Source organism: Amblyomma mixtum, chromosome 2, assembly GCF_055824585.1.
Source record: "Amblyomma mixtum isolate Tamu chromosome 2, ASM5582458v1, whole genome shotgun sequence".
Lineage (NCBI taxonomy): Eukaryota > Metazoa > Arthropoda > Arachnida > Ixodida > Ixodidae > Amblyomma > Amblyomma mixtum.
Window position 1 is genome coordinate 110,884,400 of NC_143013.1, and position 144,179 is coordinate 111,028,578.

At 44.7% G+C, this 144,179-nt stretch overlaps 3 protein-coding genes and 1 long non-coding RNA gene across 4 annotated transcripts; all 4 read right to left on the bottom strand.

Annotated features, from left to right (window-relative positions):
• Positions 1-5,632: 5,632 nt before the first annotated feature.
• On the bottom strand, positions 5,633-12,546 carry LOC149360569 (uncharacterized). The gene is made up of 3 exons (XR_016288854.1): positions 12,437-12,546; positions 10,949-11,129; positions 5,633-6,632 (listed from the first exon to the last, which is right to left on the bottom strand). It is a non-coding gene; the product is annotated as an uncharacterized LOC149360569 (long non-coding RNA).
• A 10,266-nt stretch (positions 12,547-22,812) lies between these two features.
• On the bottom strand, positions 22,813-35,679 carry LOC149360570 (uncharacterized). The gene is made up of 4 exons (XM_089569326.1): positions 35,530-35,679; positions 32,807-32,880; positions 24,379-24,465; positions 22,813-22,955 (listed from the first exon to the last, which is right to left on the bottom strand). Exons 1-4 carry the CDS (start codon positions 35,649-35,651, stop codon positions 22,834-22,836), a joined length of 405 nt encoding a protein of 134 aa, XP_089425452.1. The 5' UTR covers positions 35,652-35,679; the 3' UTR covers positions 22,813-22,833.
• A 10,898-nt stretch (positions 35,680-46,577) lies between these two features.
• Positions 46,578-73,488, bottom strand: LOC149360571 (uncharacterized). Its single transcript, XM_089569327.1, has 5 exons — positions 73,198-73,488; positions 54,134-54,285; positions 50,902-50,975; positions 49,160-49,249; positions 46,578-46,847 (listed from the first exon to the last, which is right to left on the bottom strand). The coding sequence occupies exons 1-5, from the start codon at positions 73,294-73,296 to the stop codon at positions 46,726-46,728; spliced, it is 537 nt and encodes a 178-aa protein (XP_089425453.1). The 5' UTR covers positions 73,297-73,488; the 3' UTR covers positions 46,578-46,725.
• Positions 73,489-91,613: 18,125 nt separating this feature from the next.
• On the bottom strand, positions 91,614-106,194 carry LOC149360572 (uncharacterized). Its single transcript, XM_089567872.1, has 4 exons — positions 106,159-106,194; positions 104,809-104,960; positions 100,862-100,929; positions 91,614-91,750 (listed from the first exon to the last, which is right to left on the bottom strand). The coding sequence occupies exons 1-4, from the start codon at positions 106,192-106,194 to the stop codon at positions 91,614-91,616; spliced, it is 393 nt and encodes a 130-aa protein (XP_089423998.1).
• Between the last annotated feature and the right edge of the window lie 37,985 nt (positions 106,195-144,179).

The window sequence follows — 144,179 nt, forward strand, 5'->3', positions numbered from 1 at the left end:
CCGGACATAAGGGGATGAGGGGCAACGTGGCAGCAGACGAGTTAGCTCGAGGGTACGTCAGCCGAGCACTTTGCACCACAGGCACCTTTGATCGAGTTACCCCCAAGTACCCAGGTATACTCGATCATTACGGGGCTCAGCGGAAACGCTACCCAGCCCCACACAAAAGGCTCATCAAAGAGGAGGCGGTAGACTGGCGCAGTCTACAAACAGGTACCTACCCACACCTGCACAAACTACACAAGATTTTCCCTACACAATATGCAGACGAATGTCCGTGGTGTCAGGGTAAACCTACACTAGAACATGTCACATAGACCTGCCCTAAGGGAGACTTAGAGCCAAGAATAGACCACCCGAGTGTGATGCTGTGGGAGCACTTGCTGGCCAGCGAGGACGAGGAAGCGCAACGATTTCTCGTGCGCCGAGCCACGATGGCAGCAGTCAAGCGCGGCATCCTGGACCAAAGATCGACCACTGCGCCCAGTAACCCGTAAGGGCCAAGAACACCAATTTATTAACAATAAAGTTTTTTCCGTCCATCCATCCTGGCGCGAAACTGCCAGCCGCACATACTTCTTGCTGTCTTTGTTTTCATCCAAAAAGGCAGAGCATTTGTGAAAAAGTCAGAAGAAACCCAATAGAGGTATGAAAATATATAAAAAGAAAAAAAAAGCACCAAAAGTAATATTCCCGATGTTACCGATGGCATCAACTATGCTACAAACCCTGAAAACAAAAGGCGGAGCGTTTTAATTCACACTTTCAGTCAGTGCTTTCACAACTGACCGATACGACCATGGAAGTACCAGAATTCTACAGTTTTACGCGAATTAATGCCATAACCTTCACGGAACACGGTGTTACGTTACTGCTGCACGAGATCAAGCTTACCTCTGCCACTGGCCCAGATCGAATTTCCAATCAGGTCTTAAAAACTGTGTGCCTTCGGTCTTGCCTTAGTTGACAAGGTGTTTCGCAAAGTCGCTTGAACAGCGTGAACTACCGGTTGATTGGAGGCGGGCAAACGTAGTTCCAACACACAAAACTTTAAGTACAGGTGACACCAGTAATTACAGGCCTATCTCTCAAACAAGCGTTTTCTGTAAAACATTTCAACTAATAATCTCTAGCAACCTAATTGATCATCTTCAAAGCAATAACTTTTTTTGCAGACCTCAATATGGACTCCAGTCTGGTTTTTCATGTGATACACAACTGATAGAATTTACCCACTATATTGCCCAATATTAAAATGTGGCAATCAAGTGGATTGCATATTTTAGACTATAAAAAAGCCTTCAATTATGTATCACATAGCCTCTTAATGCAGAGCTTTCTGCCCTTAAGTTACCAGATGCATTGCTGGCATGGCTTACGGCGTATCTGTGCGAACGAAAGTGATGGGTAGTGCTGGATGGAGGAGTGATTTCATCAGAAGAACCAGTGTTATCAGGTGTCCCGCAAGTCTCGGTTTTAGGGCCGCTTCTCTTTTTGATCTATATTAATGATCTGCCCGAACATGTGTCCAGTTCAGTGAGATTGTATGCAGATGACTGTTGTGTCTACCGCAGTATCTTCTGTGAAAAACATTCGGAACTGCTGCAAAGTTATCTTGATTACATCTTTTCCTGGTATCTGGATTGGAATATGGCCCTCAATCTGTCGAAATACAACACAATCACATTCACAATGAAAAGGACTCCTAAAATCAATAGCTATTTCTTGGGCGGTGTGGGCGTGACTGCCGTTACATAATGCAAATATTTGGGAGTAATGATTGCAAGAGACTTGCCATGGAATACCCACGTCCGATATTTACCATCTAAAGCCAGCAGCGTACTTCATTTCATTCGAAGAAATTTCTTGCAAGGCCCTCTTGACCTTAAAAAAAATTATACTTAACCAATGAGCGTCCAGTATTAGAATATTGCTGTTCTTCTTGGGATCCTTACACGAAGCAAAACATAAACGAGTTTGAGCGTGCGCACAAACGTACAGCCCGCCTCGTTTCGGGCAATTTTGACTTCATAAAAAGTACTACAAGAATTAGGAATGACTTGCGTTGGCCACTGCTTGTAACACGAAGGAAATATCTTTGATTGTGTCTCGTCTATAACATATTCCAGGGCTGAACACCCATTGACAGGGATGTATACATGAAACCCCCAAATTACGTCTGTTATCGAATTGATCACTCAATGAAAATCCGGCAATAGAGGTGTAGCGTCAATATTTTCAAGTACGCTTTCCTTCCGAAAGCAATCCATGACTGGAATAATTTACCTGAATATATTGTTACTGCTCCTCCCCCATCTTTCTCAACTCAACTGCTGTGTTCCATGCCTAGCTTCTGATGATTTTTTAATGTTTTTTATTGCGTAAGCAATACTACTTGCACTTTCACCCCATTGCGTGCCGCGGCCGGTGACCACCATCGCGCCGCGGCCGGTGACCACCATCGTGTCGCGGCGGTGACCACCATTGACCTTCATTTCACCTTGATTGTATTAGATTGTATTAAATTGGATTACATTATATTGGATTGGACTGGACTGGACAGGACTGGACAGGACTGGATTGGATTATATTAGATTAGATTAGATTACATTAGATTACATTAGATTGCATTGGATCTGAGTGGATTTGATTGGAGTGTATTGATTTGGATTGAATTGGATGGGATTGTATTTCATTGGATTGGATTGAATTACATTTGAATAGATTTCATTAGATTAGAATAGATTACATTAGATTAGATTACATTTCATTGGATTAGATTAGATTAGATTAGATTAGAGTGGAGTGGATTGGAGTGGATTGGAATGGATTGGAATAGATTAGATTGGATTGCATGGGATTGGATTGGTTTGGATTGGATTGGATTATATAACCGATGCATCACCACAAGTCTAACCACAAGCACCACCACCAGCTACACTACCAGCTGTACCATGGCGTACGTACGAATTTTGCTTTCGCAATTACCGGGCTTAACCAAGCTAAGCCACAGCAAATTTTTTTTTTTGTTTTCGATACCGGAGCGTCTGGTGCAGTTTGGCGTTTTTTTTTCGCTTTAGTTCTGGTGTATATTATTATGTCGTGCACACTCTGTGTATTAAATGTATGCAACAGAATCCAATTTTTTTTTGGTGTTTTAAAGGAAGTGTTGTTGACCTGTCGGTGACGGGGGTGTATGAATGAACGTATATATGTACGCATTACTCTTGTTTCTCTTTTTTTCTGTACTCCCCCCCTACAATAATGCCGTTGGGCGCTGCAGGTACTGTATATAAATAAGTAAATAAATAAATGGAGGCCGAGATATACGGCTTACGTTACCCAGTTTACACTCGCAACCGCGGAGCATCGCCGGGGACTGCAGCTCGGCGGCTTTGCTCAGACTCCAATCCAGCGGTCATCGCGGCTTCTCGATTGAAGACGGTATACTCCTTGCAAACATTACGTCGATTCTTAATTGAATGTTTGCCTGACACAGCAGTGCAGGCATGCGGGTGTACTTTCTCTTTATGGAGTTCCTACAACTTCGCATATATACTGCCCAGGAGAATCGTGACCCCGACTGTGACCCACAATGCAGAATTCTTGGGGAACATCAAAGGCAGGCACTCACACCTACGATTAGCCTTGAATCAGCCCAGAAGTTGAAGTGATACGAATAGGCAGATACTAACTGACAGGAGGGTTACCGGTATTTGTAAAGGGGTTATCAACGCCTCTCGTAGGTGAGTACCCTTACAAAAATTTTTAGTAACATTCTTTAGAAAGTCTTTCGACAATTGTTAATAGAACCTATCAACATTGAATAGAAAGTCTTTTAAACGCCTTTGTACATTGTAGTAACAACCTATCAACCGTCTTCCGACAATTGGCCACCGATATCCAAAAGACTCAAGTACATAGAAAGTCTTTATACTTCCTATCATCCCCTTATCGAGTTTGTATACACTTCCTACTGACCCCTTACCGACAATGTCTACCAACACCCTATTAACGGTCTTCCGACAATTGGCCACCGTTATCCAAAAGACTCAAGTACATAGAAAGTCTTTATACTTCCTATCATCCCCTTATCGAGTTTGTATACACTTCCTACTGACCCCTTACCGACAATGTCTACCAACACCCTATTAACGGTCTTCCGACAATTGGCCACCGTTATCCAAAAGACTCAAGTACATAGAAAGTCTTTACACTTCTTATCAACCACATACCGACAATGTCTACCAACACCCTATTGATGGTCTTCCGACAATTGGCCACCGTTATCCAAAAGACTCAAGTACATAGAAAGTCTTTACACTTCTTATCAACCACATACCGACAATGTCTACCAACACCCTATCAACGGTCTTCCGACAATTGGCCACCGTTATTCAAAAGACTCAAGTACGAAGAAAGTATAATTCCTACATCAACTTTTGGAAAAGTGTATGTTAACTACACAGTACAACACTTTTACCAACATAGTTTTATCACTTCAAAATCATTTTGTGAACACTATCCTGGAGTGCTTAAAGAATAATAGAAGCAAAATGCAAATTATTACATTTATTGTGCACAAGTGTACATACGCGCTACAACACATGCATGATGCATCAAAATATTTTATGGAGAACAATAGAGGAACAAAATATTGCCTTCGGCACGCTTCCCCTCAGTTCCCTCTGAGTAACAATGACTGACACACAGCAATTGAAAAACATAACAGGTTTTAATTCACGATGTTTCGGCTGGAGGCCAGCCTTTTTCGAGTATAGTATAGCATTCGAAACAAAAGCTGTGCGCTTCAAATGCTGTAGTACACTTGAAAACGACTGGCCCTCCAACCAAAACATCGTCAATTAAATCCCGTTAGGTTTTTCTTACATATATACGAGGTGTTTCAGGGAAGACTAAGTAATTTTCAAAAAACAGGTATTTTGAGATGAATGTATGGCTTTTTCAGCATAGTATTACCAGTGTTGGCAGGCAACAGAAAACTTGTGAAGAGTCTTACGTAATAAGCTGGTTAGCTAATTTTTATTAATGAACCTTTTCACTATCAGAAACTTTGTTAAAACATTAAGTTGGGCTAGTTGGTAACGGCTTGAAGGAATCATACTCTTAGCGGTAAGAACACACACAACACCAAGACACACACACACAGGACACCCGCTAGACTTCAACTATCTTTACTGGACACTTGTACGACATAAATATGTATCACTGAGCACACGCAGGTGCCTCGTCATCGGCATCAGGTCTAACTACGCCCTCCCCTCTCCTCCAAGGCATACGGTTGCGCCGATAAACAATCCCTTTTTCTGCCAATGCCAGGGAGGGAGTGCTTACACACATGTCACCCGCCTCTTGAATACGAAAGGCCTGGAAGCCGAGAAAAAAGAAAGAAAAATTATCGAAGTCTTTCGTATTCAAGAGGCGGGTGACATGTGTAAGCACTCCCTCCCTGGTGTTGGCAGAAAAAGAGATTGTTTATCGGCGCAACCGTATGCCTTGCAGGAGAGGGCAGGGCATAGTTAGACCTGTTGCGGATGACGAGGCACCTGCGTGTGCTCAGTGATACATATTTATGTTGTACAAGTGTCCAGTAAAGATAGCTGAAGTCTAGCGGGTGTCCTGTGTGTGTGTGTGTGTGTCTTGGTGTTGTGTGTGTTTCTTACTGCTAAGAATATGATTCCTTCACTATCAGAGTTAGGCGTCTAGTTGCCATTAGAGATTTGTAGCAGTTACATGCACTGGAGGAGTTTCTTTCCCTGTGTGCTTTCAAAAGCGCATGTATTTTCACACGATGCAGCCAAATTTTTTTGAGCCACAGCGGCGAAAGTAATCATGTTTTGTACATTCCAGAAACTGATATGGCTACTACGAACAACTGGCTAAAAGTCTCTAACTGCAACCAGTTGCAAACCTGTGTTAGTTAAAAAGTTAATTATCAGAAATTAGTTAACCAGCTTACTAAATACACCTCACCGGCTTTCTGGTGTCTGCTAACACTGGTACTATTATGCAGCAAAAGCCATATTTTTGAAAACTTATTCTTCCCTGAAACATCTGGTGCATATAAATACTGCTCACTTTCCTGTACAACACAGAAACGAAATAATTTCTTCTGTAACATGAAAGTTCCATGAGCCACATAACAAACCCGTGGAAAAAAACTGCATGCATACACACACATCTCTCCAAAACAGCTAAAAAATCCCACACAGTGAAACAATGCTTACACTGTCTTAAGACCAACATTAAAGGCTGCAAACACTAGCGAATTAAAAGTCAAACAAATGCCAAACATATGCTAAATGTCCCCATGGATGTAGATATTAAGCTATGAGCTGATTTTAATAAAAATGCATCAGCACAGAAATGCTTAAGCGACTTTGTTGGTGCACTATCCTGACACTTGTCCTCAATACCAGGCAGCCTGCTTGTTGTTCATCATTATCATCAGCCTGGCTATGCCCACTGCAGGGCAAAGGCCTCTCCCATGCCTCTCCAATTAACCCTGTCGTTACTTGTCTGCATCACCAGTGGAAGAGGTAGCGTCCTAGTGATGAGACGTGTGCACGAACAGGTAGCCTTCTCCATGGCAGAATGCAGCAGCAAGAGAACTGCACAAGAAAACATTCAAAGTATACAGTAATAGTAACTTCTAATAGAATCAAACACGGAGCAGCAACAATCAGTTAAATGTGCACTAAAATGCAGCACTCCGAGTGAGTTTGATAAAGCTGCTGAGTAATAGCATAAGCAGCAGTCACAAGACTAGAACTAAATGTAATGCGTCCTTGAACAAGAAAAAGCTATAACATGCTGTTGTGTTCAATTCTGCCCCCACATTCGAAGACTGAATGATATTCACAGGAACTGACATTAACGTGTTACACCTAATTAGGCAGGCTCGAGACAAGGCGGTAGGTGACTATGGCATAGGTTCTAGGAACAGTAGGGGAGAGTTATTAGTAGAGTTCGCAGATAGAAATAGTTTACGGATTATGAATACCTTCTTCCGAAAACGAGCAAACAGGAAGTGGACGTGGAAGAGCCCCAATGGTGAGACTAAACATGAAATAGACTTCATACTGTGTGCACACCCTGGCATCGTAGAGGATGTGGAGGTCCTCGGTAAGGTCCGTTGTAGCGACCACAGAATGGCAAGGTCTCGTGTTAGCTTAGATTTGAAGAGGGAACGGAGGAAACTGGTGAAGCGAAAGGCTATTAACGAGTTAGCATTAAGAGGGAAGGTAGAGGAATTCAGACTGTCGCTGCAAAACAGATTTTCCGCTTTAACTGAAGAAGACAACCGCAGTGTTGAAACAATGAATGATAATCTTACAGCTATCGTTACAGAGTGCGCCGCAGAAGTAGGTGGTAGGATGGTTCGACAGGATACCAGCAAGCTATCTCAGGAGACTAAAGATCTGATTAAGAAACGCCAAAGCATGAGGACTTCTAACTCCACAGACAGGATAGAACTAGCAGATCTATCGAAGTTAATAAATAAGCGCAAGGTAGCCGACATAAGAAAGTTTAACGTGGAGAAAATCGAGCATGCTCTAAGGAACGGAGGTAGCCTAAAATCAGTGAGGAGAAAACTGGGCATAGGTAAAAACCAGATGTATGCGCTAAAAGACAAACAGGGCAATGTCATCAGCAATATGGATAAGATAGTTGAATTAGCCGAAGAATTCTACACAAATCTATACAGTAGCGAATGTAATCATCAAGTTACTGAGGGAGGCAGTCGAGCACAGCAATGGGACATCCTGCCAGTAACGAAGGAGGAAGTAAAGAAAGCCTTAGGAGCAATGCAAAGAGGGAAAGCAGCTGGTGAGGATCAGGTAACAGCAGATTTGTTGAAGTACGGAGGAGAGATTGTGCTACAAAAACTAGCCACCCTGTATACGCAGTGCCTTGTGACCTCGAGAGTACCAGAAGCTTGGAAGAACGCTAACATTATCTTAATTCATAAGAAAGGAGACGTCAAGGACTTGAAGAATTACAGACCAATCAGCTTATTGTCCGTTGCCTACAAGGTATTTACTAAGGTAATCGCTAATAGAGTCAGGACAACCTTGGACTTTAGTCAACCAAATGATCAGGCAGGCTTTCGTAAAGGATACTCAACAATAGACCACATTCACACTATCAATCAGGTGATAAAGAAATGCGCAGAATATAACCAACCCCTATATATAGCCTTCATTGATTACGAGAAAGCATTTGACTCAGTGGAAACCTCAGCTGTCATGCAGGCATTGCGGATTCAGGGTGTGGAAGAGTGTTATGAGAAAATATTGGAAGATATTTATAACGATTGCACAGCTACTATAGTTCTCCATAAAGTCAGCAATAAAATTCCAATACGGAAAGGTGTCTGGCAGGGAGACATGATCTCGGCAATGCTCTTCAATGCCTGCTTACAGGAGGTATTCCGGGGACTGGAATGGGAACAGTTAGGGATAAGTTTAGTTTAGTTTATGGGGTTTAACGTCCCAAAGCGACTGAGGCTATGAGAGACGCCGTAGTGAAGGGCTCCGGAAATTTCGACCACCTGGGGTTCTTTAACGTGCACTGACATCGCACAGTACACGGGCCTCTAGAATTTCTCCTCCAAAGAAATTCCAGCCGCCGCGGCCGGGATCGAACCCGCGTCTTTCGGGTCAGCAGCCGAGCACCATAGCCACTGAGCCACCGCGGCGGCAGTTAGGGATAAGAGTTAATGGAGAATACCTGAGTAATTTGCGATTCGCTGATGACATTGCCTTGCTAAGCCACTCAGGACAAGAATTGCAAAGCATGATCAACCAGTTAGACAGGCAGAGCAGAACGGTGGGGCTAAGAATTAACACGCAGAAAACCAAAGTAATGTTCAACAGCCTAGCAAGGGAACAGCAGTTCGCAATTGGTAGCGAGGTGCTGGAAGTAGTAAGAGAATATGTCTACTTAGGGCAGGTAGTGACCGTAGATCCGGATCATGAGAGGGAAATAACTAGAAGAATAAGAATGGGGTGGAGCGCATATAGCAGATTCTCTCAGATCATGATTGGTAGCTTACCAATATCCCTGAAGAGCAAAGTATACAACAGCTGCATCCTACCGGTACTCACCTATGGGGCAGAAACGTGAAGGCTAACAAAGAGGGTTCAGCTTAAGTTAAGAACAACGCAGCGAGCTATGGAAAGGAAAATGATAGGTGTAACATTAAGAGATCGGAAGAGGGCGGAGTGGGTGAGGGAACAAACGCGGGTTAATGACATCTTAGTTGAAATCAAGAAGAAGAAATGGGCTTGGGCAGGGCATGTAATGCGAAGGCAAGATAACCGCTGGTCCTTAAGGGTAACGGAGTGGATTCCAAGAGAAAGCAAACGCAGCAGGGGACGGCAGAAAGTTAGGTGGTCGGATGAGATTAAGAAGTTTGCGGGGATACAGTGGCGGCAAGTGACAAAGGACAGGGTTAATTGGAGAGACATGGGAGAGGCCTTTGCCCTGCAGTGGGTGTAGTCAGGCTGATGATGATGATGACCAAATTGGGCTACCACGAAGAGATATTTAGCCATTCCAGTCATATGAAGATAACATGCACGCCATAAAATATAAAAATTATTTTGTGTTTCTGATTTGTCTGCACAAAAATTCAGGCAGCTTTTGTTTTCAAAAGTGATGGCACAAAGACATTGCAATATAATGCACATGTTGCTGTGGATAATGTATCATTTGGAGCTATACCAGGTGTTAGGGGAAAATGTATGAACAAAGAGTACAAAGGTGAGCAAGTTCGTCAGGGCAAGAGTGGCACACACTAAAGCAAATGAATCAAAATATTAAGGCACACACTGCGTCAGATACAATACTTGTAAGTAAAGCTGCATAGAACTACAAGCGATAAAAGCCTCAGAAACGTACCCCTAAGGGAGCAGCTGGACTGGTAGTTTTTTATTTGTCCCGTAGCACATCCCTCTAGTGCTGAGGCCTGCTCATATCTGTTTAAGTTAAGAATACAAGGGAAACAAGCAAACAAGTGTTCCAAGGAAGATAAAAATGTGCACTTATGTTGTTCTTTAGGAAATTACCTGTCACTAATTGCAGCAATAAATACCTCGAGAAAGAAAATAAGTTATTTACACAGCTTATTACAAAACTTGATGGTACGGGAGAAAGGCAACATCAAATGCATCGGTTCAAGTAAAGCCAGGGGTCTTGTTAAGTTCACAGCAATATTTGTTGACTTACGCTCAGCTAGTGTAATGCAATCAGTAACTGAACGTCGGCATGAATAAAAAAAACATTGCACCAATACTCAATTCCAAATGCATTTCAACTGTACACTGCAGTCAGTTGTGACAAAGGGAGTGTGAAAGAAAACCTCAGCAATGCTCATGACATCGAATAAGCACCTTTCTTCTGTACAGCTAAAATATAAGCTTTGCAGGGTTTCATGTAATGCAAGGATAACCTGGTAAGGTATCAATTATTGATGCTAGCAACAAATATGCTTCTAAAGCAGAGTGCTCCACTTGAATGCCAATATTCAATTATGCATTGCCCGTTAGGCCATGCCTATCACATCACTGGTTCACTTCAAACATGCCATACCTTGTAAGAGGCAGGTACTGCTGAAGTAAACCTATAAAATTTATTTGCTGCTTTTAGACTGCTGTATAAAGGTCATGAAGCAGATAATTGTTTTAATTTGGTCTATACAGTGGTCAAGATTTCCAAGCACGAGAGGCATGAGGGAAAAAACTATAGAAAGCATTTCACACTATAACACAATGCACTTGACTAGGGGAGTGCTTTCATGACACCCGCAATATCTTTTCCCTTTCTCTTGGTCCTCTTTTAAAAGAAAAAAAAACGAAAGAGAGAGGGAGCCTGGACCAGAAGATTTTTGGCAGGCTAAAAAAGACAAGGAAAATATACCCACTTGTCTACCTATCCTTTTACAAGTGGCACATGCTTGATATCCAGTGTCAATGGCTGATAGGCTGAACCAGCAGGTCTTGATGTCATTTGCCTCTGGTTGAGGTAGCATTGGCTCGATGACAGATGAAAGCTGGTGCAAAAGTAGCGTGATGATACCGGTGGAGCAGCTGTACAGGGCTTGACTGCGGGTGCATTTGAAGAAAGGCTGCATTAGAGCCATGCTTTCATAAACATCACAGAAGCCACATCCCATTAAAACCTCTAGCTGTTCAGTCCAATGTGTTCATGAGTGGAGGCTAATTATTAATTACCTATGCCTCCAATAGTTAGCAAAAAAATGGTTTACAAAGCTTGTCATACTTTTCTTAAAGCTATTATTCGCGAATCACGTTATACTTTCATCGCTTCAGACTGAAAATGGGGGAATGACATAAATGTAGTGAACGTAAAACAATAAAATGACAACAAACCTTCCATTGTGCGATTACCTCAGCTGCACTGCAATGGAATGGTTCTGCTATTTTTAATCGTCGTTTCGTTGACCAGAACTATCAAGAAACACAGCACTTGATGTGATTGCGACGTAGAACGGGCAATGCTCCTTATCCAGTAAACACTCAGGCAGCAGAATCAAAAGACGCACGCCGCTACAAGCACTTTTCGTTCTTATGGTCTCCTTTTCACGCGCTGCTCCTGTTCAGTCGGAATAACGAATCAAGCAGCACCCCATAGTTCTCGGCGTGCAACCAAATTCTATCACATAACTCCTGCGCCGAGGAGCTGACGCAAACAGCGTGAGGCGGCGGGTTAAAAGTTGCATAGTTGGCAAGCGAGCGTGTCAGAACACCTTCTCTCTGCAAACGATCGCGTGGTGCCCGCATTTTGCACCTCACTGCGAACAAGACGTGAAGACCAACCCAAATGCATTCGCAGCCCTCAATCATGCCCCCGACACATCGCAGAAGTCATTTTCCAGTTCTGTACTTACATTTGTCAACGTTCACGGCAAGCCGTTTCTTCTATCGGGCATCGGGCGCCGGCCGCTCTCGGCGTGGTTGCGTGCAGTACGTCAGAGCAGTTTTTGAGCACTGCGTACGCGTAAGAACGTCTTCCGCAGCACTGGAGCCATCTGTCACCTTCCGAGTTCAGTCACACTACCACAACACTAACGAGGCCGCACATTTAACACAAACAAACTGAAGAAACGCACCCACATCTATAGTGAACTATACCCACATCACAACCGTCGCACCCCGTCGTTTCAGCGTCCTAAGAAAGATAGTGTAGCGCGCGGCCAACATGAGACTCGCAATCCGCCGCCAGCGAACGGAAAGGTGGCGCTAATGTCGCCTAACTTTACACGCGTTAAAAAAAGAATTGATAAAGCCCTTTTTGCCACAAACTTGTTGCACTAAACGACAAAATATTTTGTTTCAATTACAAAGTCAGCAAATTGGAATGATTGCGGTGAAAAAATGCGACTACTCACAACCATCTGTTTCTGGCGGCGCTGCGAACGAAAGCTTGGAAAACCGGGCAGCATGCCGGGCAGCTACAGGCGACGCATCTGGGGCCAGGAAAGCCGCAGCCGCTGCACGGCTGCACTGTCTACCTAGTTCTAAGGCTATAACTCAGCTCCCCTGAACTGCGTCGCAGAATAAGGAATGATGATGATGTTGCCAAACGCTAGTGGTTTCGGTTTTTATTTTCGCATATTGTGTGGCTTAGCGTACTCTACACAGCTTGGCTCATGCGATTTAGTGTACGTGTGTGTACCTAGGGAACACGAGCGTTCGCACGCCGCTCTAGCGTGACGCGCGAAACTTTCAAGGCTGCGCTGCAGCATCGCCTCTGTTTTGTGTGTGTTTATATCACGTCATTGGACACCTTGCACGCTCTTTGCTCGAGCGAGCCCCGCCGACAGTCGTGCTACCGTAGTCTTTTTGTGTGCTTCCTTGATTGCTTTTTGCCTCTGCCTTATGCGGTCCTCGGCTCGGCCTCACGTCCGCTGATGGCAGTAAGAAAAGGCGAAGAATGAACACATGCTTTCGCGCGTCTACTCCGTATGACTACGTTAAAACCCAACACTTTATTCCAGGATTCCTTAGTCATTGCATTACGGGAAGATAGAATATACAGCTCTCACCACGTTTTCCCTCGCCACAGCTTCGTACCGTGTTTGCGTAGATAGATAGATAGATAGATAGATAGATAGATAGATAGATAGATAGATAGATAGATAGATAGATAGATAGATAGATAGATAGATAGATAGATAGATAGATAGATAGATAGATAGATAGATAGATAGATAGATAGATAGATAGATAGATAGATAGATAGATAGATAGATAGATAGATAGATAGATAGATAGATAGATAGATAGATAGATAGATAGATAGATAGATAGATAGATAGATAGATAGATAGATAGATAGATAGATAGATAGATAGATAGATAGATAGATAGATAGATAGATAGATAGATAGATAGATAGATAGATAGATAGATAGATAGATAGATAGATAGATAGATAGATAGATAGATAGATAGATAGATAGATAGATAGATAGATAGATAGATAGATAGATAGATAGATAGATAGATAGATAGATAGATAGATAGATAGATAGATAGATAGATAGATAGATAGATAGATAGATAGATAGATAGATAGATAGATAGATAGATAGATAGATAGATAGATAGATAGATAGATAGATAGATAGATAGATAGATAGATAGATAGATAGATAGATAGATAGATAGATAGATAGATAGATAGATAGATAGATAGATAGATAGATAGATAGATAGATAGATAGATAGATAGATAGATAGATAGATAGATAGATAGATAGATAGATAGATAGATAGATAGATAGATAGATAGATAGATAGATAGATAGATAGATAGATAGATAGATAGATAGATAGATAGATAGATAGATAGATAGATAGATAGATAGATAGATAGATAGATAGATAGATAGATAGATAGATAGATAGATAGATAGATAGATAGATAGATAGATAGATAGATAGATAGATAGATAGATAGATAGATAGATAGATAGATAGATAGATAGATAGATAGATAGATAGATAGATAGATAGATAGATAGATAGATAGATAGATAGATAGATAGATAGATAGATAGATAGATAGATAGATAGATAGATAGATAGATAGATAGATAGATAGATAGATAGATAGATAGATAGATAGATAGATAGATAGATAGATAGATAGATAGATAGATAGATAGATAGATAGATAGATAGATAGATAGATAGATAGATAGATAGATAGATAGATAGATAGATCTTTATTTAGACAACAAGGTCTCGGATACAGGGGCAAAAGGCAGATGCACTCTGCCTGACGGGGCCCAAGCACCCGACACAATGCTCAGGACAAGCGGCAAAAGAAGCAAGAGCTTCATACACTCTCATTACAAAAACAAAAAATAATTATACAAGGTAAAAGTAGGAGGAAGGTGCATACTTTTGCAATGACATAATTAAAGTAAATATTTACAAGGCACATCACAACAAGAAAAACACGAGAATTCACAGAGTTGACGGAAAAACAGAGACATCAAGAATTTCTGTGTGAACAACCCTTTAATCATTCGGGCGAGAAAGGAGGTAAGCTTTAGCATTTCTTTTGAAGGACTTTTGGGAAACAGATTTCTGAATAATTTCTATGGCCTGTGTATGTTTATTTAGAAGACTGGGAATTAAATATGAAAGCATTTCGGTTCCATAGTTAGTCCTTACGAATGGTACTCTGTAACTGACGTGTCTTAATTTATAAGGCGCGTCACTACTAGAGTTTAATTGAACATATTTAGTGGAATGATGTTTGAAATCGTTAAACACATAAGAAAACAGTTTCAACTCAAATAATTCATTGACTTTTAGAATAGAATGCTTAGAGAAGTACAAACCTGTATGATCATTGTATGCAAGGTTTTCGACATATCGCATTGCTTTTTTCTGTAATGTTATCAGCCTCGTGAGGTTAGTTTTCGTTGTAGATCCCCAAACAAGTAAACAATAATGAAGATGTGATTGAATTAGGATATAATATAACTGCCACTTCAGCCATTTCGGAACAAGGTCTCGAAGTTTATATAATACACATAATGACCTTGATATGCTGGCATGAATCTTATTAATATGCAGGGTCCAACTCAAGTGTTCTTCAAAGATTATGCCTAAAAATTTGTAGGAAGAAACACGCTCAATTACGCTATTTTTGAATGTAAGATTAATTTCACTGTTATCAGGCTTGTTACGTGCCTTAAATACAATAAGCTTTGTTTTATTAACATTTAACTCTAGTTTATTTATATTCAACCATAAAGACAATTCTTGTAACCATGCATTTGCCTCAGCCTGAATATTACTAAGATTCATGCCAGAAAAAAATACACTGGTATCATCTGCATATAAAATTATTGTGGGAGTTCGAGGGATGGCTATTATATCATTGATATAAAGAATGAAAAATATTGGACCCAAAATAGACCCTTGTGGAACACCGTATATTAATTGACCAGGTTGTGATTGATGACCATTCAAACATGTGTACTGCACGCGACCGGAAAGATAAGTACGGATCAGACTTAAGGCAACTCCTCGAATGCCATAAAACGGTAGCTTATAAAATAAAATATCATGTTTAACTGAATCAAATGCCTTCCTGAAATCTAAAAAAAGTCCAACTGTAAATTGTTTGTCATTCATATTAGAAAATATTTTTTCCTTTATACTAAGCAATGCCATTTCTGTTGACTTCTTCTCACGAAATCCGAACTGTTCGTTAACAAAAATTTGTCGGTCGTCAAAGAACTTACACAGTCTGATTTTGATCAAATATTCCAGCAGTTTAGAAAACAAAGGGAGTACAGATATAGGTCTGTAGTTGTTTATATTGTCATAAGGGCCACCTTTGTGTAAAACAACCACTCTGGCAATTTTCATACCATCTGGAAATATACCTTGAACTAACGCGTTGTTACATATATGCTGCAAGGGCAAGCTAATTAGATCGGTAACAGCAATAATAGGCTCGGCCTTAATTTCATCAGCGCCTGCCGCAGTGGATTTGTCTAGGCTTCTAAGGAATGTGAATACTTCATGTTCGCTGCAAGGATTCAAGAATATGGAACTACCAATTGGAGAGGCAATATACTGAGCAATTTCATGATTTCTATCCTGCTTCTGAGATGATTCGCCAGAGGATAGGAAATGAGCATTAAACTTGTCTGCCAAAGCATCGCCACTGTATTCAACACCATTGAATGTTAATGTGCTGGGAATATGGGTTGTCGCCCTTCCCATGAGGTCGCTCAAATAATCCCATATTTTCTTAGGGCAATTGGAGACTGCTGAAAATTTATTCTGATAATACTGTTTCTTAGCTTTTTTAATATCAGAGCCTAACTTATTTCTAAGTTTTTTTGTATTCCTTAAGTATGACTGGATCTTTTGATTGGATGAATTTGTCAAAAAGCCTGTCACGGGTTTGAATTCGTCGATATAACTCTCTCGTAACCCACGGCTTTCGAGACTTTTTGTGAGTTTTTCCCACTGTCAAAGGAAATGCAGTATCATATTTGCTTTTTACTAACTGAAGAAAGATATTGTACGCTATACTAGGATTTAACTCATTGTAAACTTCGCTCCAGGCAGTGCTTTCCATCATGGATCTAAACCTAGCTAAGTTTTCTTGATTGAAACTGCGATATACTATCTGGGGAGTTGGTACTTGCTTCCTTTTTTTTATCGCCCGAGGAAAAAAACAGAATATAGGCAGATGGTCGCTCAAATCAAATGTAAGCACACCTGATAGCACTCTTGATAACTCATGATTTGTAACACATAAATCTAATAATGAGTCCCTCTCTAAGGTTATTCTTGTTGGTGACTGAATAACATTGGTGCAGAGAAATGCATCAATGGCTTCACAAAAAAGACGTCGCGGGGAGCTGTTTGTCAAAAGATCAATGTTAAAGTCTCCAACCAAAACAACAGGGATATTTACGATACAAGCATATGCAAGTGAAGATGCGGAAGAGGCACTGCGCCTGTGCTTTAGCGGTGCTCAAAGTGGGGGCTGCTCTCACCCTAGCTTTTTCCATACTGGAAGCTCCTCTGTGGCTCAGTACTACCGAAAAATGTAACAAGTCAAGAATGAGGGCTTATAGTGCTCCAATTGCCGTGCACCTTCCTCATGCAAAGCCCTTGTTACCGCAGTTGAGTACAGCGGGCCGCTGTTACCTGTTTTGTTTCTCTATACTTCTCTTTATAGTATCGGCCGCCGAACATGAATAAAAATTAATATTGCCTTGCCTGAAATTTCGCATGTAAAGTCGCTGAGGAACGAAGCAACTTGAGTTCTCGAAGCTGTAAGCCTGCACACGTTACACAGAATTTACTCAGAGCGCGAAGCGGGGTGCGGCCCTTTTCGCGTGGGGTTTTTCAGTCCCGTGCGATCAGCCATTGCTGGTCGCTCGAGGAGGAGGGTAGGGCGAGGGTTTAAATTGGGCGCTCCCACGTGGAGTGGCATAGTGTACCGGCACTTTTGCATGGCGGGCAGTGTGCAGGGAAAGTGTGCTTGCGGTGCAGGTTCAGGAAGCTGGTGATATAATTTGGGCGCCATTTGGGCTAGCGAGAACGTGTCATTCAATGAGTGTGGAAACACATCGGTGCAATGCTAAACTTGAATTTTTTTGTAGCTCGCAACAATAATCCCTCTGAAACCGCAGAGCGAAACGCTCTTAATGCTAGTGTGTTTTAGCACCGTCGTACGGTACATCACTGTTCAACTGCACGTTAAAATATGACCTATCAAGAATTACAACAATAGCAACACCAACGTGTTTCGAATTGGCAGAATTGTTGTACAGCTCTGCTGAAATTCTTTGTTAGTTCTGAAATGTTAAATCTGTTTAATGACTGCCTGAGTACAGAATTTAAGGACGAATACGCAGCAGAAAGCATTGTTTTCGTGTAGAAGGAGCCATCAGCGAAACTGATTCGCTGTAACGAAGTCATCATTGCGCTTATGTAACACAATATGTCACTAGCTCCTATTTTTTCTTAAAGTTCTTTTAATTTCCTTGAAGTGCGAGGCAATAATACTTGATTATTCTATGAATTCATTCACTTTGTACCAAAATTATTTCGTTTGCTGGTAACTTTTTTCGTAGACTTTATACAATCAAAAATTGTCACTAAATGTCTTCAATTCAAGGCACGTTTCTGAATTTCGGGATAAATGTTCTGTTATGAACTTTGCCCTTTTCCCCGCACTCGAAAATGCAAAAGCAGTAAATCTAGTATTGAGAAAATTGAACTGAAATTTCTAAAAATCCACAGTGTGCTCGGCTATGCGAATGTGATTGCAAATTCTTGTTTCGTCTTCAAGGTTAGTTAAGTTGCCGGTTTGAAGTTGTCGGCTACAGTACTTGATTATTTTAGGCTTTTATTTGTTTATTCGCATCACCAAAATGCTTTCTCGGTTCGTAGTATATTTCTATTGACAGCAGTATATAAGCAGTAAGAAAATTGTATGAACTTTCTATCAACAAATGTTGATAAAATATGCCCTAAGAAAATGTGACTGCAAATGTTTGTTTCGTGTTCAAGGTTGCTTTAGTTGCATTGACATGTTAGGCTAGAGTACTTAATTAATTTAGGCATTTATTCTCATTATAAAACGTTCTGTCGGTGTCTATAGCATGTTTCTACTGACAGCAGTACATAGAAAGCAGTAAGGAAATTGTATGAACTTCCTATCAACGAATGTTAATAGAATATGCTTGGCTAAGGGAATGTGAGTGTAATGTTTGTTTCGTGTTCAAGGTTGTTTTCATAGCTTTGAAGTGTTCGCCTACAGTACATGATTTGAGGCATCTATTCGCATGACCGAAAATGTTTTGTCACTTTCTAGAGTATTTCTGCTCACAGCAGTCCGTAAAGGACATAAAGTATTAAAATGGAATATATCTTCTGTTTTAAATCGTTTTCCCATATCCTGATTACATTCCAAACGCATTTGCTGCGAATAATGTTGGTCGCTTTTCGATATAGTGAAATTGTTGACTAGCTGCAACAGATTCCACCATGCAATCAGGTAAGATGTCGTCACGATTATGCGAACAAGATAGTGTTAATCACCTCAAACACCATGCAGTTTGTTCATTTACTTCTCTCAACGTGTCAAACTGCACCCAGCTTTTCTAGTAACTTTCTATTGACAGGAGTAAATACAAAGAAGTAACAGTCTACCAACTTTGTATTGACAAAGGTACATAGAATGTAAAAATTATTTTCTAGTAACTTTCTATTGACAGGAGTACATACAAAGAAGTAACTTCTATCAACGTTGTATGAACAATTGTTGATAGAATGTAAAAGTTACTACAAGGTTACTAGAGTCAATAGAATGTTAATACAAATTCTAAAGAAAGTTGATATTTATTTTTGTAAGGGTAATTTGAATTAACGAACAAGTATCGTTTTGTTCCCTTCGGTGACACAGCTTACATTGGTAAACCATGGCGGAGTCAGCGCGGAGCTTCTGCACCCTGCCTGCACCTGCAGTGACCTACACCTGCGTGTGGTTCTGTGTGCCTGACAGGAGAAGAAAAAAGTCGGAGACGAGCGCCGTTTTGTATATACCTTTGGTGACAGCGCCTGAAGTCAATTTATCGGTGCATGGTGACATCCTTAGTCTGACAATCAGTTCGAAGCGTTTTATCAGTCAGGTGGGGGTTGGCAGTCGTCGGCACTAATCAGACGAGCCGGAGATGTCCCGGCAACTCTGACTTCAGCATTCTTAGAACCCATGAAAACTGTTCTTTGATTCCCGTGATTATGCTTATTATGTTGTTAGTCAACTAAGAGCGCTGGCAATAAAACCACAAACGGGCCATTTATACCTTCCCTACAAAATTATCTCTCCCCAGTCACGCTAGAAAATTACCACTAGAGTACCACTATAACGGAGCATGAATGCTCCACCCGTTTCTATCAATGTTCGGCGACTGGTACGCGGTTTAGCGCTCTGCAGTTGGTTTGTGTTGAAATGCGTACAAATTGTAATCTTTTTCTGGCGCCTGTTGAGGTCTATTGCTCTGCTGATTTCACTCTGGATGCGGTTTACAAGAGCACTGAAATCTTCCTTCATATTTTTGTAGATATATAAATGTATATGGAAAAACGCACTTGGTTTCTGAGCTCTGCGTATGAAATTTTCATGTAAAGTATTAGGTCAATGTTAAATGCAGTCCTCCCCAACAAGTCTCTCCATATTGCCGGCGGTTTAGGAAAATGCACCGAGCTTATAAATAACTTCTCGCTTTTAAATACATCTTTAAAACTCAGAGCCTCAAAGGCTCTTTCAAGGCGTGGACAGAGGGAGAAACAATTACTCCGAAAAGGAAAATCTTTATTTTTTTCTTCGCTTGAACGAACTGCTAAGATATTTTTGCAGGAGGCTACAGTTATATTGATAATACTGGTGCTGCACATGTACCACTTTACAAACAAGCCCAAAAATTCTTTCTTAAACACAAAATGAATTAGGTGACTGTCGACAATGTGTCTTCGATTTGTTTCGAAGTAGCTCTCGTTTCGGGGAGGAATATATTAACGGCAAACGCTACAAAACACTTTTGAAGGCGATGGAATATGTGAAAAAATGTTTGATGGCTCAAATGTTTTGAATGCATGCCCGCTCACTCTGAGTGAAAACTTGACGACCGCACGGGAATTCTCCCGCTGCTGTCAGGGGAGACATGGCTGATAAGCCTGGGACTCCATTACGAACACGTGGATAGGGAAAAACAGCGGTCAACATGTGACTCTCACTTCAAGGAAAAATGTGTCAAGGCTATTTGCGCTGCCCAATTGGATTTCAAAAGTTTTGGCGCCAAGCAGTTCGCTTAGCACTTCAGCTGCGGAATCGGCATAAGAGGCAAAGAGAGAAAACGGAAAGCAAGCCCACTAAGCTAATTTAATAGATGTAAAAATGTTGCTTATTTCGTACCTCAACCATGGCGAAAAATATATTACGATGAGCCCTATATTACGTCTTGAAGTCCCCACTCTCTATATCTCGATTATACTAATTACCAAGTACGCCCTTTCATGATAGCTTCATTATAACATCCGTTATCAGCTATTCTCCAGATCCTTAACTTGATCTTAACCTCTTTTATGGAACTGGCATAAAACCTATTAAATGGTTCCAGTAACTAATGAAAGCATAAATGGACGTTTTTGTTAACAGTGTTAACAAAGGAAAGTTCTGGATGAGCTAGTCCAACCGCCTGTTAGCGATAATTTTTATTCTTCTAGCTGTTTGATTTGTCGTTTATTTTGCGTTCGGTACCGTGTAGTACTTAAAATATTAATCGACAACCTTTCCTTCTGTCGCTTCAGCGATGAAGTTATTATTTGCGTGTTCTACTACTTTGCCATCGATAGAGGACTGAGATACTCTAATGCCCATTACCTCTTTTCCTGGTGTAACTAGGAACCACATTCTCTATTCTGCTTTCTGCAGGCGAGCATCAAAAGCAGTCAAAGTAGTGGTTTCTTGGTTCAAAAATGTAAGTTTTGAGGTTCCGACCATTATTGGAATGATTTGATTGTCGTGATTTGAAAATTCCTGATAATCAGTAAAAAAAAAATATTTTTCAATATCGTTAGGACAGCGGTATACTCCCGTATCCAAAATACGTCGCATATAATACTCAGCGAAAAGCTACTTCCTCAGCTGCAGTAAAGGCGCTAGCTCCTCTTTTCACGTAAAATTTATCTTTAAGACCTCGATGTGCACCATCGCCCCAAGTCTTTACGAAAGGAGTAAAAACGGTAACTCTCAAGGTAGAACGCGTCTGACGCATACTGGTTAACATTTGTTTCTGTCAGATGATCAATATCAAGATACCAAGGTAGATCACAAACTCTAGCGATTCTTGATGTTACTTAGTAGATATCGTCAAATGTCTAACTAGTAACCGCAATTTCAGTTGTGCTTTCTGCACGAAAGCATCAAAAACCGTCAAATTAGAGTTTTCTTTTTTCAAGAATGCGAGTATGGAGGTTCCGAGCATTATTGCATTGATTTGATTGTGGTGATTTAAAATTCCTTATGATCAGTGAAAAAAAAAATTCATGATCGTTAGGACGGCGACATACTCCCGCGTCCAAAAAAACGTCGCTTATAATACTAAGCAAAAAGCTACTTCCTCAGCTGCAGTAAAGGCGCTAGGAACTCTTTCTACGTACCATTTATCTTTAAGATATCAATGTGCACCATCACCCCAAGCCGTTACGAAAGAAGTAAAAAGCTAGCTTTGAAGGTAGAACACATCTGACGCATAGTGGTTAACTTTGGTTTCTGCCAGGTGATCAATATCAAGATACCCAGGTCGATCAAAAACTCTAGTGATTCTTGATGTTCCTTAGTAGATATCGTCAAAATATAATCCCGGTTTGACTTGGGAGTAAAATAATTTACCATCATGTCCATACCTTCTGGCAGTCAATCAAAGTGCTTACTTATCGCAATTCGAGCTTAAGAATACTACCTACCTTTTCAATACTCATAGCTTCAGAACTGAGTCTTCGCCGCAAAAATGTTCCGTTTTCGGCCCCTAGCAAACCTGTATGTCTTTACTGCTTCCTCGTTTGTTTATTTGACAAAGACATGTTTTTTTTTGTTCCGTGCTTTTGCTGTTCGCATTTGCGAAGTTTATTTATTGCACTGCTCCGCGAACGTTCACATACAACAGTGCGGAGACCACATTCTGCCTCATGAATACATTGCACATGAATTGCGCAGTAATAATAGCATGCGTTAAAATTCGCAGATATCCTTGTTGTAGACGGGAAACCCATCGCCGCAGACGTTCGCAAAGCCGTCGTTGCACCGCTGAGGAACATCGTCCACGAATTCTACATCAAGTATCAACGTGCACTCTGAAAAGGAATTACCAGCAACGCACAGGGTTCAAATTCACAAAAAAACTGTGACCAAGAGAAGAATTGCCGCCTGCATTACATACTTTGATAACTCGGGGTGGCCGGTAAGGGACTAGGTGCGTGCTATTTTTAGCATTGTTATGCTGCCGTAGTGGAGGCGGCTAACCCCTGTCCCAGATTAATTGACCGTGGTCTAGTTTTCACGATGAATGCGGTGGAACATACCCTACGCCTATTTCACAGATTTAGCAAATTTACGGATAATGAAAGCTTACTTTTAAAACATCACATAAGATTGAGATGCACGTCAACGTGACTAGAACGTTATGGACAGCTAGCTTAATGTAAACACTCTGTACTACGGCAATAGGTGTTTACTACTAAGTACCTAGATCTGAAGTTATATTAAAGGCAGGTACAAACGAGGCACATTATAGAGAAAGTATTTCTCACTGAGCTTAAAGAGAGTTTCTTTACGTAGATGTGATGAGATGAGACATTGCCGGTAGTACCAGATACCGCCGTCTGAAATTATTTCCTGTTTATATTAAACATCATCATTTGCGATTGCAGCAGGCGTTTAACTGGCTTGTAGGTGCCGCCACTATCGCCTGCGTTAGCTCAGCTTCTCTAAAATTAGTAGATATCGAACTACATCCGTCTGAATGGCTCTCTCAGTATCATTCTTTCCCCATTTATGCTGATTACCTGGTTCGTCTTTTTCACAGGGCATTCTGCCCAATTTCGTCTCCGAACTTTTCTCGCCTTCTGCTGGCAAACTAGAGTGTTAACCGCCTGTGGGGCCCTGTATTAGATGCAATGCGTCACACAAGGCGAAACCACTGAGGCGCGCTGACCAAAGCTGATTCACTCTATTACGAGGGTATGAGAGGAGCCCAAGCGTGTTTGGCTTCTGAAGGTGATCGACTGACTGAGGGATATCGCATGCGTTCCAGGCATTCTTTGCGCTTTGAGTGTGCGCCGTGCTGCGGTGGTTTCGAAAGACTGACAAACACGATAATAACTTGTGCCACGTTTGTGCAATAACCCCCAATAATCCCCAGCGTTTACCCTATGCGACAATAAATGTGCAAAATAGATTTCGTGGCATATTTCAGGAACACGTTTCAGCAACTTTAAGAAGTGAGCCGATTCTCGAATGCAGATGTGAATTTTAAAGAAGGATAATTTTTTATAACTTAGTTTCAATGCCGGGGTATGAAATAGGTGTAGATATAGATCCTGACTCTAAGCTCTACCACATGTCCTCTACTCTACAACACCTGGAACGAATACAGAAAGGCCTAGTTAAATAAGGCTACAAAAACGCCTTCTCCTGTGTTGTGTCGTTTCGTGCCTCAGTATCAAAAAATCTTAGAAAACCTAGAAGGCATGGTGAGTATACCAAGCCGGTTCTTACGTTCTGTGTCGCCAAAAGGCAAAATGCCGACATAGCAAGTCTCGTAGTCTGTGTACCCTACCGTGATGGTGACTGGATTTCTGTAGTCTGGAAAGAAAGACCAAAAAAGCATTTGAATCAACATATTTGTAGTGCATTGCCAAACAGAGATCGGTACAGCTGACTTCATTCGAAAAAAACACGGATCGCATGGGGCAGGATAACGTAAGGAGTGTCTCTTATCCTGAGCAATGCAGCAACGATTTTGCTATCATGAGTTGCATGTGCACGATGGCGTTTATTACATCCCTGTAGGTGATCGCTATGGTACTGATGGGGACTAGTTGGCTTTTTAAAGGCGGTTGAATCGCGCTATGCACGCTGCAAGGCAGGAGAGATTTGACAAAACACAAGTGCTGACTTGAAACTATATTTTCGCCAAACGCATGGTTGGCCTTGTGACCTTACCCCTTCCCGCCAACTATTGACCAATGGTACTAAAGGTCAGCACAGTATCCCGAAATGCTGCCAAAGACATAACAAGCAGAATGCAGACTACACACATGCGGATCTAAGTCTGCTGGAGGTGCAGTGCAGTAGTACTTAGAGCCAAGAAAGGGCTATTGACGCCGTGTTTTTGAAGGCAAAGGCAGGGGTCGGAAACTCCTGTCCGTTTCAGTTTCAACTACTTCAACGCACCTGGTTATTGAAGTTGACCCGATATTTAAAAAAAATAACAATTTTTGGACAGACTGGGTCGGTGGCCGAAAAAAAAAATAATTTTTGGACAGACTGCGTCGGTGGCCGAATTGTGTGAAGAACCGAAAAAAAAGCTTCTTTTTTTTTCTCTGGGGGATAGTGGAATCCTGCTCAGCTAAATACCTTTTCCATGGCAATGTATGACACTCCAGTTGCCTCTCCTCCAGGCGCGAGGGCAGGATTTGGAGCTGAGGTCTGGATCGTCTGGACAATGTGATAGATAACCATGACCTAGGAGAATACAAAACTTGACGTGGCGTGGGCAAGAGCGCTCGCGCTAGACCCGCAGCCTTTAAATCATGCCATCGCCGTCAGCAATTCTGTCCTGTTCTCATCGGCTTGCCTTCGCTTAACGTTCGGCGTCAGGTGCGGGGTAATCATCGCCATGCTAGTCCTGCAGCTTCGGCGTCCTGCATATGCCGTGGTCGTCGGCCGTGTCTTCCTATCCGCACCGCCCGGCTGTACCGAAGACCGTCAGACCACAGCCGACCTTGCCGTGCACGCCATCTCGGTCCCCCGCCGTGACCAGTAGACACAACGAACAGACGACACCGATGTTACCTTGCAAATGACTTCCCAGACCCGAGGAACGGCCTACAGGTGACACCACAGCCCCCGTGCAGTGCAGTTCGGTGCGCCCATGGGCCTCGTTCATCTGCTCCAGGTGAACTGTGGTGTGAAAGCTTCTTGGACCAGTGTTCATCAGATCATCTAGTCATGTCTCGTGGCCACAAGCCCTTCACCTTCTTCCTTTCACCAGTCAACCGCTGTTTCACGTCCGCCGACATGTCGTTCTTCACATCGTCAACGCCCATCTCCGAGTTTGTGATTGAGACGAAGGCTTGATGGTCCTGTGTCATGTCACGGACTCGAAGAAAATGTAGCGAGCAGTGGCGTGGACAGTAGCTCTTGCGCTAGGCCAGGAGCCATTAAATCATGCCATCAACATCTGTCATGTCCAGTTTTCATCGGCTTGCCGTCACGTAGCAATGTGGAAGTGTCATACCTATGGAAAAGATATCTAGGCAGCTTTAGAAACTTCGCTTAAAGCTCGTCAGGCCACTTGCTTACATGCGATATGGCAGGAGCGCAGTCATGCGAGAAATGACATTAGCGACCATGCTGAGCAAGCTTGCCTCTGTCCTCTATTTACAAGCTAATAATACGAAAGCATTATATGGCGCAGCAGCAATGAAATCCGATGTCTAGGAAAATTGGATCTCCAAAATGTGGATGACACAAGAAATAACAAATAAAATTAATTTCTTTCGAAGCTGCCAGCCACTGATACCCAGGACTTCCACACTTCGAGGCGCGACCGCAGCCCGTAGACAATAAAAACCGCCTCTATAAACATCTCATTTAATATATTCAAACATTGTTGCTTCCACGAGAACTAATAACAAAGCTATAAGGAAATGGTACGAAAGACATCCTAAAAAGATACAACATCATTGCACAAGACGGTGAGTAAGGTTTAGCACACCACCAAGAGGGAGTGCCACTTCAGTTTAAAGTCTGTCTGTTCATACACTTCCGGGAGATGAACACTCATTTGGCAGAGTTTAGATTTCGTCAAAACTGATCCACCGTGCCGGTCCATCATTCTAGTTTTCTATAAACTATATAGTCTAATCAGAAAGAAACACGCCAAGAGGTTCAACAACGTACTGCACTCGGGTAATATATTGCACGGTATGAGAAGCGAAATCAACTCGCTCTTTCAAAATCCCTTGCAAGATGAATGGTGGAAAAAACAGCGCAAACTTAGACAGAAAATACAGAAAAGAGGGGAGACACTACAAGCGCTGACTCGCAACTAAGGTTTATTAGAAAGAACAGAACACAATATATACAAAAACCACCCACGACTGCGTACGTCATAACAGATGACGTGCAAGCGTGCAAGATAATCTAAACAGAAGCATCGCGCGTGTGCACCCGGTTATTTAAGTACCTAAATTCCAATTCTGACAAGGCCACTGAACGATCACTCACGCACCGTTTGCCGGTTTTTCGGATAAAGAACGCTTCCATCAGCTCCCGGGTCACCTTATCTTGGTGGAAAAAAAGCACGTCAGGAAAAAAAGCATGTAAGGCTCTTTGAGCACCGCAACCTACTCGGCAGTGACACGCGAGACAACCTTCCCGCACACTGCCGGGTTTGCAAATGCACACCCCTTTTCCCAAAAACTGACGTGCTTTTTTTCCACCAAGATAAGGTAACCCGGGAGCTGATGGATGCGTTCTTTTTCCGAAAAACCGGCAAACGGTGCGTGAGTGATCCTTCAGTGGCCTTGTCAGAATTGGAATTTAGGTACTTAAATAACCGGGTGCATACGCGCGATGCTTCTGTTTAGATTATCTTGCACGCTTGCACGTAATCTGTTATGACGTACGCAGTCGTGGGTGGTTTTTGTATATGTTGTGTTCTGTTCTTTCTTATAAACCTTAGTTGCGAGTCAGCGCTTGTAGTGTCTCCCCTCTTTTCTGTGTTTTCTGTCTAAGTTTGCGCTGTTTTTTCCACCATGAATTCACACCAACTAGCCCAAATGTCTGCTTTGCTTGCAAGATGCCCAAGAGCAAAATTTCATTTTTATGATTGATGAAACAATGCTGAATTATTTCAGCCATTCACTGAGGCTACACTTTGCAGACAACAAAGCAAAGATTTTTCTGAAGCCAAGACGTCACGGGCGATGTTTCCGCATGTAGCTTGTGGTAGAAGTAGTTAGTGCACGGTGAAAGTAATATTTTTCAACCTGTGTAAGAAAGTCGCGAGTGGGTGATCCAAGTAGATTGAGCGGTACATAGGAGGGATAAGCATCGATATGAAGTCTTTGTACAAATGTTTTCGCGACACAGAAAATAAAAGATTTCTTGAAAAACGGACCGCCAGAAAGCTGAAAGCAAAGTATACCTGATTCATAAAGCCTACAAACAAGGAGGTGCAGAGAAGTTTAAGGACACAGTTAGCGTGGACAAAGCATTAACTAAATTTGCCTGCGAAAGCGCCCGAAGTATCGGGTGGGAAGAGTGGTGAAAAGAAAAATTAAAGCGGGCACAAATCTGTCGCATATACAGGGTGCTTCATCAAAGACATTGCGCAATTTTTAAAACTAGGCTTTTTGAGTTGGAAGAGAGCTGTTTGCGGCATAGAATTGTGAGCGGTGCAATACGCCTGAATGCAACTAAAATGTGCTAAGTAGCAGGGTGGTTAACTGATTACGAATAGATAACTTTTTAACTATTGCTGTTCGCCTCCTTAATTATTGAGAGACGTGTACCACATTGTGAGTAATAGCCATATAAGCTTTTAGAATTTTCAAAAACGCGGTTACCCAACATGTTTTGGCTATTTCAACAAATTACGCGCCCCGGAGAGGTTGCTTTACCTGCGAGCTTCTAGAAAGCTCATGTATTTTGTTGCGATGTAGGCAAAATTTGTTGGCCACAGAGCCGAGGGTAACCGCGGTTTTGAAGTTCCAAAAACTTACACGGATATTATTTGCGGTGGGCTACACTCCTCTAAGTAATTAAGGAACCTTACAGTAATAGTTAGAAAGTTAACCATTCAGTTTTCGTTAAACATCCTGCTAGTTAGGAGTTCTTGACTGCATTCTGATGTACTGCACCGTTGACAGTGCTATGCCGAAAAGGCGCTATTCTAGCTCAAAAAGCCTATTTTTAAAAATTGCGTGAAGTCTTAGATAAAACACCCTGTATAAGTAGACAACGTATCCCAGCCGCGCTGACCTGTCGGAGATGATATTCGCAGTTAATCTGGCGCAGTGAATAATCTGCAAAACTCTAATTTCTAATATAAGTTGCAGGCGGTAGCATTACTCACTATTCACAGACCGTGTGTCACAAATGATTGAGTATTGCACTACACATCCGATGGGCGATCTTTCCAACAGTTGTAACTATGCCTGTACGCGTTAAGTGGACGCAAAGGTACTTCGTCAGTACAAACGTCCGTGCCACGCCACAATTGTCAACTGCCTGTAGATCCACGCGACCCAAACCACAGACCGCAACTCTTGGAATGGTTATGTAGACACCCAAGACTGTGCCGGAGTGCTCATTTAAGCGAACTGCTTAGTCCACTCTAGGCCTCTCTGCGCAGAAAAATGCCACATCATCTACACAAGCTAATACTTTGAGCTCAACGTCTGGAATCCGGAAACGCTGAATAACACTACTGTGCAGAATACTGATACATAGCGGCTCTAAGTACAATGCGAACAGAAGTGGCGATAATTAACATTTGGTTGATTAGTGTCTAAAGTTGTCCTGACTCTATTAAGAATTACCTCAGTAAACACCTGTGAGCAACGCAAAGTAAGCTGATCGGGTCTGTAATTTTCCAACACCTCGGCGCCCCTATTATTATGAATTAACATGATGTTAGCGTTCCTCACACCTTCTGGTACGCTTGAGGTCATATGGCATTGTGTACACAGGGTGGCTAGTTTTTATAGCACAATCCCCCTCCGTCCTTCAAAAGAACCTGATCCTCGCCAGCTGTTTTTCCCTTTGCATTGCTCCTAAGGCTTTCTTTACTTACGTTTTTTGTTGTTTCTGTTTTAGTTCCTATTTTGTTACTAACGGGAGGACGCATTCATGTGCGCTACTGTCTCTCGTTAGGTTTCTGATTATATTGGCTACCGTACAGATTTGCGTAGAGCTCTTTGGCTACTTCAACTATCTTATCCACATTGCTAATGACATTGCCCGCCTTGTCACTTAACGCATAATTTTTTTTACCTATGCCAACCTTCCGCTTCACCGCTTTGAGGCTACCTCTGTTCTTTAGAACATGCTCGATTCCGTCCATATTAAACTTTCTTATGCCGGCGACTTTGCGCTTATTTATCAGCTTCAGTAGGTCTGCTAGTTCTAATCTATCTGCAGGGTTAGACACTCTCATAAGTGGGAGTTTATTAATCAGACCTTTCGTATGCTCAGATAGCTTGCCGGTACTCTTTACAACCATCCTACCGGCTACTTCTACAGCGCACTCCGTTATCGCAGCCGTTAGATTTTCGCTCATTGTTTGAACATTAATATCGTCATCCTCACTTAAAGCCGAATTTCTGTTCTGTAGCGAAATCCTGAATTCCAGTCCTTTACCTCCGACCGCTACCTAGTTAATGCGCTTCGGCTTCGCTAGTTTCTTCCACTCCTTCTTCAAATCTAAGCTAACACGAGACCTTACCATTCTGTGTTCACAACAACGCACCTTTCCGAGGACCTCCACATCCTCTACGATGCCAGCGTGAGCGCACAGTATGAAGTCTATTTCATTTCTACTCACATCATCGGGGCCCTTGCACATCCACTTCCTCTTCTATCGTTTGCGGAAGAGGGAATTCATGACCCGTAAATTATATCTATCTGCGAACTCTACCAATTACTCTCCCCTGTTAAACCTAGAACCTATCCCATAGTCGGCGGCCGCCTGGTCGCCAGCCTGCTTCTTGCCTGCTTTCGCATTGAAGTCGCCTATCAGTACCGTGTACTGTGTTTTTACTTTGCTCATTGCCGATTCCACGTCTACATAGAAACTTTCAGCGATCTGATTATCATGACTGGATGTAGGCGCCTCTCTTTTATGCCCTATGGCGTAAAATTTACCTTTCTCGATGCAGCGCTGTTTCTCTTTGATCTCGAACGACGCGATCAAGGATGGAGACGGAGGAAAAACGTCTTTCGCCTCCTCCGGAGATCGAGATGCTCCCGATGCGAATCGCTCAACAGCCAAATTTTCGAATCATGGGTCTGCACATGAGTTATCGGCATGCTCCTGAATACAGTTGTGGCTTTCAGGTTCATCCATGGTAAACTAACTCTCCCCAGCGGATTACAATGCAGAACACAGGCTAGGCGATGTCACAGTATGCCCGGCTCCACTACTCCGGAACTCAGCACTGCTGCATGTGTGAGAGATGCTTCTGCTTTAGGGGATCTGCGGAAATCTCGACGTCCGGAGCCCTCTGCCCTTGTGTGAGAAACAACGTCTTTATCATTCAACGAGGCACCTCTACCCGCTCGTATAAGTGCTGCTTCTCATAGGTGGTCACTCGCATACATGGAATGCTTGTGTAGGGCTTTATCCGTAGGATGGTGGCCTCCCCGCAGCTTGTTCTCACATATGAAACGACGCAGTCTTCAGCAGAGTGGGCGAAATGCCGGGAATCACCATAGCGTGGAGTGAAGCACTGAGAAAGGTTATTGCCTACTTAGTGGACTGTAGACACAGGGGTGGCCTTTCAAGAATGCAACGAAAACGAGGCACTGAATTCCAGAAAAAGTTACAAGATGTAGAACATCGCTGACTTTAAAACCACCCGCCAACGTTCTCCCGATGTGCCATTACAATGTCCTCATCTGCTCCATTTCCGTGACCCTCCAGTTTTTGATCATGGTCGGTGTCACCCTGCCGCAAGATCGTTCGGCGTCCCAAAAGTACACATCATCCAAATTTTCGGTAAGCCACAGCAATCTCGTCTTGACTATATTCAGCTAGAGTCAATGGTAATTCACCGGCAGTTTTTTACTTAAGGCCCTCGGGTTGTAACGAGTTCTGCCCTTAGTAACGTCGTCTTACAAGTAAGCATCCATGCATGAGGCATCTGATATTGTCCGATTGAACTAATATCACCCTACTCGACGACAGGAAGGAGAGCGTCTCGAAAGCACTGAGCACTGTTTAGACGTGGAGCGAGATCCGCATGCCGAAGCACAGAACTGAAGTCGAGCTTTCCTGCAGGCACATAGGGAAAAGCTGTACGAAACGTATTACTGCAGGCTGAAGTTGTTGCAGTACCTCAGCCCAAGGCTGATTGATCCTTGTAGACCATCGAAAAAGCGACCTTTCGGAACGCCCTCTTTCACCAGTCACAACTGAGCTACAAATAGTGGTACTTCTTGGCGAACAAAGGTGAACCTAGCATAAGCTTTACCTTACGGCTGTACGCTGTCGAACAAGTGTGTTATTGAAAAGCAAGATAAAACGTACATAATAAAATAAAACAAAAATAAAGATAACAGTGCTCTCCCAGTAAACAGAACGCAACAAGGCTTACGCGAACTACGTTACTTTTTTTCTAGCCTCTTGGTGAGTCATTAAGCGCTTTGTGCTTAGGCTGACCAGAAGACTTATGTGTACGAAAAAGTGCTCAATAAATTGTATTGTATTGTATTGTATTTTATTGTATTGTATTGTATTGTATTACATCTGCGAATACAATAAGGACAACATGCCGTACGGTGTGATAATATACATGCTCGACTGGTGGTTATTATTCAATGTAGTTTGCGTTTTGGTAGATTTTTTATGAGCCATAGGCCCCCAGGACATGTGATGAGGACTATTGCACAGACTTCATTCGTTGGCAATGTGTTAACTATCTCCGCATTCCTTTTCTTCGCCTTATACTTGGGTGTAGATTATTTGCTCCACACATTAGAATTTATTCTCGATTTTTTGTGTGGCGAACTGGGTCTGCATATCAGGCTAGTGAATAAATTATTGGCTGAATTCGTATGTCAGAAGGGCACGAAAGGAAATATATATCGAGAATCTAACCAGCTTACGCCACCTTACAGGCTTCAAAGCACGAAACTTCCAAGAATGATGTTCATTGGAAGATACCAACGAAGAATTTGGCGGATTTCTATTTACCTTCGTCTATTACAAGGGTAGCAATGTTGGGAACATCGATATTCGCCCATGTGTAATCATAGGTAGAGAACCCCCTGAAAAAAAGGCGATCAAGTAGAGGTTACGCGCTGTAGTGACTTTTGAGACTAATTTGACTGATAGGACGTTTATTGTAGAGTCCATTTCAGCAGTTTCAATCAGTTTGGTTGCGTGATTTTCTTCGGAATGAATTTTTATTTTTACTTGGAAGAATTCTCGTACATTTTGAATGTCATTCAGCATGCCTTCATGTTAACGGCGTAGAGTGCATCAAAATCATCAGAGGTTGAAACAATATTTTTCAAGAAATGCACTGAGTTTCATGTTCACAAAACGTACTTAAGCAAAAGGGAAAATAATCGAGAATGAATCACGGTGTTTATACTAAAGACGTAAGAAATGTTAACTTTCAATAAGGAAAAGGCTATACATATATCACAAGATTCTATGCGAAAACCTTGGCACAAATGAAGCGTAATGCACGTAATCTAAGTATGCAAGTATGTCCCCTAAGCAGCCGTGTAGCTGTCGGTAAAGCTGAAAATGTTTCGGTCCAGAGCGACAGAAATAAATGTTCTTAAGGCTGGTTCAGAGATGGAGACAGTATTTGCGCAGTTCCCCGGGTTCGCAAAGCCGCAAAATCTATTTATGTCGTATTTTCTACTGCTCTGGAATGTTGAAATGCGCAAGTTTCTAAGCTTTCCTAATGAAAGTTAAATGCGTAATACCCTGTGTGAAATAATTATTTCGTGCTAAACATTTCTGATAATTCTACATCTGACAATTAGTCCATTAAAACTGTCTGGGAGAAATATGCACCTTAATAAAAGAACGTAATCAACCTGCATAGTGAACTTTGTCACTAGAGTAGCACAAACAGCGATCAGTGAATAATAAAGGCAATATTTATTAGAAGAAAAAGAATTTAGTGATTTATTTTATTTCTTTACTTGTGAAATATTTTGGACGTTGTATATGCAAACAGGAGAGGGAAGATGCATAAAGGAATAGCAGCCATCATAGCTTTAAACGATAGAAAAATTGCAAGTGCATGGATGCAGTCTATACACTAGTACTAAATATCATTAAAAATACATAATACAATAAAACACGATACAGTCTTACAACTGAAGAACGCAATGACACTCCAGAAAACATGTGCATGACAATGAGCCCATCACTTATGGATGGCAAAAAAACTGGGAATTGTTTGGTAGAGGGCTCCATTTGGCAGTTATCCTTGCAAAAATGAAAACATATCCTGCTGTGCGCACAATAAGAAGCTTACGGCTAAGGACATACTTCAGCGTTCGCACGATCCTCTGGGCCGATGAAACAACGGAAAATACACCGTTGCCCCTTTCGCCCCCATGAATCCCCTATAGGCAAGGGAGGTATTTTGATATCCACGTGGCGTGGAAGGACCCTCGTAACATTAAAACACGTTCGACAACATTACCATCATCACGCTTACTAAAGGGCGACTCGTTTTTTTTGCCATTGAAGCATCTCTTTTAAATCTCTGATGGGTTCTTTGAAGATTTGTTTTCGTTCACAGCATACATCGCAGCCTGGCGACTCTTCATTGGAAAGGAAATAAGTTTAAAAGGACTTTTTTGGGGACCTCTCCCCGAGAAGATTTCTACTGCCAACCTGGCGTGTGCGGATTCCAGACGTACCCGCCTGCTGTGATCCGCTGTGTGGAACGAAAACTTTACTTTCTTTTTTTTACCGGTAACTGTAAAATAAGGATCAAAGTTATGAGCTGCACACGACATTTGAGCTACTCGACATGCAAATGATAGGATTTGTGGCAGCTTTCATAGCGTCATTTCCCAGTCTATGTGACATTATAGGTGGGACGATACGTCGTTTTTGTTCTGGATTCTCGGGTTTTGTGCTTTAAGTGTTATTTTTTCCACTGCTTTCAATAAACCCGCCATTTCCACATGGCGCAGGTGTTTAAAGCGATTGTCTATTGAGAATCTTCAAATGTCTTCCGGACCTGTCCTCCTTATTTGTCCTGAGCTATAATCCCAAAACCAAGGTGCAGTTTTCGACTAGTCACTGCTCATCCTTCTCGCGGGACAGAGCCACGTGCACGGCACACACTGTTCCAAGAAAACTCTGTTACTAACACATTCGACGAGCAGTCACGAGACATTTACGCCACGAAGTCGGAAAAATGCTCTTGATAGAGTAACTGCTGTGAATTTCCTACCAACTGGTATATTTGCATGAGAGCAGTCTCATGTTTTGAAGCGAAAAGCTTCACTAGGCTAGTCAACACCGGGTCTGGCGTGCGCCGTGATCAATTTTAGCCACAGCGGCGCATGCGCGAGTTCGCCGCGCGACGTCACTGGAGAGGCGCAGGTGGTCGGCGGAGCCGCCGCCGAGCGCGGCTTCGCCGGTCGACCTTCTACGTCGTTCGCGCGCGCTGCGCGTGTTTACCGAGTGTAAGTACATCGGCGCGCGCTCGGCTTCCTCGTATGACACTACTTGCAGCCGCGTGTTTACCACAGTTGCTGCGCATGCGGAAGGAGGGCTATATAACGCGCTTGCCTGCACGGTTATCGTGGTGCTCCCAGTGCATTATGCGTGAACTGCGACAGCCATGACGTCAAAGCATAACTGCAGCTTTTCGCTTGTATATCCAGGCTTAACCAGAGCTAACTCAATGCCAATTTTTTAAACTCCCATCTTACTCTTCAGTTCCGTTCAGTCCTTTGAAGTGGATCAGGTAAGTCTCTGTTTTTTCGGTCAGATTTATGTCCGTCCTCTTACCGGTCATACAGATCAGGGACGGATCTTCCAAGGAGGAATACATTACGGTAGAAGTCTGATCCAAGGCTTCTACGAGCTGGAAAAGATAACAAGATTCACTGTTTTTGTTTCTCGTTAAAGCCACACTTCTTTCGCTTAGTGACAAGCATGCTTTCGCAAACAGAAAATAGAGCACGGCCATACAAACCGATGATGGGCCACGACAGCAGTGACGACGCGACATGAGGTCATATATCGAAAAGCAAAAGAAAACATGCACACCTCTTGTGAACGAAAAACTACAAGGACCTTTGCGTGCGCTGCGTTGCTCGCCTCCCTCACTGCCAGGGCCAAGTTGCTGGAAGCAGCTTACTCCAATATGTTTTTGATCTTATTTTTGCAGCAATGTACTCAGTGAGGTTAATGAAGAAAGAGAAGAAATGAGGACGGACGGACGGATGGATGGACGGCTGGAAGAAAGAGGAGCGCCACCGTTGAAACGGGGTGGTGCGAGTTGCCGCCATGCCCGGCTTTTTTTTATTATTTTAGCGGTGTAATAAATCAGGCAGAGCGTACATTTGGGCTAGTTCGCGGGAATGCATGGTGGAACAACAGCGCAGACTAAGACAGAGTACACAGAACAAGAGGGGAGACACTACAGCGCTTGGAGTGCCTCCCTTCTTGTTCTGTGTACTCTGTCTTAGTTTGCGGTGTTGTTCCGCCATAATAAATCAGGCTATAAATTCACCGTTTTCTTTAAATACAATTTTTATTTCTGCAAGGATAGCCTTTTGTATTTTATATGCTAATGAGTCATCAATGTTCCAATCACTTTTTGATGACTTCTACCGCATATTCATTCACTTGATCATTGTTATATCTAAACCTTAGGGCCTCGGGGAGTGTGAATTCCTGCATCGACATTCGTTTTGATACTGCCATATGCGACTCCACGTTCGATTATCTCGACAGATTTAGCACTCACTGCGCACATCTTTTCTTTTTGGTTCAATCGCTTTTTGTGGCTTTGCGTTCTAAGACATCCTGGTATGATTTCTAAAGTAGGCAACTGCCTCTATAGATATTGAAGAAAAATTATTTCCTGCTCTGCCCTTTCTAATTTCGATATATTTTACGGTCTGTTTCTTTTTCCATGAATTCATCCAGCTTTCATCTTATGCGATTTTTACGTGCGGCTTAAAGCCCTTTATTTCTCGTTCCTCGTTTTGTGCAATTACTCGATAGCTTCCTAGTCCTTTTCCACGAGTGTGAATCAATGTTCTTCTTGTACAAGCATTTAAGTACCTTAGCTGACCACATACAATAGTCTAATTTCTTCAGGTTTCTTTACTGAAAGCTTCCCTTGCTTCGAACGATGCCCTGCTCATAACACCTTCTACTGCTTTGTTTTTGGTGTTGCCGTGGGCACCTACTGCTAACCTCCTAACCGCTGCCTCGTTTATTTCTAGTCTCGGCTTAACTTCTGCTCTTGAGGAAAACCGCATTTCAGAAAGTATCTTTGACTGTATGAATCCTTTCCACTTATCGCTTAGTACTTCATAACTGTGTACCTCCATAATGACCTGTTTCCTTATGCCGACATCTCTTCTCCTTTTAGTCCTAAAATCTATTCGTGCTTTAACATGTATATCTGTTCTTTCTTTGCCTACATTCCAAGCAGGAGAAGTGGAAACATTACTTTCTTGTAATGTTTACTAACTTACTTTACATTCTTGCAATGCCCATATCTCGAGAAGGAGGCTATTTTCTTCTAGCTTTCTTTCTGAATTTATCATATCAAGCACGCACAGCAACGGTGATAGGAGCCAACCCAGCCCTGAAAACGTCTAGAACCATAGCGAAATACTTCGTGCTGCTCGCTCTGGTTTGCATATGCTTCTGCTTCTGCTGAACACCGGTGCATGTTCACAATGTCATAAATGTTTTCCCAATGACCCGTGCTGTCTTCTAGAGTACAATGTCATTTAAGTGCAGTTAAAGTAAAAAATAAAAGTAGAAATACAGGACGAGTCTAATGGGCCATTTTCATTCAGCCCAGTGTACCTCCGGCACTGCTGTCTTATAGAGAAGCAATGAGATTTTCATCATCATCATCATCATCAGCCTGACTGCACCCACTGCAGGGCAAAGGCCTCTCCCATGTCTCTCCAATTAACCCGGTCCTTTGTCAAATGCCACCACTGTATCCCCGCAAACTTAATCTCATCCGCATACCTAACTTTCTGCCGCTCCCTGCTACGTTTGCTTTCTCTTGGAATCCACTCCGTTACCCTTAAGGACCAGCGGTTATCTTCCCTTCGCATTACATGTCCTGCCCAAGCCCATTTCTTCCTCTTGATTTCAACTAAGATGTCATTAACCCGCGTTTGTTCCCTCACCCACTCCGCCCTCTTCTGATCTCTTAACGTTACACCTATCATTTTCCTTTCCATAGCTCGCTGCGTTGTTCTTAACTTAAGCTGAACCACCTTTGCTAGCCTCCACGTTTCTGCCCCATAGGTGAGTACCGGTAGGATACAGCTGTTGTATACTTTTCTCTTCAGGGATATTGGTAAGCTACCACTCATGATCTGAGAGAACCTGCCATATGCGCTCCAGCCCATTCTTATTCTTCTAGTTATTTCCCTCTCATGATCCAGATCTGCGGTCCCTACCTGCCCTAAGTAGATATATTATCTAACTACTTCTAGCACCTCGCTACCAATTGCGAACTGCTGTTCCCTTGCTAGGCTGTTGAACATTACTTTGGTTTTCTGCATGTTAATTCTTAGCCCCACCGTTCTGCTCTGCCTGTCGAACTGATTGATCATGCTTTGCAGTTCTTGTCCTGAGTGGCTTAGCAAGGCAATGTCATAAGCGAATCGCAAATTACTCAGGTATTCTCCATTAACTCTTATCCCTAACTGTTCCCATTCCAGTCCCCTGAATACCTCCTGTAAGCAGGCAGTGAAGAGCATTGGCGAGATCGTGTCTCCCTGCCTGACACCTTTCCGTATTGGATTTTGACACAACGTTATTATTCAAGTGCTACCAACACCCAGTCAAATCCGGATAGCTTGTCACTAGCATCTATACTATTACATGTACTTTTGAACAAGTGGTAGGTGAGTTAAGGCTACGGCGCAGACGAGCATTTTATAGGCTGCCGTCTAAGACTGCCTACCCTTTGTAGAGAGACGCATAGGGAATGCATTGGAGTGACGCTTATCCGACAAAATGAATACGTTTCGCTGCCTGCAACGCCTCCTGCCAGGAAGACGACTAACAGCCAAACCATGTCTGGTCCACAGTGCAGTCCGTGTTGTCGCAAAGAGAGGTACACTCCGACTGTCTCAGTGTGTTTTGAATCTCTCGCTCAGGGCACGCCAAATGCGCACTTCTGATTACTGCGCACTAGCTGTACCACGTGCAAGGCCTGCATCGGTTGAAGATAACCAGAGCAGGGGAGAAGCTAACGACTGTCAGAAAAATGTTTTTTCATCTCGGGTCTGACACATGAATGAAGTACGTATATTTCTTCCTATGATCGCCCGACGCAAACATGATTTTGCAAGTTTTTTTTTTTTCAGTGAACCTAAGGCCCTTGCGATACCGACCGGGCAAAGGGTATAGATGGAGCTTATGCGGGCTGACTCTGCTAGATGCATGCAGTGAACAGAAGGCTTGTTGTACAGATTTATTTCAGCGGCTCACTCAATGCGGCCTTCACATGTTTCCAAAAGTCCTGTGTAGTTTGCTGCAACCCTATTACCCTTCGTTGTCGACTTTCGTTCCGCTTCACAAAAAAATGCAGTGTAATTTCGACTTTTAAAGAAGTGACAGCCCACCATATGTGATTACGTGTCACTCCTAGTCACACATCTTGTCACACAAAATGTTTTCACGACTCATTTATACCCCGAACTTGTGTAAGCTGGAATCACCTTCCTTACGGCATCGCAGACATTTCTGATAATATTATATTTCGAAAAGTCGTTAATGGTTCTCTCTTAGAATGCATTTGATTATTACGGCATAAAGTTTGCCTTTCACAGTTTACACACTGTTTTAATGTATCCCCAGTGCATTTCTAATGTCATTCCCTTCTTGTGTTTGCACTTATTATGTATTCCTGGTTTATTTCATTTTGTATCCTCTCTGTTATTGCTGTTTATGCTGAATTTTTATGTATGCCCACTCCGCTCTGTAATGCCTTCGGGACCTGAGGGTACAATGAATAAATGAATAAATAAATGAGGTCTTCCTCTGTGGTTTGTTTGTGGGCATGAACAGAGAGAGTCATTTTTGTTCTTTGTTATAAAAATGATGTATAGGCTTTTATAGATTCAACAGCAATCTTTCTGACTTTCAGTTTTGTGTATCAGCTATAAAAAAAACCGAAGGTCTCTAACCGCCTTAATTCTCTCTCTATGGACGGTCTATAGACTATCTGTAGTATATCTTATGAATTCACTTTTATTTCCTTTTCTCAATGATCGGTCGATAGACTATCTAAAGACTAAATATGACACCACGTTAATTTTCTTTTTTCTATAGATGTCATGGACTATCTATAGCGTAATTTTATGAGATCCTTAATTACTTTTGTCTATAGGCGGTCTACAGCCTATTTCTAGACTAGAGTCTGTAAGAGCCGTTATTTTCCGTTTTTTGCAAACGCTGTATAGTCTTTCTATAGGGAAGTCTGTAACACCATTTATTTTCATTTATAGTATCTATGGCTTATAGACAATCTATAGACTAGTGTCTCTACAGCCATAATTTATTTTTATGTCTCTCATAGCCTCTGTGGCTTTGGACGTTAAATCTCATAAACCAAACCTTTTGTCCATAGACACTCTGTGCAGCACCTGCAGCCTAAGTTTAAAAGAGCCTTAATTTTCTTTCTTCTATAGACAGCGTCTAGAAGGTCTGTAAACCGCCTATAGAATAAAGTCTATGCACCCTTAGTTTCCTTTTCCCTATAGACTATCTACAAGCAAAAGTCTACAACAATCCCAACTCCGTTTGAATATAGACAATCTGGCTCTCGAGTAAATCTTCTAAAACAATTTCAGTTTCTGTTCACACTGCATGCAGAGATGAACCCTGCAGAGGGTGACCGCAACTACGGGTATAGCCCTCCAACTACTTCGCTATTTACGGAATTTAAAAAAAAATATCGGGTGAGGACAATGCAACGCCCTCCTGTACATTGTTTTTAGCGATAGCTACACTACGCCAGCCTTCTCGTGAGGTCAGCATGGCTGCGGGCTCAGCCGTGGCACCACCGCTCCACCAGTTGTGCGCATGCGTGGAGTGACGTCATAGCCCGCAGCTGGTGTGCGCGTCGCGCGGCTCGCCGCTGCACCGACGACGGAGTAGACGCCACCTGCCTCGTGAGTTGTGCGCATGCGCGTAGTGACATGAGAGCACGCAGGTGGTGTGCCCACCGCGCGCCTACATTACGCTAGCATTTCGAGCCTTCAGAGTGGTGGCGCCGTGTCCACCGTGACTGGTCACGTGGTCTGGGCAGCTGCTGGCGGCACGGAGCGCCGGCAAAATCGAGTGGTGAGGAGTGGAGAGGGGGAAGCTGGGAGTTACCACCTTGCGCAAAATAATAATCGGGATAATAGATAAAAAGTTAACTGTTGGAATTAAGTTAATCACTTTACGAAGTCGTTGTAGTCACCGGTTTATTTCACGTCCGACAACACTGGTATTTCTAGTGGTCAAAAAGCATCTCTTTAACTAAAAAGCCTTAAATTTAAAAAATACCGGCACACATCCTTGAAACACCTGATATATATTTCATTAGGAGTCCCTCATTTTTGTTCCTTGTCTGCTCAAGTACGATATGGCCGTTTCATACAACATGAATGCTCTCCTACCCCTGTGTTCACGACCAGCAGTAAATTTCAGCAGCTCCGCTTGCATGAGGAGAAAAGAGAATGGTCATGATGTTTTCTGTGCTTTCCAACGGTTAAGACGCACTGAAAGGCTGCGTGGATGCAAGCGGTGAAAGCGATCCACAATATAGTTACTTGACAGATGCGCACACTGCACCAGCACAGAAGAGAGGAAGGAAATAACTTTTATTGTTTCCAAGAAAACTTATATCTTGGACGCCTTCTTTGGTCTTGTCAGGCGCTCTTGTTGGAAGGGACCCTACTGTTTCAGCCGCACAGTGAACCTGGTGCATCAGCTTTGGCTGTTCACCCAATGCATGATAAGAGCAGGACAACCTCCCCGCATGAAGAGGTGTGACGCGTTAAGGCTAGCCAGAATTGCTGGGATTGGCTGAGATTCCCATTCTATAGCGTTTGTTTATCAATATGGAAAGAACATTCACTGGGAGCTCTCAGAAAGTGATTTCATTGAAGACAGCACTCACTTGTACCTGTGCGCATGCCTGCGAAAGAAAGACAATTTGTGTGCCATTCCTTTCCTGATGAAGTAATCGTGCTCCTTCACATTTTGCTCCTCCCTCCTGATTTTATACGAAATCCTACCACTTCAATGGTTCTCAAAGTAGAAGTGAGATATGAAGCACATGTTGAGGTCTCGGGCCATCGGAATGCTGGAAAAACGCCAGAACAACTTCAGTGTTCAAAAAATTCTGAATGCTGATTACTCGTCTCATTTAAACAGTAACGTACACGGAATTGACCATGACGCCATCCGTTTAGTACATTATTAGCTCTTGAACTGTGAAGATAGAAAGGGTGCTGAGTCGTCTCTCGTAAGGCCCATTTTCTTGCCTCTAGTTACTGTGGTGATCAGAAGCAGAATTGATTCTAACAGTAACACGCCTGTTTACTTCCACTAAAATTGTACCTTTTTCGACATCATTTGAAAAGCTTTGACCCCTCACATTTTTGTAAGCGCGCTTTTTGCTCTCATAAGTTTTTGACAGATTGCGGAAAGCATTGATAACATGATGCTAAGGAAGAAAAAGCGTGAAAACTTTGCGCCACTGCAAACGAAGTAGTCTGTGCGTACCTGATCGCTCATGCTTTTGACTAGGTTAGGGATGTGAATGGTAGCCTCATTACCTTTTGTACGGCAGATGCCGAAGATTTCGCGCCATTCTTCCGAGACCTTCCTCAAAGCAAGCTAAGAAATAGCCAGGCATGCCGACCCTCCCCAGTGCTCATCTAGATGAACTAGAAATGTCTATCGACCAGTAAACAGACAGCTGTCAGCCGTCGGTCATGCACATATATGTAATAGGGAAGAGCTTCACTTGAACCTGAAGGTCGCTTGTTTCCCTGTTGTTATTTTCTTCGCAAAGTTAGGCATAACGAGAGATAATATGGGAGCCGGTGAATAAGAGTGGATGAGATTATAAGACGAGATGAGGAATTTATTTCCTCCACGTGAAGTTTAGTTCACCTCAAAAATTCATTCTGAATGGTTTCCCAGAATTGTTCTCGAAAGCGTAATGCCTGTTCGCTCGTCGTTTGAGCAGTCACTTCCCGATCCCGCGAATAGCATGTGTATTGAATTGCTTCCTTAAGCATTATATCGGTAAATAAACAGTACATGGCTGTTTAAGGCGTATAGTAATTTGAAATTAAAAAAAATTACTAGAATAGAAGTGCGTGTTTAGGATGTTTCTTAAGCACTTGGCACTGTTATGTTTCTGAGAATCAGCACGTGGTTCCTCTTAATCCCGCGACTGGAGGCGTAAGGCGACACAGGGCTTCGCTTCCTTTATACTTCGATGAAAGCCTGCGTTATTTTCCTTGTTCATCATTGATCGATGAATGAACGGGACGCAGCCCAGGAGAATTGTCTGCTCCTTGCGCGCTTTGAAAACCGATTATTTTTGCCGTTAATTGTGCGATAAGTGCTCAACGGATAGCCAGCAGTTTCTTTGTTGGACGCCGTTATGGCCAACACGCTTGATCTGTTGTGAGAAGATTCCATGAAGCAGTCGTTTTCCATTAAACGTATTCTTGTCAATCGTACGCTGAGCTCAAGTTTGGGGTGCATAATAAGTCTGCCGAACTGGCTTACTTTCCACTAGCAAATTTTAACTACGCGCAAACCCCATGAATTAAAGTACTTTGGTTTCCCAGTACAGACCTGTAATTTATCGAGCATTGGAGAGAAGAAAGCGTACCAGCTGTGCAGCTTCAAATCGAGGCGTTTGTCCCCCATAGTCTCCCTACATTATTAAATTTATTCTGCCGTACGAATTATTCATTGCGATAGTCTTTATATCGCGCTTTGAAAGAATGCGCATCTCGTTTGACATCAGCACATTTAAGAGTACAGCTGTCTAAAATGCAACGCCGTCAAAGATTCGTGCTCAAGTAAGCTGTTAGGCCTTAGAATATCCCTGAGTTCCCGCTTCACGCGTTGCAGCGACGCTGCTTCTCCGCTTATTACAAATTCGTGAGACTGAATTAAATCCGCAGAGCAAAACGTCGCTCTCAGACACGGACATGCTTGGAGTCGAAGCTAACTCCACCGCTATCCTGTTGGGGCATCGCCTGCTTCCGTATTTTACGCTGCTCAGCGTCGCTCGGCACACAGAAAAGCGAGGCCTTTCAATGGGTATCTCCATAGCCGAAGCGGCAACCCGTCACGCAGCAAGTATTAAGCATCGCAGGCGTGCATGTAACGTGCACTGTACTTTTTCTGCGAACAAGGGGCAAAGTCAGGACAAAGTAGTTCCTGCCACACCACCGGCGTCCCATTCCGCCCTTACTCACGGCCGTAGAGACGCTCGCTTGCTCGCGTCCTTGCCTCCACAGGACTCTTAGCGCCGCGTCGTGGAAGGCGTGATCAAAATATGAAGCTCTCCCACAGCGCTACGTAGAAGTTTCATGACCATAAAAGCGTTTAAAGTCTATAGCTGCACAACCATTTCATTTCTATGGTGAGCCCCTCATATATCTACCGATGAGGGTACTTTGGTCTGTCTGACATGACCCGCCTTCCAGAGAGCGTAAATGCCGTTGCCACTCTATATGTAGAGTTTCGTCGAGAACCTACACACACAGATATTCCGTTTTTCAACATGGCTGGATCAAAAAAGGTATTTTTGTGGTTTTGAGAAATTGATTCTTTTGTGATGCTATTGATACTGTGGGGGTGCGAGGAGAGAGAGCCGAGCCGGCTCCGCAGGGGCCGCGAGGAGAGGTCGATGACTCACCGTATATGCGCCTCGCACGTGTGCTAGTCGGCCTCTTCAGCCGCCCGCTTCCTTTCTCCCCGCGGCGGGAACGGATGGCTCGCCGCTTTCTCTGCCTCTTTCCCTCTCTCCTGTTGCCCCTTTCTTCCCGCTGGCACTTGTTGGAAAATAAAACCAGTCTACACGGAATCTGAACGCTGTCGAGACGTCAGTTCGTTTGCTCTCGGACTTACCTGACGCGTGCTACCATACCTCTGAGCTATGTTTCATCAGATGTAGGGATGCAATACTCTTCGAAAATGTTCATCAACGGTCATTGAAGAAAGCTAATAATTTCACCTCTCACAGAGTAAGATGCTTTACTGCTCTGCAATATGTTGATGAATCCCTAAACATTTACCCTCTCATTGGGCTGCTGCACAGCGTATTGAAAATTCACTTCATGGACCGCCACCGTGAGTCAGTCTTTTGTACAATATCCAATTTCAGCCGATTTAATCTTCGCGTCAGAAAAGTGAATGCCTAGAGAGAATTCAAAAACCGAGTTGGCTGCTGAGTTCTGCTGGCGTTCGCAACATTGTGTCTATTCTCGCGTTTTGTCCCTTGTTTTGAACTGCATCACATACAGCTCCGATAGAATTCATATGTAGTTCATGTGTAGCCAGTGTCACAAGTAAACAGCCAAACGCTATTTTTAAACCTTCTAGTGAGGCTCTTTAATTAGTCATGGAACTCGTAACTTTTTGGTGCTGTGAGGACCATATTAACAGGTTAATCCACCGTGAAGGCAAGAGAACACGAGAAAGCACACAACAGAGGTCGGGCGGCGTATGTTTCCTTGTGTCCTCGTTGCTTCGCTCTGAATTAAGCTTTTGATAGCAATGAACTAGCCAAGACGAAAATCCTAACACCCATGGTCCACCTGAAATGCCGGCGATGCTTAACTAGCGACACCAGCGTTTGCAAAGGCTGTACGTACATCGAATATTTTTTCACTGTAACAAATACCTTGCCTAGGAAAAAAGGTCTGTAAGGGTGGCCGCGTGGCTTGAGCATCAGCCCCGTAAGTAGGACGTGCAGGGTTCGGTACACAGTGCCTTCCGTTTTCCCCATAGGTAGCAAGTTTACCTTGGCTTGATGCTGCGCTTCGCAATGATGGCATGTTTCCTCCACTTTTGACGTACCTTTTCTTCTAGTAATGCTTTTTTCAGGGTGAAATGCTTTAAAATGGTTCTTTTACACCCCCTTGTGCGTACCATAATATCGGCCGCGGCGCTCCTTTGCCTATGTGCCCTTGTGCATATAACTAAAATAAGGATTATCAGGAGCATGAGCACACGAATGTATACAGACAACACACGTAGTCTGGACATGGCTCTGTGTGTTGCGCTGATCCATCGCTTTGCGCATGGATAAGCTACCGATTTATTTAAATGTGCACCTGTGATGCCTAATGTGCAGATATCCCACCAACCTGATATATGATGTTTAGTGCTTTTCTTTCAATTCACGTTTTTCGGGAATTTTTCGCCATGAAATGTGCGCAAAATGTACAGGTATAGAATTTTTAATTGGTTTTCATGGCAAATGAAAGCACTTTTTTACCACAAAGATCACCAAATGATTATTAACTGAAGTTGTTCAGGATAATTTTACCACCAAAGAAAAACCAAGTAGACGAAAGTAAGCAGCCACGCAGTGTCCACTCGGAAGCTGTACTTTCAAATCTTGCAATCAGCAGATTTGCAAAGACCCTTGGGAATGAAATCACAGACACCCGACGGGACAGACACATAATATTCAGGAGTTTTATTGAAAAGAAAATATGCGCGGCTGGAACGCTCCTATGCCAATTCGCAAAGCGCGAAACGTACACACTGCTTAAGAGCCGTTTATTCAATCGTGCATTCTGTAAAGATTCCCTTAAATTAATTAGATACATTGTCGCCAGCATAATCCTAAAATCACAGCGCTACTTTTGCTCGGTGCCTCGTCAAAAATGGCAGAGTTCCTTACTGTAAAGAGAAAATCCAGAGCCGCAAGAATCAGCGAAAGCTTCGTTGCAGTGCTGAGGAATTCTTTCCAAGTATTCTACTTCAACCCAAAGCATGCACTCTGAAAAGAAAAGCAAAAGAAGGCTACGTAACAACTCTTGTCAAGTATATAAATGGTTAGAAAAAGCGCCGGTGGGATGAATTAGTGGGAAACAATTTCTGGAGTCCTACGTGGCTCTAATAGTGCAATGCTATAATGTTGATACCCGGTATGCGGTAATCGTATTAAAAGCCCTAACTATCGCCTTGAACGAAGGTTCCTCAGTGATCTAGAGGTATCGCACACCTGGTTCACGACCTAAGATGAAGCGGTTCTAGTCCAGGCTTAATTATGTTTCATTTCAGCAGAATTACGTTTCTTCCTTCAGAGGCAGCGGTAGTGTGATGACGTCAAGACCCCGTAGAACAACGATGTATTCAGCAGTGACGCCAGCCCTCATTTGCTGTCTGATTGTTGTGGGTGGTTTGAATTACCCAAAGAACGTCATGTGGTTGTGACACCACGAACCGGTCAACCAGTGGGAATTTCATGCAGCCATTTATATAATTCTTCCGGCTGGACCCCTAACGCTATTGTCTTATTAGTTTTAAGTAAAGCGCGACACGTCTTAAAGACCGAGAGTTGGCGAATGCTCTCCCGCTCCCCTGCTGGCTAGCTCTTGAGACGGTGAATTGCTGGCGTACATAGCGCGACCCAAACAAGCCAACTCGCGCCACGGAAGGCTGGGCCCGCTGACATGGGAGAGGTCGTCAATGAGAGACGTGAGCGCAAACTTTACTTTCGTTCCAGGCATTCTTCACGCTTTGCGAACACGACAATTTAATTTTGGATTGCACAGCGAAACCGTTAGCTTCGGCTGTTGCATGCACATGACATATTGAACTCTTATTTATCAGCGCGAGTACAACAAGTAGTAATTAACAATAAATTATCCGACCCGAAATCAGTTTTAGCAGGCGTCCCGCAGGGAAGCATATTGGGGCCTCTACTTTTTATCATCTACATTAATGACATCGTTCTCATTGACCCACGCCCAACATTTATAATATATGCTGATGATACGAGTTTAATTTTCACCTCTAACAATATACATAATCTGTCTGAACAAGCAAACACGTGTTTACATCTTTTAAATCATTGGTCGATCGTAAACTCACTATCTATAAACATACATAAAACAGAAGTGGTGCGTTTTAGGCCAAGAAATAAAACAGTGTGCGATAGCGACATTTCACTTCGGATAGGGTCTGTGCCTTTAGAAGTTGTCCCCGTCGTAAAAAGCCTTGGAGTATATTTTGAGAAGCATTTATCGTGGTCAACACATGTCGATAAAACAGCGGACAAGCTGTCAAAAATAACTGGTGTGTTAAGTAAACTGCGCTATTTTCTGCCACAAAAAGTGAAACTAATTCTTTATAATTCCATGTTTGCTTCCGTTTTAAACTACTGTTTCACGGTATGGGGAACTACCACACTCTCAAACTTAAACAGGTCAGATGTAATCCAAAAACGAGCCATAAGAAGCATTGCAAGCATCCCCCGCGACGTTACGACAAAACCCCTTTTTAATGCCTTCCACATAACTCCAAAACACGAGCTATATAATGTCAACTTAATAAAAAGATATAGGAGAAGTAATACCTACCGTAATTTTCTTGAAACTTTGTCTCAACTAACACCTAGAGAACACACTCATGTCATAAGAAACCGCGATAAATGCTTCATTCCCCAAATACGAACTAACTATGGACGTCAAATGCTCAGCTACCACTTACCATTATTGCTAAATGCTTTGTGTTAGTCTTACAAACCAGTATTTTTGCATCTTATTTTTTTTTGCTGTTTTTTCCTGTTTCTATCTCTTTTTTATTTTTATTTTTCCCGAGTCAGTTGTGTCTCGCTTATTTTTCCTCAAACGCAATTGTTTTGTTAGTTGCTGCCAATATATGTAATTAAACAAACCTTGAAACCTTGTACGGGGGCGCAGGCGCGCAATCAGGCTCCAGTGAGAGCTTTTTGTCTGCGCCCCTAACATCTGGATGATGTAAATAAAGATTTGATTTGATTTGAAGTTAAAGTGCCTTATATTTTTATTCCCAAATGTGTAACTGGGGTTTCGATCACTTGGATAACTGTTCGTAGAAGATATATAAAAGCTTCAAGGCCTTTCAAATAGGGGAATTTGGCTATAGTAGCGTTCATTTGGCTGGGATCAGTTCTTGAATGGAAGGTCCACTCTGTGCCCCAAAACATTTATCGACCCAGCAAACACCTGCGAATATCAGTATCTGCTCGATCATATTTCGGTCGCTTCTTTCTGAGTGAGCCCCAGTAAACTTCAACGATAATTATGCCCCGCTCTTGTTCCTTACGCTCTGCTTCATCTCCGAAAGGTAGTATGCCTACAAAACAGGTCTGGAAGTCCGTGAACGACACCGTGATGAGGAGCGGACTGCTGTAGTCTGGAAGGAAAGAGAAAACGGTGATTTACCACACCTCTTCACCCATCCCTTAAACCAATTCATTTGCACTCTCTGAACGTCGCTTAAGCCAGTAACTGCCTTAGATTTGTTCATACCTCGGCACCATGAGAGGTGGCTCAATCACACTCACACTCACGGCCGCTCGAACTCAAATCTACTCATTCACGTTCACAGTCACGTCCACTCACACTCACAACCACTCACTCACACTCACGCTCATGATCACTAGCATTCATAACCACTCACTCGCACTCACACTCACGTCCACTCACACACACGAACACTCACTCGCACTCACACTCACGTCCACTCACACACAAGACCACTCACTCACACTCACAAACGTGAGTGTGAGCATGAGTGAGGTGATATGAGTGCACTCACGAGTGAGTGTGCCGACCTATGGATTTGCTTTGCCTCGAATTATAAGGACTGGTGTATCCACAGACTTTTCGAAGCGCAAAAGGAAATGACTTGCACTGCCCTTCCCAAAACATTCCGAGCGGCATAGCTTAATTCTAAGTTGCGTAGAACATGGTGATGTTGTTGACGATAATATGAACATTGCTGCTAGGTGTCGAAGTTCTGGCCCAGTAGCGTCTCACCATCGAGCGTTCCCACCATCGAGCGTCTCACCATCGACCCTCTCGTCATCAAGCTCCTTGTCGATATTCTTTGTTTGTACATAATGTAATTTAATTAAAACAGCATAAATCGTGATTTATGGTCGCAACAATAATAAAAGCTTCATTACGTCATGCAACTGTATAAAGTGAATTGAACTGAAAAGAAAATCAGAGAAATTTGTTCGGAATTAAACAATTCATTCTTCAATTTCGAGTCAGGAAAGCTACCCATATGCCATTCGCATGGAATTAAACCAGTATTCTATGTTTATGTCGCATGGTCTTTCACAAAGTTTAATAACATATAGCTTAGGGGGGTTTCACGACCCAAAGCGACTCGGGCTTTAAGAGACGCCGTACTGAAGGTATTCGGAAATTTCGACCAAGTCGGGTTTTTTAACATGCAGTGACATTCCGCAGTTTGCGGGCGTCTAAAATTTTGCTTCCATCAAAATTCGACAGCTGCCGCCGAATCGATCCATCGTCTTCCGGGTCAGCAGCCGAGTGCAGTATCCACTGAGCCACCGCGGAGGCTTTGATAGCTTAGAACAGTATGCTAATGAGTGTGTGCCATTAGTGAGGCACTAATTAAGAAATAGAGATTCAGAGATAAGCAAAGTGCATATCGATGAGAGTCAGTGTACGTGAACCCTTATATGCTTTTTCACGTGACGTTAATGTGCCGTGGCTTCTGGTAAGATTCATAAAGCTCGTGGTCAGGTAATATTATGATGGGACTAAGTGGAGTCCGTGACGGGCCCCATTTGCGCAATGGCGTCAATCCCCTAAAAGAGCTGCTTAACATTGCGCTTATTTTCTTTTTGTCACATGGAACAACGGGGGCAGCATCATTGGCGCCAATAAAAATATAGCATATTGAATTCGTGTATTAAAAAGTCCTATGCAGCACAAATATCCATGTATTGACCTAATAATGTCCCAATAATAATACCTTGGCGGATTCTTCGCACGCCTGACGAAGGTGTTTACGCCTGTTTTTCTTACCTTTGTCTATCACGAGGGTAGCCTTATTCGGCGCATCCGGAGTAGCCATTGAATAATCGTAGGTGAGGAACTGCCTGTAAAAGAGACGGTCAGGTGGAAGTTAACAGCCCTGTCCTACTGCCGGATGTCAGCAAAAATTTGACTTACTTTAACAGCTCTGGTCCATTTGGATAGGTATCGTAGCGTCACATCACCTTTGACGGAATGATTTGGTAATGGCTTACAAAAAATACGCAGAAATGTATTAATAAGCTGTCACGACTAAAATATGTTGACGCACTAGCGGCAATGCTATCGCTGAGCGCGCGCAGCTGGTCTTCGCCCTTGACGACAACATGATATATTGATGTAGGCCCATGAGATGGGACGGCTGTCTTTCTAGAATGGCGGTGCATGTAACATGGGCAGCCACAGCTTAACGGGGCCGGGGCTCCACGACCTGTCCCTGGATTGTCGGCTGAAGGGCAGGAAATAGCGCTGGTGCTGAGTTTGCAACTACATATTCGCGCGCCATTGGACGCTCGACCTCTTCTCGGATGAACTGCTTATTACCATGCATGAGCTGCGGCCTTGCTGCTACCAGGGCATCAGCAGACAGGACGTTCTGCCTGCTTTACAGTGCGGCGAGTGAGGATTTGTTGCATGCGAAGGTCCTTGTAGCTGTAGCGCAAACTAATGACTGAGGCCACGGTGTCGGCCGCTTCTCCAGAAATTGGTGAAATGTTTAGGGGAATCCCTCAAGGTGGAGTAGATTTATAATAAGAGAGTAATTACTCACTGACGTGCACCCAAGCGCCGCATTTACGGCTACAAAGGAAAGTTGTACAGCTTTTTCAGAAACTTCGAAGTTAAAGAAAAATTCGTCCTCGTCCGGGGCTCGAAACCCGGGACCACCGCTTCACCGGAGCAGTCACTTTACCAACTGAGGCAACCGGGACGGCAAGCAACAGAAGTACTGAGAGGCATCCCCATGGATTCCTTTCATGACATGCTTTATCTTATCGGCCTCCGGAATCTTAGCAATCAGGTGGTTGCGCAGATGCGCCACGTCTTGAACGTTGCTGGTGATTGTCTCGCCCGGCTGGTGAGCCCGTTTTCGCACGTGCTGCTTGGCGCGTAGCTTAAGCAGCCCAGGAAGGCAAAATACCTTGGTGAAGCTACCTATGAACGTTGACCAGATGGGGATAATCACTTCTTGGTTGTGGAACCACAGGTCTGCGACATCAACGTGAAAAAAAAAAGACGTTGTTTAGCTTCATCGTGCGGTCCCAGCGATTCTGCGTGCTGACTCGCTCGTAGGAAACCAGCCACTCCTTGGCGTAAGAGTCGCAGGTCCCACTGAAGTCGTCCCGGGCCCGTTGTAGGGAGTGCCAGCGCAGACAACCAGCGCAGGCGGGCTGGGGCGTTATGGGGGCGTTATTTGGCGTTTCGGATGTTGAAATTCCGCTGCGCACCTCGAGGACGGGTTCAGATGCGACCTCCACTACTTGAAAAAGGGTTTCGTGACCCTGAAAACACTATGCACTGAACGCCGTTTGTGTGCCCGTCAGCGGTAGTTGTAGGGCCAACCAGCAGCGCGCTTATCAATATCACTGCCGCCACCACATAGACATATTTTCATCGTTGCAAAACAACATGTAATTGAAGGCTGTACAGAAGAAATACCCGCTGGACTGAGAATTACACTAGAATGAAATGATGCGCCAAAAATAAACTTCATTATTAAAAAAGTTTCGATACATTGTAGCCCCTCTCGAGGCTGAAAAAAATTGAAAGCTGATGGCAGAAGCGTGGTAGTACTTTGAATTACCCTCGATTATTACTGTGATAATTATCATCATCATCATCATCAGCCTGATTACACCCACTGCAGGGCAAAGGCCTCTCCCATGTCTCTCCAATTAACCCTGTTCTTTGTCAGTTGCCGCCACTGTATTTCCGCAGACTTCTTATTCTCATCCGCCCACCTAACTTTTTGCCGTCGCCTGATAGGCTTGCTTTCTCTTGGAATCCACTCCGTTACCCTTAAGGACCAGCGGTTATCCTGCCTTCGCATTACATGCCCTGCCCAAGCCCATTTCTTCCTCTTGATTTCAACTAAGATGTCATTAATCCGCGTTTGTTCCCTCACCCACTCCGCCCTCTTCCGATCTCTTAACGTTTCACCTATCATTTTCCTTTCCATAGCTCGCTGCGTTGTTCTTAACTTAAGCTGAACCCTCTTTGTTAGCCTCCACGTTTCTGCCCCATGGGTGAGTACCGGTAGGATACAGCTGTTGTATACTTTCCTCTTCAGGGATATTGCTAAGCTACCATTCATGATCTGAAAGAACCTGCCATATGCGCTCCACCCCATTCTTATTCTTCTAGTTACTGTGATGCCTTCACTCAAATGAATACTTTAACTGGGTGGTTCCATGAGGTGCTTGGTGGCTTATTGGGTGTCGCTGTTGTGTGGGTGCAGGTTGGTTTAGCAGCGGGGGGTGGCGCTTCAGCACAACGCTATCTTTTTGAACAGCTTGGTGGACGGGTGGTGGAGGACGCTTTTGGAAGGCGATCGTGGGTGACGGCGAGGTGAGGCGGATGGAGGGTGCCGATAGGGGGGAGGGGGATATCCCGCTGGATAGGAGCCTGCGTGGGCTGACATGGAAAGCGTGTGGAACTTCTAGAGTGTGGATGCTGCACTCAGCGGACCACTTTGGCCGTGACAAGTGATACAGCTGTCATTAACGACTGGACTTATACTGTATTCCGGTGTCCCTCCATGACATACTTAACCTGAGGAAAGGGCTGGGGGTAGGCGGTTGGGGGCGGAGCTGGTTGGAGGTCATTTCGCGAAACAAGTAGAGCAACAGAGTTTCGAGGAATTGATCGCGTACAACAGATTCCTTATTATATCATCACCTTCAGAGAAGTTACGTCCGCCACACAGCATAGCCCGGTAATTGCTGACTAATTGTGGCTGGAGTGAGTCTTAAGAATCCCAGTCACAGCTGTCCCTGCGGACGTTCATTTCGTTGACCATTATTCTCATTCGATTGAAAACGAACGGAGGTCGCAATTTTGGTCACGAATTCACTACCTTTTTTTTAGGCTTCTGTGCGGCAGTGACAACGCAAATACGCCGTCATATCCGCTGCAATTTTCTGGTGCAGCTGATACTCTATATTTAACATTCGCCAGCACTCTTGTTTCGGAATAGAAACTATAAATGTTTCTGTTATGATCTTACTCTTCAGTTCCGTTGAGCCCTTTCAAGTGGACGAGATATGTTGCCTTTTTTTCAGGCAGGTCAAGTTCCGTTCTCAGTGCGGTCGCACACGGCAGTGTCGGATCTTCGATGGAGGTGTTCACTACGGCTGTATGGGGCATGTTTGACAGCATCTGGAAAATGATAACAGCATTCCTCGAATCATTCCACTTATTGACAGCGAGGGGAGGGGGGGGGGGCATCACACAAATAATTCTGCTTCGTGAAATCGTTTTACGGTGCAGACAAGGCTGGAATTGACAACAAAAACATGTACTACACAGTAATGGCGAAATTACAGCGTTATCTACAAGGCGCTCCTTTCCACGCCCTCATACGAGCACTTAGGGACGCATGCCACTATACCTATCCACAACCAATACAAAAGGCTATATACTCCACACACCCGCCACTGTGCCACATGAGGGCCAAAGGGGCACATTCTCGACGACAGCTACTCTAGTGCCTATTGGTCATGAGAAAACGGCTGAAACGGTTAAAAGAAAAAACTTTTTTGATATTTTCCAAACATTGGGCGCTCAATGTTCGGTATTATGTCAGGATGCATCTTGGGACCAGGCAAAAAGACAAGGAAGGAGGAAGAAACCAACAAGACGGAGCGGAGAAAATCAACTGAGTCATATGACTCAGTTGAGTATATATTTATACTACATCGCAATCACAATTTAACTTAAGAAACGACCATCATATGACACTGGTGCGCTGGTGTGTACGGGCCAGCATGTTATCCAGATGTGCAAACTCTTTATCAAATAAGTTACCCCTTAGCAGAAACTAATACGTTTAGAATATACGGTGGGCTATCTAAAATTGTATTTGAAACATATTTTGTATTCATGAATGCACTAAAAATATGTAGGAAATACGTTCCTGAAATTCCATGCTTGGTATTCGAAATATATTCTTAAAATATGTCAGCATTACCTCACTAAAAGCAGACTTCGAGCACTTTTCAAATACGTGAAAAATTATGTATGCAGTTTTAACATCTGGTCAATGTATTAAAAGTGTACTTTCGTAAATATGAAATTGGTTGATCGAAGCGTACTTGAATTCTAACTAAGAGGCATTCCTTTTAAACGCATATGTATGCAATTTTAACATCTTGTCAATGTAGAAAAAGTGTACTTTCGTAAATATGAAATTAATTCATCTAAAATATATTTCAATTCTAACTAACGGGCAGTCCTTTTAAACGCATTTGCAGCACACTTCTAGCTGCCGTTGAATAGGCGAGTGCTCGAAATCGCGTTTCGGGAAATGACTTTTGCGTGCTGTTAATGTATTTGAAGTGTACTTCCGTAAATAAGCAATTAATTCGCCCAAAGGATAATTAATTTCTAGCAAATTGGCAGTCCGCTTTAGCATATTTGCTGCACACTTCACGCTGCCGTCGAAAAACCTAATGCTCGAAATCGAGTTTCGGGAAATCGCATTTTGGTGTTGGCAATGTATACAAAGTGTATTTTCGTAAATACGCAATTAATCCGTCCAAGTATACTTAAAATCTAACAAATGGGCAGTCCATGTAGACATATTTACATTACACTTCAAACTACCGTGGTTTGGTTTGGTTTGGTTTGGTTTATGGGGTTTAACGTCCCAAAGCGACTAAGGCTATGAGAGACGCCGTAGTAGAGGGCTCCGGAAATTTCGACCACCTGGGGTTCTTTTACGTGCACTGACATCGCACAGTACAAGGGCCTCTAGAATTTCTCCTCCAAAGAAATTCAACCGCCGCGGCCGGGATCGAACCCGCGTCTTTCGGGTCAGCAGCCGAGCACCATAACCACTGAGCCACCGCGGCGGCGCCAAACTACCGTGGAACAATCTATGTCTCAAAAAGACGTTTCAGGGAACAGAAAAATCTCTCCTTTTCCTGTCGTCCTTTAGTTTATGGTAACTTCTAGCAGGAAGGTAATCACCACTTATTTACACTACGTGCTGTGAACGTGGTAGCATTATACCGACAAAGGCGCCTTGGGTACTTCCGGGCCCGAATATGTCAGCGAAAAGGACCACGACCGGCAAGGCCGACCGGCTCCCTTAAACGCCCGTGTATCTGTTGGTTGACAGTTCGACTCCTGAACTAATCCTGATGCAAGTTTCAACTAGCACTTCGGTTCTAGATCGTCTTCAGATTTCAACGCGGCCAGTGGGGCACTTCTAGGATAATTTGGGATAATAGTGTTTACACAAAAAACCACCGCACTGGGCAAGATAGTGCGTCGCTCTCGGCGTGTAAATAAAAGGCAAGCCGTGCACTTTTCTTTTCTTTTTCTCTTTCCTCTGATCTTTTAATTCTCCTCTATCTGCACGTGGCAGCGGTCGTGGCTCGGCTCGAGCCAGTTGGCAGGCCCGTGCAATTTCTTTTACATCCTTCTCTCAGTCGCAACAATACAACAACCCCATTTCCTGTTTGCTGCGGACCTTTCGTCATGATTTGCTGTGTAGTTATCTTTGCCGTTCCCATTCCGTCAGGTGACCTTATAATCTCATGCCGCTCTTGATAACTACGCGTGTACAATTTGATTTGCAGTTGAAGCATTAATCCGTCTCATTCTGCGAAGCTGACCAGTAGACGTTTTGTAAGCCGAAGTGTATATATTTTTAGTCTATCAAAGGTATATTTTAAGCCTATTTCTAATGTATTTAATGTATATTTTTAGTCTATTTCTAATGTGTTTAAGGTATATTTATAGTATATTTTTAACGCATTTAAATATACTAAGCGGACACAAATGTACTTTTCACGTATTTTAAAGAACGTTCAAAATATTATTCCTAGTATAATCAGAAAGCATTCGTATTGCAGTTTAAGCATAGGGACAAAAATGCGAAATAAATATAAATTTCATACAATAGGTTTGAAATGAATTTTAAGCACATCCACTTTTTCGGTACAGGACCCGACGTTTTGCTGTCACAAGAGCCGAATTCCTTCTTAATACAGTAGGCTGCGTACACTTCTCTGCTTATTATATACGCGAACTTTTCGCGGAACCGAGGCGTGCAACCACGGCAGTGGCGGCCGTGGTCGCCCACATGCCAACCCCAGCCAATGGACCTCCTCCTGTGTGGTGCTCCTCAAATCTCACCTTTATACAACGTCCGTTTGTCCATGTAGCTTTTTCACAGGACAGGGGTATTCGGTAAACGACCCCGCTTGTGCACGGGGAGAATCTGACTGCGTGCTTATTGCACCAATCGTCCTTGTGCCGTCCCTATACTTTGTTGGATAGGCCAGCCAGTTTTTGGGGTGCGGCGAAGACCATCGGCACGTCACTTTTCTGAGCCCCTTTTCTTAGGCGATGCGAGATGTGGTGGTAATACACAATAGCAACAGGTCTTTTCCTTGAGCGTCTTCACTACGGCGGTGCTCATGTACATACCTAGCCTTCCTGGCAAGGGTCCCTAGCGCTGAGGTGACCCACTCACAGCCAAAACCAGCACTGGCCAATCTTTGCAGCTGGAAAGCCACGCTATGCGGGATTTCATGATTGCAGGACTTGTCCAGAACAGCACGCAGGCAGTGTTTTTTCAATACCCCTTTTTATAAGCTTATAATGAGCGTAGTAGAAGCTTAAAATAGATTTTTTTGAGCCAGGCTGATACCTCCAGTACACTTTGGTTTGTTTCGCGGACAGCAACGCAGATATCCAGGAATGGCAAGGATCCTTGAGCTGGCTCCTCCTGAATGAAGCTCAGCCCAAACGCGCACTCGGTGAAGATTTCTAGACTCCAGTTCACCTCAGTCATACCCCCTCATGCGTAAGCCCTGTTACGAAAATAGCGCACTCATCCACGCACGTCGAACCTTTGCCGAGTAGGCTGTGTCAAGGCATTCAGCAATTCATTTATCACAGTAAGATAAAAATATGTCGCTCAGCAGGGGGGTTATGCCAGAACCATGAAAATCTTTCAATCAAAATCAAAATGGTTGATGAAGGATACAATCTAAGCGTTTCTGAAATTTTGTTCGCACTTATTCCGCATGCGTTCTACAAGTCCACAGGGCCATAGCCATAAAAGGTAACTTAAAGGGCGCGAAACAGTTACTTCTGAGGTATGTAATTGAACAAGTAAATAACGCCTATTCAAAAAGTAAACAATGACTATTCCTAGCTTTCATGCGCGCGAAGAAATGCTTCAAACTCTTCTAATTTTTTTTCATTATGAACAGGTACACTTATTCGGAGCATGCGAGAAAGTTTTTGAAGAAATTTAGAGATACCCCCTGCCCCGTATCGCGCTCAGAATCAACTGGTCCAAATGCAACACCTTCCTTATGGGTTTTCTCGGAAAAGAAAATGTTCAGCACTCCGCTTTTTCCCTCTTGACTGTTTTCCCAAGATTTGTGTGGTTAAACCCGTCACACAAAGCCAATTCTAGTTTTTTCAGCCCAGCAGGGCTACATTTCGTGGCGGACAATTTTGTGACACCTTCCTTCCACAGGATTCACCTGTGGAACTCTTGTCACTGGTTAAGGATGTTACTAAACGTATGCCTGAAGATAAGAGGTTGGTGCATCTCGGAAGTTGTTAATTATCTTGTCTCAAAACAGTTAAGGAACAAAGAAAGGCCAACAGTCAAAGAAACCATCGATTACGTTAAACACACTTACCTTGCTTTAATAACTTGAGATAGAGAGGGTAGCTTCGCATTGCTCCCAATTACATTTTATGGTAAAAAAGTGCACGTCAAAATGCGGACCCGTTCACTCAAAAGAGCTTATCGCATTTCTTCGCGCGCATCAGAGCTGGAAAGAGTCATTGTTTCCTTTTTCAGTAGACGTCACTGACTTCTTTTATTACATACCTCAAGAGAAACACTCTTGCGCTCTTAAAAGAGAGATAAAGTGAGAGGGAAAGACAGGGATGTTAACCTGAAAAGTTTCCTGTTGGCTACCCTGCAGTGCGGAAGGGAATGAGGGGATAAAAAGGAAAGAGAGAAGGAGCGAGAGACAAAGTCACAATCTAGCAAGCAAGGCAGTCTCTCGGAAAGACAAAACAGTGCCTTGTGAGCCTTGCGCTCTTAAAGATACCATTTATGACTATGGCCCTCTGGCCTTCCAGAATGCATGCGGAATAAATGTAGATAACTTTTTATAAATGCTTCGGTTTCATCTTTCATCGTCGATTGTTAATTTTTAAGGAAAAAACTTTCAATTGCTCGGCGTTTGCATTGATTCTCTCATAGACCTCTTGTTGCGTGACATATCTTACAGTGATCTTACAGTGACAAGCGAATAGCTGAACTCCTTGACATAGCCTACTCGGCTAAGGTTTCAGGAATGCGGATGATTGCGCTATTTAACTAATAGGTGTTATGCATGAGGGACATGACGGCAGTGAACCGGGTTCTAGAAATTTTCACCGACTGCTCGTTTGGGCTTAGCTTCACCTATGAGGTGCGAGCGCAAGGATCCTTGTAATTCCTGGATATCTGTATTGTCCGCGAAACCCAAGTGTGCTGGAGGTATCAGGCTTTTTCAACAAACGCTTTTTTAATCCACCATTTAGCTCATTCCAAGTTTGTAAAAAAGGGTATTGCAAAAAACTGCCTGTGTGCTGCTCTGGACAAGTCATGCAATCATGGAATGCCGCATAGCGTGGGTTTCCAGCTACAAATAGTGACCGGTGCTGGTTTTCCCTGTGAGTTGATCACCTCTGTGCTAGAGGTCCGTGCCAAAGAAGCTAGGTGTGTACATGAGCACCGCCTTAGTGAAGACGCGCAATGCAAGAGACCGGTTACTATTGAATATTACCACCAGATCTCGCATCGCCTAAGAAAAATGCCTGAGAAAGGTGACGTGCCGGTGGTCTTCACCGGAACGCAAAATCTGGCCGGCCTATGCAACAAGGTGCTGGGAAGGCGCGACGAAGATTGCGGAATTAAGCACGCAGGCAAATTCGTCCCGTGCACGAGCGCGGCGTTTACCGAATACCCCTGGCCTGTTACAAAAGCTACATTGGACAAACTGGACATTATGTGCACGTGAGATTTCAGAAGCACCACTCAGGAGTAGGGGCATGGGCGGCGGGTGGGCATGTGTCTGATTACTACCGCCACTGCCGTGCGTTGACGCCTCGGTTCCGTGAAGCGGCAATCTTAAAAAAGTTCGCTTCTGAACTAAGTAGAGAAGCGTACGAAGCTTACTGTATTAAGAAGGAATCCAGCTCTTGGACCAGCAAAACCTCGGTTAACTTATATGATAATAGTTTGCATATCTGAATGATATACTGTTCCGCACGCGGCAGCATATCAGTGTCTTGGGGTGGTCGTTTGTTAGGTTAGTTTGTGATTGCCATGGATATATAAATATGACGCACCTGTGTGTTAATCTTCGTTTATGTTCCGCTGTCTGTATTGTTGGTTTCTTCATCGTCCCTTGTCTTTTTGCGTTGTGCCAAGATGCATTTCAATACTAGTCACCATCTAGCCCACTTTTCTCTGCAATATTATTTCTATGTTATTATGTCTATGTTCACAAGCTTTCAATACTATTTGCGTCATATGCACGACGCAGATTTTAAATTCCCTCAAATAGACCCTTGCGAAAGGCTCTAGACAACATGTACGCTGAGGACGCTTTTTGTGTCTGACGCCTGTAGAATGCGCGGAATACTAGACCGCAGCTTCTTAGGTTAGGTGTGGAGAAGACACAACGTGAAATTATTCACTATCAAGAGTAATACGCACAGCCCGGTGGCAATGTATTTTTGAAACCTGGGGTGCTATGCTGGAAGGCCCGAGTTTGCTGAAACTCGGAATCTTCCCGAGCTCTGGCGACGCCCTCGGATGAGTGAACTAATGGTAGCAAGACAAAATCCCACCCCCGTCACGCCTCCAACTTCATTGGGTTATCTGGATATATTCCGTGCTTTATCATCACATCGGCGCCACCTCATGGGCTTCTTGGGCGGTCTACAAAGAACGGGTCACGTGAGCCAACCGCCGGTGCACTTTTCATTTGTGTGTCGCTCCACCAAATGCATTGCGTGTGCAATTAGACAAACAAGGTTTGTTTAAATTTATAATGCACTTAGTACATCTTTATAAGCATTTTATAGTGTGCAAGATTTGGATTTAAAGCGCTTTAGAGTGATTCATGCATTATTAAGTTTTGCTTTGTTCCGCGAGGGACGCTACCAACGCTACGGTCCCGTCATCAGCTGACTTGCCAATGGCGACGAGGCACACGTGCAACGCTGTGAAGGCTACGGAAGTAGTCCGCAAAAAAAAAATAAAGAGAGGTGTATTACTCCGCGCTGTTCTGTGGCCGTGTGGTCTAACGCGTCGCTCCGTAGAGCCGACAGGCAATGGAAGTGCGTGGGTTCAAATCCCGCATGGTGAAACTTATTTTTTCGCAGATTTTTTTTTTTCATCGGAAGTTGAATTTCGCGTGACCTGAATGAGAAAACTCGTTTTGTTCACAATCGCTTTAATATTATTCCGTGTTCTGAAATGAACTGCATGCATCTGTTCATTTGATGCATACCGCGTTAATGTGAGCTGTCCGAAATTCGTTGTCGATGAGCTCGCACCGGCTTTTGGTCAGCAGTGGCGGTTTTCTTCCCGATTCTGCAGCACTGTGACCATACTTTTTAGATGCAGGCGAGAGGTTTGTGCGGAAGATGACATTCATTCGTCGGGTTTAATTAATTAGCACCGTGGTGAGTGCTCTGCAGTTGCCCCATTAAAAAGTGGCCGTCTGCAACTTTCGATTTCGCCGTTGCCGAGGAGCCCACTTTTTTTTTTAGCCTCTCTTAAGGTACCTGGCATGTTATGAATTGTTCTGTGCAACCGGTTAGCGGCTGATCCAGTCTTCGCCAAAAAAGTCTGGGACCGACTTTGCCACTGTGCTGTAGAATAGCCCAAAGGACTTGGCGACAAGAATTATTTTTTACCGATCGCAAAGTTCAGAATCAAGATGTCTGTTAATTTAGAATGCTGGTTTATCATGCAGGAGCGCAGAAAACATGTTCTAGACTTCTTAATCGCCTATTTTCTCACTGTATATGTGTCACATTCTTGTGCATATCTGCAAATCCTTTGTTTTTGTTAAGATATCTCCCCTTCTTAAGCAAAGCGCGTTTTCCTTTGTCATTGAAGAAAGCTCTATAACTTGGCTATTATATGCGGCAAAAGAGCAGTATATTTAAACCGACTGGTCAAATTATTTTTACACACACCACCTCGATAAGGCCTGTTTTCCCGTGTTAAGTGTTAAATGTTGAACATAGTGTTGATTCACACAGTGACAGAAAATAGTCCTGCCTCAAGAGTCAGCTTGGCTCGATTTCCCTGCTCTCCTATAAGAGCAGAAGCTGCTCAGGCAGGATTTTCATGCAGCCAGGTAAAAAGAGTTCCAAACTGTCGGAGCGTCAACTAAGAATGCGGAAAAAGTTGTACAACGCTAGGAAAAAAATATTTCGAAAGAGCAAACAATAAATGAGACAGGACAATAAAGAATGCTGACCCCGCAGTGTTTGAGAGAAATGGTTTATTCTGGAAACAGCCCGTGGCATGGATCACAGTGCATACAAATTAAAGGACACGTGCAGGGATGTACACCAACACAATCATTCAAGTGCTCCAAAATTGAAAAAAAAAATGTGGAGCCATCGAACAACACTATTTGATAAAACGAAAACCTCAAATCTTCATCACTGGAATCACTCAAATCAAATCACTCAAATCTTCATCACTGGAATCAGTGCTCGACTCATCAGAGGAGGAGTTGCACGAGTCAGAAATGCTGAAGACAACCGGTTCAATTTCATCGTCAACAATCATATCGCGTTGCCATGCTTAAGCCTCAACTTGCTCCACATGAACACAACAGTTTTGCCAGTTTTCCTGGCTTACAGACGCCAGTGCTTCCGGCAGGAGCTTTTCCACTTCAGCCAAAGTGAAACGTTTATTGTGACTATGAATATTGCATAAGAATGCAATCTGCCAAGTGACACAAAAGCTACCGTTTAAAAACCCATTAAAATGCATGCATGAAATAGCTGGAAAAATCCATGCACTTATTACATGCGCACACATGAGGTAAAACAAAAAATTATCTACACTGTGTGTAAAACTGCTCAGTTACTGATAAACGGAAGCGGTTTTTGAGGTTTAATGCCCCAAAGTAACTCAAGCGATGAGGCATGCCATGGTGAAGGGCTGCCAGTAACTTCGACCATATGGTGTTCCTTAACATCCACTGACACTGCACAGTACACGGACCACTATCACTAATCAATGGGAGAACATTCTATTAACCATGACATGCATGAAAGCAAAAACAGAGCATTCTTACAACCATTGTGTTCAATGCATAATGTGCCTTCCTCGTGAAATAGTTGGCCTTCACCATGTCAGGGCTGGACTTCGAAGGGGCCTTTACGCCAATGTAGGTCCCGTGGACGCATCCCACGACGTCTGTGATGCCGCCGCGCAGAAGGAAGTGCTCCTTAACATACGCATGCTCGGCCACAGTTGTGGGGAAAGCGAGCCACCGCTTCTGCACAGCCGCGTTGATAAGCGCGTCAGAGACGTCACTGACACAGCGGCTGACATTGCTTTGGTGGCGTCCAATAAAGCGGTCTGCGCCGACGCTGACATTGCTTTGGTGGCGTCCAATAAAGCGGTCTGCGCCGACGCTCCCATGGAAGCTCCCGATTGCCAAGAACCGGAGAGCGCAGAGGACTTGCTCTTCGGCCGAATGCGAATGAGGCCCGGTACGCACTCTCCGCAGGCGTGGGTAGTCGCCTAACTCTTTACACAACTATCGTACCGATGTTTTGGAGAGGCGAAAATGTCGCTGGAATTCGCCGTCGGCCATGGCAGTAAACGGGTCCAGCCAGCCGTACTGACATTTGCCGTCAGAGGAAGCGATGACCCAGGCTGCTGCTGCTGCCGCCATGATAGTCCCGAGATGAATTCGGGGCACTTCACCGTTCACGAGTTTAGCTCCGAGTTCACCTGTCATTCAAAACCATTGGTCACGCCCCCGGCGTGCCGTACATAAATTATAGGCGTACGCGCTATGGGTGGGCCACTCCCAACATCCCTGCCGGCTACAGGTATGCTGCGCGGCTGTGCTGATTGCTGACAGACATCGACGATGTTGACCATCGAAGTATAACAGGCAAAACGGACGTCTTCGCTGATTAATCTAAGCTCCTCTGCGAAGGACACGCAACGTGGCGACAGCCGCCGATTCCTTCGCTCGCATACCAAGATTGCACAACATTATAGCCTGCTGCAACCACGTAAGACACAGCACAACGCTGACGGCGCGTCACACCCGCTTGCAAGGCGTCAAACACGGAGCACGACGACGAAACGGTGCTTGCAGCACGTCCTACTCCAACACCACATCCCAGGTGTTTGGCTTGGCCGCCCTTTCATCGGTGATAAAGCTCAGCATCAATGTGTCAAAACATCCGGGATCGACAAACGGTCGCTGCTCCAGACCCAGTGCAATAAAGAGTTTGTGATTTCCAGCACGCAAGCACTGCGTACTTCACAACCGTAACACCTTTCTCTGTTATAAGTCCGATTCCATTATTACAAACAGGATCCCTCACCTGCCCGAACGATATTATTGCGATGTCACTGCGGTATACAACGGCGATCGACGTTAGTGACAAAACCAGTCCTCAAAACCTTGAAGTACGCGACGTAAACAAATACTACGCAGATACGCGCGCCACCACCTTCGCAGCTTTTAGTCAGCGTCTGATGACATAGGATGAGTTGTGGCGCTGGGTAGCATGATCTTCGCATCCGCAGTGCACTAAAGAGGCGTCACACACAACAGGCATACGTAATGAATCATTGAATACAGCCAGAAAGCAATTTTGTTCTCACACCGCATCACAGTTGCTCGCACGGCCAATTTCTACCGCTGAGATTCGCCAAAAGCGTACTAAAAGCAATGGTTGGCCATAGCGGGGTGCGGGAGCGGCTGTAGCAGCGGAGAACTCCACCTGAGGTCACTGCAGAGAGCAGCAGTGACGCGGGGATGCAGTGCATTCAGTTTTTTGCTTTTGTGTATTATGCAAGCCGGAAGATGCATGACTGTTATATTTTGATATACGACAGAATAAAATATATTATCGCAATGACCGAAAAATAAGACAGAATCAGCGTGTAGTAGTTGCCCAGTCATTCCAGTCGAAGGTAGCGCTACCGGCGGCGTGTCAACGCAGGAGCTCTCTCGTTTTCGGCAAGGTGGGCTGCCGCTCTAGTTCGTATGCAAGCCACGCTGCAAGCAATGGCCTCACTATCGCCACTAGCGGCAGAAAGTGTCAAATATTTGTTAATTTCCTAAAGCTATGCTTTTCAACAAAGCTTCATTGGATTCAGATTTTAAAAATACATTTGGAAATGAACAAAACGTTTATAATATTATCTGTTGCCTTTTAACGTATTGGAGAGAAGAGAAAGGGTTGGTACAAGAGTGCACCTAGTGCGCACTGTTCGTCTTCGGAAATGGAGAGACAGATAGAGCCTGAAAGAGAAGACACGCCTTATGCACGCCTTTGACGCTCGCGAAAAGGCGTGTCAAACAGCTAGCGGCGAGTGTGCAGATAGATAGCAGAGAAGTCACGATTTCGCGATTGCTGATATGGCGCTGATAACTTCAGGTAGCGCTGCGGCCTGGTATTGCGCAGTGTATTGTGTTTGAAGTGTGAAAGAGGCGCGCAGGGTGCGCTTGTATCGCCTTTACCTGGCTTTATCTCTACATTTTATTCTCCGCTGCGTGGGCACGTTCCGCGCTATCTTCGTTCACTGACTGCCGTCATCGCGAACTCGGATGAAACTCGGGCGAGCGCCAAACTCGGGCCTTCCGGCATAGCGCCCCTGTACTAGTGATTCCCGAGAATGTTCAGGCCTACCACTGGCGCAAGAAATTTCCACTTGTGGTCGCAACACCCAAACCTGCGCGTAGATTCGCCTTTGTCGGTGACGATTTGCGCCATGACTTTCTCACCCCTGTTTGCCTCTATAAAAAGCCATAGAGTCGGTGGACCAAAACATTGCAGAATATTTCCAGGTGACCTTCTTCACCTAATAATAAATCGAGCGCTATTTTTCATGCAATGGCACCCAATCCACTTCACACCACTTATTTCAGGGGCATCCCAAATCCCCCCTCCCTCCCCTGCAAGTACCTATACACCCCCCCCCCCCCCCTCATTTCTTCTTGATGGTAAATTCTTCTGTCGCGCTCTAGACTGAGTGATCAGCAAAGGATGATGCCGCGGATATGCAGTATAGCAGACGTGCAGTGCTCGTCGTTGTCTTTCTACTCTGTCCCCGTCTTTTGGGCGCTGCTGTGCCTGTAATTATGCACCAACACAGCCGATTCGCCACATTATTCAGGAAGTCCTGGACTGAGCTTCCCCTCACAAATATCGGTCCCCCCGTTCCTGAAGCTGAAGATTGCTCACGACCACCATCATGGTAAAATATGCGCGTCACGAAGCCATCATTTCTGAAACGGCGATTGATCTAGTCACAGTTCTGCACAAAATTAAATGGAAAGAAATAACGTGGGGAATTTGAATGCTAGTCAAGCGCTATGCAGTGTTCCGCAACCTTAGAGCAAACACCAAAAGCAAAATTTGTTCCGAGTAAAAGACGGTAACTGTTTTCCTGGACAAACGCAAATATTTGCTGCATTGTCTCTGTCGGAACGAAAAAGAACTTGCTGCCTTCGGCGACATTAAAAATTGAGAGTAGATGGCAGTTTGGTGAGTCGACGTTATTCAGCCTGCGTCCAGCTGTTCAGTTTATGAAGCGAACAACATTGTGAATTGAACATAGCACGCACAGCCTTGTCTGCATAAAGCCAGCCCGATGTGTGCAGGAATGCAGGCATCGTGCTTTGTCAAATTAGGGGAATAAACTTCTGCAGCCCACAAACCTATGCTTTTAATTGCAACTGCTTTACAGACGTTTTTTGAATTAGTCTATTTGGCACTGAAATTGTGAAAATTTGTTTCTGCATCTTACTTTAAATTTCCCTTTGTGCACATAAATCCACAGTATCGAATTCCGATGGCATTTCGTTGGAGGTGAACTGCGAGAAACGCCTGTGTGCAGGTAGGAGTGAATGCAGGCTAAAGAATTCCACGCGGTCTCAATTAATCTGAATAGCGCGCTACAGTGTCTCACGGAGCCCAAGGGCAGTATCGGGACTTTATATTAAACCACATATACCACACGTTACCAAACAAGCAAGTAGTAGTAGTAAAAACATTTATTTATTTTTTTTTCAAAAGGAAGAGTTAGGGAGTAGGGGGATGGGGATAGATAGATGTGGAGCTACAGTGGTCGGTCTTCCCTAGTCCAGGATACCGTTGGCCTCCGCCGCTGCCTTGGCCCTCGTCACCAGCACAAGCTGAGTGCTCGGGTCGGAGTCAGCCAGGAGGGCCTCCCACTGCTCTAGACTAGGGCTATTTACCTTTGGTAGTAAAGGGCTTTTTTCGCAGCCCCAGGTGGCGTGGTACGTTGTGGCGTAGCCCCCACACCACACGCACTCTTTCGCGTATCTGTTCGGCCACATTTTGTGATACATGGCTCTGCTTGGGTAAGTGTCTGTTTGTAGTCGTCTGAGCGTGGTGGCCTGCTCTCTGTCGAGGATATCCGCCGGAGCCGAGTACTTCTTGCGCGCTCCCAACAACGCCTTCATTGCCTCCCCGTAAGATTCTGGCGTGCTGAAGGGTTCCACCGGCAAACCCGCCCTCCGGTTCGTGAACCCTCGGACAACGGTGTCTGTCATGAGATTTCCCTCAACCCCAGTGTCAGGGACCCAAATGATGGTGTGTTGAATGTTTGTGTTGTTTGATCCATGTCTGTGTTGTTTTTGTTCGAAGAGGATACTCGCGGCTTTTCGGCCGATCCTTCCATCTCTGTACGCCCTTGCTGCAGCCTGAGAATCCGTGGCTATCCAGTAACTCAGTTCCAGCCGATTGGCTTCAGTCAGGGCTAGAGCTATGGCGATCTCTTCCGCTGCTTGTGTTGTCCTTTTACGCACTGATGCACCAGTAACTATATTCCCAATGGCGCTCACTACTGCTACCGCCCTAGCGTTTTCCTTCGTTCTGTACTTGGACGCGTCAACATACAGAACCATCTGTTTCTTCTTTAGGAACCTGTCCAACTCCAATGATCTCGCCGCCCGTCTTCCTTCGTGCTTCTTCGGGTCCATGTTTCTGGGCACTGGTTTAACCAAGAAAGTGCTCCTAATTTGGCTGTCAATGTCTGTCTTGTCATCGCCCTCGTCTTCTGCCGGGTATCCTAGCTTGATCAGTAGTGCGCGGCCAGCGGCTGTTGTTTTCAGTCTTTCCATTTGAAATCTGAGCATGGTTTCGCTGTGCTCCTCATAGGTGCCGTACACCCCCATGTTCATCAGCTTCTCTGTCGAGGCGCAGGTCATGACGCCTAAGGCTTGCTTAAAGGGCCACGGACCACCCCAGCTCAGCAGACACTCTCTACCTCTCTTTCAGCGAGCCTCCTCTCCTTCCATTCCCTCCTCGAAATTCTTCTCTCCCGCTCCTCGTCGAGTAGGCTCGGCAAGGCAAAATCACCCCTTCCTTCTCCGACGTAAGCCGGAGGCGTGGTGTCTGTGGAGTGCGTCACGGGGCTACGTCATGGCCCCGCCTTCAATAGAATTCTTTTCTTGGTTTTTGCTGCTGGGGCTGAAACAGCGTCGTCGCATTTTCTCCGCACACTGAACGATCGAGAGGCGCGATCGGCTCGACCACCTAGACTTGTTAGCGAGCGCACCCTTTCATACATCTGTTTGTCATTCCCAGTTAGCGAGCCACCTTTTCATTTTTTTTTTTAGGCCTCCCCACCGTTTCACGAGCGGATGGGCGGAAGTCGTTTCTGTTCGAAACACACGGCGAAGTGCGGACCCGGCAACCGCCCGTTTGCTTTTCTTCATGTGTGTTTGTGTTCTGTGTGTTTGTGTCTTTTCTCCGCTCCGAAGCCCATGTCGTTCATTGGAGTCAGGGCGTACGCAAGATGCATGGAGGATAAGCGGTGTCTATGCGGAGCGCTCAAGTGGACGAGCGAGGGAAAGGCTCTGCTGCACTACTAATTAAAACCTTGTTTTGGGGGGCTCGCATAGAAGAAAAGAAACTGAGAAGGGAGCGCGCACGCAGAGCTTCTCGTGACGTGATCACGGCGGGGGGGGAGGGGGGGGGCGAACCAACTCCCTCAGTTTTACTATTTTTTACTTTTTATGGCAAGGGTTCAAGGCTGTCGCCGCACGCTCCCTCCGCAGTTTTTTTTTTTTTCCTTCATGCGGGTTTGGAGGCATGAGCCAGAACAGAAGGCGCTGCGGAAAGCCTTGTGCAGACGACGCGACGCCAAGGCTACGCCCAACCTTCTCCCGTCAGTCAGAACGATGCACCAATGGAGTGCCTTTAGCGAAAGTAGCCACCCTTGACGTCAGCGGGGTGCAGAGTAGTGGGCGGGGCCCGTTTTTGAAGGAAGGAAAGAACGAACGGGCTTTGATTTGAATTTTCGCAGCTTTTCGGGGCGCGCATGGCTCTAGTATTTTGCAGAGGTTATCTTCGATGCCTCATCTATGCAGTGGGCTTGTTTTTCAAAAATGTCCGGACCCTGGTCAGTGGCCCTTTAAACGCCCTTCTGATGCATGTTTCCATTTTGTTCTTTTCCCCTTTGTTAGGTTGTAGGTACGGAAGCGCGTACGTCATCCTCGGTATGATGAGCGCAGAAGTGATCCGTAACGCATCTCGCTCCTTCACCCCTTTTCTCTTGTTCGTAATCCGGCTTAACATCCTGCATATCTGTTTCGTGGAGTGTTCCCAGAGCTGGATGGTATGGTCCCGTTTGCCTTTCTCCTGCAGCCACATTCCCAAGATGCGAAGCTTATTTGTCCTTCTTACGGGTTGTCCATCTATCTCTAATTCTATCGTTCCCCTGTCCTCTTTATTTTTGTGAAGTCTAATAAATTCTGATTTTTCTGGGGAGCACTGCATCCCGCTAAATAAAGCAAATTGACCGATCTCATCCGCCACTCTTTGCAGTATTTCTTGCTTGTTTCCCGTCGATCCTTTTGTCGTCCACACTGTGATGTCGTCCGCATAAACTGAATGTTCTACATCTTTGATGTTTTTCAGTCTCCTAGTTAATCCAATCATTGCTATGTTAAAGAGCAAAGGTGAGATGATGGATCCTTGTGGCGTCCCTCTGTTTGACGTCGTCTTCTTTTCTGACCTAATGTTGTTGATGCCGATCGTTGCTGTTCTGTTAGACAGGAAGGCCTTTACGTATGCGAAGATCCTTTCCCCACAGTTTGTTGCCGAGAGTTCTGTGAGAATGGCATTGTGGCCGATGTTGTCGAAGGCCCCCTTGAGGTCTACGGCCAAGATTGCGCCTTCTCGAGTGCCCGATATTTGTTTTAGTACCGTGTCTCTTAACTGGAGCATCACGTCTTGCGTGGAGAGCATTTACATGGAGGACAACGGTCTGTTTCCAAACAAGCAAAATGTACGCATTTCCCATGTCAATAGAAAATATTTTCGGATAAAAATTTTGAAAATTTGGAGACACTCTTGTAGAAATATTGACGATAATGACCCATTCTTGTGATATATGATAAAACTTTTCCTTTAAAGTGCTACCATCAATGGCATCGAAAAGTGTACAGCCATAGAAAACCAATCGGGAAGGCTTTTGACGAGAGCAAAAACGTAAATAAAAAAATGCATCAACGTCGGCCGGTGATCTGCGGTTACCTTGATTACTGTAGTAAATATTACACCATATGGAGGCACTGCGTTCATAAACTGTTTGTCGTTGAAAATGCTTTCGTCCAGAATTGTTGAATACGACGTGGAGCTCAAATCTTTAAGTCGCGCCAAGCCTTGTGAAGGGGCCTCTTTGTAAACGATATAGCTATTACAACGTCGTAATGTAGGAACATTATTTTTACAGACTTGTCATGTATATATTGTAAAGGAAGGTAGGGCGACAGGTCGCTAACCAGCAGAATACGGCAGCCAGCCAGCGCGAGACACTTCATATATATATAGCCTCCAACAATATATCTTTTATCCACACAACATATAAGCATGAATTTCTGCATTCCATATATCTTCTTGCATATATGATAAAAAGAAACAGAAGAAAAGGAGGAGCTCACAAGAAAGAGGAGTAGTAAGACGGCTCTGGAGCGTAGTCCTCTGTACTGCTTATTCTTGCGTGCGAACGCGCCCATTTCAACGACTGTTTTTTGTAAGCATGCACCAACTGGCCCTTCAAGCAACGCTTCTTCGATGCTTGCATAGAGCATAATGTCTATTATTGCAGCTCAATTATCTCAATGATGGGTCCCTCTGAAACTAAGAAGATACGAAGTCTCACAAACACAGAGAGCATGGTTTGTCCCTTTTGAGGCTTCTTCCATAAAGGAGTCTTTCGCGTATAAGTAATAAAGACAACACTTTGTATAAAAAGTTACCCGCACTGTTAAACCAAACTGTTTGCAAAAATTCCAAAAATATTTTAATGCTACTTCCAAGACTATTCGGGCCCAAGTACTCTCATATTATAGTCCTTAAAACCGTTATACATACAGAAAACTATTGTAGGCTACAGAAACAACAAGTAAAACTCTAGTTTGGGCGAGTTGGTTCATGTTGATATGTAGAACGTTTATGCATTTGTTGATATGGCTTGGTTGTGGTACAAAGGGCAAGCTTGGTGCAATCTTATTCTATGTTCATCTTATTCATCTTATATTATGTTCCCCACTCTGACAGCAAACGGTCATATTGTTAATCTTCTGGAACCTCTTTTTTTTTCTTTCTCCGCCTGTGTATTATATCTGCATTTATTCAATGCCCATTGTTATCTGATGTCTTTTTGTGTTCTTTCTATTGCTCTTATGTTTTGCTATTTTATGCCTTTTTTGTTAAATTATGCCCGCTAACTATTGTATAACTTATTCATTGCCGCAAATTACACTAATAGGTTTTAACTTGATTGTATACTTTTATAGCTCCTCTGCCAAACTTATGCACTTTCCTTATGTATTCCTGATGGGAGGTCCCCCAGACAGTTTTCACTTTGGGACCTCCTACTGTACTAACTTTTTTATGAAACTTACAACTCATTTGTATTTCGTTTTAATAAACCTTCAAACCTTCAATAAACCTTCAAACCTTCAATAAACCCCAGTTTCAAGTTGGAGTGAGCCCTGTCTTTTGTGTGTCTTCTGTGTCCCCGTTTCTTGCTCCATTACCAGTTTTTCTTTCAACAGAAACAACAAGTAATCGAGGAGTTCCTATAAGTTTCGCAGCCTAAGAGTACACCGCGTGCACATTTTACCACAAGCTTGTGCAATTTCTTGATTGCATAAAACTTTCATCTATGATACAGGTGACATGATCCCGCAAACAGGAATATGTTATTCAAGTCCAGCGAATAATTAATACTACAATAAGGAATTCATGGCGAATTTCGATCACATTTCGTTCTGCGCAAGAGCTGCTTCTAATTGCTGCCTAATACGAAAGTGATCGCCTTTGTGACGCAGCTGCGGCTCAGTGGATAAGGTGCCCGGCGGTTGACCGAAAGATTCAGCTCCTATAACTACCTCTGCGGTCGTATTTCAATGGAGGTTGAAATGCAAGATGTCCGCGTACGGTGCGATGTCAGTGCACCTTAAAGCTTCCCATGTGGCTGAAATTTTCCTGAGGCCTCCAATACGGCGTCCGTCATAGCCTGAGTGGGTTTTGGACATTAAAGCCCATAAAACCATAAGCATCATCGCCTTCTTTCTCAAGGCACTGTAAATAAGCACGGTTATTTACTTGCGATGGGTATCAAGCCACATTCCTTTATCTATAGTTTTGTAAAGTTCGAATGAACGCCATAGGTGTCATGTCTGCTACTCAAAACCGGCTGCTATGCCCTACCGTCGAAAACAGCGTCTGTGCTCCTCAGAAACCACAAAAAAAAGCATTCGAATCGAAGCTTACCTGCCAAAAACTGGTAATTTCGTCGCCTGACACACCTGTCGCCAGCAGGATGACTAGCACCAAGGATAATGGTGTTCCACAATATGCCTTGCGTTCCATTGCTAACAGAGCAGTGCAGCAACGGCGTCACTGCGTCTTTGTTTACGGGATCCGTGCGCTAACGCCATTAAATACTACGACCATTGGAGTGCGTATCTGACATCACATGAACCGCTAGCTAAGCTGAACGACAGTCACACAAAGAGTAATTTGCGCCCAGCGTTTGATACAAAATCAAACACATGCTTTGTCCCTCTGGTCTTCACTCAGACACTTTGGTAATGAGAGCAGCGTTACAGGGTCATCTCAAAGCCTCGTGCCGTTTGGACAGCGTAAAGGACAGTGACTGCCCTTTCCAATTTCAAATCCTCTCTCCATGCAGCATGAACATTTTTTCGAAAGTCCACGATAGTTTGCTACGTTTACAACGCCCTTTAGGACTGCATTGCGTTGTCAGTTGACAAAACATGCTGCATTCCATTTGTGACTTCAATTAGTGCTTTCGAATTTTGGCAGGTAAATTTGGAACGGAATTTTGGTAAATTTGGCACGGAACGGCAAGGAACGGCATTTTACGGCTCATGACTTTAGCCGGAAACACGAGTTCCTCACTGACAGCGCACTATAATAATAAGTAGAAAAATATCCATAGCTCTGTATTTGTGTAATTGGGCTGTAAAGATGCCTGCAGTTCGCATCCGCGTAAGCTGATCAAAGTGCTGTACTCTTCTCGTAAACTCAACATTAACTATACGAGAGTTGTGGAGAAAGAAAGCAGGACGCGTAGCTGCAAGGAGAAAAACAGTCCTCGGAAAAACAGCGACTATTTTGCGGCAAATTCTTTTTAGTTGACCGCCATGGTACCTTTCCGAGCTCGCTTTCGTTCAGGAGCCTTCATAAAACTTCGGACATTAGCCACACAGCCGACGGATAGTGTGGCTATCATGCTCTGTGACGCCGACCTCGAAGCACAAATCATGGCAGGCACGCACATGTGCGCAGTCACAGTCACAAAGAAAAAGCTTGGGGAAGGGGACATAAAAGTAAATGAGTTAGAGCGATGCCCTTGCACGCGCGCTGGAGTACACAAGCTGCTTCAGGGAAGGTCAGTCAGACATTTCAAAAATGGCGTTTTTGAGCTATATAGGTAACCGCTGGGGAACTGTAATACCAATAGTAGCGCACTTCACAAAGCAGTTGAAATGTGCTAACTCGTGAGCTGGGAACTAGTTTGTAATGGTTAACTTTTTTACTAAAACAGTTCGAGGCTTTGCTGCAACTAGAGATTTGCAGCCAGTCGTTAATATTATGCGAGATTACTTTTTAGCAACTGGAAAGCGCAATTACACTCGGTGCTATTGACTAATAAATTTTTAGCCGTTGTGCACACTTTTCAAAATGCGCGCCTCTGTTGCGCACGAAAAAGAACGCCTCCCACTACGCGTCACTGTGTGGCGCAGGTAAACCGCTGATTTCCCGCCCGTGTTGAAGCGCTTGCCGCTCTTCGGTGCTCCAGTGAACAAAGCAGAGAATACCGCGGGATGCATGCGCCCTGAGGCGTCGCGCAGCTATGAACACTGCTTCGCGTGTTGAAGAGACACATGATTTTCGCAATGGATGCGTGACGGGAAAATTCGATTTGCGGCAGTAACGTGGGTAGTCGCGTTTTTGAACTTCTAAAACTGATATGGCTACTACTAGCGGTGTGCTAAAAATATGCATCTGCAACCAAGCGCATAACCATATTGTATAGAAGCTCTGCTATTAAAAACTTAATTCCAGCCTTAGTAGCTAACGTGGTTCACCTGTTTTCCGACGTCCACCAACATATGCGCATGCATACACATGCATGCAGCCGCCACCGGTGTATTTGAATCAGCCGCTTTTTGCAAATTCCGCTTTACCTTCACTTAAACAGATTGCATGCGTAAAGCACAGTTATTCGCATTCGATGTGCATAGTGCACAAGTAGGAATTAACCCAAGCGTCGGGATGCAAAGGAATAAAGGATTTCGTGAACGTTGCCTTCCAAAAGCTTTTGAATGCCGGCATACGTACATGCTGATTCCTCTGCCGATTGTAGTTCGGACATAACCCAGGGACATAAAATGAAACGGAATGAAAACCCGGTAATACAGAAAGTTGAGCTAGTTAATAGACCATATTGGTATCATACACTGCGGAAGACACGGGCAAGCAAGAGGACGAGACGCGCTCTATCAAGCGAAGGATTTATTCGAAGGGAACACATATCTGCTGTTCCGGTGAAGAAGTGCGAATGATCGCAGACAATATATCAAACATTGAATTTATTCAGGCTAGTCAAGATATTCAATTTCACGATTATGAATATGAAAAGATGAGGTCTTTACACACGTTTCAGTTTTCTTGTGGATAAGGAATGCTTCTTTAAGGTCTCTTGTTAGTGAATCATAAAGAATTCCTCCACCAACCTCCTTCCACAGGCGTGGTTAACGTGGCTTAGATTTTGCACAAGCAGAAATATCAGTTAACAGGAGAGCTCAAAGAAGCGTTCCTCGTCCACAAGAATCACGACACGTGCGTCAGCACCCCATCTGTTGTTATTCGTAATCATGAAATTGCATATTTTGACAAGCGTGAATGAATTTCAGTGTTTGATGTCTTACCTGCGCTCATTTGCACCTATTTATGGCAAAAATCTCTACATACGTGCTCTGCTAGAATAAATCCTTCACTTGACATAGCGCGTCTGGTCTACTTTCTTTTCCATGTTTTTCGTGCTTTTCTATGCCGAAAAGAAAAGAACTGTCATAGGACACCAGCATACAGTGCAACAGAAAACAATGTATGCCGTTATTTAAACTGACTGAAGAGGGGAATACTAAATGCCTATAGATTGAGAGATCAGTGTCCCAACATTGAGATATGCAGTTCTGAGAATTAATATAGCCCTTGGTTTTGTAACGTTTGATTTCATTTTCGTTTCCTCTTATCTGGCGTTGTTCGCTTCTTTACGGTGACGTTGCCGCGATAGAAACGCTCCCTTCAAGCCACTTACTCACAAATGCAGCTCACGACCATGCCGTACTGACGGATCAGCGCAGGAGGCGAAGGATGATGAAACACGACGAGGTATTCGACACCACTACGCTGTTTATGCCGGGAAGTAGCGGAATTGATGTGGCTGCTGTGCTATCACTAGCATTGCACCAAGCCCAGAGAGGCCCTTGCATGTGATCAGTCCTATGTGTCCCCTTTGCTGCAGTTCTCACGATCGTGACTAGAACTGAATGAAACAAAAATGGAACGAAAAGTTACAAAATGTGGATTCTGAGTATTTTGACGAAATTTGATCAAGCATTAAATAGCATGAAAGCGAGAGGTTAGAAACGGCTATCATAAATTCCAGGACATGGTCGCTCCTGCGTGGGTCAGTCTTATATGCCTAAGAAAACTTTTTAGACAAATAGACTTCAGAGAACCGAGTTTTATAGCACTAGTTTTCGATTCAGCCTATTAAAATTTGACCACTGCACTACAACTCACATAATCTGAATCTAAAAACTTGGATAACCACTTTGCTGCACATTTTGTTGTCAAATCCAGATTGAACAGCACCTGAAAGCACTCTTCTGTCGTTTTATGCCACATTGCATATGGTCTATCAAAAATTTTCTCTTAAGTAACTCTAGTAAAAGAAAGTTGTATTTTTAAGAGCCAAAAACACGAATTATAACCTACAAAATACTCTGAGATTGAGGTGAATGAAAAACAAATAGGTGAGGTAGTAAAATCTCTGGTGTTTATTTTAATGAATACATTCTATGGGATGCTCATATCGAGCATATACAGACCAAATGTCTTGTACAGTCCGAATTCTCAGAAAACTGCAATATATTGATACATGCATTCGAAGAGACAGAAGTACCGCATGCACGACAAGAGGAAGAAGTTAGCTCGCTCTCGCTCGCGCGCTTGGCCACTGAGGGACCACCGCAGTTTTGTGTCTCAGCTCCGGTGTTCTATTTCGCGTTGCACGCTACAATATGTTACCTGAGAGAACGAAGCTTCGTTTGTATCTCGCGCGATTCGAGTCCAAGATAAGATATTGTAAATTAAACTGTGGTAGCAATACAGCCACCAATAGTAATAAACTCTTAAGACAACAAAAAAGCGCGCTGAAAGCAATAGCAAATGTGCCTTCTTTTCGTCGTCCGTTCCTTTATGCCCAAAATATCGCATAATCAAATTTTCCTCGTTTTTAGATTTCCGCCTCCTTCAAATGTAAAAATCCTTGTCCGAACGTCGAATGCTGTTCTTAGAAGAAACTATCAGCTTGCATGAAAATTCACACGCCCATCAAACTCGCCATACTGAACTCTGGTATGCCCCACGTCCTGGCACTAATTACGGATTTCAAACACTAAATTATGCTTTGCCTACTTGGCTTAACCGATTTGGGCTACCCAATTATTCTGTTCGTTTGCCTTCGTACCAAGTGATAAAAACTATTTTTATGACAGCATTTTTCACCGTATGTAATATTTCTTTTTGAGTTTATGAATATTCCTCTCTACCTGCATGTCTTGCCATTGGGATGCCTAAAATTGCTCTTTGTGCTGGAAAGTGTTTCTGTTGGAAAGTCTTTGCATTGGAATGTTTTTCATTGTGTGTGTGATGAAAAACATATTATGTTTATTATACTTTTTTCGGTTGCAGATAAGCTGTGTATTCATATTGTTTGATTTTGTTTCTTGTTCAAATTGTGAACTAAGAACTTTGTATGAAAGTACTTACCTCTTCATTATCCCTGTCGCCGATGTAGTCTAAGGGAAGGGAGCGTTGTCAAACCGCTTTATTGCGGCTTTATTTTCCTTCTCCTCAGTCATGTGATGTCTATATGCCTGAAATAAAGTAGACTTGACTTGACTTGCATGTAAAAGCTAGGCCGAATCCCCGACAGTTGATGAAGCGCTTTCGGCTCCCATAACCTCTTATGCGAGGTCCTCCTGCTGATTCCTGTTACGTGTGCACAGACGGCAGGGTGGCTTAGACAAAAAAAAAAACATTCTCTTGAGGTCAATGCGATTCATAAAGAAAGCCTTAGCATGTTGGCTCAGGTTTCGTGGGCGCGTTGCGTTGAAAAACTGAAATTGTGTACACCAATCATACTATAAGTTCTAAATATAAGATCGATATTATAAGTTCTATCTTCATATTATAATAATCTGTCGTCACATATCACCAGGTCAGAGAGACAAGAGATACAAGGCATCTGAGCCTTGTATTTATTGCTGTATTTTGTGTTACAACTTGTATTTAACATTTTTCAATTTTGCTAAACCTGTTCTTTTTTGCATATATTATGTATTCGCCCCTCCTGCTTGGGCCTACTGTAGGCCTGCAGTATGTTCTAAATAAAAATAAATAAATGTGATATGGCCTCCGGTATCGATCGTCAGTTCAAAGCAGGTTAGCTTAATCCTCCTGAGCCTTGCCGTGTCACCCATCGTAGAGGCGATGCATGAATATCACAAATGCTGGAGCATTATTGGACAATGTCGCAGCGCTGAACGCTTCACTTCCGCAGGCTGATCACGGCAGTATGCTACACGCGTTGCAGGTGACGTTTTAGAAAGGGTCGGCGAAGTAATGTACGCCATGTGTTATTCGAACCTTGCGGTAACAATTTTTTAATGATTCAAAAAAGTAGCCAACAATGGTGATTTTTATGGAATAATTTTGATCATGCAATGTTTCGTTCGCTGGACGGATCGAGTTCTATGATATTCCATTCGTTTCAAAAAATGCTAAGCTTTAACCGTAGGTAAACGAGCAGACGTGCGAAAGCATATGCTTAGCCTTATTGGCTCATGGTTTGGATGGGTCGTAGGCACCCCTGGCGACGATATTAGACTCAGGGTAAGCTCTCATCTAGGTTAAGCCGATCAGCTCTGTTCGCGCCGCAGATAGAAGCTGATGAAGACGCCGATGTGTGATGCACAGCACGAGTGATATGCCCTGAAACCTGTGTGCGATTCTATTCACGATTATATAATTTCATCTCGTAGATTCCTCTGTTGGAATGTGAATTCACAAATTTTCCTTCTCCGTATTTTTTGCTTTGTACAAATTCTAGCTCTGCGTGCCAAAATTTTAAAAATACTCCATTTCCTGTACATGAGTGCGTTTGTATCCGCTATGCACCCTGGCCAATCCCCCGCCGTGGGTATGTGCCATTAAGCCTGAGGACATCATCATCATCAACATCATCACGAGTGTGTGTTTTAGTTTAACACGAGCCATCTTTATTTCAGGCCAAATAACTAACGCGAGGCGTGATCGACTGTGGCGGCGTCATTTACGGCGCTCCGAACTGTAGCGTTTTTGATGCTCTCCGCAGAAATGAACAAATCAGCCCTAGGACGATGTACTGTTCCGGCGTCTGCCCCCAGTAACACCAATTACCGTACTGTTTTTTCCCTTGTACCGGCTTGTGAGCTGGTTTTGAAATTTTTTTTTCAGCATTCGGACCTTGCTAGCTGTCCATATTGCGCCCATGTCTTGAGAGATGCCTTAACTGATGCCATCGACCTTAGTGCAGTTACATCAAAGAGTTTCAAATGTCCAACAAGGTAACACACAAGTCAGCGTTAGCCAAAGCCAAGTTTGTTAGCTGGAGAGAGCTACCAGTGAAAAACCGTCGTTCTCTGTTCATTGATGCAGAACCGAAGACTGTGAAGCTCAATCTTCTAGGACTCCCAGAAAATATAGAAGGTTGTTTCATTCGTGGCGCCCTCCGAGATTCCGGAAAGTTTACTTCCATCACAGTAGAGCACTAGAGAGTTAAGGAAATGGAAAGGATTCGTACTTTGCGTAGAGACATTGGATTGACTCTTGCTGAAGCCGTCGCTTTAAATGACGTGCAACATTGCTTGACAGTTTGTGGTCTACAGTACCTGGCTTTAGTTCCAGAGACAACCACCCTTCTGGTTCTTTTGCCACAGGGTTGGGCATTTATGCCATCACTGCCGTACTCCCCGGTGTGGTGATTGTCGGCGTTTCGGCCATACTGTGGAGTGCATGTTTCCGTATGCTGATAAACTCCGCAGTAGCATCCAATGCCGTGAACGATGCTTTGCAGGAGCATTTGATAGATGCAACAGAGGATTTGGATGCTGCTGGTCGCACGTAAGCCGTTGCACCCGGGAAATCAGCAACTCCTGGCCTAGTGTCTCGTGCCATTTCTGGTCTGAAGCCTGAGTCTATGAAGCCTTCATAAACGGATGAGCTGTTTGCAGACGCCGATCGCCAATGCCAGCCAGAACACCCACCGGTAATACAAACCGTCAGTAATATCACCTTTGGTGCGCATGCGGCGCTGTGCGTGAGCAGGAGGAAGAGAAGGATGGTGGTGTGGCTGCGGCCCCGAGTATCTGCATTTCCTTGGAGTGTGCGGATGTGCTTTTCGAGGCAATGTGATGAGTCTGTGACCCTTTTGCGCTGCAGGATACCGCGGCTAATTCTTTATTTGTGCCAATCGGGACTTTCTATAACCAACCTTTGTGAGTCTTGTGGCGAGATTGAGTCCACCAAACACTTTGTTCTCTCCTGCCGGTGGTTCGCTGGTCTCCGTAGAATTTACTTGGAGATCCCCCTCGCTCGACTCGAGCTTCCTCTATCTATTCCGATACTCCAATCTTTCGGGGCAAGCGCCAAGGGATATGCCCTGAAACCAGTGTGCAATTATATTCACGATTATATAATTTCATCTGGTAGGTTCAACTGCTAGACTGTGAATTCACTACTTTTTCTTTTCCATATTTTTTGTTTTGCACAAATTCTAACTCTACGTCCTAAAATTATCAAAATGCTTCATTCCATGTACATGTAGGCGTTTCTATCCGATATGCATCTACTCTGTCCTGCAATCTTAAAACATTACGATCCTAACACGGATGGGCGATGCCCGCACTGTGGGGAGACCTGTGATATCTTCCACATGGTGTGGGCATGTACTAAAAATCCCCACCTCCCCCCTTCCCCTACCCCTGCCAGAGAGGCATGGGAGACTGCCCTCCTCAACTGCTCCTCGCTTGAGTCCCAAAGGGCTCTAGTGAAACGGGCGAGAGACGGAGCATTGTCATGCGGTGTCCTGGACTAGGGAAGCCGACCATGTAGCGGGGCCACTCTGTGGCTCCCAAACTCTATTTCAGCAAATAAAAGTTTTCACCACCACCACCTGGCCAATCCCCCGCCGTGGGTATGTGCCATTAAGCCTGAGGACATCTTCATCATCATCACCTGCATTGTTGGAATTGCTGAAACTACTGTCGCATGTACCATAATGACAGCTGATTGCTAGTCTAGCATTTCACTCCCTTATGAGAACTGGGGTGCTCATTTAACAGGCCCAACTGTGACCTAGAAGTATGTCGTGTCGCCGTCGATGGTCGAAGAACAGGAATTCTCGGCGTTCCATCACCGGAGAAGTCGGAGCTCCTCATAATCCGCCCCACAACACGAAACTGTCCCACAGCCCCCATCACCGTGACACTGGAAAACCGGCCCATCCCGGAGGTAAACACTCTCCGGGTACTTGGCCTCCACATCCAGAACAACGGGAAAAACACACTCACCATACAGAAACTCAAGCAGACAACTGTGTCGATATCACACCTAATCCGCCGCGTTTCTGCACACCACCGGGGCATGAAGGAGCATGACCTATGTCGTCTCATTCATGCCTTCGTCCTCAGCCGCTTTATCTTCACGCTCCCCTACCTGAAACTCCAGGCTAGGGAAATCTCCACCCTGGATGCCATGATTCGAACCGCATTTAAGACAGCATTACACCTACCCCAAAATACCTCAACCGAAAAACTCTTTCAACTAGGCCTGCACAATACGATAGGGGAGCTTATTGAGGCCCACCGACAGACACAATACATACGTCTCGCGAGAACCACCACCGGGAGACACATCCTACACACCCTCGGTATACGCCTACCAGTTACCGATCCCACACAGCTCCAGGTACCCCGCCTCATTCACCGCGATTTATTATTAAACCTCCCCCCAAAAACATGCATCCCACCTACCACGAACCCCGCCGCAGAGCTCGCGCACGGGCACTCCACAAATACTATGGCACGGAACCGTATGCCGTTTGGGTGGATGCCGCATGCACGGGCGAGGACGCGGTTGTCGCCATCACGAACCCCTCCCTCCAACCCATTGCCACACTTCACATAGCCCCTACTGCCACTTCGGAGGAGGCCGAAGAGGCCGCCATTGCCCTGGCCATCACCCGCACGGAGGCGCGATATATACTGTCAGATTCCAAAACTGCCATACTAAATTTTGCTCGCGGGAGAGTTCACGTCCCTGCATTTCGCATACTGGACTCCCTCGCCGCGCACCCGCCCCGCCATGTGGAGCTGATATGGGTGCCTGCCCACTCCGGGAATCCCGGAAACGAGGCCGCCAACGCTTTAGCCCGAGCTTCTCTCAACCGGGCACCGGCGGCCTCCGACCTGGGGTTCTCGCGGGAGCGCATGCACTCATTCAGTGAAATGACGCAGGCCTACAAAGCCGAGCGTCGGCTCTACCCCCCACCTCATCCTTCCCTCGACAATTACCATCAGACACTTTGGAGGCGGCTCCAAACACGCACTTTGCCCTCCCCTTATATACGCTCGCGATATCACCCAGTCCACACGAACCCTTCCTGTACCCTCTGCCACCACCCCAAAGCCACCCTCGAACATATTCTTTTCCTCTGCCCGGCGGATCCTCCCCCGCGGGGCCTGGAGCACCTTACCTCATGGGAGGCTTGGGAGACCCTACTGCGCTCCGAGGACCCGGCCAAGCAAGCCATCGCCACCGGCCGGGCTGCCAGCGTCATGAGCCTCCGGCACATGAACGTTTGAGTGCAGTGGGGCCGTGCGGGGGCCCAAGGACCGACGTGTCCAAAACTCCCTTGTTATAAATAAAGTTTTCATCATCATCATCATCGGCGTTCCAGATTGATAGAAAGGGTACCAGGCCCAAGGAGATCTCAACTTCCGGATTGGCGCCGGACATCACGTACGGTTAACTTCAGTCCGCGTTAGTCACCATGGCCAACGTCCAGCAGCTGATCATACCAACCCTCAACATGTGTGGGCTCCGGTCAAGGCAGAAAAAGGCAGAGTTGCGTCGACTGTTTTCTGGCAGCCAGTTAGATATTAAGGCGGAAGCCTTTAATGTCTCATCGTTGTAAGCAGCAGTTGTCGACAGAAATGTCACGCTTTTCAATTGGTCGAAACGGTCGTGACGTCACAGTGCGCGAATTTCAAACGGGGCCAATTGTACTTTGACTAGTAACCATGCCACCAATTGAAGGGATCGTATAGTGATGCTCCAAGTGAATGGGACTGAGCTTAGTTAATTGCTTAATTACCCAATTAGCCTAATTAACTTTTCTAGTCAGGCCATATAAATAAATAAAACCGAGTAGGAAATTGGTCGAGCTCGGGAATCGAACTCCGGTCTTCGGCGTGCGAGACGAGCATGCTATCCACTCCGCCATGCAAGCTCGATGGTTTTGAATGAACAAAGGCGCGTCTAGTGAATACGGTGTCTTCGCTTACTTTCATCCTCCTCCCTTCCCATCCGGCGAGGTTTAGGTGTCCACCGAGATATGAGAGACAGATACATTTCTTTTCCTCAAAAACCAATTTACGGAGGAGCGAGCCATAGAACCGAATGGGCGATGGCGTTCTATGACTCCCTGGCATCGCTGCAAGACGCGCTCGCGTTCCACTCTTAGAGGCGAAGCTTAACATCCTAACCAGACATCAGTGACCACACTTAGGTCAAAGAAGTGCCCCCCCTGAATCTTGACGGGCGTCCACCGAGATATGTGAGACAGTTACTGCGTGATTTCCTTTCCTCAAATACAATTTTCATTTTCTTCATTACGGGCCCTCTTCGTCTTCTTTCACTCCCACTTCCTCCCTTCCTCTACGGTGCGGTTGGGGTGTTCACCGACATGACAGAATTACTGCGCTATTTCCTTTCCTCAAAAAGCGTTGCGTTCAAACGGCAAGGCATCGCGCCGAACGGGTGGTGGCGTTCCGTGGACTGGCTGGCAGCGCTACAACACTCTGTCGCATTCCACTCCTAAAGGCGAAGCTTAAGCGTCATTAATTATCAGTTAATTAGTATTCAGGCATTAATCAGTAATTAACAATTAATTAGTGATTTGCCATCACTTAGTAATTAGTACTCAATTATATGTGACGCCATCACTGCCACAGAAGCAGTCAAAGTGGTGCGGAAAACGCTTTCGCCTCTACGCACTTTAGACAGTCAAAGTGCCCTGTGAATTTTTGTTGCCGCTCGGTTATTGTTGCTAATAAAACGTGAATTTCATGCACGTGATGCCCTGGTGCCCTTTTAAAGAGATTACAATTTCTGTGCGTCCCACTAGGTAGTCCTTTCGGCTGGGTGCTTTCGGTCATTTAAAAATCTCCCTCTTTCTGACTCTATGTGTCTGGTTGACACACCATGGCGCCCGGTATGTTGTGGCTTTCGGCTGCATGAAAACCCGTGGGGGTTCATCAAAGTGTATTCTTCATATATTCGGGTGCAGCCAGCAGTTTTCTTTCAGTGTTCTTGTCCGTTCGCTGTGTGGTATTGATGGGCGACTTTAATTGCGTGCGCAGCCCACGCGACCGTACACGGCTTCGAAAACGCAGATATGAGCCCTGATATATTATTCACTACCTCTGAAAACGCAGGCTTAATTAATCCCGGACTCCCATCCACCTTCACATTTATTAAAGGAGCCTGACATTAACATCTGGCTCGGAGTTCCGTTTCCGCACTCCTTCCTAAAAGCGCATATTCTAGGATGTCATGCACCTTCCTTCCTCTGATCATGCCTTACTCCTTGCGCCATAGAGTTTCTTACTATTACCTAGAGGGAAAGCTGGCGGCCCGTCTATGGGAGTTTGCATGGCGACCCCTCGAGACCACTTCAGCCACCATGGGCGCTCAAAGCATCATGGGGCGGTGAGCTACTTGTTGCGGAACTGCAGCTTTTGGCCAAAAAATAATAGAAAAATAAAGCTGTTCGATAACTACGAATGTCCTAACATTCAATATCTTGTCTAATGATTGCAACAAATGAGCAGAAAAGAATTTAAGTGCAAAGTTTGCCCAAAATAAGAGGTGACTAGCTTTCCTATTGGCCAAGTGATGAACACTACAAAAACAAATATTTTGTAATTAACAGGCGCACTCTTAAAAGTAAATATGTTTTTAAAAAAATGTTGTTGCTTAGATACTTTAAGAGGTTTTTTAATGGCATTTCGGAAGAGTAGAACCTTTTATTGGCGTCGTGTGTCATCGCGTTTTCACTACTATGACTGTTGCACACTGCGTTCGCGCGAAAGTCGTCTGCGCATACACGAACAGCGTTTTTGGAATGAAACATCTTAGTAATGACACTCCGTGTTCCTGAAAAACTACGACTGTCTCGCAACAAGTAGCTCACCGCCCCATGATGCTTTGAGCGTCCATGGTGGCTGAAGCGCAGCGCCGCCAGCTTTCCCTCTAGGTAATAGTAAGAAACTCTATGCCTTGCGCCGATTGGAGAAGGTGTCTGTCTCAAGTATGAAGGCTGAACACATCATTACCAAACAAGGAGGACTACAATATAAGCAGCGAGTGAGGACAGCTTTGCCATCTTGCTTGACATTAGTGTCCTCTTTACAACCTCGGAGATCTTCAAGCGAGAAGTATGCGGCAAAGCTATCGAAATCATCTCCATGAGCCCTCACTTGATGCATGGTTAGGAGAAACGGCGTCTTAAGAGCCTTTATATTTTGAACTGACTTGAATGCCGGGCTCCTGAATTGTACACAGAGGAAAGTACTACCGTAAAGTGTCGCCTTCACAAGGCCGATGCAGAGCGCTTTCTGCCGGCCCGTGTACGGTCCCAAAGCAGACGTTCTTTGCACTCTGAGGAGCCAAATGGACAGGGCTTGACGGCCGAGTGAATCTCTGAGCTCTAGTGCGATGGCACCCCTGTCCCAATACAGGTTAAATAGTCATCAAGTTTGCAAATCGCAGCACTTTTCTTTTTTCTGCCACTACAAGCATTGGTGATAGTGTTCATGTGGCGCTGTGCGAGTGTTTGATTACGCCGCTACACAGTAATAGCTCCACAGTAATAAGCGACCCTTTAACTTCGCGTGAATTGGAAGATGTGATTCATCGAATGCCACTATCAAACACCCCGGGACATGACGGGCTCCGAGGAGAATTTGTCAAGACGTTTAAATCACGTTTGTCCTCTGTTCTGCTCCAAATATTTTAGACCAGTACTGTTGTTGGAGTTTTGCCAACTTCACTCCAAAACAGCGGTCGTTTGTGTGTTTCCTAGTTCTTTGAAGGAAAGGCGCAGAACTCGTCGCCTGGGACAGTGGACACCTTAGGCGCGCTTTAAAGCTACGAAACTGATGAAGAGCTGGAGCTTCGTAAAGCAAAAGAAAGGCTTATAACTGGGACCCATCTACCTAGAAACATGCATCCACCCGACGTTACGGACTGGAGAAAGGCTGGGACAGAAAAAATTAAGGAAAGATTTTCAGTTCAGAACGACACGGCGCACGTGGACGTGTCAGAAGATGCGGACAGAGACGCCTTTCCCCTGGCAGTTGTCAGTCATCGGGGTTGTCCCCTTGCATAGGCGAGGATCGATAAAGGAAAATTTCCGGAGGATGCTGAATAGGCTGCAATAGCTTTAACCATTACCTCCACCACTGCTGAATACATCATCAGCGGCTCTAATACCGCAATTCGAAATTGGGACAAAGGACGGGCCCGCTCTGCAGCCATCCAAATCTACAAATTATCTCCAATACCCGCCAGATCACATTGATCTGGGTCCCCGCCCATTCGGACGATCCTGGAAACGAGGCGGCGCACCAATTTGCCCGACGATTCGTAGTTAAACGGGAGACGCTCTGTCCCGAGCTGAGGTTGGCCAAGGAGCGAGTGACAACCTACAAAGTATTTACTTCCCCATTCAAGAAAGAAAGACAAATCTTCCCACAACCACATGGATCTCTAAGTAAAACACAACAAGTCAGTTGGTGGCAGTTCCAAACGGGCAGTTTCTTTAATCCGTAAATGTACTCCATTTGGTTCCCGGAGCAGTACAGCCCCTTCTATTCTCTCTGTGGACACCAAAAGGCAGACACACCGCACATCCTATACTCATGTAATCAAGATCCGCCATCGCAGGGTCTGCAGCTCTCTACCCAATCGCAGTGGGAGGCAGCGCAGCTCAGCTGGGACCCGCAGGTTCATCTCCGTGTCACGGAGCGGGCAGCAGAGGTCGCCGAACGATATCGTTAATCGGCCCCCTGGCGTCCGGCCTAGAAGAGGGGTCCACCCTGAGGGGGGGGGGGGGGGGGCTTCACCATTACCCGCGCCTATCAGACTTCCTTAATAAAGTTTGCCTCCTCCTCCTCTGGCCCGCTGGAACAGTGGACACCTCAGTCATGCTTTAAGCTGCGTTGCGATAGTGACAGATGTGCGCTGCATGCGTTAGCATTGACAGCGTTGTGGTAGAAACGCGGCACTGAAGTCATACGCCATCGGCGTTCATTGTGTTTATTGGCATTGAAGTAGACAAATTTTTAAACTATGATGATTTTAACGAAAGGAAGTGCGCATATCTCGTTCCTTGGGTCAGTGGACGCCTGCATCGCGCTTTGAAGAACGTTTGAGGTTGAGAGAGATATGTGGGCTGCTTGCGTTAGCGCTGACAATGTTGTGGCAGACACGCGGCACTGCAGGAATAGGCCGCAGCGTTTATTAGGTAAACAAACTCTGCCTATCTGCCAGGGTGGCAAGGTGGGCACGCTCCTTATCCAGTATCCGGAACACACTCAATGTTACAGACGCCAAGGCGCATATAGTTGCCAAATATGCAAAAAACTCTGGCTCTCTAACCATGATCAGGAGTAGTTGAACCGCAGCTATTTTTCTCTCTTTTAAATAACGTCAATATTGGTTCAATTTTTTTTCTACTTGGATGCGCCTTTGTTACGAAAACTCTTCCGCGCGCTTAATTACAGATGGCTGTCTCAAACCACCTATCCGCACTTGGTCCTCTGTCTAACAAGGCTGCTCAGCGTCCCCACTCCTGTTCGCACTATACTTACCGCCGTATTCCAGAACGCAACTTAAGCTACGACTTAAGTTCCGACTTAAGCTCCGACTTAAGTGGCAGAAAAGTATAAGTGGCGAAGAAAGTTTCGGAAACGGCACTGAAGTCCAACTTATGAAAGTAGCGCTTTTAGATGTAAGTTAGTAAGGCTTTTTGACGGGCTAGTTGGTACAGTAGTAGTAAGAGACCTTTATTCGGCCATAATTTACAGGCTGAGCATGTCGACCGCCTGGGCGACCAGAAGTCGCTGTTCTTCCTCCCCTTCAGCGCCAAGTCAGTCGAGCCAGGTGGTGATGGATAAAGAAGGTGGGGGGTAGGAACCCGACTGCTGAGCAGCCGGGCAATAAAAGAGGCAATGGGGCAGGTCCGCATAGATACAGGGGCAGTTGGGACATGAAGGGTCTGATCGATAGCGATAGAGAAAGAGGCGGGACGGGGTGATAACTGCATTCATCTGAATGTGCCGAAGAAGGCGAGACTCCGGCACCGTGAGTGATGGATGAGGGGGAGGGTAAAGGCGTTTGTCGAGGCGGAGCTCAAGGTAGACCTCTTTTATGGTGCGGCGAAGGGTGAGTCTCCCACCGTCCTCCGAGGGCTTGGGCCAGGGGATCAACGGTGCCCGGAAAAGTGTGTCTCGGGCGAGCTGATGTGCCAGCTCATTGCCGTCAATCCCTGAATGCCCAGGGACCCAGCGGAGGAAAACGATGGAAGGCTGCAATGCGGAGACCGCTCGTTCGACCTCCTGTTGGAGAGAAGGGGTTAGGGTGCGTTTCTGTATGTGGTGTATAGCGGCTTGTGAGTCTGAATAGACTGTGTACTCTTGAAGAGAGGGAAGGAGAGCAAATGACTGAAGGGCATGTGCAATGGCGAGGACCTCGAGGGACAGTGCGTCCGGAGGGTGTAGATACGGCCCGCTGGTGTGTGTTTCAGGAGCGTGGAGGTGGGGATGGTACAGGGCGTAGCCGCAGGAACCTCGAGGAGCTACGAAGGAGGCATCCGTGTAGGCTACACCCTGGGTATCAAAGAGAGGGGAATGGTGCTGCGCGGCCGCATGACGACGTCCGGCGTGCAGGACGGGGGACATGTTGGTCGGGAGGGGGGAGGATACGAAGATTGGGAGCAGGGGTTGGAATAGGAGAGGTAAAAGGGGCGATGGGAATGGGCGAGATACCCGCTTGAGTCAGTAACCACTGACCCTGACGGGTAAGGGAAAGGCGGGCAAGCTGGGAGTCACGATGGAGAGAGAGAAGAGAATGGAGGGGATGAAAGAGGCCTGTGGCAAAGATCTTAGTAGTAGAGGTAGGGATAGGGAGGTTGAGAGCTGCCTTGTAGAGGCCCATAACGGCAGTCTCGAGAGTGTTAAGTTGAGTCTGATTGAAGGAAATGTAGGGTGCAAAGTACAAGACCTTGTTGAGGGCAAGCGCGTGGGCAACTCGGCACGCGTGAGCCTCGTGGAGACCTGAGCGCCGAGTGACCACGCGCCGCAGTATGTGAGTTACGGAGTGGCAGGTGGTGACAGCGTGGTGGAGGGCTTGCGCGTTCTTGGCCGCATGCAAAGGAAAGCCAAGAACTTTGCACTGCGTGACGACAGGAATGGGAGACCCAGAAAGGTGGAGAGAGACAAAGTGGTTGTGTGAGCGCTGGTATGATGAATGCTTGAGAAGGAGAAGCTCGGATTTTTCAGGAGCAGGAGAGAGGCCAGCGGTGGTGAAATATTCATATTTGAAAGGCTGTGCGATAAAAAGACGTTCACAGGAAAACGGATAGAGACGACAGGAAAGAAGCGCGACTTTCAACTTTAATGACGACAAAATAAGCCAGAGGCCTGGTCGAAAACCGAGCGTAAAAAGGGGGAAAAGAAAAAAAAAAGATCGAAGCGCATTTCTTCCCGCAGTTTCATTCCCTGAAAATAGCATTTTATTTCAATTTTTACTTCGTTTACACGACACAAAAAAAAAACGCCTTCACGAGAACAGCCAACCTATGCGCGGTTTGCTGAATGCAGCACACATGAGCTGTCCTTCCTCAATGTTTACGTTATGAAAGTTGGTGCATAGCTAGGCGAGCTTTTAAATGTGGAAGGGTGACGGGAGCATTAATTTCACCTCTCTGTCGATTTAACAACTGCACACGCGACGACATCCGAATGAACACCGGAAAAACATGGTTACCCGCCCGAAACAGGTTTCCTTTGCGTTCAGACATGTTCATTGTCTCCATAGAAGGTAATCAACCCTCAACTGCCTTCCCGCTCAAAAATGCGCATTTGTTCCTTTTGGGCGTTGTTCACTAGCGCCCGCAGCACCGCCATGCGTAGGTCTTGTCACCTATAACCGCTCAAACGGTGTAATGTGGTGAACAAAATGACAGAAGGCACTAGCAAAGCGTTTTAATTAGCCAAATAAAGTTATCCGCCCTTTGATGTACCAAACAGTGTTTAGATCCTAATGAAGTGTCTTTCTATGCAGGTCGTATGTATAGAGTCCTATCATTTCCATCATTGGCTCCACACTGATATCTGCTCTAGTAGTAAATTTTACGCAAAAAAAGCATTAAAATGAAGCAGATACCTTGAATGCATTAGTGTCTTCCTTTTGGCAGTTTTGGAGTCCGTCAACATGGGCTAGAAATAAGGCAAATAAAACAAGAAGACCTGCAATTTCAGCCACGCAACTAATTTGCAAACCTTATTAGTATGAACTAAGAAGCGTTTCCACTGTCTTTATGTTTGTGCTTATGTTTGTGCTGTCTTTATGTTTGTGCTTCTAAATAAATCAATGCTTCGTTTGCAGGTATTTATTGGCAACTTCGATGAATACAAAACGCCAGCAGAATATTTTGCAACAATGAGACAGTTTTATGCACGTAAATTCGTAGACGCAAATGTACGGTGGCGTGCAATGCTTCGTGGCAAGTACAGATTTGGCAGAGCAAGCTCTATTACTTCGTTAATTTTTTTTTCCTTTTGCAGCACTTCTACGTTAGCAGGACCGATGGTATTGGAAGAACCACATACTTTTGCGCGCAGGCAAGCGACTTTGTTGAGATAAAGCCTTAAGTGTTCATTTTAATCGCCAAGCAGTATTTGAAACATGGTCAGAGACCTCAGATTGACGTAGTGTACAACGAACAGACGTTGGAAGACGAGTTTCCAGTATTGCAGCATTCAAGCAGCGTCAGGAGCGTTCTTGCACATAGACTCTTCGTATAGTGGAATGGCTAGTCCGCAGACGCATTCGAACTCCTGAATGCACTTCGGATCTATCTTGACCTCGGTGCCTCTTTCCACCCACATAACGCACTCTGAAATCAAGAAGTGACCCAGTCAATATAATAGAAATGATCACAGTCTTATAAGAACGCCCCATCTGCACCGGAACTTTCCATTATAAACCATTGCGAGGATCTCTTCGGAAGTGTAATCAACACTTCGTTATCCTTCTAGCGATGCCTCAAAGTTTTCCTGAAATCAAATGTACTGTGAAAATTTCTTCCGCAATTCCGCCCTCCGAGGCAGTGCTAGCAGCATTTAGTGTTTACCCTTATTATTTCGTGATTATTTTTGCACTGCTTTTATTTTTTAATTCTTAATTCTTTTAATTTTAACGTATCTTATCAACCAAAACGTCCCTATAAATAAGGCGGGTCTCCTCAGGATCTGCTGACAGTAAAACATGTTCTAATCAGCGAAATAATTCACAGAATGAAGAAGCAATGGGGATACGCTGGAGAAAACGTATATTTATGGAAGCGAGAGATATCAAGAAGGCGAAGCACTTTACAGCAAACGAAAACGAATAAGAGTTGCAACGGACAATGGAAGGGAAATTCCACCTGTTCAATTCGAGCAACACATGTGTGCTCAATGAGAACTCTTACAACACGATGGCAATTGAAGAAATAGAAGATGCATGGTTGGTCAATTAAGTTTAAGCTTATATATGGGTTCTAGGGAAGAGGAGCCGTCACGGCAACTACGTACTCCATTGTCACACTTCAACTCACGTATGCATGGTGCCCTACATGTAGACCACCTCTTTTCTCTCCGTAATCGTAATGTTTATGGCTTAAAAGCGTACGCCCACTATGTAGATTCAAGTGACTCAAAAACATTCCTTTGCGAGCTTTGTGCGTGCTGCTTTATGCGCTGTACGCGTTCACAAAGAGCCGTCAGTTTCCACTGCATGCAGTCAACGATTTTCACCCCTTCGCCTACATTGGGATTCCACAAGAAATTAAACAAGATTTGCGCATTGTCAAGAGAAAACGGATATGCATGATGAGAAATTTGACAATAGAGTCGATGTAAATGTTTCAAACTGTACCACATTTAACAGGCAATGATTTTGACTAGTATCATGCATTTTAAGACGGCTAATAAGCCAGTGTTGAGATAAATATTTTCATCAATTAAAGAATGATGGTCAATTCTAAAGTGAAAATTATTTTGCATAAAAAATATTGAATATTTAATTCATGAAGTTGAAGAAAATATGGTTTAAGTATAATTTTTCCTTAGTAGGGTGACGTTTAGCCAACTGTAGAAAGTTCAAAAAGCCAGGAAAAGAATGTTCTTTTAAGCATTCTCAAAATTAAATGATTTAAAGGTTCAGAAACAATAAGCAAATAACAAATGAAAGAGCTCGCTTCGCCCTTTATGGTCACGAGGTTGTCTCAATATGAGGAATTAAATCTAAGCGGGGCGCCAATCCTGTGGATCAGAGAATTTTTCTGAATGTCTTGTTTTTCCTGTTGAGCCGGAATGTTTCAAAACGTAGTCAAGCGGTAATAATATTTCTCGATATTATTATTACTATTATTTTGTCTTATTCCCTTTACGTGAAATAAGCATTTGATTCCTCCCGCCTTCGAAAGCATGTGAACCAGTATCCAACAGGGTAATTTGAGTGGCAGTGACCTCATTCAAGTGAAAGCACAAGTCTACCGATCAACTCTTGTTATTATGCGCGAACTGTAAGAAGGCCTGGCAGTATTAATCATTCATCTACATATTCGTGAATCTAGGTTCAATATTTATTGCACTGCTCAAGAAAGGCACTGAACTCCTGAGAAGAATAAAGCGACAATAAACATACCTCTGTAGTAAACCTATCGTACTGCTATACAAACGCCTACAACAAAACGCAAGCGACAACAAAAATGCTTGGACGTAGAGGTCAGTTCATTGTAAGCGTCGAGTCCCGTTCGGAAACCTACCCCACAAGAGAGTCCAGGTTGTATTCAGGACACCTGAGCCATGCAATAAGTTTTCATCATCAGCCTGACTACGCCCATTGCAGGGCAAAGGCCTCTCCCATGTCTTTGCAATTAACCCTGTCATTCGCCAGTTGCGGCCACTGTATCCCCGCCAACTTCTTAATATCGTCTACCCACCTAACTTTCTGCCGTCCCCTGCTACGTTTGCCTTCTCTTGGAATCCACTCCGTTTCCCTTAAGGACCAGAGCGGTTTTTTTGCCTTCGCACCGTAAGTTGCATAAGTATGTAATTATTTTGGCGGTGCGACTGGCAGAGTGCGTAACTTGGACCTTTGAAGCTGTCCATTTTAAACTGCGCATTTCGAGTCTGTGTGGTCCTCTGTAAATGGCCACTCAGATATACCCCCGGATTTCAAGCGTCTCTATAAAGCGACCCCGACAATCGTTGTCGGCGACCGGACCCCACCACTGGCTGGCATTAACTCCGTTATGACATTAACTGTCGAGGTTCATAGGAGCGCTCTGTTAACAGCACGAGAGCGGACCTGCCCACCGGTGTCATGGCTGCGACATACAGTCGATGGTGACGTCCCATCGCTTTCTGCCCAATGGTCGGGTCCCTTTCCACAGACGCTTGAAAGCCGCAGGTATAATTCAGCGACCAATGACCAAGGACAAGAGGGAGGTCATATGGTCATTTCAAAATAGACATGTTATAGAATGCGGCCCCTGATCGCTTCGTTGTCTTTTCTACCGTCGTATCGTGTCTTTCCTTCACGCCTTTAAAATTAAAGTATAAACCGAAACCAACCAGCCCAACAACAAGTTTCCTAAACTAGGTGAACGTGTTGAGACAAAACGCCCGGGATTGAGGAAATGTACAGTTATTCAAGAATAAATAGACAATAAATTATAACAATAAATAAACAATAAATACTCGGCATCTTGAGTCAACTACGCTTTTTCCGCCACAAAACGTACATCTAATTCAGTTCCCATGTGAGCTTCGGTTTTAAACTACGGTTTTACTGCCTGTACAGCTACAAACTCTCTAGTCTCAACAGGCGTCCTATAATTAAAAAAGAGCTACAAGATGCATGGCTAGCATTTCCCGCGACGTCACCACTAATTCTCTCCTTGCTCGTTCAACATAACTCCAATACCTGAAGCATGCAAAATACGCCTAACAAAGTGGTTTAAGTGCAGCTGTACCCATAAAAATTTTTTTGAAACATCATCTCACTGAAAACACCGAGAACACTTTCATGGCATGCGAAATAATGACGAATGATTCATTTCACTCATACGAAGCAATTACGGAAGTCAAACGCACAGTTATTACTTGTCATCATTACTAATGTCCTTGAGTTCGGCTCATGAATTTCTTAATTTCGCCTTTTAATGCTTACATGCCCGATTTTTCCTGCACGTTGCCTGTCGTTCAACTTCCTTAAAGCAATTGCTCTGCTATGTTGCTGTCAATATATGATATCTAAGAATATTTGTAATCATGTACGAGGGTGCATGCGCATAATCAAGCTCCAGTGTGCGCTTATTCTGTGCGCCCCTAACATCTGGATGATGTAAATAAAGATTTCATTGATCGATTGAATGAAAATGCCTCTATAGCTTCCTGGCTCGCAAACTCCCTTGGTCCTTCAGCCTGTTGATCATCAATGGCCGTTGGTAACCCTCATGAGCCTCCTGTGCACCCTTAATTGAGCCAGTAGCGCTGGTACTTGTAAGCTATATAAAGACCACCACTTCATAATAGACAGAGACAAGCTTGTCGGTGGTTACTACTGATTCGTTAGTGACTGCGGCATTGCCACTAGCGTGGAAAGCACAAGGACAGCGACAAAAGGAACCGACGGGACAGCACGCTAGAATTCAACTGACGTTTTAATGCGCACATGCAGACATAACAGACATAACAAGTGTAAAAATCTGCTATGTGTGCATTAAAACGTCAGTTGAAGTCTAGCGTGCTGTCCCGTCGGTTCCTTTTGTCGCTGTCCTTGTGCTTTCCACGCAGTCACTAACGAATACACACCAACTAGCCCAACTGTCTTCCATGACCTTACTACTGATTCTCCATTGTCACGCGGGCAGTATATGTGTTCTGCGATTGTCGAAGTCCCTGGCTCGTACCTATGTGATATAGACGTAAGCGGAGGTGTCGATATGCTGGAAAATGGTCATACGCTCTTTGCTAGGTGTTGGGCCGCATCGGCTGTTGGAGCATCCCTTCATCTTTCAACCTGGATTCCGATAACGGTGATGGGCTGATCCCATACTTCTGAGCTATACCGTCTCTTTCAGGGAAGCCTCTTCTGGCTGCCCTGGACTTCTATTGTGACATTCATCCACTCGTGAAGAGCAAGCTACCGTTATTTTTTCCTCTATAGTCACCTGCTGCCATGCTATGACACCAAAGATTCAGTGGCACAAACGACCGCAGCGCGTTACAACTGATAGTGCGCTCTCGACAGAACGCAGATACGAAACGCTGACCAAAATAGTGATTTCTTGCACCTAACGAAAAGTGTCCACCACGCATGTTTTCAAAGCCCACCCTCGAGCTCGCGCGTGATTCGCAGCGGAACACGCAACTTCCTTGGTCCCACTTCTAGCTAGCTTGCAACGGCGGCCGATGATGTGCATGATCAAAGCACCGACTGAAGGATGTGGTTTTCATGCAGTACAGTCAGAAAAGACGAAGCATTAGCACATGCTGTCTGCGCAGCCTACTTTTATTTCCTAGCGCTGCGTTTCAATTGTTGGCGGTGCCTGGGTTGAACTGTCCAGCTACCATCTCGTCTTTCTAAGATGGTCGTGATTAAACGACGAGCATTACTTTATTGATTGTCGTAGTAGTGGCTTGGTTTGGTTTGGGGTGGTTTAACTTCCCAAAGCGAGTCAGGCTATGAGGGACGCCGTATTTGAAGGGCTTTGAAAATTTGGACCGCCTGGGGCTCTTTAACGTGCAGTGACATCACACAGTACACGGGCCTCTAGAATTTCGCCTCCATTCGATCCCGCGTCTTTCGGGTCAGCAAACGAGCGCCATAACCATTGATCCACCACGGCAGCGTTAATAATGTTTATTATAACTGACCACCGACCACGTCCAATTTATTTTTTGCTTAAACCAGTTTTTTCAGCAATGGCTTTCGTTGTAGAGGCGTTTAACGCTACTTTTATCAACATTTGGCGCACGCTAAAAGCACCTCGGCGTCTGAGACATTCTGATTATGACACGTTGACGAGAATGGCAAGGGTAAGGGGGGGTGGGGGTCTCGGTTGCACTGTTTTTTACAGCGTTAAATGTTCGTAGCGCTTTCCTCGGTTTCCGGCTGATGAGCACATCGTCGGCAAGTCTTCTGCGAGACACCCACTGTAAAGAATTCGCCGCCCATATGCAAACTTGGCACAACGCATCCAGCAATACCCACTCCTCCCAGTACCTTCGCAATACACAGTGGAAGCGCTAACCACTAGGCACCCGTAGTGGCGAACTAATGGTTAGAGCAAAACCTATGAATCCCAATAAGTGTTCATTTCTTAGCAATGAGAATCCATCTGACCCTGGAGGGTTTCCGCTCAAAACTAGCACTTGTCCTCTTTTTTTTAATTTTTGACACCGCATTAAAAACAGAGGAACCGCTGCTATTAATACTGATCGTTGAAAATTTGCAACCTACATTTTATACTTGATGTTGAATGATCAGTATTTGGAAGCAGGATTTGTTTAGCCGGGCCGTATAGTACGCCCAGTATATTTTTGGCAATCTTAAGGTCGTCAAGAAATACAATACGACCTCGTGGAAGCTGCTTAGAAAGACTTATAGTGGACGTACGGGAGTGCGACACCGAAGGTTTTGTTTGCCACATATGCTTGTGCCTATTGATTTTGTACGTGCATTTTGGAGGTATATACCCTTGAGGATAACAAGTGACATTACGGAGTTTATTAAAACTTAAGCTGGGGATCGATAAGAGGCGACCGTCACTGAAGAAGCAGGATCGCGCTTTACTTGTGCTATATGCCACAGCGTTTCATTTAAGGAGGGCAGAATGGTGGGCCTTTTGGTATGGCATGTGCAGATGGTATAGGAGATGCAGGGAGGCGCGGTCTGATTCTGTGGCCCCTCACTTCTCACAAATTGGAGCGTGGCTTGAAAGCCAAGCGGCCTTGGCCGTCTAGTTTTATAGAGAATTGAAAGGCTTACGTTCTTGGTTTGAGCGAAACCTAAAAACAGAGCATGTCTTGAAGTCGCTGTATAGGCTATGGGCGATGAGCGGATGGTGGATATCTGAAAGAAATAAATATTTATTGTGAAATGATTTCGTGTACCACTTCACTTTCCCCTATTGAGAAACATACTCAGCGGGAACCCACACACATGCTTTCACTTAGGATGGAGTGATTGGATGTCAGAAAAATTTGAAATGACTTCGTTTCTAACGTATTGTAGGTGGTAGTTTTTATAGCAATACTCAGCGTAGAAAGGCAACTAATGTTCAAAAACTCAAAGAAAATGCAGGTTTCAGGGTCGTTATTAAGAAGCTGTACACAGCTCAGAAAACAGACAAGTTTACAGTGCATTTCCTACTGAACCGAATAAAGCACATAATCTTTCTCTGAGAACACTTCCTGACAGTCCGATATTTATGTTAAGACAGTAACATTTATTTAACTTTTCTTCCAGTACACAAATGCTGTGGTGCTGGCATCAATTCACTATTTGAATTTTGAGGGAAAAAATATCTTTTACTTCTGTGTTTGTTTGATTAGTGCTTCGCAATCACCTTATCCTCTATTAGGCGATATGGCCACCTGTAACAAGTGTTATTTCTTTCCTGAACCCACGAAACAGGCACATAAATACAGGGCCGAGGTCCAGCAGCTGTACCGGTGGCTTTCATTTCACTTCCAGCTGGAATAACTATAATAGTGTCTTTAATAAAAGGAATACTGTATAACAGAGTGTCTATATATAATGGTGTTTGAAAGGAATATTGTTTTTTTATTTATTAAAGGGATTTTAAAGGGATACTGAAGCAAAATTATACAACTGAACAAAAACACTGAAGATAGATTTTCTATGTTTTATGAGCGCGAAAATCCGTTGAACCTGTCGAACTATCGAAACTCCGTTGAACCTGTGAACTCTCAAGTGAATCACGCACCACCTTTGGAGGCAGATGGTGTTCGAAATTGGTCTTGTCCCATAGGAAGCAGCGGAGACTGAGGACCCTCTTCCAAGCGCACACCCCTGAGGGAACCCGGGGCAGGCTTCCACCCATTCTTACCGGTGCGTTGGCGGCCGTGGGTTCCGAACCAACCACCTCCCGCAGCCGAGGCGGACTACCACGACTGCCGCGACTGCTGCAGCGGTGACGGCTGCAGCGACGGCAGCAGCAGGAGCAGCAGCAGCACTTTTCGCTACATTTGTTTTCAGGCTGCCGCGTAGGCTCAGTTATTCTGGTGCTTGGCTGCTGGCCCGAAAGACCCGCGCATGTTCAAGAGCCCCAGTTGGTGGAAATAATCCGCAGCTCTTCACTTCGGCATCGCTCATAGCCTGCGTAACTTTGGTACGTTAAACCATATAAACCATCTAAACCAACTATAGTTGTCTTCTTTCCGAGAAAAAGGAACGAGGAGAGAGACCTGTTACCACTGAACAGCATTTGATAAGCTCTATCATGGGCTCGAGGAAGAAGCACACCGGAGGAAGGTAGCAAGTGTCAGCAGCGGCACGAATGGCTTCCGTAGCACAATTATTAGTCTGAAGGAAAAAAAGGAAAACGAGGAGGAAATGTTGCAGGCGCCAAATCTACTTTACAGAAGACTGGGTTCTCTATCTCCGGTGAAAAATAAATATGAAACGCTTGCATTAGAGGTTTGACATGACGTGCGACAACAAAAGCAACTAACAAAATTATAGGTATCGTGAACTAAGACTCACCTCCCGATCCTTTTTGCTTTTTTTTGTTTTCTACACTAAAGGAGAATTACATGAAACCACGATTATTTGCTCAGAGCAAAGTCGTCTGGTGAACAAATATGGAATTGCATAAAACTTTATTCTGGAGCGTCGGGAAACCCTTGCCTTCTGTGGAGTTCTCTTTGCTGGCTCGAAGATCTTGAAAAATTTCAAAACTATCCAAAAATCTTTTGTCAAACCAGCCAGTCACTTGTTTGTAAGGGACCAAAAAGATAAGAAACGTGCGAATGGCGTCATTGAACTTCCAATTACAGAGAGCACCGTTTGAGGCCCCGATTGTACAACTAACAAAAATGGTTGGTTCATGGGGGTTTAGCGTCCCAAAGCGACTCAGGCTATGGGGCACCGAGTAGTGAACGGCTCCAGAAATTTCGACCGCCTCTCGTTCTTGAACGTGCACTCACACCACACAGTACACGGGCCTCGGGCATTCTGCTTCAACCGAAATGCGACCGCAGCGGCTTGGATTGACCGCACGTATTTCAGGCCAGCAGCTGAGGGCTATAACCACTTGGCCACCGCTGTGGCTCCAGCTAAGAAAACAAAGTCTAACAAAAAGAATGGATTATATTACCTTTAATACATGAGGAAACCTAAATCTGCAACGCACTACAAGAGTCACGATTTTACGTACACCTAAAGAGGAATATCCAAATGTTTCGATTATTTTTGCGTCAAGTACGCATATACGGCGGTGACGATCGATTAAAAGTCGGAGTGCGCAGAACTCGCCCTCACCGCTACTCTATTTATTCTTAGTCATGACTAGTACGCAATAAAGCCACCTTGTTCCTCACATTACTTGTTTGACGAATGCTGACATCTTCAAAGATACACTAATTTAATGTAGCGTCCATTGCGTACATTCTGTTCATGTTTTCATCTGTTAGTATTTTCTATTATCCACACTTGTGGGTAATGTTTGCAGCCTGAGAGCAGGAACAGAATGAAAATAGGGCTATTATCTCTCCTCTTTTATTAAGAACCCAGCAGAGCCTTTAATGATATCAGTAAAGCTTACATTGTTGACCTCCGCGTAAACATTTTTGTATGCCTGCCTTACATAGCACGGGCCAAATAAAGTATTCATTGACGCTGCAGTCGGCAGTCTAAAAGTTAGGTGCAGGTTGTTTCGAAAGGAGAAATGAATATTTCAGCATCACTCAACGAAGCTATTGGCACTCACCATCGTTTATCACCATGTACAGTTCATCCAGTTGGTTCGTGCGTGTGTAATGGTACATTACATCTTGCCTGAAAAGAATAAAGCATTGGTACTGTCATACCACCCCAAAAAGAATTTTTCCGTCACAAGCCTAAAGCAAAGAGCGAAGAGAGTTACACAGCGGTAATATTGTAATGAAAGTGTGGATCGAATGCGTATAAGAAGATGCCCGTCTCTTTCCCGATGTTTGTAACGAGCAAACATGAGATAAAGCAAGTGACAGGAAACGTAAATGTCACGAAACACCGTTTCTCACTAGGTCTGGTTGAAATCTACGTCGAAGCAAAAAATTACAAGATTGCACTTGTTTGCATAAGAGCGGAAAAGCGAAAGCATTTCCCTTTCCTGTCTTCGGCCGCTCATTGGTATCTTTATATTATCTTTTTTTTTCCTTATGTTTGTTTTCATATATTTATGAAAAAGGTTTCGTTGTTTTTTATTTTATTTTACTATCATTATTTTTTATTTTATTTCTAGTTTAGTTTTATTTATGTTCGTTATTTTCGTTATTTTTAATTTTCACGTCGCTATCATCATCATCATCATCGCTATCACTAATTTCACTGTCTCTAACAGTCATCATCACTATCAACACCATTGCTTCACTGTCGCTAATAGTCATCATCACTATCACTATTTATAGCACTATCACTATCAGTAGCTACAATTATCACTATCACTAATAGTAGCTATTAATATTATCGCTATCACTGCAATCCCTCTCACTATCAGCAGCTATCATTATCGCTATCACTACCATCACTAGCACTATTTCTCTGTAGCACTGACTGTCATTATCAGCAGATATCATTATGAATATCGCTTTTTTCTGCGATCCATTTGCTATCGGTACTATCATTACATATATGTTGCTTATTAACTGTTGCTGAACCAAATTTTACACCTTATTTTAATTACCATACAACTTAGGATTGAGAGTTTGTGCGCATACTTCTGCAGATAACTTCTGTCTGCAACTCATCTGCAACGTCGACGTAACACATTAGCCAAGAAAGACTTACTATGCCTTACTACTGTTTCGAAGCCGCTCTTGACGTGAACAGCGCAGGTGCATGCGTGTTCGCGTGCCCATGAAGCATTGAAACAGTATCAGGAGAACTAATAGGTGAACATATAGTGAGTGAACTTCTTTTTCGGCATGACAGGGACGAGACACACTTTTGGAAGCGTTGCTGTTGTATGCAGACACGAAATGTTCAACGGTACTCGTTAGAACATGGTTCAATATTCTCGTGCGTTTGACACTTTCGACCGGGATGTAAATTCTTTTTCAGCGCGACAGTAAAGCCGAGTCACATAGCGGGCCGGATGACAGTTGGCGCCAAAAATGCTCCTAATGCGCTCGAAAGAAATTAAACTTCAGTGTTATATTTGCACGCCAAATACTGTGCGATGATTTCTCGCTGCACCTGTAATCATGAAATTTTTCTACGCATTAGGAACCTCGGCATTTTCATTTCTTAGTTACTGTGTAGTAACCGTTAACAAACATAAGCTGCCTTTCATGTTTCATGGCTGTAAAGGGCTTTATTTTAATGTCTCAGAAGAAAGGCACGCCTTTGGCGTATTCATACAGAACTCGGGGATTCTCGATCATTTCTACAGCTAAGAGCAGCGCCAAACTTCCTGACAATAAGTGTGCCTTCAGTATAGGCGCAAGCAGGCTATTATACAGGGTCTGTTCTGAAAGTAGTAGGACTGGTTTTTTCCTGGGCGAACGGGCGGACGAGAGGTGGTCTGCTCGTGCAGGATCGTTGAAGGGGCATTTTGGGAATGCTGGGAAAAATCGGTAGTCGGCTCTCGGCCGTTGAAGAGAGGAGGTCGCTTGTACTGTGAACCCCTGTCGAAACGTCTCGTCACGCAGAATCGTCGAGCGTTACTGTAGCAGGCCAGGGCCATGTTACCACCGGCCGACCTCTCCACCTTTCCCTCATTAAAATTCCTTTCTCTCTCTCTCTCTCTACTGGATCAGCGATACGCGATAAAATTTTCAGTAAATCTTGGCAAAACGGGCAAAGAGACTCACAACATGATTAAGGAGGCCTACGGTGACGCTTCCATGGGTAGATCAGGTGTTTTTAAGTGGCACAAGCTTTTCCGAGAAGGTAAGGAAAGAGTGGAGGAAGACGACGCCTCCAGACGCCCTTCAACGAGCAAGACCAACGAAAATGTGTAGCGAGGGAAAGATTTACGGAACAGTGATCGTGGAATGAGTATCAGAATGATTGCTGATGACTTGAGCATTCCTCAAACCCAAGTTTTTGGGATCGTGACAGAAAACTTATCCATGAGGAAAGCGTGCGCGAAGTTGGTGCCGGGAGTGTTGTCAGAGGAGGAAAAGGTCCTCATTCATCATCTGAATGAGGACCCCGATTTTTTGTCCAGCACAAGGCGGCAACGCTGTCTCAGCCCCCCTACAGCCTCTACTTGGACCCGCCAGACTTTTTTCTATTCCCGAGAATAAAATCGACGCTCGAGGGGAAACATCACGGACCGGTAGAGGCGGTTCAACAGGCCGTGACGAGGGAGCTAAACAGCATTCCGGTCCAGGCGGTCCTGGAGACGTACGAAAACTGTAAAACTCATTGGCAGCAGCGTGTTGGTGCGGAAGGGTGCTACCTTGAAAAATTTTAATCGTTTGTACTATTCTCTTGAATAAATTTTGTTTAAAAAAATGAGTCCTACTACTTTCAGAACAGACCATGTATGTTAAAGCTATAGAAAAGTCCGAGGTTGTCACGCCTATGCTGCAGCACGACAACTCTAAAAAAAAACGAAGTGCCCATGCTGATCGTTAAACCTGCTACGGGTGGCATGTTAATTCACTGCGGCTTTGTATAACCGTGTACCTTCATAGCGCATGATATCGGGCTTTACATTGCAGCGCGCACGTTCCCTCTCAAGAGACCCTTTTGAAATCTTGCGGGATTTCTTTTAACGTTAAAGAAGGAACGAGACCAAAGTAAGTTTAAAAATATGATGTTGAAGCTTAAGTCTCCTTGAGAGCAGAGTGTGATACCACTACATATCACATCTGTCGAATCTTTTGTTGCAACTGCTGTGTTTGTGTCAGTTTGCTTGCAAATTTCGTACCATCTGCCATCACATCATGACTGCTAGCTGCAGTTGCGGGCATCCGCTAAGTTGGAACGGTGCCGTCATTTGCATATATCAGATTTATTTCTGATTTTCATATTGATTCGCTATCGCTATTGCTTTCTACAAACTAGATTGATAAACTGGCGGAAAGGTTTTGTTGGCGTCGCAATGTCATGCGACCGCTTTCTATCGATCGATCGTTAATTTAATTGCATTCTTATATGGTGCGTTGGTTGCTCGAAGTCTTATTGTCAAGTTGCCACTTGCCACGGTGGGCAGCTTGTGCTGACGTCACAAGGGGAAGGAACCTTGCTCGACCAATCAGTGTGGTCCATCAGGGCTGGTTGTGATTACGTCACAAGGTCAAGGAACCTTGCTCGACCAATCAAGGTGGTCCATCAGGGCCGGTTTTGCTGACGCCACAAGGTCGTGTGGCACATCTCAGCTATTCAGAGAATTTTGTCTGGAGCATCATGGGGTTTTCATTTCATGTCAACTCTAGTGCTCTCGCATTTTTCGGAAAAACAACCGAAATGGGAACTTCCAAACATCCTCTCCTACCTTTATACTCAGAACCTTGCGCCAATACAAAAGGAACCGAAGAACAGTAATTCATATTGCTCATACAGAAAATTAGTCGCTTATGGCGCCGTGGACAGAATGAGTGCCTAACTTTTTGGATTAGTAAAACATTGGTAAAGCGCGATGTTATATCTCAATTTGTCGCAGCAAATGGGCCTAACACTCTGTATTTTTGCCTAGCGCAAGAGCGACTACGAAATACTTACTTCTTCGTCCCATTTAGGCCTTTTAAATGAATCATGTAGCCCAGCTTTCCTGCGTGTCTGCTGACGTATTTGAGATCGGCGGTTGCGCACAAAAGCAATGGGTCGTGAACCGAGGAGAAAGCCGCCGACGTATGCGGTAGTTGCGAAATGACCTGCAGGTAAGAAATGGGCGAGTGGTTTAAAAACTAGTACCACATGAAGTGTCTAGAACAGAACTTTCGTTGGCCACGTTCACAACTCGAAATGGAGCCAGGAATAATTTTCTCGCACACATGTATTGCCAAAAAAGATAATGAAACTGGAAAAGGACACCACCCTGTAGTATTACAATTCACAAAAACGTTTATTTTGTGGAATATACCAAGTAGTGTGAAAAATTGCATGTTTATTAGCACATTCACGTCTTGCACGCGAATAGTTTCTTGCTTTAACACATTTTCACCATTTTCACCTCCCTTATTACAAATCTACTCCACCTTCGGGGATTTCCCTAAATATTTGGTCAACACTGTTCCCACTTCGAGTTATAGATCAATTCGCTCTCGCCCTACCATAAGCTTGCCGTCCCGGTTATCTCAATTGGTAGAGCGACTGCTCCGGGGTAGCGGTGGTCCCGGGTTCGAACCCCGGACCAGGACGAATTTTTCTTTAACTACGAAGTTTCTGTGAAAGCTGTATAGCTTTCCTTTGTGGCCGTATGGCTGCGCTCGGGGGGACGTCAATGAGTAATTACTCCCTTATTTTCACCAGCTTCACAATCTAAGAATAACGGAGTGCTGGCAATACATTTCAACGGAGTAAACCATTGTTGCATATTTCACTGCTTTTTTTTTCGGGTCGCCGAACTCCTGCTAAGCAAGAGTACACAGTACCGCTCTTGGCAAGTGCGTTAAGAGAATGTTCAGTCATTTTCATGCAAAAACGCTGCCTGTCAAGGCATGGCTTCATGCTAAGGATAGTTTTGTGTCATGCGCGATGAATTGCAGCGCGTGCAAATCACTGCAGATCTCTGACGACTGCTAGAACAAATTAGGTAGCTCTAGAAAAACATTTACGCCGGCTGTTTCACGTAAGATATTCTGCAACTTTTAAAAGTAGGCTTTTTGCTTAGAAGAGTGCTCTTTTGAGCCTATTACTGAACTATCACTATGGCACTGTTGACATCAGGAAAGGGTTACCAGGATGATTGTTTTGAGTACGTGCTAACACTTAAGTAAAGTTAAAGCAATGTCAACCACATACGAACGATGGGCTGCAAACTCAAGCCATCTGCATGCAACTACAGTGATCTATTGACTTAGCCACAGAAGCAGTTTTCTCAGCTTTTATCTCCGAGTAATTTCATTTTACGTCTAGCCGAACCATGTGGGTGGCAACCACCGCCATGCCTCACCATAGCGGCGGACGTCAGCAGTGCTGATATAGCGTACGTGACAAACAGGAGGTAAGACGGAAGAAGCAGCAACTGCGCTAAAGCTCGCTAAATATACCTATGGAGTGAAGGCTAGCTGAGCCGTGACATTCGCTACGTGACTGAGGAACCAAGCACAGCTTCATGAGAAGGTAAGTATTATAAAGGAATAAACAGTCACTGAAATCAAAGCAACCATGCAGGAGACATATTTGATCGAATGGTAAATTGTGCGCGTTATACTTCTTGATGCGACATCTGGTTACATAGTCCACCGCTGTGGTTCGGGAGGACTGGGGGGTGGCGCATATGGATAGTGTCAATATAAGTGTATGTGCTACGCAAAATTATTATCAAGTAAAAGGCTACAAAGTCGTCGCCATAACTCGGTTGAAAGAACATTACACGTTTAATGTAGTGGATTGCTGGGAACCGAGCGGCGAAATTTGGTGACCGTTTCATCAGCTTTCTGAAAAATATTTTGCCTGTACTCACTACGCACCCAATTTCTCACTATAATCCTATAACAGCAAGAAAGCATCAATCTTCTGTTCTTTTTGCGGCTTCGTTAAGTGATACCGATTTTTTGACACATGTAGTAAACAGCCAGCCATCGTTCTTTCCTTCTCTGCATAGCCTGGTAAGGATTTCTGTCCTGACAAACATTGATACTACGGGTAAAATAATGTGGTGCTTTGAGATTTTGCTGCGCTCTCGTTATCACGTCGTGGACGGAATTTTTGTTATGAGAGGACGATACAACGCCGCCCTTGACGGGTCCGTCGCCCTGAAGGAGACTCACGAAGATATTAACCTCGTCACACAAATAGTTTCGAACATATTCAGACGGCCGCTGCCGTAGCTTAGGTTCTACAGCACCGAACACGGCATCCGGAGGTCTTAAGTTTAGTTCCTACCGATGATAAATGGCCCTCAATTCTTAATCTTTCTAAAAAATTGCCTGCCTTTTAAAGATCGCTTCGTACATAATGAACAAAACTGCAAAGATGTAATATTCCCTTGTTGTTTCTCTTGCTTCTTAGCGAAAAAACTGGCTAGTTGACATAAAAGATTCAGACAGTTTAAATAGCAATATCGCTAACTTCGTCCAAACAAGGATATCAAAGGAATTTGCAGTTCAGACAAAAATAGCTGGCATTTCACTATTCCCTGAATGAAGCGCATAACGCCGAAAATGGAAAAATGCGTTTCTGACTACGAATGAATGCCGTGAGACTATTTTATATATTCGTTCAGCATTTTTGGGTGCAGCCAAGGAGTAATACGAGTATGGAGTGCATATTGCAACCGCACAAAACGACGAGGGACGAAGAGAGGAAAGCACTGGACAAGACGCGGAACTTCAACTAAGGTTTACTACAAGGAAAACCACATTTCTACAAGATTGGTAATCACGTCTGATAAACAGCAGACAACATCACATTATACAGGCACGTGGGCGCGCATGGCACAAGTTAGCATCTAGATAGTTGAAGTCTGTTAAGGCAGAAGCCTATGGAGCTAGTAGCTAATTTCCCCCTACCGTGTCCGTCTGGAGGGGTTAGGAATGGCGACAGCGGGTCGCGCGCTTCGGATGCTTCGGACGCTGTCCAAGGCTGCGGGAAACGAGGACCAAGGGGCCGACGACCCCTTGAAAGGATCCCTTGACAAGCATAGAAGTGGGAGTTGGGGACAATAAGGTCGACGACTCCTTAAACCCCCGACTGTCTAGCTAAGCAGTGGCGCCTCCAGAGTCGGGCCCTGGCGTGCACTGGGCTCCGCCTACTTGTATGCGCAGTGCCACTGCAGCAGTATTGGTTGGAATTGGGCGAGAGCCGGTTTATTAAAGCTCCGCCCAATTATCGAGGGGATAAAAACTGCTGCAAACAAAGAGCGGGAGGAGCGCGCCGAGTCTCAGTCTCGGCCGCTTTTCTACAGCCCTTTTTTTAAACAGCCTTTTTTGACAGCCTTTCTTTAAACCGCCTTTTTCTAGGTTCGTTGTGTTTTGGTCTCGTCTTCAATAAATTAGTTTTTTGCTTCAGTTTTGTCGCAAGAAGTTTGGAGTTGCTGCCCCAAGCGGACAAAGTACCGCTGACCAACGTACGATCGGACCAACCGGCCATTCCATTCCGACCGTTTGTATTTAACTGGTGCCGTGACCAGGATAGTCCGAGCGGCTTTCTGCGAGCGGTTGGAGGCACTACCTTCCGGAAGCCTGACGGGGCAACACCTTGGCGAGAAGCCCCGGGGACCAAGGTCCAAGTGAGGTGATTTCTTTGGGAGAGGCCTCGGAGCCAAGACTCCACGACAGTGCTGAGGAGCGAGTGAAGCGAGACCGACGGAGCGAAGCGCCGCGACTTCGGCGGCACTGTGCAACTTCGTCTGCCGGGAGGAAGTGATGGGCCTGCTGCGAGCTCGGGTATCCGGACTCACTTCTGAACCCTAGGACGCGATCTGCTGCTGCCACGGATCAAGTGCCATGATGAGTGAGTTTCCCCAGTCTCACTTTACTTGCCTCGTTAGCGCTTGAGCCGCAGGGTTGGAATTAACCAAGGCACAATGGCTGCAGTTGGCTGGCGGAGTGGATATGGCTGTGGGTATAGGTATGGCCAGGAGCGAGCGCAGATGTCTGAGGCCGAGCGAGCCAGGGAAAAGGAAAGAAGTGACGCGTATATTGAAGACCTCAAGCGTCAGTTAGCGATAGCCGAAGAGAAGCTACGCAAGGAGAGGAAAAGAATTGAGAAGGAGGAATGCTCACGGAGAGCGGCCAGTGCACTGACGGAGACGTCACAGTTGCCGTCCTACCGTATTGTATGGGACGCTGATCAAACGCTGATCAAGATAGTGAGTAAAGCGGATAGCGGCAGCGGCATGCAGTCGGTTCCGTTAGAGAGCAGTCAAGAGGAACCTCGGGTTCCTGCAGACGGTGCAGCGATCACTAGCGTCGAGGAGCCGCGAGTTGTGGAGTCAGGCATTATTGTTGACAAAGACCAGGAGTCCTTAAATCCCAAGGTGGAAGTGAGCTCCACGCACGTGCCTGAGGAAAATTCGACCTGTGATCAGACTGTGCAGGTCGAGTGCTGTGAGGCAGACGAGCATCTCATTAGCGATGCTAATGGCACTGATGAGCGCGACGACATGGAATGCTCGGCCGGCCGGGTTGCCCACTGCGACCTTTTGAGGCCAACTCAAGCACCAGTATGCCAGGCAGGGTTTGATGAAAGCGACATGTGTGTTCAAACACCATGCGCGGCACTCACAGCGGTGTCGGAGAAGCCTGCAGAACAGCTTGGTAGGCGAGGCTATTCCGAGCTAGAAAACTCAGATTCGTGTAACGTCGCAATGAGTTTGGCGGTCGATGAAAGGAGTCTGAGCAGTGACGAAGACGACGAATTCATCTCACTCCCTGAAGGAGGCGAAGATACACCGCCGCTGATAGGGTCGAAACGCGACCCATCCTGCAATCTCCTGGCGGGTCTCCGCAGCAGGTGGATCGCAAACCTAGAGGGCAGTTACGATGAATTGGTTGAGCTGGCCATGCCACATTCAAGAGGGCCCTCTAGGCACAAGCACTTAGAGCCTTGCGCGGAGCCTTGTGCACCGTATGCGCATACGGGCGGCGGCTCCACTGCGGTAGGAGATGAGCGACCGCGGAAAGCAGGAAGAATGTGGGGATTGTGCACGCTGCGGCACGTAATGTTTACTATTATGAGAACCGATCAGGGGTTCGATCCTGGTGGCTAGCGACGAATGCCTATGTCCTCAGCCTTAGCCCACTCTGCCACTGCCAGGTCGCATAAAGCGTAAAAATGTTCCTTGGCTCGGGCACACAATGGGGCAGTGGGTGAGAGTGGGGGAACATGGGGGAACGTGGTGGACTGTGAACTCAAGTGCATTGATGTTGGACTCCCATGTTACGAGTGTTTCGACCATTGTGGTTGCTTGTGAAAAGAAGTTAAGGAGCGTGAGTGTTGATGCATGCATCATGTGGTCTTGAACATGCTCTTTGTGCAGTTGTTAGTAGGACGCAGAAGCGCTCCTTTTTTATGTTGTTCGTACAGCGCTCAGTTGAGATCCGTTTTTTTTTTGTGCTGTTGTTTTTTTCTTTTTTGTTGTTCACGGCCGGGTCTTTTGTACTTTTGCGCGCTTTGGTATGTTGTGTGTACGGCGAGCGTCCACCCAACATTCTTGGTGGGGAGGTGTTAAGGCAGAAGCCTATGGAGCTAGTAGCTAATTTCCCCCTACCGTGTCCGTCTGGAGGGGTTAGGAATGGCGACAGCGGGTCGCGCGCTTCGGATGCTTCGGACGCTGTCCAAGGCTGCGGGAAACGAGGACCAAGGGGCCGACGACCCCTTGAAAGGATCCCTTGACAAGCATAGAAGTGGGAGTTGGGGACAATAAGGTCGACGACTCCTTAAACCCCCGACTGTCTAGCTAAGCAGTGGCGCCTCCAGAGTCGGGCCCTGGCGTGCACTGGGCTCCGCCTACTTGTATGCGCAGTGCCACTGCAGCAGTATTGGTTGGAATTGGGCGAGAGCCGGTTTATTAAAGCTCCGCCCAATTATCGAGGGGATAAAAACTGCTGCAAACAAAGAGCGGGAGGAGCGCGCCGAGTCTCAGTCTCGGCCGCTTTTCTACAGCCCTTTTTTTAAACAGCCTTTTTTGACAGCCTTTCTTTAAACCGCCTTTTTCTAGGTTCGTTGTGTTTTGGTCTCGTCTTCAATAAATTAGTTTTTTGCTTCAGTTTTGTCGCAAGAAGTTTGGAGTTGCTGCCCCAACCGGCAACGTGTCGCCGGACGAGCGTACGATCAGACTAACCAGCCATTCCATTTCGACTTGTTTCCTTTTAACTAAGTCTTTCTTGGATAACGATACTGAAGTGGAGCTTATGCAATGGTCACTTTCTTTTTTTATGCAGTAGGCTTGAAAAATTTCCCTGCTAAGCTGGGGTGTTAATCTTTTGAGGACAATTGTATCGCGGAACCTGGGCGTGCAGTTACGACAATGGCGACAATGTTTTGCCTGTTCCCCGCCCTCCGCCAATGATTCAACGGCTGCGCGATGCTCCTGAAGTCTAACATTCAGGCAACGTCCATTTTGTCATGTATCTTGTATCTTGTAGTAAACCTTAGTTGAAGTTCCGCGTCTTGTCCTGTGCTTTCCTCTCTTCGCCCTTCGCAGTTTTGTGCGTCTGCAATATGCACTCCATTGTCAACCATCAACTAGCCCGCCTTCACTTGTAATATGTGTAGCGGATTCGAAAATAATTACGCAATCATGTTTCGAGACGTCATCCTCCACTAATTTGAATAAGCGGCCTTTTGTACTCCAGTAAAATAAAGTGCCCCAAAACATCCATTGTGGGCCACTAACTCGGATCTACCTTAGAAATATGTTCCGTAGAAAACAGGGCACGAAAAAATAGCATGAACGCATTAGTCTCTTCGTTCTTACACATCTTCCGCCCCGTAATATTAGCCGCCAGCTGCCAGTAGACCTGTTTTTTTATGCACTGTAACTGCTAAGTAGCCAGTTGTCAGGGCAGGCTAGCCACAATGAAAAGCCGCAGTTGCTACTCACTTTTTAGTTTATTCCTGTACTTAGGAAAACAAACGCTTCAGTGCGGGAATTCACTTGCATGTGCACAGCATACAGAGCTGCGACATCATTTATTTCTTTGTTTTGATGATGCAGTTTCCTACGTCTCATTGTAAATGTCAAAACAGACTGCAGGGGGAAAATTCTCGGGGGCCACTAAAGAGATGGCTAATCTATCGGCATTTTGTTATTCAATTTATTCTGCGAAGCAGAACTTCGTTACTGGCAAGGATGAAGTTAATAGAAAAATTAAATAGCCTGACCGTCGTTCGGCTGTTCGACTCAAAGACGCGAAATGCAATTCAGGTCGCTGCTGTGCCATTTCATTGTCGGTTAAATACAAAAACGTCCGTGTGCTGTGCAAAGCTAGTGCAGGTTAAGTAACTTCAGGTGGTTGAAAGTATTCCTAGCCCTTCACTACGCTGTCACTTAGAGCTCATGTAGAGCTATGGAACGTTAAACGTCCCTTAAAACAGCAGATATTTTGACAGAAAGTTAATAGAGCACTTCGCGTTAGAGAGTTATCAACCCGCAAAAACGTTTTAGAAGAAAGTACACGCCAGAAATAATTGGAAACGCAGATAACTTACTGTGCAGACATTATTTCATTTATATTAACAGATCTCATAGGGCTGCTTTACTGCTAAGGCAACTTCGCATCTCAACGTGTGTACGAAATTAAAGTTTGCAATGGTTGTGTTGGTCCTCACGTGCCCTTTTTATTAGGCTCTCACTAAGTAAGATTTGTATTGCAGTATAACGTCCTCTTCTACTGCAATAATTTGTTCCCTGCCCTTTAAAACACTCGCTCCGTGAGTTTTGTTTCTTTCTAGATTTTAGAACAGTCTTTTAACTTCTTTGGCGCCTGCCGTGGTGAGTTAACACAAGAACGCTATGAAGAGTTATACTTTAAAGTCTCATGCGACCAGCGCAATTTGATTCAGCTCCCTCCGTTCCTGACTAAAACTAGTCCTGCTTGACCCTGCGCGGCGGCCATGAGGTACTGTAGCTGTATAAGCGCTTGGCATTTCGTAACAACCTTTTATAATACCTTTGTCTGTTTTTTTTCTTTTCATTTCTTCCTCTCTCTCCTTCTGCTTTAGTTTCCTGTCGTTTCATTTCTTTCTTTTCTTCACTCTTTTCTTCGTTTTCTACATATTCTCATTATTTTCATCTCTCTCTGTTCTTCCTCTGATTCCTTGTTTTCATCTTGCTTTTTTCTTGCGTGTCTTAGTGCGATACAGCTGTGCCAGAGCATTTAGGCGATGTAGAGTCGGCGAGTAGCCTATCTTTCGAATCCAAGTGCACTGTGGATATTAAACAACTACCTTGCCAGATGCATTTTCTGCGTATATTCAAGCATTGCTTTCAGTACACCGAACTCTCTCAGATTTCCGCGCCATCGATGTGATATATTCAATGTACCGCCACGAACTTCTATATTAGGAACACTTACCGTAAAAAAAAGCCGTAAATTCTATTTTACTGGCAATTTTGCTACATGTATTAAGCAATGAACAGCCGAGCTCACTTATAACGGTCGCCGTTAGAACGAGCGCTCGCTTACAAACGTCGGCGATGCGTCAATTCGTGGTCGTCGTTTTATTCACTCCCGGCTAATTGCTGCAAGTGGTGCCAGCATGTTTTAAACATTTTTCGACTGCTCACGTTCTAGTTGCAAAAAAACAGGACGAATATGTGGCTGTCCTCTTTCAATCTTTAATTGGTTGGTTGGTTGGTTTATGGGGTTTAACGTCCCAAAGTGACTAAGGCTATGAGAGACGCCGTAGTGGAGGGCTCCGGAAATTTCGACCACCTGGGGTTCTTTAACGTGCACTGACATCGCACAGTACACGGGCCTCGAATTTCTCCTCCAAAGAAATTCAACCGCCGCGGCCGGGATCGAACCCGCGTCTTTCGGGTCAGCAGCCGAGCACCATAACCACAGAGCCACCGCGGCGGCCCAATCTTTAATTAGTGAGCCAATGTATGTGCTTATTGCGTTTAGTTATGCCGAGCCTTATGCAGTCTAAGAAAACGCATCACAGCTGGTTAACATCTGCGTACGCCTCCATTAACGCAATGCCTTCATTAACTTCTTATTTACTACTTAAGCTATGTGCTCACCACTGCGATTCAAAATTATTTTTGACCTAAACATTCTGCGCTGTCATGGAGAGAGACAAACAGCTTTTGTGAGACTTCGAGCAGCAAGTAAATTTTTTTGCAGCGAAGTGCACAGGTATCTACACAGGATCACATTGGCTGGTATATTATAATTTCTTTCTGAGAATTAAACTGGGCTGTGAAGAGAAAATTAAGCCGCCTGCTTTTTTCCTTCGAGCCGTAACACGGGAACCCCGAAATGAAATGGGGCCAGGCCAGTATATAAAACCACGTCTAAACGCATGCTGTCAAGCTCATGGCTTTTTTTAAATGTTATTAACGGCGTCAACTCCATGAAATGACCTTTGCACGTGACTTTTGAACTGTTTTTCTGAAGCGTCCAGAGACGTTTCTGCAAACTGAGCTATTATGGCAACATTCGAGATCTGTGCTGGACAAAACTCTGGGCCCATTTTGTTGATAGGAAAAAGAATGGCTTTTCAAAAAAGAGAATAAAGGATGATGTCGCGAAGCTCTACCTGTGCCTACAAAGTGCTGCCTGGTCTGTAGCTTTTTTCTTCTTTCAAGCGGAAGAATGTTATATCAAAGAACACTATAGATATGTTTTAGCTGCGGATACAGATAAGGGATGGTAAAGAGAGTATGCAATTGGTCATAGATTTGTTTTGATTGATGAAAAGTGTTTTCAATTCTACAGCATGCACGTGGTCTCCGTGCTTGTATTTGTGGGGTTCTTAAGCCAGTCATGTTATATTTCCAAAATAGGGTACTGAAATATCCAGACAAATTTCGATAGTTAAAATAATGCGTGTCTGAAATGGATAAAAATTAACGGAGCTTTAGCTATGGCTAAACCGAGTGACAATTGGTAGCTTCACGTTGGTTTAGCCTGGAAAATAGCAAAGAAACGCTCAAGGAACAGCATAACAAGACTTTTCCAAGCTAAACAATCGTGAAGCTACCGCTTCTCACTCGGGTTAACCAAAGCCAAAGCACCGTTAATTTTTCCCTGGCGCCCCAGCGCTCCTTCCGTTTTGCACTCGGTCAACGATGACATGGCGTCACGCCCTATCACGTAAACGCCGCGTTTAAGCTCCTCGGTGGGCCCAAAGTCTACACGTGACCAAATTTTTGTTCACCTGGACTTGACCTTAGAACGACCTTAACCTTGACTTGTACAATTGCTTGACCATTGGTCTGGCGGCTGACCATCCAGTGGATCTCCAAGCTTATAAACTGAATGTGTGACCTTGGCTGAGTCATGAAGGTCATTGGCAACGCACGGCGATCTCGGCAGAAAAAACTACTGGTTGTTATTACGAATTTTATAAAGAAGCTTCGACGTGGCAGGAAACAATTTTTTTTTGTCTAACGCTCAAAGGGCGTTGGATTGGTTCCTGTTTGAGCCATTGGTCAATTTAGGGCGACCCTTTAAAATCCCGGAACCAGCAAAAGAAACAAGAGGTTATGAAATTGTCAGCGGACAGAAATAAAGCTTGTCCTAACAGCATGGTCATGTGTTTTTATGTTACGTGAACACTCCTTGAGAGTAGGCTTAGTGGCTTGATGTGGGCTATAGTTGGTGCATTATTCCGAGTCGGTGTCTTCATGGTCTCCGCGTCAATTTTCGCGCCCAAATATCAATTCGATCTGATCGTGACCCGGCGGAATGGTCATTTCACATTGCCACTGAGCATTTTTCAATCCCATTCATCATCGCACAAAACGTTGCCTTTGTTGCCATGCAGCCGTGCTACTGGATGTCCTCAGCATGATCACGGCATTTTAGTGTCGCCAAAGGCACAATTCCTACTGTAGCACAGCTAACAGCGGCTATCGTTGCCTTCAGCAAAGAAAAATTCCTAATCAGTACATTCTGCAGTAAGGAGAACACTCAAAACGATGCAAATACCTTGAATGCATTGGTTTCATCTTGTTCACATTCCTCACGTGCAGTAACATATGCCAGAAAGCAGGCGAGGCATATTACCAGACTTGAGCCTTTAGCCATCGTAGCAGCAAAGCAGCCCGTTGCCACTCGTAACTACTGGCATGAAGTGAACAGCCACAAGGACTACTACGTCCACGTTCGTACTTGCCTTTATTGAATGAAAAAACGCATATTGTTTTTGCGTAAATTAATTGGCACCTGCCAGTACGCCGAACTCCCTCAGCGCACAGTCATTTCATGCGTATTTCAATACATTTGTCCAAACAGACAGCGACAGTATTGTTGTCAGGGGTACAACAAAAATGTCCGAGATATCCACCTTTCGTGATTAAAAATATTTTGCTCTTACTGAACTTCGGCAATCAAAAGGTTGACGTACCGGGAAAAAGAACATGTTTTGACACGGAGCGAATGGAAGTGGATATTGAAAAGTTTTATTGCCGTCTTCGTGCAACACAGTTACAAACTGTTTCAGATCAAAGACAGGAGCATAAAGAGTCGATCATCAAGTACATAGGCACACAGATTATTTTGCTTTATTTTGATTAACATGGTAGCGATTGCTTTGTCCTGAGAGCGATTTCGATAATGCACTTCTTTCTTACTGCAGAAGCCCTCTTTTGCCAGGCTGTGGCCGCACTATTTTTTATTGCGACAGTGTGCCTCCTGGCATAAAGCATTATCCACGAATTTTCGTGACATGTTTTTAAGCATGAAATGCTTTTAGCTCCCGTTGTCGGCAATGTGGTGACGTCACGCCGAGACCGAGAGCCATCATCCGGGCACTGAAATCCACTCATCCGGGCACTGAATTCCACTCATCCGGGCTCTGAAACGAGATCATCCGGGCACCGTACGAGACTTAACGAGATTCAACGAGACTCGCTAAGCCCTCCTACGGGACCGGCATACAAGCGCCGGTTGCTCTCCAAACGAGTCACAAAAAATAACTGCTGCCAGTGTCTTCTCAATGTTTATCAAGATATCAGTCGAGCTGTGCATTTGATAATGCACGGAATTATAATTTCCGATTTATAATAACGCGTGCAAAAAGCACATACATGCCACAATACACTTCGTTGTCATATGTGATCTGTTAGGGGCGTTGAGAGAAGGCCGCTTAGAGAAAGAGGGGAGCTCCAGGGCGAGAAGGGCTTTCGGCTGAAAAACTGCTTTCGCGCGCTCCCCAAGGATGGCGCTACGGTCCTACACTCACGCATGTAAAAGACCGGCCGCAGGGCCTTCATGCCCTTTCCATCTCTGGCAGGCAGATGTATACACGCTCGCGGAGTATTCGAACGCGCTGCATATACATTCTTGTCAGGCCTGCGTCGCGTCGTGTCCGCGTACGCTTCTGCGTCGTCCTGGATTTCAATGCCGCCACCGTCACAGCTGCTTAAGCCGAGCAATGGAGCTTGTGTTAGGCCCGTAAACATTTCATGCTTACTCTTCTCTCGGTTACGGGAGAGGCGCATTTTTTTTTATTTGTGTCTGCATGAGTTGCTTGAATTTAAGGGGCTAGCAAGTTAAGAGTGAACTAACCGCACCGCGTGGTGGTTGTTCATATTCGACAGCAGCCTGTTACTCGCACCTTGCCAATAAAAGCACCAGAGACAAAAAATCTTCGCAACATATCATTAATACACTTGTCTTTTATTTCGAACATTCCTGTATGTATGTAACAGAAAACCGTTATATGTTACTCTTACCAATGGGAGAGATACCCGAGGACTGTTTGGGTCATCCTATGCAGGCAAACAAGTGATCAGGCTTAAGTTAGTACAGTAAACGACTTCATGAAATCTCGTTGCGTGTGTGCCTGTACCACACCGAACATCGTTGATAGAAGTCTTTCGAGCGCAGGTGGACAGCTTAGTATCTTTGAAAATGAAAAGTGCAGGAAATAATTCCTAATTACTGTGGTCGTTTTGATTTATGCCGGAAGCAAAAATAAAAGCTTACGCGTATGTAGACTTCCCGTTATTTTTTTTTTTGCGGCGACTCGCACCTTTGTTGTATGTGACATTTCTTGAACACTAACATATTACTCATGCGCGCGACAGCCCGTTTTCGAATATCATGTTGCCATCTGGCTGAAGTAGCTGCATGTCACGCGAGCCACATGCTTTTCTAAATTTCACATGCTGCTCTTGGTTATCGCGAATGAAGTTTAATTTGCAGTTTGCAGTCTGGGCACTTATCTCTTAGTAGGTCGAGCACGCTGCTCAAAACTTAGGTAACATAAATTGTTACCTGTACAAAAGCAACGATTACATGGTAACAGAGGAGACTGCTGCTTATAGAAGATAGTACCCACCATTGCTAGCAGAAAACGCGAGCGACAACGTCGTTCCTATATAGAACAAACAGGGTGCTGCGCTAATGAGCGAATCAGGAAACATGAACGAAATGTAGAGAAAAATAAAAAGGGCCCCAATTTACCGAAACATATCAGATCCTGCCCTTCACACTCTTGTGAGCCATGCTTCTCAGCTGTTCGGATCCTTGCCAGAAGCAGCAATATCAAAGCCAGAGAACTGGTTGAAGTGTTCTATATCAACAAGAAAGGCAGTTTGTGTGTCAGTGAAACATCTGTATCTCTGTATCAGCCGGAAAAAAAAAAGTTTTTTGAGCGATCATTATCATCCAGAAGTCGATGTGTAAATGTGTTCCTTGCCCAAGCACTGGCTGAGTGTATATATGTTTTTCGGCTCTGCAAAATAAACCAATTGTGAGTGAAGCTCTGTCTCGTGCTCTTGTCATGTTAGTGTGTGGTTTCTGGCGCATTTATATTACATGACAGGCACCGTCGCTGTTTTTCACCTGCTAACCAATAAACGAAGTGTGCGCCGCTTTCTAGGTCTCTGTGCCTGTTATCGGCGCTTTGTGCAGAACTTCTCCCAGATTGCTGAGCCCCTCATCCGCCCCACGACAGATGCCGGGCCTTTCTTCTGGGACCAGGAACAATAACAGGCCTTCGAAGACCATCGACTCGTCTCCAATCTACGGCTATCCTTGGACACTTCGACTTGTCAGCCGACAATGAAGTGCACATATACGCCACTCACATCGCCCTAGGTCCGTTGCTTCTGTAATGCATGATGGTCTCCAGCGTATGGTGCATATTCCCTGCCTGGATAGGCTGGAAATAAACTAAATTTGTGTCCTTCATCTATGCTACAAACAAAAGAACGAGTGTAATACAGTTGTCAGTTGGCAACAAAGGTGCCAAGCAAGAACGACAATAGCTTGGTGCAAGTGGCATTAAGCACTGCAGTGTCCAAGCGTAAATGATCGAACTTTTTCACAGTAATGCCCTGGCAGAGCTGAAAGAGCGCACCGAACCCTAGCGAAGCTTTTCCTTATGTTTAATCTGTATATAACTGCTCTTTTTGATACCAAGTTGAAGTAATGTCAAAATACACTTAACTGTACATTTGGGTCATGAAGCTGTAGCAACTTCACTTGTTTTCGCGCAGAGTTCGATGACTCCAGCTGGTGTATCTTGGATGATCCTCTAATTCATTACAGAGACCTGCCGTTGCACCGTAGGTTCTTCGCCGTGAAGAGCTGAGTGGCTGATCCTAGCGTGGCCCACATGACACCTCGGTACAACGACTACCGAATGAGGGCAATTTTCATCAGCGCTGTCAGCAGCACTTTAATTTGGATACTATATCTTCGTCGCGTAACCGTATGGTCTAGAGTAATTGCGCGGGATTATTTTTCATACCTTCTGCTTATCTTACAGGTTTTAACGTGCGACAGCATTGTCAATATCTTTCGCGCTCACCATAGCAAAGCGCAGCGCTTTCCTAACGCTTCGTGAGCCCGTCCTTCGTTGCGAGTTGAAGGCACTGAGCCTCTTTCAGCCGGCCCAAAAGCGTTACTTCAGGACAAAACCTTCTTCTTCCAGCCTCACATCTGCTGCAGTGATTCGTGTCGACTAGGAACTCATCTGCTCTGATGATTTCACTTATATGGTGCAAAACGCAATTTGGCCAATAAGAATCTTAGATGACAGCATTTTAGTTTCCACGCCGCAATCGTTCTTTACATACGTGTGTAGTCTGCCGACTAAATGTTTCTGGCTAGTCGGCGACTAGTCACCGTGTTTCATTGCATGGTACTTCAGCTTACATGAAATCTTTCCACGATCCGGGCCTTCTCCGAACAACAATAAAAGAAGGAAAGGTTCGTAGCAAATTATACCCGCCTAGTCGGAGCGCGAGAATATGTCGCGTGCATTTCGTTCAACTGCATTGGTTTACGAAATAGTTGAACAAAGAAGACATAATAAAGGTAGTGTATAGAGAATTAAAACTCCTAACTCTTATATTCGATCTGGCATCAAAATATTACCACAAAAGCCGCTCTGGATTCAACAGCCCTGAAGACGCAGACTGGCTCACAGGAGAACGATGACTCTAAAACCTCTCTATGGTAACTAAAAGTAAATGCTATACAATACCGGGTGTACCACGAGATTTAGCATAACATACTCGTCTAGACGTCACTTCTAGTACCTTTAAAATACATCCGCTGAACCTACGAACTCGGCTCTAAAGAGCGGAAGCTGAATCGGGTATCGATTCGACATTTTGTGCAGTCTGCGTGCACAGAAGTGCACAAGTGAATTGTCAGGAAAAGTGACACTTCAATGACGTGCAGAATTTGTCATAAAAAATATGCAGAGCATTAGAGATAAGGCGCTTGTAGTTTCGAGATTGGTTTCCAGCATCATAAAAATGCGCAATAAGTATGATAGCGATCTTTATCGACTAATATAGTCAAGCCATCGGAACACTGGTTTAGGTATTACGTCTCATGAGGTGACGGCGATAACTTCCCTCACTCAGGATGTTAAGCAAAAAATGTAATCGGTGAAGTGAGGGGAAAAATTCTCACTAGGAGTAGTGAGGCATTTGCAGGGAAGAAATCCTGGTGCAAAACTTTTCTCGAGTTTGCATTTTCATATATTATTCACCACAAGGGTGCCTCTAGATCGACGTTTCAAAAAAATAAAAAACATACATGCTTACGATGTCAGTGTCATATGAAAAAATTCTTTAAACAAAGTTATTATAATGTCTAGTGCACTTCCTTCTCAAATATCTTCGCTTTTCTTGAAATATTAACGAACAAACTTCAATAGCGACACAACATACACACGCACTACTGTCCTGGCACCTGTTGTCTTTTCGTAGTACCTAAGCGATGATAAACAAATTAGTTTCTGGTTCGTACTTTCAGGTCCATCTAGTTGCGATGGTAGTTGTGCAGACCTGGTTACAATGATAACATTCTTTAGGAGACCGTAAATAAACGGAATGCATAACCGCCTAACTTTTAACAATATTCCATCAAAAAAGCAGATGTTCAAGAGAAAATAATTTAAAAAACGAACCAGTCGCAAAAACAATGAAGGGTGTGAAAGAGGCGGACTAACTCGCGAAGTTCAGAAACAAACACACCACTCTTACAAAACCTTTTCGGGCGCCATAATTTCCTGCACGAGGATATATCGCCGACCGCACTCGTGATTGACGGTCCTGCTACCCTGGAGGCAATAAAGGTGAAGAATATTTGTGAGGTTTTGAAGACTGAAAAAAGAGTACAAAGACAGGGGAAGAAACACGCAAATAAACAAGCGCCGTTTTAGCAAACCAAACCACACGTGGGCATTGACCTCATTACACTGCAGCAGTACTCTCAAGATAGTTCAGTTCTACCTGGTGTAACACCACCGAAGGTTTTGAAATGCACGGGATGCGCGATGTGGCGATCAGATACGCGTCTACTATTTCCCGGCACTAATGTACATAATGCTGAACGTTACCAACTCGCCCAGTTTTCGGTTCTGCTTAGGAATGCACAACATGACAAGGTATTACTTGACATCAGAATGCTAAACCTCAGCAGCCGGCCAGCTAACCACCGTATTCGTTGTTAAGCCTCTTAAGGCGACAGCGTTAAAGGCCTTGCTCACCAGGAAAATCCATTGTCGGCGTTGTGAGCGAAATATTATGGGAACAGCTCCGGCAGGTGGTGCCCAATTGGCATCCAAGGAGGCAGGTGGACCATCTGGACCACGTGACATTGCGGCGCAATCCCAACCTGCCCACTGTGGCACTTGGCAATTTAATTAATGAATGGAAGGTCGCTCGGGAAGAGCAACCTGGTCACAGAACAGCTACCGTTGGGAGCATCTGCACAGGCAGGACAGTGGCACATCGCCTAACCGCGGCACCACTGCGCCAGGAGAGGTATGAGGACTCCCCGGGATCTATGAATGTAAAGTAGAGAATGGCCTGCCAATATACGGGAATTGACTCACGAAGCTATGGCGTCGTGCCCTTAAGGCGGCACTTAAGTGTACCCTCTATTTAAAAAAAAAAGCACTGCTTTCTAACACGCTCACATTCTAACCCGCTATTACGGTCGGCATGAGCCAGAAGGTTGCTGATCTAGTTGGTAATCACGTGCTTTATGATGACGGAAGAATTCAATGCCAAAACCTGACGGCATACTCAGGCGGCAGGTGAAGCGGGATCAAGGAATGTGAACTTTGATGAAACATGCTGATGCACTCGAGATCACCTCCGACGCTCATGAAAATTAATTTTGAAAGTGAAGGTAAATCACTTACTGTGGGGTAGCAGATAACTGACCCTTAAAGTTGACGGGAGTGTAATGAGGTGTGGTAGAATTTTGATGAAAAACGTGAACGATTTCGCCAGGTCTATACACCTGCGAAAATTTATACTGAAGGGTGCAGGCATTGTACAGAAGTTTCTGTCTAAACCAGGAAAGGCTGTAGAAAAAATCGTATGCTCTTCCCTATAGTCAACTGATTACGGGATTTAAAAATCAGAAAGGCATTCTAACTGCTCCTTATCATGCTTCAGTGGTTGAAAACAATATCCCGCCTAGTCGGCAGCCGTAGCAATATGCAAATCATTGCGCAGCTGGCAGTAGCTGTCTGCTTTGATTGCCTCCGAAATTGAAAACCATTTGTTGAAAAGAACTTTATTCTGCTGTGATATTCAGTCTAGAGCAGACCTTCAAAGATTTCGCCACAATATGCGCACCAATAAGGTACACTTTTTCAGTTTCATCATTTTTCACCCATTTAAGTGTAGAGCAACCTTCAGACTTAAGCAGCTTTACTAAATATGGTAACACACAATTCGAAGCTTGTATATATTGGGACCTCAGATGCAGTTGGTATGAAAAGCGTATCCTCGTTCATTTTTCGCGAAGTGCACGCATGATTCAGTGTTATGTTTATTGAGATATGGTTTTCCTATCAAGAGCGTACTTCTGTCCCCCCCCCCCCCCCCCCGGAATAGGAATATTACGTTAACTGTTTTTTAAAACGAGGAGGTGTGTTTCTTTGTTAGTTTATAATGTTACTACGGATTCAGAAAATCTACCTAGATCACGTTGTATTACTCTCTGCTGTCAAGTGTTTGAAGATATATAGGCCACTTTCATATTTCGTTTTAGCTCCCATTATTCTTGTAATAGTTTGTCGAAATGTTATTTATTTTTTTATGTATTTCTATAATTCATTAATGAAGTAGATTTATTTCAGGCGATCATTTGAGCATTGCCATGCTGGCTGGTATTATGAAACAATAAAATTAAGAAACTAATCAAAGGGGGAGTGACCTGGTCGGACGATGTAATAGTTTTGCACCGCAGTAAATGGTGACGCATTCTGGTTTATTTCCGTAGTTTGACGAGTGTAGCCGCAATGTCTGTTGTGAAGTAACCATGTTAAATCTACACCATGATGCTCTTTCCATCAACATCGACCGCCATATTGTGATGATTCCGGTGACGACCTAAGCCGCTGCTCACCGCAGAGTTGTCTGTGTGCGACTTCCGATAAGCTCCTGATGCAGTGCAAAAATAACACCCCCACTTTCGACTGTAAATGCGCCCTTGTGTAGCATTTACGCGTGACTAGTGCTCACCCACCACGGCTCTTAACAACTTCTCAGCACATTCGTAAAATGTGCTCGTAGACTCTAGTACATCTTGCAACCAACTTTAACATGTCCAATGGAACATTCAAGAACAGCAGTAGCTGGGGCTAAATACAATGCAGGCTTCAGTGGCTGCGTCACATTGCCGCTGTTTTGAGGAATTTTCTTCCTGTAAAGGATAATCCACAGAACAAAATTACTGCTATGGAGAAAAAACTGCGCGCTGTGCTACTTCCACAGTCCGGCGTCACTTAGGCAACGTTGCACAAAGCTGCTCGCTGCGAACGTTGAAGGCGACTGGCAGCACCTTTCTTGCCCTTCATTTGTGCATACGAGCGGCACGTACTCAGGCTGGCCAGGATCTAAATACGGTCCACGTGCTGTAAATTATTTTTCCGCGCACACGACATATACCATCTAAACTTTCCTAGTTAAGATCACGAATTGTACTCTTCTTTACGATGATTATTAGCGATGATTATTTCACATTTCGCTTCTCGACAGAACTGCGACCAGACGGAATAAGGACCGTGAAAGGATCAATCATATTTTCCTACAGAAGCGCCATGCTAACTGCGGAGCGTGCCAGTGGCCGAAGTGGTCCATTTGAGAAAGAGAGAAACCCTTTAATGAAAAGCGAGAATTTAGCCGGCGTTTAAAAAAGACTGGCATGCTACTCTGCATAGGGAAGGGAGTTTGGGAGACAACGTTGAAAGGAGAGCAGCGCAGAAAAGGCAAAATAAAATAAAAAGAAAAGAGTAGTTCAAGCGACCATAAAAAGCGTATTACGGTGCATTGGCGGGTATTTATATTACGTAGGCAATGATGAAGTGCGCATTCTGAAAACTTGGCTAACGAAGTTCATGGCGTCAAGAATGAGTGCCGGTAACATGCAAGGTGAAATTAGCTTTAGAGCTTTAGAGCTCCAGAGAGCTTTTCTAGATGGCGATTGTCATTTAGATATGAGAACAAAATGTTAATTACATGTCTTTGTTCACTAATGCAGCCTAAGGTATCTAAAACACTGTTTATTGTTAGAGGCACTGGGCGAGCTCCTCCATGCACTGTTCACAGTGCGCACGCTCGTCAGCATACGCAGGACACTGAAGCAGGATATGCTCTACAGTTTCAATCGAGCCGTAGTTGTCACAAAGCGGACTGCTCGTTTGTCCGAAACGGTATCGCAAGCCGTTTGTAAATGCTGCGCTCAGGTGAAGTCGGTGATAAAGTGTTTCCAGATAGCGAGGAATTCTTCTGGGGAGTCTTGATCTGAGATGCGGGTCGTTGGAGTAATGCACCCGGTAGTGATGTGTCGGTAAGCTCCAGAGCCGACATATTTCTTTGGAAGCAAATCTTTTAGCCATTTAAGATGCATCCGATTTTGTGAAGAAAATACGAATGTATCTACAATATTGGTGGCCTTTACGGGCCGCCTCATCTGTTTTTTCTTTGGCCAGAATGCCACAGTGTGCTGGTATCCAATGAAATGTTATACAGTGGCCTGTGATAAGAGCCAAATGATGTAGACACCCGATGTAAAGGTAAATGGGCTGAAGATTGTTTTTCTTCAACAGGTTGGACAGTATCTGTAGAGACGCTTTGGAATCGGTAAAAATCACCGAGCTACCGGGATTGAATTGATTGAATTGAATTGATGCCGTGATGCTAAGCTGTAGTAGAGGATGCCTTCCGCTGCAGCCGGTAAGAAAGAACATGGCTTGTGGAGCGCATATAAAGGCCACAAGAAGAGGTGGCTTGCGTAGTTGAACCGTCGGTGAAGTTGTGGGTATGTTGCATATATTCCAGGGTTAAGTATGCGAGAGTTGTGTGCAGAAGCTCTGCCTGTGGCATGCGGCTGTTTGCATTCATACCTGGAAACAACTGCTTCACTTGTAGAGGCGAGAGTATCCTGGGGGGACAAGTAAGAGGCAGTACTTTCTGTGGCTGATTAATAGCGGAGAGGAGCAGGAGCTACACAGCTTGGCCAAAGCTAGAGTTGGAATGCGCGAGGACATTCCGTGGTCCATTTGTCCCGCCCCACGGTTTCCTGCCCACCGTTCGCTTATCTGACTTCAGGACACTTTTGGAAACTCACGTCGCTTCCTGTTTTATGCCTTCCGGCGCAACCAAGCGCCCCAAAATATGGTATAAATATCAGGAAATATGTTCAAGAACACGAATGCGTAGCGCTCGCAATGCGGACGGTACCGCCTCTGTGCCTACACAAAAAAAGTCACTAGTGAAGCCAGCCCTAACCCTTCTCTCTGACGTCATTGCCGGACACTTCCGTCAACTACATTCATACCTTGCAGGGTCCTTAAAGGTAGGAACAATAATTTCATCAAAACACCATCTAACGTTAAAGAAAGCGTTTTTGCTCACTCAACATTTTTATTAAATACATCTGCATAGTATGAGACCTACTGTGCTCTTGTTTAGTTCATGTGCCTAAACGAGTTCAAAACGCTAGCAGCGCATTGCGTTCTTCTGTCCCCGATTTTGCGCCCTGAAAGAAACATACTCCCATCTGCTAGCCAACAATGGATGTAACTTCTAAGAGCGGTGAACCTCGAACGTGTGCCTCTTACGTATCTTATTCATAGTAATTGCTATCCTCTCGTTAGTGATGAAGAGATTCTTCAAAAGCGCTAAAACAACACGGACAAAGAAGGAACAGACAAGAACGAGCGCTTTCGGAAAATGTCAAACGCGCACCGACTAACCCGATCCGCCACTCTAGTGCTTAAGAAATTGCTGATGTGGCCTGCAATACCGTTATAGGTAAAGAACTGTACCTCTAGTTGTCGCCTTTTACATAAACTTCGATACAAGAATTTCTGCCGTCCCTCTCACAGGGATGGCACCTGACGCCGTAACATCGGATAGGTGGATGGGTGAATGAGGTTTGACTTCCTAATGCGCCTTAGGCTATGAGGGGCGTAGTGGATGACTCCGGATCATTGCGACCATCTGGAGTTCTTTAACGTGCACTGATATCGCACAGTAAACAGGTCTTTAACATTCCGCCTTCATGGAAATGTGACCCGCACGGGTGGTAACAAACTCGCGTATTTCGGATCAGGAGCCGAGCACCATAACCACTGAGCAACCGTGGCGGCTAGTAACATCGGTAATCTATATTATATCCCATTGAACACCCGATAGTACACATAGCTGTTGTGTGAACCTGCCAGTGAGAGATTTTAATCGAAGCAGGTTAGAGTTATGATATTGTTAGCGCACTAGCTTTCCGTTGCATACCAGCTCCGACCGCCGCCTTTTCCAGTTTCTGTTCTGTTACTAATAAAGGAAACACGGAAGGTGATTTGTGTATTCGCATACAGTGGTGCCCAAGCACTTAAAATAGGCGTCCAAATCTTGTTCCATTAAGTGAAGTCTCTTTTGTTGCTCCCGCAGCGAGTTTAAGAGAACAAGTTCTTGGGCAAGTCGGTCCTTGATTATCACATGGCTAACTGCGCACAAAAAACATGGCCGTGAATAGAATGCAACAAACACTGATTCCCGACTGATTTTGTTGGAAACAACATACATTCTTATACCCTTCAAGCTGCTAAATCACGGACTACACACAGTCAGAAAAACCGGCTCTTCCTTCAATACAAATTAAATGACCGGACCCTCACACAATCATCCTCTTCGTTTTTATCGAAAACGCCTCAGCTAGCCCACGCGTTAGCTAGGTCAGGACTTGTCCTCAATATTTTTGTTTTTGTCAGTAAAGGCAGGCTAGCGTTTTTGCTCGGAATCTTCGGCCATGCACCGCATTTAAGTGGCAAATTCGACACTGTTTAGTGCTTAATTAAAAGATGGTGGATGGCCCTCAAGCCATCGTTTATACAAGGGTTCATCTGGCTGATGTTTACCTTCCGACAGATTAAGGGGAACGCATTAACTACACCCGGCACGGACCTCACGAAAAGAGTGGCATGACGGTTCACGCAGCTCTGCACACTCTTCCCTTCGGAAATGATCCAATGGCCTGAGGAGGGTAACTTTCCCGAGGCGCCAAAACAACCTGCTCACTGTAGCTGTTCGTGACACTCTTGAAATTGCCGGACACCATATGAAAACTAGACAGGGTAGCTCCGCTGACCTCCTTTATTTGAAAGAGCCACATTTCTGGCATAGCCTAGCCTAATTATCCTTTTGTTTCAAATAAAAATCAGTCGGGAGTCGGCGCTTGTTGTGTTGACTTCGCTTTTATGGTGGCTTGTGCGCAGTTAGCTATGTGATAATCCCGCACATTGTATACGGCTGACCTCTCAGGCATAGCCTCACTGTCAACTTGCTCGATTTGCCCCGATGAGGCCGTTGTCTAAGCCTATTTGTTTAACTCCATCAAAGCTCTCAGTTTCGAAGCGGTGAAGAACTGCTGCTCCTCGTGGATTCTAAGTACGCGTCTGTTACACACAAGGCATAGAATGAAATTATATCTTATTGACAATGCGTAAGTAGCACCTCCGATAGCCTATTGCAGAGTGAACGCACAAAGCCTAACAGGTTGGGATTGGACTGTCGCTTCAACGCGCGGTTGCTAACATCCGGGGTTAGCCGGTCTCCTGAGTTTCGTTTATCTGCGCTTAAATGAACAGTGCTTTTTGAATTGTTGCAAAGCATTATGTGCTTATAAGTCGATGTTGCTGTGAAAAGACTGTATGCAGCGGACAGAACGAGAGGATCAAAACGGTTTACGAGTGAATTGACTCCAAAACGTCCGACTTCCGCCATGGTGATTTGCAAGTAAAGTATTGTGCACGTCCTCTCACGTACAAGCAAATTTCCGACATGCATTTGACAATCTAGAACAGAGGACTTACATAATCCCGTCTGCTCGACGGACAAAATGCAATTAAAGCGCGTCACAGTCGTGGTGCACCCCTTCAAATGGCAATTTAGGGAAACAAAAAGCACCCATATGAAGTTAGAGCACGCATGCGACGCTAGATACCATTGAAAATGTTCCAGACCTGTCAATATTGTCGTTGTTTTCAGCATGTTGCTAGCTGGCGACAGCTACACCGCATGCCGCCATCATCAAAATAACTGCATTGTAAGGTTCAAACGGCGTTCTTTGTCCAGATTTAGCTACCGTATAAACAGCTTGCAACACGCAAACTGTTCGGTCAAGGGATGCACATGCATCTTCTGTGCATACTTCTGTGGGCTTAGTGCACAGCTTTCCCTCTGGAGCCAGTATATTCTTTCCACCACTTGATTCCGCCAGCTAAAAACGAAAGAAAATGCGTCGGTAGTTAAAAAAAAATACTTCAGATATGAAATGTCAACACTGGTCAGGGAAACGCTAAGTAGAATCCGCTCAAGCAAAAATATTTTTGATTACACCACAAGCAATGCTCTAAATACTTAAGAAATGTAAATATTATTTCAAATTTTACATTATTGAAATTCATCAAACACTTTCACAATGGTTGAAACCTCTTTCTCGTGCACTCCAAGCTGTTGCAAATTGTTGCAGCGCAGCGGGAGGCCTCAATAAGCTTGAGCGCCCCAGATTCTAGAACCTGTCTTAAAAACTCGGTAGAACTGCAGCTTAACTTCGTCGGCGACGTTACACCTTTGCACTGAAGTTACACCAGAGAACACCTTTTGTATGCCGACATGAACGTGGATGTAAAAACGTGGATGTCTGACAAATATCGTTCAAAGTGCCATGTGGCACTAGTGTTCTTCGACCAAAGTAGCTAGGACAGTGTTTCAGAGAAGTGACTGTAATTAGGCGTCTCGCTTAAGGAATACATCGAAGAGTCAATAATACGCGCGAAAAAGCCTTTTCTCCTTTATGCCGGAGAGTGTGCTAAAAACTTAGTTCTTTGTTTCATTCAAGCATTCGGAATGAATAAAGAAAGAAATTTTGCCTTCGTCCCAATTTAGGTATTGCAGGTCAGCTGTCGCGCAGAGCAGTGGCGGATTGCGAATCAAAATAAAAGCTTGAGCCTTGTGTTGTGATCAAGAATTATCTGCAAAAAAGAAATTGCCGCGGCTTTCGCAACATCGACGCTGTAAAATGATTTTTCCGCACATTTCCCGTATTGCTCACAAAACACTAAAAAATAACTTTACTTAAGAGCTTCTTTTGCTTATAATATCGTCGACAGTAATAAAAGTGGTGCCGAAAACGATCCATGGCCAATAAGAAAGCTAGTATAAAAACACCTTTGATATAAAAGTGGACTGTTATAATTCCACAAATGTTTTGGCGGCGAATGTGCTGGAATCAAAAGAAATTTGTATTGAAATTTCCCGCCAGAGAAGAGTATTTTCAAAAATATTAGACAGAGAGGCTCGATATGCTCACCCCACACTGCATAAGCATTTAGCACTTTTTCATGAAAGCGACAAATAAATTCGAAAACGTGGCCTGCTAGTCCAGACGAGGTAAACACCGCTTCAAGTTCTCAACCGTGCTAATTATGGGTCTTCAAATAATACTTAGCGTTTCAATCACTTTATCTCTTTTCTAGAAACAAAGATAGATCTATGGAGTTTGAACAAAATATATACATCATTTATTGGGGTCAAACATTAAGAACATCCACTAAAGTGCCTTCTCTTGTATCGTAAACTGGGGAAACGTTGGAAAGTATAATAAACATTGGTCTACTGATATCGACCACTCAAACATTGTAAAAATGTAGGAGTGGTCTATCCCGCCGCACGGCGACATTCGAATTGCATAATACATGAATGGAATTTTCAAGTTTCATTTAGACGTCGCTTCTCATATAAACCTAATTATAATTGCCTCTAAAATAGTTTTGCACAGCTTAGTACGGAGGGCCGGTCAATGTTTTGTAGGGAATCACGGCATATTAGCGCAGCGCCAGAGAAAAGAGAACCAACCAGCTTATCGGGAATTCGTAACTGAACTGCCCGTGCTGTGCTTGCGCACACAGCATGCACCGCTCATCTTCGTTTGTGACTTCTTCGAACCGGCACTAAGCTCTGGCTGTGAGCGCTGGTCTCAGCGCCTCTGCGGTGCAGCGTTGTTGGGCGCTACAGCCTCAAGAGGGTTGAGGAATTCGAGCGTCTTTAGTGCTAGAAGCAAATAGGCAGTCGGGTGTTCGGGCGGCTACTCAGAGCAAATTTTCCTAATCCTCCTGATGTTTCCTCCCAGCACTGGGGAAGACGCACCCTTGCTTCTTTGTCTTTAGCAGATGTTCGATGCAGGCATATAATTTTACAAGCGCCGTTGTCCTTTCTTTGGGTAAGGAGACAATGGGAACCACTGGTCACGATGTGACGCGACTTATGTGGGCTGTGGCTTACGATATACATCGAACTGTTGGCATTAGCAACCTAATGGTAGAATGAAAGAAGGTCTATGAGAACGGACTTGATTAGCCCAAACCAGCTCGTTTGTCTGCCACGGTAATGGAGGAGGCGTGGCTTAGGCGCGTTTGCTTTCGAGAACATTTGCGTATACTGTAAAGGGGATGTTCAAAAACAGTAAACGAAGCAAAACATTTTTATATTTCAGAAAGCAGAGCATATCTATATCTTCGCATTCATTTGGCGTACGGTTGACTAACTGCGCTCGCTCTGCCTTTCACAGGCATTCTCCCGGTAGTCTCAAGAGTCCTAGGAGGAAACCGTATTTGGGCTCGCAGTCTCAAGCTGCTGACGTTGCCGCGCCAGCAGAAATGCTTGGGTTACGATATCTTACAATAACTTTAAACGTTGAGCTAGTAGGTACGTGTTCATGGTTCCCGAACGAAAAAAAACGATGACGAAGTTCAGACGACGACAGAACACAAGCGATCACTCTCAACTGAAATTTTATTCGAAAATGAGACTAATATGTGCACACGAAGAGAAAAATACAAAGAACACGAAAAATAAGTTCAGCCACATAATGGGACACTAACCCCCGTAAAGGACAGGCACAACAAAGAAAACCTAAAGACTCGAAGCAAAGTTAGGTACCATGAAGTAAAGGAAGGTACCTTCAGTAGTTGTCTCAAAAGACTGGGGAATTTCAACTGTTTTAAAAGTACCTTATGCGTCATGCGCTGCATGTAGTGCGCGTTAATTTTGAGCTAATTTTCGATGCGTAGCCTAAGCAGCATGCCAATCGATCCCGGCGGGTCTTCAAAGAGCGAGTCAAATATACTACAATATCTAGCACTGACAATTATTTATTTGGCGCTTTGAAATCAATTTCGCCGTCGCGTCCGGGGTCAAGGTAATGCGCTCGCTTAACCCAAGCGGTTGTGCGGCAAAGCAACCTTTCCTTCAAGATAGGAAAAAAACAAACGAAGGAAGCTTTGTGCCTGCATTATGAAAAAGATGCTCGAAAACTGGCCTCAGGAAAGATTCTTCGCTAAGGCATGCCAAAAGATTGACAGAAGGAAGGTTGGGTTCCTTTTATGCAGTATAGCCTTTATCTTTCCCAGCTGCTTACGACGCCAGTAGCCCAGAACAAACTATACCAAAATCGCTTTTTATGGCAGCGTCGAGCCATATGCTGCCAAGCTCACTGCCTCGAGAAATGATGCTCACTTCTTTCACTAACATTTGCACCCAGTGAGTGCAGCAATATTTGGTTCCAAAGGAAAAAAAGAGAAATTACTGTGAGGTTACACACCCTGTCAAAAAATGGCGCGATTTATGGTACAAAACCCTGTACTAAACGGCTGGAATGGTTAAGCGTGTTTTCAAAAAAAAAAAATGTATGACGTCTTTGAAGCGTGATTCGGCACCCGTAGTATGCACTTGCGCTGACTGACAATGCTTTATTTTCATATTCCATTGTCTGCTGCTTTCGCGCGTTCCAGACTATCTTCATTCATTACTTGCGTGGCACAAACTTCGGAAAAACTCAGGCTAGCTCAACACTCAAGGCATGCTGCCTAAAAGCGAGCAGCAATGGCCCTTTCACAATCAAACGACGGGGGAAAACCTTTGCCCCACTTCTTTGTCTAGTACTAGTGCCCCTTGAAACGAAAATTATTACGCACACACATTATGTGTCCTTCCCGCAACGGTCAGACTAAGCATCGTCGTTTTTAGGGCTGAGAATGTCTGAAGAGTGACGAATATCACTGACCTTCACAGACATTCTTCGACAGGAAAACATTAGACCAGGGGCGCTATGCCGGAAGGCCCGAGTTTGGCGCTCGCCCGAGTTTTATCCGAGTTTGCGATGACGGCAGTCAGTGAACGAAGATAGCGCGGAACGTGCGCAGGCAGCGGACAATAAAATGTAGAGATAAAGCCACGTAAAGGCGATACAAGCGCACCCTGCGCTCCTGTTTCACACTTCAAACACATTACACTGCGCAATACCAGGCCGCAGCGCTAACTGAAGTTATCAGCGCCATATCAGCGATCGCGAAATCGTGACTTCTCTGCTATCTATCTGCACACTCGCCGCTAGCTGTTTGACACGCTTTTTCGGGCGCGTCAAAGGCGTGTCTTCTCTTTCCGGCTCTATCTGTCTCTCCATTGCCGAAGACGAACAGTGCGTACTAGGTGCACTCTTGTATCAGCCCTTTCTCTTCTCTCGAATACGTTAAAAGGCAACAGATAATATTATGAACATTTTGTTCATTTCCAAATGTATTTTAAAATCTGAATCCAATGAAGCGTTGTTGAAAAGCATAGCTTTAGGAAATTAACAAAGATTTGACACTTTGTATTGAGCGGCAGCCCACCGTGCCGAAAACGACAGAGCTCCTGCGCCGACACGCCGCCGGTAGCGCTGCCTTCGACTGGAAAGACTGGGCAACTATTACAAGCTGAATCTGTCTTATTTTCCGGCCATTGCGATAATATACTTTATTATGTCGTATATCAAAATACAAGTCATGCATCTTCCAGCTTGCATAATACACAAAAGCAAAAAACTGAACTGGACTGCACACCCGCGTCACTGCTGCTCTCTGCAGCGACCTCAGGTGGAGTTCTCTGCTGCTACGGCCGCTGCCGCACCCCGCTATGGCCAACCATTGCATTTAGTACGCTCTTGGCGAATCTCAGCGGTAGAAATTGACCGAGCGAGCGTCTGTGATGCGGTGTGAGAAAAAAATTGCTGTTTGGCTGTATTAAATGATTCATTACGTATGCCTGTTGTGTGTGACGCCCCTTTAGTGCACTGCGGATGCGAAGAGCGTGCTACCCAGCGACACAACTCATCCTAGGTCATCAGACGCTGACTAAAAGCTGTGAAGGTGGTGGTGCGCGTCTCTCGTAGTATTTGTTTACGTCGCGCACTTCAAGGTTTTGCGGACTGGTTTTGTCACTAACGTCGATCGCCGTTGTATACCGCAGTGACATCCAAATAATATCGTTCGGGCTGATGAGGGATCCTGTTTGTAATAATGGAATCGGACTTATAACAGAGAAAGGTGTTACGGTTGTGAAGTACGCCGTGCTTGCGTGCTGGAAATTACAAACTCTTTATTGCACTGGGTCTGTAGCAGCGACCGTTTGTCGATCCCGGATGTGTTTGACACATTGATGCTGAGCTTTATCACCGATGAAAGGACGGCCAAGCCAAACACCTGTGATGCGATGTTGTTGGAGTAGGACAGCACCGTTTCGTCGTCGTGCTCCGTGTTTGACGCCTTGCAAGCAGGTGTGACGCGCCGTCAGCGTTGTGCTGTGTCTTACGTGGTTGCAATAAGCTATAGTGTTGTGCAATCTTGTTATGCGAGCGAACAAGTCGGCGGTTGTCGCCACGTTGCGTGTCCTTCGGAGAGGTGCTTAGATTAATCAGCGATGACGTCCGTTTTGCCTGTTATATTTCGATGGTCAACATCGTCGATGTCTGTCAGCAATCAGCACAGCCGCGCAGCATACCTATAGCCGGCAGGGATGTTGGGAGTGGCCCACCCATAGCGCGTACGCCTATAATTCATGTACGGCACGCCGGGGGCGTGACTAATGGTTTTGATTGACAGGTGAACTCGGAGCTAAACTCGTCAACGGTGAAGCGCCCCGAATTCATCTCGGGACTGTCATGGCGGCAGCAGCAGCAGCCTGGGTCATCGCTTCCTCTGACGGCAAATGGCAGTACGGCCGGCTGGACCCGTTTACTGCCATCGCCGACGACGAATTCCAGCGTCATTTTCGCCTCTCCAAAACATCGGTACGATGGTTGTGTAAAGAGATAGGCGACGACCCACGCCTGCGGAGAGTGTTTACCGGTCCTCATTCGCTTTCGGTCGAAGAGCAAGTCCTCTGCGCCTCCGGTTTTTCGCGACCGGGAGCCTCCAGGGCGCAAGTCGGAGCAGACCGTTTTATTGGTGAGCCGCTGTGTGAGGGACGTCTCCGACGCGCTTATCGACGCGGCTGTGCAGAAGCGGTGGCTCGCTTTCCCCACGACTGCGGCCGAGCGTGCGTATGTTAATTAAGGAGCGTTTCCTTCTGCGCGGCGGCATTACAGACGTCGTGGGATGCGTCGACGGGACCTACATTGGCGTAAAGGCCCCTTCGAAGTGCAGCCCTGACATGGTGAGGGCCAACTATTTCACGAGGAAGGCACATTATGCATTGAACATAATGCATGTAAGAATGCTCTGTTTTTGCTTTCATGCGTGTCATGGTTAATGGAGTGTTCTCCCATTTATTAGTGAAAGTGGTCCGTGTACTGTGCAGTGTCAGTGGATGTTAAGGAACCCCATATGGTCGAAGTTATTGGCAGCCCTTCACCTTGCCATGCCTCATCGCTTGAGTTACTTTGGGCCATTAAACCTTAAAAACCGCTTCCGTTTATCAGTAACTGAGCAGTTTTACACATAGTATAGATAATTTTTTGTTTTACCTCATGTTTGCGCATTTAATCAGTGCATGGATTTTTCCAGCTATTTCATGCATGAATTTTAATGGGTTTTTAAACCGTAGCATTTGTGTCATTTGGCAGATTGCATTCTTATGCAATATTCATAGTCGCAATAAATGTTTCACTTTGGCTGAAGTGGAAAAGCTCCTGCCGGAAGCACTGGCGTCTGTCTGTAAGCCAGGAAAACTGGCAAAACTGTTGTGTTCATGTGGAGCACGTTGAGGCTGAAGCATGGCAATGCGATATAATTGTTGACGCTGAAATTGAACCGGTTGTCTTCAGCATTTCTGACTCGTGCAAGTCCTCCTCTGTTGAGTCGAGCACTGATTATGGTGATGAAGATTTGAGTGGCATCGAGGAACTTGTCTAACTTCGAATTGATGTGTAATGCACATGCTATCGAGGAAAGAGAGAGGACCCATCATCTCCCACGCTCCCACAGCTTGGAACTCCTTTTACCTAGCTGCATGAAAATCCTGCCTGAACAGCTTCTGCTCTTCTAGGAGAGCAGGGAAATCGAGCCAAGCTGACTCTTGAGGCATTACTATTTTCTGTCACTGTGTGAATCAGCACTATGTTCAAAATTTAACACTTAACACGGGAAAACAAGCCATATCGAGGTGGTGTGCTTAAAAATAATTTGAACAATGAGTTTAAATATACTGCTCTTTTGCCACATATAATAGCCAAGTTATAGGGCCCTCTTCAATGACAAAGGAAAACGCGCTTTGCTTAAGAACGAAAGATACCTTAAGAAAAACAAAAGAATTGCCGATATGCACAAGAATGTGACACATATACAGTGAGAAAAAAGGCGATTAAGAAGTCTAGAACATGTTTTCTGCGCTCCTGCATGATAAACCAGCCTTCTAAATTAACAGACATCTTGCTTCTGAAATTTGCGATCAGTAAAAAATAATTCTTCTCGCCAAGTCCTTTGGGCTACTCTACAAGACAGTGCCTTTTCGGTCCAAGACTCTTTTGGCGAAGACTGGGTCAGTCGCTAACCAGTTGCACAGAACAATTCATAACATGCCAGGTACCTTAAGAGAGGCCCACAAAAAAGTGGGCTCCTCGGCAACGGTGAAATCGAAAGTTGCAGACGGCCACTTGTTAATCGGGCCACTGCAGAGCACTCACCACTCTGCTACTTAATTAAACCCGACAAATGAATGTCATCTTTCGCACAAACCTCTCGCTTGCATCTAAAAAGTATAGTCACAATGGTGCAGAATCGGGAAGAAAACCGCCACTGCTGACCAAAAGCCGGTGCGAGCTCACTGACAACGAATTTCGGACAGCTCACATTAACGCGGTATGCATCAAAGGAACAGATGGATGCAGTTCATTTCAGAACACGGCATAATATTCAAGCGATTCAGAACAAAACGAGTTTTCTTATTCAAGTCACGCAAAATTCAACTTGCGATGAAAAACAAAATGTGTGAAAAAAAGAGTTCCACCATGCGGGATTTGAACCCACGCACTCCCATTGCCTGTCGACTCTCCGGAGCGACGCGTTAATCCACACGGCCACAGAACAACTTTTTTTCTTTATTGCATGGAAGAACTGTCACAGAACAACGCGGAGTGATACAACTCTCTCTGTTTTTTTTTCTTGCGGAACACTTCCGTAGCCTTCAGAGCGTTGCACATGTACCTCGTCGCCATTGGCAGTCAGCTGATGACGGAGCCGTAGCGTTGGTAGCGTTCCCTCGCGGTACAAAGCAAAATTTAATAACGTATGAATCCCTCTAAAGCGCTTTAAACCCAACTCTTGCACACTATAAAATGCTGATAAAGGTGTACTAAGTGCATTATAAAATTCAACAAACCTCGTTTGTCTAATTGCACACGCAATGCACTTGGTGGAGCGACACACAAATGAAAAGTGCACCGGCGGTTGGCTCACGTGACCCGTTCTTTGTAGACCGCCGAAGAAGCTCATTAGGTGGCACTGATGTGATGATAAAGCACGGAATATATCCAGATAACCCAATGAAGTTGGAGGAGTGACGAGGGTGGGATTTTGTCTTGCTACTATTAGTTCACTCATCTGAGGGCGTCGCCAGAGCTCGGGAAGATTCCGAGTTTCAGCATACTCGGGCCTTCCCGCATAGCGCCCCAGAACTGTTGAGGACCGCTTCCACAAGTTCTGTACTACAGAAAGCGACACAGCTGTCGTGCACAATGCCTGTAGCGGCAGGCCTCATTTTATTTTAACGGCTTTACTTTTATGCCTAAACAAGCCTAAAGAAAGAGTGAATGCACACCTATAATAGAACTACTGTGCCCTAAAGTTCTTTAAAAGCTGTCCTCCTATCCTTTTAGATATTCTAGTAAAATATGGTACTGAACTTGGCAACGTCCCCTGACATTTGTAGCCTACCTATTCGTCCAGAGCTGGGACAGACGTCGTCTATCGCAGGAAAGGGCACAGCACTTTCGCAGCAGGCGAAGTTGGCTTTCGCAGTGGCTCCTTCCCGCGATTCTTGCACTTTTTGCGCGGCAGAAGTGTTCACCCGGGTATTGTGCGGTAGCAGTAGTTCCAACGCGCAAGAGTTACGACATGGTCTGCTTAGCGCAGCATAGCACTTTCCTGCGTTTACACACGCGATGCGTATACGCTCGTTCTTTACCCCAAGTGGCGGAGCACGCAAACGCAGCGTTGTAGAGCGAATGTTCTCTGAGCCTCTCAAGAAATGTGGAGAGTATATTGATGTAACACACACCCATGCCGCCGCAGAAAACCCGATCGGCACCGCTACGTTTCATCGAAAACTTCGGAATGTTCGGCTTTATGTACAGTCGTGAGCAAAAGTGGAGAGATCGGCGCTTCAGAGGCGGGAGCAGTTGCGGGGCCGCCCCACGGCGCTGCTATCTCGCCGCGCTTGCTCGCTGCGAGAGTGCCTCGAGTGACGACAAGCCTCCCCCTCGCTCTCGCGCGGGTGTTTATCACGACTGACACCCGCGCGAGAGCGAGGGGGAAGTTTGTCGTCACTCGAGGCACTCTCGCAGCGAGCGAGCGCGGCGAGATAGCAGCGCCGTGGGGCGGGCCCGCAACTGCTCCCGCCGCCGAAGCGCCGATCTCTCCACTTTTGCTCACGACTGTACGTGACCAGGTTGGGGTTTATGAGCGGTCTCAGGTTCACCTCAGTTTCCACATGAATCTGACTCGAATTTGCCGAGAGTGGTAGCAGAAAGCGTTTCTTGCTTATTGTCTCTTGTAATTCTGGAATGATCAATTGTCTAATGTGTTTGCCTCGCTTTGGAACATTCCTTTGTATTCTTTTCAGGCAACCCTGGGTATTTTTTCTTTTCGCATGATGAGCATAGTGGACGTAGTTTGGTTCCTTTGGCACACCCTATTTTCAAGGCATTTTAGCGTCCCGCGCTAATGGGCACTCATCGGAATTTTCGATTTTCGGGACACAAGAGCAGCATGTACTATACTAGACGAAAGTAACTGACTCCGCTTCCAAGTTGTGAACCGCGCGGCACCGCATGCGGGTGCTGCCTCAAGATGCACTCCTGGTTTCGAGACCCACAGAGTGCGGAGATCTCGACACCGGAGCGAGTCGTCAGGCAGGCAGTCCACCATCAGTCTTTTGGAAGCCAGTGCGTCTTGTCTCTGTTTACAATGTGTGAGCATTTTTTTTGTGTGGGCAGGTCGTTCAAGAGTGGTTCCCAGAGAACGAGTTGTACGGTTAGACTTCTTGGTAAGCACTCTTCGCCGACGATACTCTTGTTGATGCCTTTCTGTATAGGCGAAGCAGTTTTCCATGGACTTTGGCCAGTTTCACGCAAATTCGTCGCAGCATCTTGTACTGGTTTGTTTAGATAGCAATGCGAAAGCCTCCATTATGGATTGGTCTTGAGGTGGTTCTGATTACACGGCTAGGATCTTCACTAACGCTTCTTGTGTAGATGTATCGTAAACCTTTTGTGCTGTGTCCTTGCATGAGCTCTGTTATACATGCAAAAAAAGGACATGTTTGGAGATGTGGTGCCAGGAGTTTTGTACAAATCTAACAGTCTCTGTTTTATTTTTTAGGTGCACCCTTGTGCGGCAATCAAGGTGAGCACCAGGAAATAACTAACTGCTGGAATATATATTCTGGTGATGGAAGACAGGACCATGTCTGTTCATGTTTTCTTCCGATGGCGCCGGATATGAACGACGTATAGCACTTCTGTATCAGTCACAACGTGCAGGTAAGAGAAGGCCTGTTTGCAAGGCATAGCTAATGTGAGCACATACCTTTTTGTGTTATTTTATCGCAGGCTTGCCACAAGAACAAGCCCCTCCTTCTCAAAGCAAGCCAAAAAGGCAAATTTTCCCAAACTGAGTGCAAGCTAAGGCAGTGTTCCAGCAATTGGTATGAATGGCGCTGAAAAAAAAATGTTTTTTTGTGGAATAGAAATGGCGCGGTATCTCTCTCATATATCGGTCGACACCAGAACTGCGCCGTAAGGTGAGGGATAAAGAATAGGTTTAGAGAAAAAAGGGAGAACGAGGTTTCGACCCCCTGCTAAGCTCTGCTCGTATTTCATGTTTCGACACCAATCTTTATAGAAAGACAGGGTTTTTCACCTAAGACTTAACACAATTTTTAAAAATAGGCTGTCTGAGTTAAAAGAGCATTTTTCGCCATAGCATTTTGAGCGGTGTAGGTGCTAACCGGCAGGCTGGTTAACTAATATTGAATAGTTAACTTTCGACTATAACTGTTAGGTTCCTTAATTACTGAGAAGTCCGCAGCACAAGTAATATACATATCAGTCTTTAGAATTGCGAAAACAAGGTTACCCTCGGCGCTCTGGCCCAACAAATTGTGGCTGCAACGCGCCAAAATACATGCGCTTTCGAGGAGCCCGAAGGCAAAGCAGCCCCTCCAGTGCGCGCAACTAGTTGAAATAGTCAAAATTTGATGGGTAACAGCGCCAAGGGTAACCGAGCTTTTAAAATAATAAAAACTGATATGGATGTAGTGACGGTGGGCTACACGCCGATTTATAATTGCGGAACTGAACAGTAACAGTTGAAAAGTTAAATATTCAATAATTGTTGACTACCCTGCTAGTTAGCACGCCTTTTCTTATTTCTGACGTACTACACCGCTGACAGTACTGTGTCAAAGAAAGCGCTCGCCTAAACCAAGAAACCTATTTTTAAAAATTGTTTAAATCCTTCAGGTGAAAAACCTTGTATAGTGCATTCCTATCACCCTCTCTTCAGTTATCTGTTATGTTACTATCTTAGCTGTGCAGCTATTCGCCCTCTCCTTCCCACTATTTTTGCGTGAACCTACTTTTGCGGCCACATGACTACAAACAGCTATTTCCACACAGTACCCACTCTCCGCAGAACCTGCATACGATGGACGTTGCCACGCTGGATGGTGATTTTCACCTGGGAAGAAACCCTACACACGTCTGTAGTAAAAATAACAATGACTCGGGGCCTCAGGCTCTGACGAGTACAGGAGGCTTAAAATGTTCTGCGATTTGCGGGCTCAATGCAGCACTGCGGAAAAGCAGTGGCACGAAGGAGAGAACAGATTCTATTGCGACGTATGTTAAGATATGCAGACTCGTCTGGTGCCTTAGGATAGGGATTTAAAAGCATGGCCATTGAGAAAGTGCGATTTATGATTTTTCTACTAGGCGTCTAGATTGCTACTCACAAGATTATGCGTTCAACATTGTTGGATGTTTTTTATTATATCCTCGAAGCCTCTAATAATGAATCTTTGGTAACTAATACCCATGAGTGAAAAAGTCATCGACAGGTAGCAGTCTTGGTTTATTCACAGCTAACGAGCAGAAATCATAAAAGTGCCTTCGCTTGAATATCTTGAATAATACTGTATTTGTCGCTATAAAACGGTGCGAAAAATTTGCTTGGCTATGCTTTTTTTTTTCGTAGAAAGGAACAAACCTACGCCAGCACTAACAGCCCACAGCAAAAATTTGCCCAAGGGTACGGAGTGACGTCATTAAAAAATAATGAATGGAAAACATTACATATCCAAGCAATACTTAAGCTCACTTGGAAAGTTGTACGCACCATGTACATGTCCCTAAAGTGCATGTCAGTTGTAGAAGTACAGTGTTGTTCAGTACATGTCCCAAGAAAACCCACATTGTACTTAGGGTGTATGATCAGAAAACAAACAATAATAATTTTTTTCACACACAAAACACCAGGATATGCCAATATTGCGCAGTGCACAACTGGCGGCAGTTGTAAAACGGCAATACAAACTTCTCGATCCGGGCTACAGCATGTACGCCCGCTCAAGCACTGCTGCCAGTAGTGTTGCACAGCGATTTTTCGTACAAGGGAAATGCTGCTCCGCAGGCGCATTCCAACTTCTCAATGCATATGGGCGGTATGTTATCCACGGCATCCCTGTCGACGTAGAGTAGGCATCCTGAAATGCAAAAAGTGAGAAAGTCACTGCGACATAAAAAAAGTGCAGTCATATACTGAAACCTTGTAATGCGGTCGAAAAATATCACGGGGAGAAAATATTTATAAATGAAAAGTAATTCTTTTCTGAATGATCTACTAAAGCTACCATGTCACTAAGGGCTCTAAGCAGCTGGTGAATAATTAGTGCACGAGTTCTGTTGCTAGAAAATATGGAACTACCCTTACAAAAAAAAAAAAATTAGACAGTCAATGGAGTGTCTATAGACTTCTGTCTGTAAAGTCTATAGACAAATCCCAGAGAGCAGACTATAGGCAATGCAAATGCCATGGACAGCCTATAGACAGTCTATAGATTTATGGCCATACACTTTTAGTAGATTTTTGTCTATAGACAGTTTATAGATTATGAATAGAAAAAAAGCAATATCTATAGGAAGTGAGTAAGTCAATAAGAAGTCTATAAACTGTCTATAGACAATTTTTATAAGGGTTATGGTATTCTTCGAAACATTACAACGGTCTCTGCAGTGTAACGTCAACCCGAGCTACACTAATTTGATGAATTTGCCTACTTTGAATCTGCCTCTCTGCATTTTCCCCCAAGATACAAAATAGGCTAATTTATCCAATGATATTTCATTGCTGCTGCTGGCCGGAGCTGTTAAGCGTTCTCTGTGCCGGCGGGAACCTCAAATTTTTTCTTTTAGTTTTATAACGTTCCACTAATCTACCGGAGACACATGAGTGTTGGCAGGTCGAGGACTACTTTATCAAATACTACATCGGGGAGCAGTGAACCTCGAATTGACTCGTGAGCCGGAAACATTTTCTGTAATTCTAAAGTTTATGAAAAAGCCATTACGTTTCCTTGAATGCCGTATTAATGTGTTGTGGTGGATCTTAACGAGCAAGCACTCACTCACATGTTCCTTGAAGCGCTCGTTATTTGCATTTAAAACGAGTATTTTTGCACTTATTATTTTTTTCTAGGCCTCAACACAGCCACTACTGTTGCATTCTACCGCAAATTACGTACACCTACGCTAGCGGAAACTTATCACAAGCTTAAACGCGATAAGCTTCGTAACAGGGAAGCATCCAGTCTAGTTCCGCCCTTCGCTGTGCCCGAGCCGCGAATACAGCCGCCGCTTAATGAACCTGTTCTGACGGTGAAACAGCTGGCTCGCAAACACTGGCGGTACCAGGTTTCATTGAATTCTACTTGTTAAGCAGTACCTTAGCTTTTGTAATTTCTTTACACGCATTTTAAGAATTTTCTACACAGCTTACAATAGCTGGAAGTTCTCAATTTCAACTACCAGAGATTTTCAGATAACTACCTGAAAGATCGCAGAATCAATTTTCATTACAAATGTGTGCATCAAGCAAGGAAGTGGAAAAAAAAGATATTCGCCCAGACTATGTAAACGTGTTAAAGCAGAATTGCACGAACGTTGGGTTGTCTTTTTACTTTACTCTTGGCTTTCTAATATTGGCTTACAATGCTGTTTTACATGTCGCAAATGGTAGGGCTTTAATGTTCTAACCGACTAGAACAAGCGAAGCACTTGAGGGAACACTGCGCGCATCTATCGGCGCAGAGCGGTTGCTCGCATGATAACGATGCCGATGCCTCTCACGCATCGTGACAGGGGACGGAGGAGCGCGGTGGCAGCGCCGTGTAAGCGGGAGTATCTGCCACACGGGGGCGCTATAGGAGTGCAAACTATGTTTTTGGATGGCAGCACCGTCGATAGTGATGGCACCGATGGTAGCGATCTCGGCATAAAAATTGTGGCTGAGGTAGTACCAGGGTTATTGTTTGAAAAACAGTAGCTACCGCATGCGCTACTCGTCGCCAGCAAACACTCTGTTTGCGTTATAAACGACGCTAAATTCATTTTAAGCGAAGAAACCAATCTTAGGCCTTCCACGCCCTGAGGAAAAAAACTGGTAGTGTGCTGTGAACAAAATTTTTTAATATACGAGCTAAACGTTTAGTTGTAATCTATATTACCTTGGGCGAT

Bases quoted from the DNA above. Each gene is read 5' to 3' on its own strand.
- LOC149360570 (XM_089569326.1), bottom strand. From the start codon at position 35,651: ATGTATTCCTCCTTGGAAGATCCGTCCCTGATCTGTATGACCGGTAAG. The intron at 24,466-32,806 runs GTAAATAGAAAT...CTTTCTTTCCAG, and splicing joins TACCCTTGTAATAGACGAAG to ACTACAGAAATCCAGTCACC. The intron at 22,956-24,378 runs GTAAGAACCGGC...ATTCCTTTTCAG, and splicing joins GCCTTTTGGCGACACAGAAC to AGTGCACGTTGATACTTGAT.
- LOC149360571 (XM_089569327.1), bottom strand. From the start codon at position 73,296: ATGGAACGCAAGGCATATTGTGGAACACCATTATCCTTGGTGCTAGTC. The intron at 54,286-73,197 runs GTAAGCTTCGAT...ATCATTTTCCAG, and splicing joins AAATTACCAGTTTTTGGCAG to ATGCTGTCAAACATGCCCCA. The intron at 46,848-49,159 runs GTAAGGAACAAG...TTTTCTTTTCAG, and splicing joins TTTCGGAGATGAAGCAGAGC to AGTGCATGCTTTGGGTTGAA.
- LOC149360572 (XM_089567872.1), bottom strand. From the start codon at position 106,194: ATGGCGGTGGTTGCCACCCACATGGTTCGGCTAGAC. The intron at 104,961-106,158 runs GTAAAATGAAAT...TCTTACCTGCAG, and splicing joins CCCACATGGTTCGGCTAGAC to GTCATTTCGCAACTACCGCA. The intron at 100,930-104,808 runs GTAAGTATTTCG...TATTCTTTTCAG, and splicing joins GGCCTAAATGGGACGAAGAA to GCAAGATGTAATGTACCATT.